General features: G+C 40.5%; 20 protein-coding genes, 2 long non-coding RNA genes and 3 other non-coding genes across 35 annotated transcripts; 17 read left to right on the plus strand and 8 right to left on the minus strand.

Annotated features, from left to right (window-relative positions):
- Positions 1-3952: 3952 nt before the first annotated feature.
- On the plus strand, positions 3953-16404 carry LOC135675656 (serrate RNA effector molecule-like). Of its 4 annotated transcripts, XR_010513953.1 has the most exons (14): positions 3953-4481; positions 4588-4676; positions 10122-10176; positions 11254-11328; positions 11498-11572; positions 11679-11726; positions 11980-12048; positions 12127-12933; positions 13019-13067; positions 13750-14006; positions 14093-14287; positions 14968-15203; positions 15521-15659; positions 16027-16404. XR_010513953.1 is itself a non-coding variant. In XM_065186024.1 (13 exons), exons 3-13 carry the CDS (start codon positions 4820-4822, stop codon positions 14598-14600), a joined length of 1713 nt encoding a protein of 570 aa, XP_065042096.1. In that variant the 5' UTR covers positions 4444-4481; positions 4588-4676; positions 4751-4819; the 3' UTR covers positions 14601-14880. The 4 variants fall into 4 exon arrangements, 3 of the variants coding, with proteins under 3 accessions (XP_065042093.1, XP_065042095.1, XP_065042096.1); XM_065186024.1 differs by lacking the exons at positions 14968-15203; positions 15521-15659; positions 16027-16404 and adding exons at positions 4751-4841; positions 14540-14880 and having other exon boundaries at positions 4444-4481; XM_065186021.1 differs by lacking the exons at positions 14968-15203; positions 15521-15659; positions 16027-16404 and adding an exon at positions 14540-14880 and having other exon boundaries at positions 3954-4481.
- A 979-nt stretch (positions 16405-17383) lies between these two features.
- On the plus strand, positions 17384-21604 carry LOC135675657 (probable protein phosphatase 2C 59). Its single transcript, XM_065186025.1, has 9 exons — positions 17384-17570; positions 17677-17798; positions 18292-18419; positions 18595-18693; positions 18787-18945; positions 20640-20726; positions 20794-20885; positions 21026-21100; positions 21187-21604. Exons 2-9 carry the CDS (start codon positions 17731-17733, stop codon positions 21340-21342), a joined length of 864 nt encoding a protein of 287 aa, XP_065042097.1. The 5' UTR covers positions 17384-17570; positions 17677-17730; the 3' UTR covers positions 21343-21604.
- Positions 21605-23888: 2284 nt separating this feature from the next.
- LOC135677625 (uncharacterized) lies at positions 23889-25945 on the plus strand. The gene is made up of 3 exons (XM_065189990.1): positions 23889-24258; positions 25114-25232; positions 25323-25945. The coding sequence occupies exons 1-3, from the start codon at positions 24198-24200 to the stop codon at positions 25692-25694; spliced, it is 552 nt and encodes a 183-aa protein (XP_065046062.1). The 5' UTR covers positions 23889-24197; the 3' UTR covers positions 25695-25945.
- Positions 25946-26042: 97 nt separating this feature from the next.
- Positions 26043-29562, plus strand: LOC135677938 (uncharacterized). Its single transcript, XM_065190342.1, has 4 exons — positions 26043-26277; positions 27693-27933; positions 28190-28633; positions 29221-29562. Exons 2-3 carry the CDS (start codon positions 27754-27756, stop codon positions 28532-28534), a joined length of 525 nt encoding a protein of 174 aa, XP_065046414.1. The 5' UTR covers positions 26043-26277; positions 27693-27753; the 3' UTR covers positions 28535-28633; positions 29221-29562.
- Positions 29563-31761: 2199 nt separating this feature from the next.
- Positions 31762-32802, minus strand: LOC135677626 (flowering-promoting factor 1-like protein 3). The gene is made up of 2 exons (XM_065189991.1): positions 32382-32802; positions 31762-32148 (listed from the first exon to the last, which is right to left on the minus strand). Exon 1 carries the CDS (start codon positions 32759-32761, stop codon positions 32441-32443), a length of 321 nt encoding a protein of 106 aa, XP_065046063.1. The 5' UTR covers positions 32762-32802; the 3' UTR covers positions 31762-32148; positions 32382-32440.
- Positions 32803-41369: 8567 nt separating this feature from the next.
- On the plus strand, positions 41370-43113 carry LOC103986690 (transcription factor MYB36). Its single transcript, XM_009404776.3, has 3 exons — positions 41370-41551; positions 42045-42174; positions 42258-43113. Exons 1-3 carry the CDS (start codon positions 41416-41418, stop codon positions 42991-42993), a joined length of 1002 nt encoding a protein of 333 aa, XP_009403051.2. The 5' UTR covers positions 41370-41415; the 3' UTR covers positions 42994-43113.
- A 3223-nt stretch (positions 43114-46336) lies between these two features.
- Positions 46337-51678, plus strand: LOC103986691 (glutamate receptor 2.8). The gene is made up of 5 exons (XM_009404777.3): positions 46337-47197; positions 47311-48659; positions 50060-50372; positions 50462-50856; positions 50930-51678. Exons 1-5 carry the CDS (start codon positions 46891-46893, stop codon positions 51479-51481), a joined length of 2916 nt encoding a protein of 971 aa, XP_009403052.2. The 5' UTR covers positions 46337-46890; the 3' UTR covers positions 51482-51678.
- A 595-nt stretch (positions 51679-52273) lies between these two features.
- Positions 52274-56232, plus strand: LOC135675658 (glutamate receptor 2.8-like). Its single transcript, XM_065186026.1, has 4 exons — positions 52274-52610; positions 52716-54025; positions 54092-54802; positions 55366-56232. The coding sequence occupies exons 1-4, from the start codon at positions 52334-52336 to the stop codon at positions 55930-55932; spliced, it is 2865 nt and encodes a 954-aa protein (XP_065042098.1). The 5' UTR covers positions 52274-52333; the 3' UTR covers positions 55933-56232.
- LOC135675659 (uncharacterized) lies at positions 54089-57025 on the minus strand. The gene is made up of 3 exons (XR_010513954.1): positions 56844-57025; positions 56632-56716; positions 54089-54826 (listed from the first exon to the last, which is right to left on the minus strand). It is a non-coding gene; the product is annotated as an uncharacterized LOC135675659 (long non-coding RNA).
- Positions 57026-59154: 2129 nt separating this feature from the next.
- Positions 59155-63643, plus strand: LOC135675660 (probable xyloglucan glycosyltransferase 5). 2 transcript variants are annotated; one of them, XM_065186028.1, is made up of 6 exons: positions 59155-60336; positions 60497-60805; positions 60903-61193; positions 61274-61387; positions 61460-62122; positions 62624-63643. In XM_065186028.1, the coding sequence occupies exons 1-5, from the start codon at positions 59617-59619 to the stop codon at positions 62102-62104; spliced, it is 2079 nt and encodes a 692-aa protein (XP_065042100.1). In that variant the 5' UTR covers positions 59155-59616; the 3' UTR covers positions 62105-62122; positions 62624-63643. The 2 variants fall into 2 exon arrangements, with proteins under 2 accessions (XP_065042100.1, XP_065042099.1); XM_065186027.1 differs by lacking the exon at positions 62624-63643 and having other exon boundaries at positions 59157-60336; positions 61460-62513.
- A 292-nt stretch (positions 63644-63935) lies between these two features.
- LOC135675661 (RING-H2 finger protein ATL13-like) lies at positions 63936-67197 on the minus strand. The gene has a single exon (XM_065186029.1). It carries the CDS (start codon positions 66205-66207, stop codon positions 64903-64905), a length of 1305 nt encoding a protein of 434 aa, XP_065042101.1. The 5' UTR covers positions 66208-67197; the 3' UTR covers positions 63936-64902.
- Positions 67198-76746: 9549 nt separating this feature from the next.
- On the minus strand, positions 76747-79698 carry LOC103986698 (protein BUNDLE SHEATH DEFECTIVE 2, chloroplastic). 4 transcript variants are annotated; one of them, XM_065186034.1, is made up of 3 exons: positions 79444-79698; positions 77134-77197; positions 76747-76967 (listed from the first exon to the last, which is right to left on the minus strand). In XM_065186034.1, the coding sequence occupies exons 1-3, from the start codon at positions 79669-79671 to the stop codon at positions 76948-76950; spliced, it is 312 nt and encodes a 103-aa protein (XP_065042106.1). In that variant the 5' UTR covers positions 79672-79698; the 3' UTR covers positions 76747-76947. The 4 variants fall into 4 exon arrangements, with proteins under 4 accessions (XP_065042106.1, XP_065042104.1, XP_065042103.1 ...); XM_065186032.1 differs by having other exon boundaries at positions 77134-77200; XM_065186031.1 differs by having other exon boundaries at positions 77051-77197; positions 79444-79697.
- A 1286-nt stretch (positions 79699-80984) lies between these two features.
- On the plus strand, positions 80985-82667 carry LOC135675662 (putrescine hydroxycinnamoyltransferase 1-like). The gene is made up of 2 exons (XM_065186035.1): positions 80985-81479; positions 81574-82667. The coding sequence occupies exons 1-2, from the start codon at positions 81066-81068 to the stop codon at positions 82462-82464; spliced, it is 1305 nt and encodes a 434-aa protein (XP_065042107.1). The 5' UTR covers positions 80985-81065; the 3' UTR covers positions 82465-82667.
- Positions 82668-83280: 613 nt separating this feature from the next.
- On the plus strand, positions 83281-91802 carry LOC135675663 (ubiquitin carboxyl-terminal hydrolase 23-like). 2 transcript variants are annotated; one of them, XM_065186036.1, is made up of 12 exons: positions 83281-83726; positions 84021-84135; positions 84408-84518; positions 84686-84858; positions 84944-85270; positions 85362-85487; positions 85994-86755; positions 86847-87002; positions 87075-87738; positions 87868-87961; positions 88635-88866; positions 91582-91802. In XM_065186036.1, the coding sequence occupies exons 1-11, from the start codon at positions 83433-83435 to the stop codon at positions 88792-88794; spliced, it is 2982 nt and encodes a 993-aa protein (XP_065042108.1). In that variant the 5' UTR covers positions 83281-83432; the 3' UTR covers positions 88795-88866; positions 91582-91802. The 2 variants fall into 2 exon arrangements, with proteins under 2 accessions (XP_065042108.1, XP_065042109.1); XM_065186037.1 differs by lacking the exon at positions 91582-91802 and adding an exon at positions 90124-90256.
- LOC103986699 (NADP-dependent glyceraldehyde-3-phosphate dehydrogenase) lies at positions 89392-94978 on the minus strand. The gene is made up of 9 exons (XM_009404785.3): positions 94705-94978; positions 93771-93964; positions 93534-93662; positions 91228-91347; positions 90975-91111; positions 90715-90870; positions 90143-90521; positions 89803-89919; positions 89392-89731 (listed from the first exon to the last, which is right to left on the minus strand). Exons 1-9 carry the CDS (start codon positions 94847-94849, stop codon positions 89618-89620), a joined length of 1491 nt encoding a protein of 496 aa, XP_009403060.2. The 5' UTR covers positions 94850-94978; the 3' UTR covers positions 89392-89617.
- A 2753-nt stretch (positions 94979-97731) lies between these two features.
- Positions 97732-100680, plus strand: LOC135675664 (uncharacterized). Its single transcript, XR_010513956.1, has 2 exons — positions 97732-98021; positions 100221-100680. It is a non-coding gene; the product is annotated as an uncharacterized LOC135675664 (long non-coding RNA).
- Positions 100681-101668: 988 nt separating this feature from the next.
- Positions 101669-103477, plus strand: LOC103986767 (zinc finger protein 7-like). The gene has a single exon (XM_009404860.3). The coding sequence runs from the start codon at positions 101973-101975 to the stop codon at positions 102702-102704; it is 732 nt and encodes a 243-aa protein (XP_009403135.2). The 5' UTR covers positions 101669-101972; the 3' UTR covers positions 102705-103477.
- Positions 103478-106885: 3408 nt separating this feature from the next.
- LOC135675665 (proteasome subunit alpha type-4-like) lies at positions 106886-109576 on the plus strand. Its single transcript, XM_065186038.1, has 2 exons — positions 106886-107032; positions 108626-109576. Exon 2 carries the CDS (start codon positions 108627-108629, stop codon positions 109377-109379), a length of 753 nt encoding a protein of 250 aa, XP_065042110.1. The 5' UTR covers positions 106886-107032; position 108626; the 3' UTR covers positions 109380-109576.
- Positions 109577-111511: 1935 nt separating this feature from the next.
- Positions 111512-111583, plus strand: TRNAW-CCA (transfer RNA tryptophan (anticodon CCA)). The gene has a single exon. It is a non-coding gene; the product is annotated as a tRNA-Trp (tRNA).
- A 210-nt stretch (positions 111584-111793) lies between these two features.
- Positions 111794-111865, plus strand: TRNAW-CCA (transfer RNA tryptophan (anticodon CCA)). Its single transcript has one exon. It is a non-coding gene; the product is annotated as a tRNA-Trp (tRNA).
- Positions 111866-111948: 83 nt separating this feature from the next.
- Positions 111949-112020, plus strand: TRNAW-CCA (transfer RNA tryptophan (anticodon CCA)). The gene has a single exon. It is a non-coding gene; the product is annotated as a tRNA-Trp (tRNA).
- A 3620-nt stretch (positions 112021-115640) lies between these two features.
- On the minus strand, positions 115641-117491 carry LOC135675666 (FCS-Like Zinc finger 5-like). Its single transcript, XM_065186040.1, has 2 exons — positions 117045-117491; positions 115641-116052 (listed from the first exon to the last, which is right to left on the minus strand). The coding sequence occupies exons 1-2, from the start codon at positions 117353-117355 to the stop codon at positions 115896-115898; spliced, it is 468 nt and encodes a 155-aa protein (XP_065042112.1). The 5' UTR covers positions 117356-117491; the 3' UTR covers positions 115641-115895.
- A 3351-nt stretch (positions 117492-120842) lies between these two features.
- LOC103986704 (elongation factor 1-alpha) lies at positions 120843-123571 on the minus strand. Its single transcript, XM_009404789.3, has 3 exons — positions 123416-123571; positions 122139-122614; positions 120843-122049 (listed from the first exon to the last, which is right to left on the minus strand). Exons 2-3 carry the CDS (start codon positions 122598-122600, stop codon positions 121168-121170), a joined length of 1344 nt encoding a protein of 447 aa, XP_009403064.2. The 5' UTR covers positions 122601-122614; positions 123416-123571; the 3' UTR covers positions 120843-121167.
- A 728-nt stretch (positions 123572-124299) lies between these two features.
- Positions 124300-130320, minus strand: LOC103986705 (protein SCO1 homolog 2, mitochondrial). 3 transcript variants are annotated; one of them, XR_010513957.1, is made up of 9 exons: positions 130016-130320; positions 127521-127653; positions 127309-127384; positions 126186-126392; positions 125499-125588; positions 125273-125405; positions 125051-125175; positions 124839-124919; positions 124300-124545 (listed from the first exon to the last, which is right to left on the minus strand). XR_010513957.1 is itself a non-coding variant. In XM_009404790.3 (8 exons), exons 1-7 carry the CDS (start codon positions 130090-130092, stop codon positions 125067-125069), a joined length of 825 nt encoding a protein of 274 aa, XP_009403065.2. In that variant the 5' UTR covers positions 130093-130320; the 3' UTR covers positions 124597-124919; positions 125051-125066. The 3 variants fall into 3 exon arrangements, 2 of the variants coding, with proteins under 2 accessions (XP_009403065.2, XP_009403066.2); XM_009404790.3 differs by lacking the exon at positions 124300-124545 and having other exon boundaries at positions 124597-124919; XM_009404791.3 differs by lacking the exons at positions 124300-124545; positions 130016-130320 and having other exon boundaries at positions 124597-124919; positions 127505-127653.
- A 2348-nt stretch (positions 130321-132668) lies between these two features.
- On the plus strand, positions 132669-133475 carry LOC135677939 (VQ motif-containing protein 22-like). The gene has a single exon (XM_065190343.1). It carries the CDS (start codon positions 132669-132671, stop codon positions 133473-133475), a length of 807 nt encoding a protein of 268 aa, XP_065046415.1.
- The last annotated feature ends 2453 nt before the right edge of the window (positions 133476-135928 follow it).

Genomic DNA, 135928 nt, shown 5'->3' on the forward strand with positions numbered 1-135928 from the left:
TGGTTTAGGAGAATCATCGGGGCTAGGAACTCGGGCCTACGCGTAGAACTTCTTTAGGTTGGATATGTGCCAAGTCCTTGGCAATCGACTTCCTTCTAATGTTGTGAGGCAACAAGTTTCGTCTCGGCCCATGTCGATCACCCGATAAGGGCCTTTTAATGTCATAAGGCAGTCAAGGCTCGAATAGGGTCACTAATCTCAGTCTTGCGTAGGATGAGACCACCGACCTTAATCTGGTGGGGGTGAACCTTTTGGTCGTGAAGTCTCGCCACAGCTTTTTAGTATACTAAGGTGTGGAGGTGCGCCTCGGCTCTTCATTCATCGACGAGGTCACAGTTAGCTCGGAGCCCTTCTTCCGATGTGCTTTCTTCGAAGTTCTCAATTTGAAGGGTCGGGAAGACTATCTCAAGCGAGAGTATTGCCTTGGTGCCGAACATTAGACTAAACGATGATTTGCTCGAGGCGATTTTGGGAGTAGTTTGAGATGCCCATAGGATACTCTAAAGTTTGTCGACTCAAGTGTCGTAAGCCCCGACAACCCTTCTCTTTAGACTTTCCAATATGGCTCAGTTAGTCACATTGGCCAAGCTATTGGTCTAATCATGTGTCACCGAGATGAACCTTAGCTGGATCACATAAAATTAGCAGAATTTCTTGAATATAGAGTTATTGAACTGGGCTTCGTTGTCGGTGATGATCACCCTCAATATGTTGAATCACATGATTATGTTCTTCTAGACGAACCCTTCCACCTATTTTTTTGAGATGGACGCTAGTGGTTTGGCTTCCACCCACTTTGTTAAGTAGTCAACCCTGACTATAAAGAACCTTCGCTATCCTGAGGCAGGGGGAAAAGGGCCGAGGAGATCCGTTCCCCATTGCGCGAAGGGCCAAGCGCTATCGATTGGGGTCGAGGAACTATGGGTTGATGTTGTACCCAAGCATGCTTTTGGCATTATTGACATCGTTGCACATAGGCTATAGTATCCCAGTGCATGGTCAACCAATAATAGCCCCGCCCGAGGATCTTGAAGGCCAAGGTTCATCCGTCGATGCACTCCTCGTAGAGGCCTTCATAGACCTCGGCCAATACCATCTCGACTTCCGGAGGCGTTAGGAATCAAAGGAGAGTTTGACTGAAGGATCTATGATACAACTGGCTGTTGATTTCATAGTACAAGGCTTGGGAGCATCTAAGTCGACAAGATGCAGCTTGGTCAACCGGTAATGTCCCATCCTTCTTGTAGCAGAGGATCTCCTCCATCCAATTCAGTGTGGTTTCTACTGCGGCGATGTATTGGGTCACAATGGTTCAGGAGGCAAGTGTATAGATCCTCAAGAGCTGTCACTTCATTCCCCGCACAAAAGCCAACTTGGCTAATGCATCGTCCTTTGTGTTCTTTGTCCGAGGGACTCTTGTCACCGAGAGACAGAGGAAGCAACTTGCGAGTTGGTGTACTTCGGCCAAGTACTTCGCCAGTCACATCTCGGATCTCGTAGCTTCCATTGATGTGGCTTACTACCAACTGTGAGTCGTTGAAGACTTCTAGCTCTTTCACATGTAACTCTAGAGTTAGAGCCCTGACAATAGTGTCTCATACTCTACTTCGTTGTTGGTGGCTTTGAATTCGTAGCGGAAGGCGTGCTCGTACAATTGGTTGTTCAGTCCCTATAGGACGAGCCCTGCTCCTTTTTCTATGATGGCTGACCCATTGACATAGAAGGTCCATCTCTCATTGGTGTGTCCTTGACCATCGGCTTCCTTTATGGGGGGCAGCTCAAAAATGAAGTCGTCCAATGCTTGGGGTTTGATGATAGTCCTCGAGAGGTATTGGATGTCGAATTCTTTGAGTTCGACCGACCACTTGAGCATCCGGTTAGAAATGTTGAACTTGGAGAAGATTTGCTGAAGTGGTTGGTCAGTGACCACCTTTATCATGTGGGCTTGGAAGTACAAGCATAGCTTCCTTACTGCTTGCATTAGGGCTAGTGCCAGTATCTCGATGGGGTGGGGGTATTACTCCTCGGGTCCGCTCAGGACGTGACTGGCATAATAGATGAGCCACTATATTCTCATGTCCTATCGTACTAGCACTGAACTAATTGTATGGTTGGAGACCGTGAGGTACAAACTGAATGATTCACCCGAGACAACAAAGGTGAGTTGAGGTAGTTGGGTGAGGTGCGCCTTCAACTTTTTGAAGGCTTCCTCACATTTGGGGGTCCACACGAAGTCCTTGGAGCACTTTAGAACTTGGAAGAAAGGGAGGCATTTGTCGCCTGATCAAGACAAAAATTAGTTGAGCGTTGTTAGTCTTCCAATGGGTTGGGCTCCTTTAAGAGCTCTTTCTCCCTGATTTGGAGAAAAATCTATATTCTAGACGTGTTTAAAGGTGGTAGAGGGGCCTTGGGAGTGACGAATCGGGTTTGTCGAGCTTCCTCCTGGGTGGTCCTGAGGATGAGCCTCGGGGCTGCTCCGTGCGAGGCCTTTTGCATGACTTCTTATACCTTCTTGCCGTTAGCGCCTCAGCAACAACGTACTGATTAGTCTGTTGGAGCATCTCGGGGATGGTCGTTGGCGACCTCTTGACCAATGACCAAAAGAATGTTGTGGACTGCAGGCCCATCATGAATACTTGTATGACTAATGAGGGGTAGCCGTTAGGAGCCCCTTGAATTTCCCTAGCGAAGTACATGATAAAGAGGGAAAGGGACTCATCCTCCTTCTGGCTTAACCCAAGGAGGATTGTCGTGGACGGCTTGGGCTACACGTTAGCTAGGAGCTTGAATTCCCTTGTAAGATGGTCAAAAGATGAGATCGAAGACGACCTCAGTCGATTGTACCACACTCGAGTCGAGCCTCGGAGGGTGGTAGGAAACACCCGACACATCAAGGCGTCGAAGGTGCCATACAGGGCCATATGGGCCCTAAAGGCGATGGCATGCTTTATTGGATCAGAGCCACTATCATAGGCCTTCAATATCGGGAGGTCGAAGTTGAGAGGGATGGGCTTGTTTTGAATTTTCTGGACGAAGGGGGGGGGGGGACCTTGCCGAGGTGCTTTCCCTAAGTTTTTTCCTTGGACTTGTGGAATTTCCTTTGGACGTCGTCTAAGTGCTGATCTACCAGCCGTAGTTAGATCTGGAACGAGGCTGCACGTCAGGTCGAGGGCCAGTGTCTCCTGGGTCGACCCAAGGTGGAGCTCGAATTGCCTCTTCGACATTACCTTTCTGCACAATATGTCGATGTAGGGAGGGGGATTCATGACTCGGACTCCTTCAAAGCTTAAGTTAGTTTTTTTAAGTATTGTTGAGTGTCTAAGGTCCGATCCCCTAGCACCGACCAGGGCGTCGACATTATACTTGTCGCAGGAGGTCGATTGTATGTAGGTCGTTAATGATCGTCGATACTTTGGGCGGCTAGTCCGTATGCTTCGGACGGTGTGTGTCGCTCCGTATTATTTCACGTGATGCCACCTTGTACGATTTTGGGCGGCATAGGCATGGCCACATGTCGTTGCCGAGCTAGTTGCATCTCTCTTGAGATCGTACCATGTGCGTGTGTGGCATCGACTCCGAGGTACCAGTCAACTATCGTTGTGTCTATATTTTTTATTTCTTGGGCCTTCCATTTTCAATAAAGGTACTCAATAACTCTAACTTGGGTAGTTGTCTTCTCGTTATATCTCCGTATACAAACATAGTAATCTATTATGATGAAATAATATGATCCTATAGGTTCTATGAGAGAGCAAATCATGTAATCTTTCAGCTGATGTGCATAAATCTTGTGTTCGACCTGAACGCTACTTAAATTTTATGAATTACTTGTTTCGGGTTCATAAATGTCTCGGGTTCGGAGCTTACATGGATCCGATTCGCGGATTGGGGGTCCGCCCGTCACCAACGAGGCTCCACGTTAGCCACTAAAGGAACCAATTTGCATTTAATTACGAATCGCCCACTTGATCCCATATCTTCCTTCGTCTCCCGCTGCGCTTCCCCTCCAATTTTTCTAGGTTTTCGGATACCAGATCGATCGGCCCCTCCCCCTTCATGGCGGAGGTCGTCGACGCGCCCGCCGAAGCGCTAGATCGAGGGCGGGATCGCCAGCCGGAGCCGCGCGAGAGCCCTGGCGACGGGTCCTCCTCCCCGCCGCCACCGCCTCCGAGGAGGAGGGACAGGGATTCGAGGGAGCGGAGGGACGATTGGCCCCCGAGCCGGCGGGATGATCCCCACGATCCGAGGAACCGCTCACCGCCGCTTCCCCCGCCTCCGCCTCTGGGGCCGCCGAGGGACGACAAGGATCGGGAGTACCGTAGGCGGAGCAGCCCGAGCCCACCGACGTACCGTGAACGCCGACATTCGCCTCCCCGCCGGTCCCCTCCGCCTGGGCCATTTAAGCGAGCTAGGAGGGATGACGGTGGATATGACCGGCGTCGAGGTAGCCCGAGAGGTGGTTATGGACCGGATGACAGAAGGTGAGCGACAGATTCTTTTTTCCTTTAGTGTCAATTCGCAAGCTCCGGTGGTCAGATTACCTGTGTGGGGCTCTATTAAGATGCTATGATTTGCTCATAATTATAGATATGGCTATGATTATGGTGGTGGATACAATCGTAGAGGTTGGTACAGAGACGAGAGGTCTCATGGTCGCTATACAAATCGCCCATCTGGTAATTGTTCATGCAGCATTTCTTGGTTTCTGGTTATGGAATTGAAGATATGCTAATAATGTACTATACTTTAGGACTCCCTTCTATATAAGGACAAGCTTTTGAGGAATTCATATTGAGAAGTTCCTTATAGGTGTTCATCCATGAAGGATTGGCATTTTACAGGTCTAAAGAAGTTATCCATACATAATGTAATTCTTACATTTTATAGGCTTATTTAACAAGGTTTTGGTGCAAACTTTATGAATTTAAGCTATTTAAGTTTGAGAAGATGTGTACTGCTGTATTAGGAGGAAAAATGGTGAAAGCTTTTAATTCTATTTCTTCTGGAAAGTTTATTATGATATTGTTACTAAGTTTCATGACTAGAACAATTCTGCTGGATTTGGGTCATTCATGGGTTGTGGATTGCTTGCTGTATAGGTATTAGGACTATGGGACATAAGGTGTAGTTGTTATTGCTGCAATTGCTTCTGCTAATGCTCCTGCAACATAGCTGTATAGAAGCAGCTGTTATCAATTTGCAATCACTGCTATCAACATTGTTATAGGCAGTGATTTAAAAAGCGCTAGGCGCCAAAAGGCGCCAAGGTCCAAAAACGCCCGAGGCGCTAGGCGCTCGCCCGAGTGAAGCGAGGCGCTAAAATATAAAAATATATAATATAATTAATAAATATAATTATTTAAAATTTTAAATAAAAATATGCTATTAAATTAAGAAAATCTAAGATACAAAATCACAATGTCACATTAACAAAAAGTTTCAAAATTCAAAACATTAACATTTTACATCAAAGTCATTCATCATAATCAATATTATCGTCATTTTCACACAAATCATCTTCATTGAATTCGTATTCTTCCTCTTGTTCTTCGATTCCTTCCTCTTCATCAAGATATGTTTCATTCTCTATGTCTTCAACAATAGCAGGAGCCGAGCTTGATGCTTTTGCACTCATTTTTCTCTTTGACATCTGTCTTGTATATGTTTGTAATTCTCCAGCACCTGAAGCTCTTGCCACATCTCCCCACGTCAATTTATCATCTTCAAATACAAGCTCGTCTTCAGCATCTTGCAAGTTAGCACCCATTTCTCCTACTAACCACTCATTTGAATCATCAATATCTTACAATGAGATTGAATCAAATCTATTTTTCAAATCATGACGAGTCTTCAAAGCTTGATTATACTTTATGTAAACAAGATCGTGCAATCGTTGATGTTCTAACCGATTTCTTCTCTTCGAGTGAATCTGTCATGTCATATAATTTAAAAATATATTAATACATATATCTAAATAAATAAATTAATTAAAATAAAAATATTTAGTAATACTTACATGCTCAAAGACACTCCAGTTTCGCTCACAACCCGAAGCACTACATGTCAAACTAAGTACTTTGACAGCAAATTTCTGTAAGTTCGGGGTGGAATTTCCAAATAGACTCCACCATTCAGCTGCAAAATTTATGTTATTATTAGCAATAACATAGTAACATAATATATATGAAATTAATTATATCAAATTATTAATACCTGGAGAGGTAGTTGTCCTGGATCGAACGGCAATTGGAATTCCAAAAAGACCTTCAGCATTTTTATATAAAGATAATTCATGAATAATCTTATCTTGAACCTCAATGCTGGGAACTAATCTTGCAACACACTGATATAACCCACTCAAAACTTCTGCATCAAATCCAACAGATTTAATCTTATAAAAGAATTTATGGTTCAAATAATATCCTACTGCATGTAAGGGACGATGAAGTTGACAATTCCATCTTTCGTCAATGATTGTAAAAATTTTCTCATATTTTTCTTCATTTTCATTAAAAGATCTTTTAATCGTCTCCTTTGCTCTATCCATAGCCTCATAAATATATCCCATTGCAGGCTTATTTTCATTATCCACCAATCGAAGGACTCGAACAAGAGGGCCCATTACCTTTAATATATAAACTACATGATTCCAAAAGGATGTCATTAAGATGATATCAGCAGCCCTCTTGCCTTTTGCTTCTTTTGCCCATTTGCTTGTCACCCATTTCTCAGAGGTAAACATATTTCTCAGAGTATGTTTTTGACGATGCACGCTCTGTAATGTCAAGAATGAAGTAGCAAATCGGGTAACACCATGTCTCACTAATTCTTTATTCCCTGTAAATTCTCTCATCATATTCAAAGCCCCAATGTGATTATAAAGAAATCCAACAACAAAAATTGCCCTTTCTAAGGTTTTCTTGATTTCTAAGATCTTTCCAATATCTTCCAACATTAAATCAATACAATGTGCTGCACATGGAGTCCAATACAAGTGTTGTCTTTTTGATTCAAGCAATTTACCTGAGACAAAGGATAACAAAAATGATAAGACTTAAGAGTTTAACACACTTAATTGAAGATAAAATAATTAACAAAATCAAAAGATGAATATTACCAGCTAAAACATAGTTGCTTCCATTGTCGGTTATGATTTGAACGATATTTTGTTCTCCAATTTCTTCCACGAAGTTGTCAAGTAAATCATATATCTTGTCTCCAGATTTTACAAAAGATGAAGCATCTATTGACTTCACAAACATAGTCCCTAAAGAACAATTAACCATAAAATTAATTATACTCCTGCGCCTCCTGTCAGTCCAAACATCTGACATAATAGAGCAACCATGTGTTGCCCATGATTCTTTATGACCCTTTAGTAAGTCATTTGTATAATTCAACTCTTTTTGCAGCAATGGAACTCGCATCTCATAATAACTTGGAGGTTTTAATCCTGCACCATATCTTCCAATAGCTTCAATCATATCCTTAAAACTGTCTAAACGAGTTGTACTAAGAGGAAGACCAGCCTGATAGAAGAAGCGAGCAATGTGCTGAATTGTTCTTCCTCTTATTTCTTTATCACAAGCATCACTTATATTTGTTTGTCTCAATTTTGAGCCTCCTGCTTGCCCTTGTTGTTTCTGGGATCCTTGAAGCATATATAGATCCATCGGTCCTTTTCTACCTTTTTTAGTACTCATAACTTCTTTTCCCTTTTTGTCGTATACTCTTTTTTCACTTGGGTTAATACTCGTAGAATAATCTTCTTCTTCATCTCTGATATGTTCAACATTGTCTTCTGGTAAATTCCCATAAGATTCATTCTTTTGTGTCTTCTTTTCATTCATATAATTCAGCAACTCTTCTTTTACCTCAGGTGGACATTTTTTGTAAGCTGCTGCATTCTTGAAATTTCCTACTAAATGTTGTTTTGCACGAAAAATACCACCTCTGGTAGTCTTATCGCAGAATATGCAAGTCACTGCATTAGGATCTTTCGGATCCTTCAAATAATTATACTTCCACGCAGGATCTTTTTTTGATACCATTGGAGACTCTATTGAGTTGCTTTCTGCACTTGCCATTTATGTTGAAACCTAATAATAATTTCAAATAAATAAAAATTAATAACATTAAAATCAAAATAATATATTATTAATCTATTAACAGAAAATTAATCATTTTAAAATTCAAATAAACTTAATATTAAGAGTATACTGAGCCTGATGAAGAAAGGAGGAAGCAGCGGCGAGCGACAGCAGCAGCGGCGGCAACAGCAGCGGCGAGCGGCGGCAGCAGCGGCGAGCGGCGGCAGCAGCAGCGGCGAGCGGTGAGCGGCGGCAGCGGGAAAGGGAAAGGGAGAGGAAGGCGCGAGCAGCGGGAGGCCTCGAGGGAGGCGCGAGCAGCGGGAAGGCTCGCGGGAGGGCTCACAGGAGGCGAGAGGGCTCGCGGGAGGCGCGAGCAGCGGAAGGGCTCGCAGGAGGCGCGAGCAGCGAGAGGGCTTGCGGGAGGCGCGAGCAGCGGGAAGGCTCGCGGGAGGCGCGAGCAACGACACCGGCGAGCAGCGGCAGCGGGAGCAGCAGCAGCGAGCGACGAGATTGCGATCGGGATCGGGATCGGGATCGAGAGCGGCAGCGGCAGCAGGTTAGTGTTGGGTTAGGGTTAGGGTTAGGGTTGGGGTTATATCGGTTTAGTTGGTTCGATTGAACCAACTAATAACCGAACCAGGACCGAACCAGACCTAAAATTCTGGTTCGGTCGCCTTGGTTTACCCAGGCGCTCGCCCGAAGCGCCCAGCGCCTGGGCTCGGGCGAGCGCCCAGGCGGCGCCTGTTTGAAGCGCGCCGCCTGGGACATTAGCGAGGCGCTCGGGCCTCGCCTCGCCTCGCCCGAGCGCCTAGGCGAGCGCCCAAGCGCCTTTTGCAATCACTGGTTATAGGCTGTGACAAAATTCTTTTCTTGTAACATGTAAATTTTAGCTTATAGTGACTTGGAACTTAAGGAGCAATGCTTATTCGAAGAGTCAAATTACAACAATTAAATGAGAGGTTAGCTGATCCGAAGCAGTGATGTAGATGGAGATGTAAGAACACTGGATCTTAGTTTTTTTGTTTTTTGGTCAACTATAGGCAATAAATATAAACCAGGTTTCATCTGTTAGAAGAAAGAGGCAATTAAATAATAATGGTATACATTAAATCCTTGTCAAATTTGTTGTTAGATAGGACTTTTAAGATCTATAATGTTATGGTGACAAGGTATCGAGGTGGCCAAAGCTTAAAATTGAAAATTAATTAGTTTGACAAGTCATTTGATCATGGAGATTTCATCATACTGTTTGACGAAAGAAAAATCAACTACCTACATTTTGTTATCACATATTATTCAAGACTCTCAACTGACTTGATTGAACTTAAACTGATTATGACTCATTTGGACTCAAATGGCAAATTTTATTCCAATTCAACCTCTGGTGAACTCAGTCTCAATTGTAAATTGCATCAAGCATTCATTACATTTTAACTGCAAGCCATGTGTAGCTTGATTTGATATTTATCAAGGAGAACTTATTTTTTAGAAGGCTAGCTCAATCCCAGAATTTAGGCGGATCAATTTAAAGACAGCTTTGTTAAATGTAAGCTTATCTTGTCTTGGTTTGTTGGTTCAAAGTTTGATCTGTAAATTCATATCTTGGATTTAGGACATGGCATTCTTACCAATTGCTATATGAATTGCTAATTTTTCCACTCTTGGATATGCTCATCATTATAGGTTAACATTGGTGTTTGGTAGATTGGATTTAGTTTTCAAATGTGAACCAAACTTGTCAAAGCTGCAAGCTTCATCAAACTCAGTGGTTTCCGCATCTGCTTTAGATTTCATGTGAAATAGTTGCCATATTGAAGGTTCTCTTGTCCTGAGTGCTCATGCATGCGCCTCTTGTTACAAGCATTTATGTAAAATAAGTTGTATTTGCTAGTTCACGGTATCTTGAAATAAATTAAATTGATTTAGTAATTATATGAAGATACCTTACAGTAGAGCTTATTCATTCTGTATGATCCTTTTTGTGCTGATTAGTTTCTGAAATTCTAGGATTCTTCTTGTGATATTTGTCAGATTGTCCTGATATAGGATATGGTGATTATGGTGATGGCCCTGAGGTTATTCAAAGGTTTGTAGTTTTCCTTCTTTTAGTGCAGTTTAATTGCTTTGTTGTGGTCCCTATTACTAATTTAACTAAGGTTTTTTTTTTATTGTCATGTTGTTCCAATAAAAGTCTCTATTTTGTTGTGTAATAGATAGATTTTTCTTGTTGATATTCTTTAGGCATAGACACATTCATTTTGACTTGCAATTATCTTAGAATACAAGTGTTTTGCAACCTAAAAAGATAGTAAACCTACATAGTGATGTTTATCTGTTGGTATCATTTAGTATTATATGCTGATATCTGTACCTATTGTTCCATTCTTCTTGGTTAGTGGTTCCTTTTTGCTGACATTGTTTTGTTATTTAAGGAGCTGACCAAGAAGCTGGGAACTTCCTGATAAGTGATGCTATAGCCACACAAATTAGTTGTTTATAATCGTGTCTTGATAAATATTTTGGTGTTGCAAGCTGCAACTTTCTTTATTTTTCCTCTAACCTAATTGTTTAGATCACGAGAAAGAATCGTTCTCTAATGGTATGCTATGATCAAAAGAAAAAAAAATCATCTATCTATTGCTACAACACTTTGACCAAGGTACTGAAATTCTTTTGTTGCCTAATTGTCATCCATCTATTGCCCCACCTCTCTCTTTCCCTTTCTATCTTTCTCCCTCTCTAATATATCTCCAACTGCCTCTGTTCCCCATGTTGATGAACTTCTGATCTTGTCAGTCAGTATTTTGTATGATATGCAAGCTATTAGATATCTGTCCAGTATCAGTGTTGACAACCTTTTGAACTGTTACTGTTCCAAAGAACCAACTGGTATACTGACCTGTACCATCCAGTGTTATGGAAAAAGATGATAAAAAATGGGTAACCAAGTGGTCTCAAGATGTATGATCCATGATTGGTGCTTGGTCAGACCAGTAAATACCAATCAGTATGAATCAGTTCGACCTGTATTTAAATTATGATCATTTGTTTCTTGCAATTTTTTTATCTCTACTGGAATTTTTGGTACCTTCCAAATCTTCATGTATAATTGGCCAATTCTAATGTTTTTATTGTTATAACCTTATTCAGTTTTTTGTTACAGGGGAGGTTTGATGTCATATAAGCAGTTCATTCAAGAACTTGAAGATGATATTTTTCCTGCTGAAGCTGAACGCAGGTACATATCAAAAGGAAAATAGTTGTCACCTTAAATTGGGAATTTCTTATAAGCATTGTTAATGATGTCACTGAGCTTTTTCTTTTGGCCAGTTCAATGAATTGATTGATTTTCTGATTTTTCTTCGTTTAGCTAGTATGAACACTCAACTGTAGTTCTGGTCATGTAGATACGAGGAGTACAGGTCAGAGTACATCTCCACGCAGAAGCGAGCTTATTTTGAAGCTCATAAAGAAGAGCAATGGTACATGATGCCTACATTTATCTAAATATTACGTTTAGACGATGCTTGTGATATATTTGAAGTCCTCATACATTATATAATGTTTTTTACCTTCTGATTGGTGTAGGCTGAAAGACAAGTATCATCCAACTAACTTGGTAGCAGTCATTGAAAGGTGAGTTTTGATATATGCAAACTACATTGACCTGTAATTAGAGATTGTTGTTACTTTATCTGGAATGCCTTTTGAGGTGTTCTACCTGAAGGATTTCTTTCTTGCAATTTTATTATGCTTCAAACAGATGACTTTTTTGTGCATGTCTCTTCATCAAGTTGTTATTGCTAGCTTGGTTTCAATGTTTCCATGCTTCTGCCTATTTATTGTTATCTTCACACTCGTTATTAATGCTTGTTGCATGCTATTACAGGAGGAAAGAACAGGCCAGATCTGTTGCAAAGGAGTTCTTGCTTGATTTGCAGAGCGGGACACTTGACCTGTAAGATTTTCTTCACTGTCCTATTTGTGCTCTCTAAAAGATAGTGCTATGATTTTTCCCCCCTGCTTATGTCATCAGTGGTCCTGGAGTAACAGTTTCATCAACAAGCAAATCTGGGAATGGTAGTGAACCAAACTCTGAAGATGAGGCAGACACTAATGGAAAACGAAGAAGGCACAATAAGGGGCCAGCAAAAGAAAATGATCTGCACTCTGCTGCCCTTAAGGCACACCCAGTCAGTTCTGAGCCTCGGAGAATTCAAGCTGACATTGAACAAGCTCAGGCCTTGGTCCGTAAACTTGACATGGAGAAGGGTATACAGGATAATGTCCTCTCTAGTAGTGGTCATGATAAGTTGGATGCAGAGAAATCTCGTGGGGGATCCATGGGGCGAATTATCATTATACGTGGCCTGACTACTGTCAAGGGCCTTGAAGGTGTCGAATTGTTAGATACTTTGATCACATATCTGTGGCGCATCCATGGATTGGATTACTATGGCATGTCTGAGACATCTGAATTAAAGGGTCTTCGACATGTTAGGGCTGACAATAAGACTCATGATGGAACTAATGCTAGTGGATCTGACTGGGAGAAGAAACTTGATTCATTTTGGCTGGCAAGATTGCAAGGTCAGGATCCCTTGGAAACATTGACAGCCAAAGATAAGATTGATGCAGCAGCTACCGAGGCCCTAGATCCTTTTGTAAGGAAAATACGAGATGAAAAATATGGCTGGAAGTATGGATGTGGAGCTAAGGGCTGCACGAAACTTTTCCATGCTCCCGAATATGTTCATAAGCATCTTAGACTGAAACACCCAGACCTTGTGATCGAGCTCACCTCGAAAGTTCGAGAGGATCTGTATTTTCAAAATTATATGAAGTAAGCAATTAGCTTATATCATACCTGAAAATTTGGGGCTATAATGGAGAGACCTTAAATCACTTTGCTTCTGTCTCCAATGCAGTGATCCCAATGCACCAGGTGGGACACCTGTCATGCAGCAGTCTGCATTGGTGGGTCTTTTTTTGTTTTTTTGGTTAAGCATACTTCTTTTGTGCATGATCATGCTAACATGTTTCATTCATGCATATGTTTTTGTTGATCTTCTAGACTTGGAACACATCTACTACTATTTTGTTTTTTTTTTGGGGTCAAAATATCAGGATTTCATTAAAAGGATTGCAAAGGGGAACAGGCTTCACTCAAAAGGATGTTTCTTTCATGCATATGTTTTCATTGATCTTCTAAACTTGGACCACATCTACTGCTATTTTGTTTTTTTTTTTAAGGTAAAAAAATCAGGATTTCATTCAAAAGATTGCAAAGGGGAACAGGCTTCATTCAAAAAGATAACTAAATCTATTGAAATGAAATATCACTAATGAAGAAAACTGGAATTTTAAAAATAAAAAAGCCAAGCTTAAGTTAATATGATAAATCTCTGTTTTCCTTTTTTTTTGGACTTTAAAATTTGAATTTTAACAGTTTAACGTATCCATTTATAATTTGTGCATTTATTCTTTTATTCATTGCTTGCCCTATGTGTTCTTGTAAAGCTATTTTGCTACTTATTTACACCAGGGGAAGGATTGCATGCCTATATGTTGAAAGTCACTTGCATGTGGATTTTTTATAATTGTGATTTTGTTTTCTTGTAATTTTGTATAAATTTAACACTGCACTTATCTGCGGAAGGTGAAAATGCAAAGACGGAGGCCACTGTTAGATAACCGCCTTAGAGATGAACGTGGCAATCGCAGAGATCTTGACAGGAATGATAGAGATGATGACAGGCATGATAGGTCTGACAACTCCCCTCGCGATGGCAATGGTAGCTTGGAGGGGGAGAATCATGAGAAACTTCTATATGATGCTTATGGTGGACAAGGCTTGCATGGGGCATTTCCTTCGGATATTCCTCCTCCATTGTTGTTGCCTGTTCCTGGTGCTGGGTGAGTCAACATTCCCTTTGGATATTCCTCCATCAAACTTTTATTTCTATTTGATCTTCTGTGAAAGCATTTTGTATCATACATAGGCCACTAGGACCTTTTATCCCTGCCCCACCGGAGATTGCCATGCACATGTTGAGGGAGACTGGTGGGCCATCATCATTCGAGTCTAATGGTGGATCTCATGGTAGGAAGGGAAGGCTTGGTCCACAAATGAGTGGTCCAGCTCCAATTCTTCCTATACCTTCAGCATTTCGGCATGATCCCCGTCGAATAAGAAGGTTGGTAGCCTCCCTTGTGTTGGTTCGTGTTATATTACTTGCATCTAGGTCCATCCCAAGAACAAAAATGCTTTTCAACAGCTGTGTTTTCTCTTGGCCTAACAGTTGATGGGAAAGGGTTCCCTTTTCTTTGCACTTTTTTTCTTCTGAATATTTGGACTTGATCTTGCTTTCAGGATCATGTCACCATTACCTCGTGCTATCTTCTTTGTGAAGATATATATTAGAGCTGATCATAACTTCTGTTTGCAGTTACCAAGATCTTGATGCTCCAGATGATGAAGTGACCGTTGTAGACTATAGGAGTTTATAGTTACCTTGTGTCCTTTTCATCTTTTGGAATGATATTTATTCCTTGATCAGAGTCACTGGAAGCCAAACCTCTGTTCACTGGCAGGTGACTTAATTTCCTCAGAGAGCATGCCACTTCTTGGCAGCGGAGTCACACGTCCTTGAATCCATTTGAAGTGTTGTTTTCCGTAGGCAGAAGCGATGTTATCAAATGATGTCTTTGTTGTGCCATATCATGTGATTGTATGAGTGTTACTTCAAGATTTTATTAGAAAGCCTTATCTCAGGCGTTATGTTTAGAAGTGAGATGTTTACACCGTAAGACAGTTGGCCGCCAAGTTATCTAACAGGTATTGAATCAATTTGCTGGCTTGTCTAAATGCTTGCAGATATCTATCTGATGGAGAAGATATTTCATTTCCGACTTGAACTCATGGCTTATCCCGAGACTTGACTCGTGATCTGGATCCTAATTGGGAGTGGGAGGTGGCATCTCTCCTGATGACAAATCCCCATTTATGAGTTAGTCACGAGCTAAGTCTTAAGTTTAAGTCGGGATGACAAGCAGCAGTGCCATCCATGGGCAAGAGTTGGGACGTTTCACGAGGGTCGGCAACTCATCCTGGTAATTTCTCAACAGTTTAACCCTTTTTGTCTTCAGTATTTGCTTGATCCAAAAATATCAAGATAAAATGTCATCTCCTTTCAAAAATTCGTGTAATATTACTGGTGTATGCTTTTGTCATAGTTGCAAGATGACAAGAAAAATTTATCATATCTAACTGTATGTTTAGCGCAACATGATTTGCTTTTACTTGTCTAGCTGGGAACCTTTTGTTATTCTTTTTTTTTTTTTTTTAATGTATGGATGGATGACACAGGTCGAGCTTCTCAAATTTCATCCGAACCATATCTAACTTGAATTAATTTGCTTGGTCGCAGGACATGACGAGCTTGTCCTCCGACACTGGTGGGCCAACGGTGGAGCTGTTCTACTTCGGCCGGCACAGGATACGTCTCGACGCGCTGGTGTGCCACCCAGTCCATGGGCCCGCTGTGCCGAAAAGATGTTTACTTTAAGGTAATAAAAAGAAGCTTTAAGCCCAGCCTGGCCTATCTGATCTTTTGATATAAGATATAGTTGGGGGGCATGCCAACAAGTGGTTTTTCTATACTAACACCTATCTGATCCATTTGAGATGGGTTAGGACATCTGCTACCTACTTTTTTTTTCCTTTATTTCCGACTATCCACGTTTATTCAACCCACTTGAAAGTTCCAAGTAGGGAAACAATAATGTGAGTTATATTTCAGGTGAGTTTGAATATTTGCATAATTAATTGGATTCGACAATCAAATACAAGTTGGACTTAGGATCATAAATAAACACAGCGACCCTCTAACATGGCTCTCAGTATCTATCATGTGCTTTTGTTGATGGGTTTCAGCTGGTTTCAAAAATTTAAGCTGGAGAACCAACTCCATGGATGCTTCTGACGGTAGATGAGCTGAAGGAGGGGCAGGATCAAGATGGGTCAGCCTGAGGTATCGTCCCAATCACACACACGGCCTTTGTTTTAGTGCAAACACATGTCAAGAGGGGTGGGGCCATGTCTGTTCCACTAAAAGTGACATGTTAGGAATCGCCACCCTCAAAGTGGGTACCAAAGGCAGGCAGCCTTACACCTGTAAAGCTTGTGGCAGACCCCCTCACTCATTGAGGTCAAATGTTCCCTGTATTGGTTCAATTGACTTGGAATGGGCTTTTCAGTGAGACGATGGTCTTGCAATTGCATTTGTAGGCCCCTCTTCTTTCTGTTGGCATATGCTGATGCTTGTTCTTCTTCACCTTTGAAATTTGAGTGTCAAGGCAACATTTTATATCGTTACACATATTGAATTAATGTTGATCATATATGCTACAAAATATTAATCAGATTAGCATATCCGATCATATATATACTCTTGCATATAGGAAACTAATATAGTAACGAGATAAAATAATCCATTATATAAATTTTTTTAAAAGGACAAAGACTAATAGTACCCAATAATAGAGGACCATTCTTGCAATCAACCCAATTTTTAGGCAATTATTCTGTATTAAAAAAAAGTGCTCCGACAAAAATTGTCCCTTTTTTGAACTTTCTAAAACATGTGTATTATCAAAGATTACATTATCGAAAATTAGAAGGAATAAATAAGGCTATTATGAGTAAGGGCTTAATTACAACGTATTCATGGTCGTCAAAATTAATATCCAAGATTTTTTTGGAGGGAAATTATAAAATCAAAATTACAACTGTGATTTAGTTGCTAAGCCAAATTAAGTACAACGTGAGTTGTACGACTACAATGTCAAGGAATAACTACGAGTACAGCTACCTCTTCTGTACACAAATACCAGCTGTACACAGGCCAAATTTGGCCAAGTCAAAGCCATTCTCTTGTGCACCACGTGATCCACTCCTGCCGTGGGTTTGTTCCGATCCTGTCCAACCGCTACATTGTATAACGTTGCTTGATAGCATCTGACGGTTTGTACCCAGCAGATGAACGTATATTATGGGAGGGTAAGATCATATTTCGAAGTATACTTGGAAAGGATCCTTCAAGATATAGGAATCATAGCTTTAAGAGTAGTGAAATTCGATCAAAACTCGGGTTTATTATCTAATTTTATTTAATTTCTCTCTCTTCGTCGTCGTCGTCATCGTCATCGTCATCGTCATCGTCATCGTCATCGTCATCGTCATCGTCATCGTCATCGTCTGCTCTGTTACTGGCAGCCACAAACCAAACCACAAAGCGTGGCATTGGCTTCTTTCTCCGCCTTCATCGCTCCCCTTCTCTCTCTCGTCTTCCTCCTTGTCCCCTCCCTCTCTCTTTCCGTCGTCGTTCTTTCCATCCCCTTCCTCCTTTTCTCTCGCTGGCGATCGATGATCGTTCCTGTTTGGGAGGGTTTGGAGACGCTTCTTGCGATCTACTGGTGGTAGGTTCTGGTTTCAGCTTGGATCATGAAGGATTTGCAGATTCTTTCTGTGCTTTGATTCCTCGACGGGCTGATTGAATTGGCTTCTGTTTGTTCCCTTCTTTAGTCGGAACCCTTCCTGCTCTTCATCTGATTTGGCTCCAAAGGGAATCGGAGAAAGATGGGTCACTTGAACTCTGTGGGTGGGATTCAGGCGGACGGCGCTCCAGTCAGCGGCGGAGGGCTCAGGTCCTCTTTCTTTCTTCCCACGCAAGAAAAGATACTTCCTTTTTGTTTTCTTGTTATGTTTACCTGAATTATCTGTTAGTTCTCTGTTCCTTTAAGCTAACCGAACCTATGCAGATGCCAGCAGTGAGTTGTTTTGCAGTATCTAATTAACTTCTCGTTGGAGAGCCTTAGGCATGGGCAGATTTTTGTGCTGAATTATTATTTTATTTATTGCAAAAAAATTAGTGAGATTATTCCTTAGCAATTTCTGGATGATTGATTCAATTGTAAATAGGATGTTTGATTAGAAATTGTTAAGAAGTTATTAGAAGATGAATCCAGTTTCATGTCTCACTTCATGCATTCAGGTATAATGAATTGAAGAAAATTGGGTAATATAAGACATATTCTTGTTTCGCTTGTGCTGTTGATTATGTATTCATGTTAGGCAGCAAGTTGAGCTGGTCATTCACTTTTCAAATGACATATCTAGTTCATTTTCTCTTCATTGCAGTCAGAATGGGAAGTTCAGCTATGGGTATGCAAGCTCTCCTGGGAAAAGGTCTTCAATGGAAGACTTTTACGAAACAAGAATTGATGGTGTTGATGGAGAAATTGTTGGCTTGTTTGGAGTTTTTGATGGTATTTAATTGTCTTTTATATAAAAAGAGCTTAGGTGTAGTATATTTTGAGTATGTACTCATAGATGATACAACTTATAGATTTTGCATTTCTATGCAAATAGCAGGCTTGGATTCTGTACTACATTTCTACCTTTTAGTGTCTTAAATTGGAAAGTCTCACAGCGTTCATTCAGGTCATGGTGGTGCTCGAGCAGCAGAGTATGTCAAAGAGCACCTCTTCAGCAATTTGATTAAACACCCCAAGTTCATTAGCGATACCAAGTCAGCTATAGGTGTTTTTTGTTTACGATTTCATCATTTGAATTTTTATTCCTGTCAATATATGTATATATCTAATCATTTCTGTCTGTACTATAACCTTGCAGCTGATGCATACAATCATACTGACTCAGAGTTTCTGAAATCTGAGATTAGTCAAAATCGAGATGCTGGCTCAACTGCTTCCACTGCCATCCTTGTTGGTGATCGTTTGTTGGTTGCAAATGTTGGAGATTCTAGGGCTGTTATATGCAGGGGAGGGAAGGGTAAGGCCCTAAAATATGTACAATTATGATGCATCTTTATGTTAATTTGTTGCTGTGGATATATGAAGCCAAATAATATAGACCTAATTGGCTTGTTCTACATATACTTTTGTGGATATATGAAGCCAAAGAATATAGACCTAATTGGCTTGTTCTACATATACTTTTTGTACATGATTTAGTACTTCCATAAGAGATGACTTGTAGTATTGCACCTAATATATCTATGTTGTGACCATCAAGGTTCGCAATTTCGTACCATATCGAAGTATCAAGATCAGCTCGATACGGTACGAGTATATCGAGCGGTACTCTCTGGCATACCGCTCGGTATATATATATATATATATATATATATATATATATATATATATATAATAATAATAATAAAGTTAAAGAAAAAAGGCGATGTTGCCTTGTTTCTTCTCGCCGCGTGGGGAGAAGAAACCTTATTTTCTTCTCCCCACAAAGCCTCGGTTGCCGAGGCTTCTTCTCCCCATGCGAATGAGGAGAAGTCACCAACAACACCGAGGCCTCATCGCCTCAGACAAGGAGGAGGCGTCATCTCATCTGCGGTGACGGATCGGGATCGTCGAGGGAGAGCGGCGTCAGATCTCTAGGTTCTCCCTCTTCTTCCTTCTCCTTTGGCTAACATCGCCCCGTAGCAGGCGGCGACGATCGAAATCAACCGTCACCGACTGATTTCGCGTGGTAATGGGATGGAAACAGCCCCAATCGATGGTACTGCCCGGTAGCGGGCGGTCCACGTACCGATCTGCTGACGGACCGGTACGTACCACCCGGTACAGTCAGTATCATTTGAAATTAAAAACCTTAGTGACCATAATAGTTTTATTATCTGCTGTTACTTGTGACAAGGAGGTTGGTCATTTGCATTCAACTATGTTTTTCAATGACACTAGATTCTTCTAGTATTATATGATGTCTTTGAATTTGTTATTGTGCTGGGTACAACTAGCTCTTCTCATTGGTCTTTATTTGTTTAGGCTAGACTGTGTCCTAGTCTGGGACATTCCTAACAACCTGCTACATGGTTGCGATCGCTTACCAAATTGCCTTTAGGGCTTTGGTGCATAATTTGTTATCACATAAGCTTACTTTCATTAAGAAATTTCCACCAAATTTTGGGGTTTGACTTAGGCTTAGAAACATGCCGATAATTTCACGAGGCATTCTTGTTTTTGGTTGTACTCTACAGTTGATGACAAGCGATTAAAAGAGGAACGGATGACAATAATATGAGTGTATTACTCCAGAAAACATGCATACAAAGCAAGATGAAACAGAATGGGAAAAAGAAAGGATCTTTCAAGTTTATTATTATGGAAACACATGCTTGACCTGAAACAAATCTGACCAGCCAGCTCTTCAAAGATTTTCTGAAACAATGCACCAACAGGTTATGTATTGCTACCTGAACCCAAGTCAACTGCCAGCCGGTCTTGTTAAATGGTTCCACTCAGTCGTGGTGATCCATCTTGGATTGAGATTCCCACCTCAATATGTAGGATCACGATTATTTGAAGGCCATGGAATATGTAGGGTGCACCATCCAATTGTGATTTTAAGCATATTATAACTAGTCAATTAGTCAGTTATCTTGCCAATTATCTTCTAAAGATTAGTCACCTAGCTTGTTTTGATTTCGTAGACTCATATATATGCTTTTGTAGCATTTGCTGTCTCGAGGGATCACAAGCCCGATCAAACAGATGAGAGACAACGGATTGAAGATGCTGGAGGCTTTGTGATGTGGGCTGGTACTAATTTTCTTCCAAAAGTTGTTCCTTCTCTATCACTTGAATCCTAACACATCTATGACTGCAGGAACATGGCGTGTCGGTGGTGTTCTTGCTGTATCACGTGCATTTGGTGACAGGCTCTTGAAGCAGTTTGTCGTTGCAGATCCAGAAATCCAGGTTTGGATGCTTATTTATATTTTATTATAAAATCATAGAATGTCGTTCTATGATCAGTGAATTGTTATTATAAGTCAAAGTAAAAAAAGCTTTTTCGTATTGTTCTCAAGCTTTCAAGTTAAATCTTAATGTGATTACAGGAGGAGGTAATTGATAATTCCCTGGAGTTTCTTATCCTTGCGAGTGATGGATTGTGGGATGTTGTTACAAATGAGGTATTTTTAGCTTTTTATGACCATGATAGCGATCCCAAACATACTAGTTACATCAACTAAATCTCTCTTTTTGGGAAACATCATAGGAGGCCGTAGCCATGATACAGCCCATAGAGGACCCAGAACAAGCGGCAAAAAGGCTTTTGCAGGAAGCGTATCAAAGAGGGAGCGCTGACAATATCACTTGTGTTGTGGTACGTTTCTTGGCTGGCCAGGAAAACACTGGAACAGTGCAACAGTGACGCTCGCTGCTTCATCTTGTTTCAGTCTTAGTTGTCAGCGACTAGTGTTTGACCGAGAAATCAATGGATTTTGCACATATGAAAAGCTGCCAGGTTTCTGAAATCTTTGTTTGTGGAAGAAGGTTGAATTGTCTCCGTAACACCCTTGTTTGTTTACTCATGGTGGCTAACCTACAAAATTGTGTTGTAGAAGAATTTTAGTCCTGAATGTATCCGATTAAGACTTAATTTGATGTAATATATCAACTAATGTTTGAATGCATTTGCGTGAGTGTGATCGTGTTTGAAACATATGGCCTCACAGTGTGTGGGCAGTATATCCGAGCTGCAGCAAGCCATATGTCAGATTGTTGTATGTAGCAAATCAGAGTCAGGCTTTTAGCTTCCTCAAGATGTTTAAAGCTACTTGTTTTTCCTTTCTTTTCCCTTCCTTTGTGTGTTTGGTATGTAATGTTGATGAATGGTTGATCCCAAACTTTATGATAATATAAAACCGCGTCAAATGAATGATCAGATCGCGGAAGTTTCATTAGCTGTGCAGAGATTTCTTCTTAGTCGAGGTCTGGTGAATATATTTTGGCCTTGTTTGGGCTAGTCATTTGATCATAAATTGCTACTACCTCACTGCAACATTGTTGAATTTTATGGCTTAATGGCTGGTGTTGTGCAGGAGTTTTAAGCAAGTGACAGTGTCATGTTCAGTTTGGTTTCGGATTACAATGACAGCATTTGAGGAGGATTTACCAGACAATGAAGCTGATAAAACATCATGATTTGGTAAAATAATATTATTCCACAAACAGATTATGGCTTAGGATGCCTCAGCAGTGGAGGAGGATTTGCCACAAGACTGTAATCTGCACTATCCATGAGTTCTCTTAATAGCAGTAACATCATTATCCAAATATCATACACACAGTAACTATGAGTTCCACTACAGCAGGCAATTAGCTTTTTTTCTTCTCCATCTCCACACCTAATTCCTAAGCAGAGAGAAGGTTTGTCTTGAAGACTATAAGTAGTGTTCAGCCAATTTGTTCTGTTAAGTACAAGAAAATTTCAGGGTAATCACTAAATTTGGTAGATGAACATCGCTGGTGGATCATGAGCATGCATGCAGTCAGTCATCCAGGGAGTGGCATTGAGTCAGTTCAGATATTGGAGAATCATTGCAAACTCTTTACATGCAGTAAGGAGAGCATGTTTTGCACGCCATGTAAGAAGCATTCCATGCTGCAATGAAGACAACCGCATGCTGCTAAATCCGCCATGGCCCATTGAGACTTAACATGCTGATTCAGATGATGCCTTCTCGTCTTCTACCTCTTGTCTCTGCATGTGTCAGGAGTGGGTCATAAGAATCTCCAACCTTGGCTTCCAAATCCTGTCTCATATCCCTCTCAACCCCTTCTGATCCTAAACATTACGTTAAGGTAAAGTTTGAATCATGTGAACAATCTCTTTCATGTCGTGAAGGTAAAATTTGAGCACCGAAGAATCTTTCCTCAGGACAGCCTCATCATTCTTGATCTTAACTTAATCATTTGAAGTTGTGTGGATATCTCGTCAAACTCTAGAGCGGTGGGATTCGTTCGTACTGGGTGGTCCTTGAGAGCCCAAGATTCCATTAGTCTCCACCAAGACAAGATAGATGGAACAAGGATTGATCCCAGCATAGGGTTCCACCAACATTATGCTTGGCAGAGCAGCAAGACCACTCACTAGACCTTCTTGCATCAGGCAGTGATAACCCCACAAAAGAAGGATATGAACATGGGAGTTCGGTAAGTTCTCTTCTTCCTCCTTTCTATTCGTCTTTCACAGGCAGACCTGAGAAGATTACTCGATGGAATAGACAGGTTTTCAAAGTGGAGCTGTTTGGTTCGACACGAGATTTGTAATCCAGACTGGCTTATGGGACATGCAATGATTGTCCTGCTATCTCATCTGATCAGATGACAGTATCTTCTACCAGCACTGGTGCATCTGAAGAACAGGGAAGGAAGAGTTGGCTTCACCTCACCGAACGGGAACCAAGAGATCTTGGCCTTGGACAACAAATGCATGCTGTCCGTTGTCGGCTTTCGAACGAAAGAGAAAGATCCTAATGATGCCTACCCATGCCGGATTAGAATTCTACAAGAAGCATCTCCCGAACCATCATATGACAAGGCGAATAAGTGGTGTCTTGTCATTAAAGCTTTCGTTGGCCTACCTCTTCTAGTGTACATTGAATGATAATTAAGATGCTTTATAACCCCGTCCTAAAACCAATCGATCTGAGGATGGAGGAGTAAGAAAAATGTAATCTTTCTAACAAGAATACAAGCTCAATGTGTGATGTTATAATATCTTGCGAATTATATGGGGGAGAAGAGAAGAGAGAGGTTGAGATTAGGAGTTGTGTCATCCGATGTTACCCACCAGAAAGATTAGGAACTTAATCCAAGTTCGAAGGAGAGAAGATCGACTTGGTTGTAAGGTAGTAAGCATCCCTTTCAAGTCCCAAAAGGACATCATAAGTAGTCAAATGGGAAAGATTAGATTTTGGCAGTATCTCCTAAATGTTGTTGTAATCTGAGTATTCTTCCGCTCTTCTCCTGTGTCGAGAAAACATTGTTATCAATCTGATTTCACCATTATCTTCTCCACACCTTCTTTGTCTCCTTGGCTTCACCTCCATCAGAGCTGCACCTTTCTTTTGTTGTCATCCTAAGCAATCTCTTTATTGTTGTGAGGGGAAGACCCTCTACACTACTTCTCTTTATTGTTCGATCGACTACTGATGGTTGCGGTTTGCGAACGACGTCATCTCTGGAAATGAAGCTTGGAGTTAGATGTGATGACAGGGAGGGATGACAGATGGAAGAAACAAGAGGAAGATGCTTGATGTGCAGTGGGGAGTTGAAGTTGCAGGTGAGCAATGTCTTCAACTGAAATCACTGCCAACTTCTGTTACTTTGTCATCAGGTTGATCAAATTCTCTTTTTCTCTTTTCTTTTGGTTTGGGTAAGTACTTTTATAGCATCATGTTGAAAGCTTTTATAGCACCAACACAAAAATGAACCAATTTAAACTCATTATAAGGCCAACAACACATTATCTGACAGAAATTATCTGAAATATGGTGTCTAATTCAACATATTGCACCTCTTTCTTATTCAGTTGTCTTCTGTATCATTCTTGTGGTGTCAAGAAATTTTAAGTATGTTTCCCAACTTCCAGTGTGTGTCTGCCATAGTTTACTTGGTATGATTCTTTCTCTGCTTCCATCAACAAAGACATTGAGCTGTGTGAAGTGTCTCATTGTTAGATCTGAGTAATACCCCTTCGAAGCACTCTTTTCCTCTCTTTGATTCTGTATGTTGATGATCTTAAGTATGACTGTTGTTGGGTTTGAAGGACTTTGTTTACCTCCTCCTTTTTCTGTGGCTTTCAATTTTTATCTCTCGAGTATTCTTTGAAGTCTAAACTTCGTTATTATTCTGCCAAAATTCTCCCAACACCATTTCTTCTTCCAATCCAATGATCCTAATATACTGGTGTTGGTGTTGGCAAAGGAAGGTGCTTGTTCTTGATGAGAAATCAGAGTGGATCCGACTTGTCGATGCATGTAATGGATTGTTACTGTGTGATGATTGAAGCATGCCTTGTTCTGATCATTGAAACATGTCTCCATGCACCAACTATTCTATCCTACTTGTATCGCATCCTTCCCTGCTACCTTTTATGAAGAGAGAATGTTCATGAGGAGTGTCTCTTGCCATGTAGAACTACTGCACGCGGGTAGCTGCAGCGAGTGTCCAACCATGGATAGCTTCCTACGACGACATGAGTTAGAATCGCTGAGGAGCACAATGCTGAAGCATGAAGAGGTCTTCAGACATCAGGTAGAACTGTGTTCGGAGACATCCAAGAACTCAAAAGTACTCCAGCTTTGATGCGTCGTCTTGATCCGATTCTGATGCAACGAATGGCAGGTGCATGAACTGCATCAACTGTACAGAGTTCAGAGGATGCTGATGGCTGAGCTGAGGAGCGAAGGGCTGAAGCTTCGGTATCTCGCCAATGCAACTCTGAGCACGACGACGGGCGCAGCCACCACCAGACTGTGGAGCAGTACATCTACCGTCACCAACGTGCATCAGAGGAAGGTGAGCTCGATGGAGCTCAACCTCTGCTTCGATCTCGAGCAGCCTGGCGAAGCAGTGGCCGCCGAGGAACGGTCGACGGCCGCCGGAAAACACCGGGAAGAAGAGAGGAGCAGCGGAGGACGTCGTAAATGGATGGATGATGAGAGTGGCCTTGAGCTTACACTCAGCATAGGACGTGGCAGTGGTAAGAATCCATGAAGGCTGCTCGCAGGTGGTGGTATGGACGAAGCTATTAGCGTTCCACATGTGTTCTACAGATTCGGACCTTCCACAGATTGAGTTAATCCAAATATACTGGATTTGTTGTTAAGGATCGAATAAATTGGACGATATATATATGTTGGATTAAATAGAGTTTGACTAAGACTCATCTAGTCAACGACGACTACAAATAAAAGCATCCTTTCTCATGTGCATAACATATAACATGTGGACATGGAAAGAGTCAACCTTGTTCGTTCCGAGTCACGCGTCACGACTTACGTTAAGAAAACGGCATGTTTCTAATCCTGTATGCGTGCCACCTCCTCATGCGGTAACGTAAGTCGTTACTGAGACGACTCGCGAAGCTTCGTATATATTTTAGGGCTTGCTTGTAGTTTTATTTCGTCGTCTCGGCTCTTGTCTCTCCCGTCCTTGGTCGCCAAAGAGAGACACCGTTCGGAGTCTTCGATTCCCCTTCCATCGAATCCCGACTACTACTGTGCGGGAAATCGGCTGCGGGGTGGTCAGTGCGTTCTCGATTTCCTCTCCTCGACGCTGCTTTCTCGGCTTTTATCAGGTTGTGTGTTTTTCTTGGTTGATTATGTTGGCTTGGTGTCGTGATTTGACGAATTTGAAACGATGAATTCGTCGAGTAGCGGCTGTCCAAATGGGCAGTGGTTCGGATCGGTTGTATGGAGGATGAACCTCTTGGATGATGAATGATTGTTTGTCTGCGAAAATTAAGGTTTAGGAAGTCGCTAGCATATAGCTTGATCTTGTTGACAGCAACTAAAGTTGCAATCCTTAAGGAGTAATTACTGTGAGAAGAAAGTGTCTAGAAGTAGCATGGACCTTGAAAGGTTGAATATTTTCCTGGTTGTTGGATACGTGTTGGTTAGATAAACCTATTAGTTCTTTAATTGCAGAGAAATGCAGTCCTATAGATACCATGTAAGTAGATAGTTTTCAGAGGAGATGGGTTTTGGTATATAAGATATCAACTCGTATTTGTTTGTTTTATCTTCCACTGTATTGTGGAATTGGATGGTGGAGGGAGGCCAGGATATCATTAGAGAATTGGGATATTTGAAATATCAATGTTGTTTAGATAATATTGAACCGAATGGTATGTCTAATTAAGCAAAGTGCAAGACTTGGGTAAAAGCTCATATTCTTCCAAATTCAGATGGGATTCATAACTTTTTCTTTTTCTTTTCTTGATTAGAGCATGAAATATAGTGAATTATTTCTAGGTTGGATGCAATTTACAATTTCCCTTCGAGCTGAGGAAAGATTCTTCGAAGCTGTGGAACTTTGATAAATTATTTTAAGATATTTTGTTTAATGAAAAGTTGGATGTATGCCCCAGCATAGCACAAAAGCAGTAATTTTCGACCTTTAAGTGGAAGCATCTTCAATTAATTAACTTTTATATTTGAAGAATAAAATCACACCCAAACATTCTTGTTTGGTGTCCAGTAGCTTGAAGATATCTGTACAGCTGCTGACTAATACACAAATTAGGATCATTTGCTTCCTTGAGGTTCACTATTGATGTAGGCCACTTTAGGTTTCTTAGATGAATCACCAGAGCTCTAGGATTTGATACTGCAAAGTTCTTGACATGGTGTAACTTTAGTATCAGTAATTGAAGAATTTTGTTTAGTTAGGTAAGGAGTACATGGATGAAAAAATTTTAGTTTACTTGGGTTTATTATTCATCAAGAAAGGAGGATTGATGAATTCATTATTCATATGGTTGAAACAAGATAATTAAATAAAGTAGGCCATGCATAATTTTGTGCAGCAATTGCATGTCTATGGCCGATGATGTTTTTGGCCACCTTACCTGGAAATCCGTTGCTGATTATTTTGTTACTTTCTGTTTCTATATTTCGGCAGAGGATTCAAAATACCTAAAATTTCTTTTTTTAAGCTTGTTTTTTGTGTAAAAGATCTCGTAATTGTCTTGCCGTTCAATGGCATGTACAGGTCCTTAAAGTAATCTTCTCCAAAACCGTTGAACATCAGTAATGTTGTAGCAAACTAATGCATGGCCTTGTGCACCTCGAACCAGAAGGATTATGCTGCCAAGCCCCATCCTTTGTACTTGCGGGACATTCAGTTTGATTGCAACTGGGAAGATGTGACACGCCCAATCTGTTTGGATTTCCCTCACAATGGGGTTCTTCTCTGGTGGTCTTCTTATGAGAAGGGGATGTCGACCTTTCATGTGTGATAAATTGTCTCGAGCAGTTCAAAAGTGCATATGGAGCTCCTGTCGTTGTAAAAATCACACCAACTATAGATGGGATAACCATGGATGGCATTCAAGATATTCTCGAAACTCCAGCTCCACCAACCTGTCCACTGTGTAGAGGGAATGTTACTCTGCTGATCGTTATTGATGAGACTTGTGTTTTATCCAAACATGAAGAAATGATGGTGTGAAGAAAAAACACTGTTCATATATCATCAATTTTTCTTAGCTGTGGAAGCATGATCAACTAAACACCCCTACTCCTACCCTTCAAAAATACAACCCTGCACGACAACTTGACCAGGAAAATTTTCAGCAGCCCTCACAGATCATAGATGTCTTGAGAACTACACATTCAGAAGTACCCCATGGAGTGGCTTTAGGTGAGTACGTCATCGAACATGGGGATGCAGATGTCAGAGATGAGCATGAAGGTTTTCCTCGGAGCAGGGGTAACTGGTGGGACTCCTGCATATTCTTTAAGGGATTGCATAGGGGTTCAAGAAACTGGCACAGATCAAGAGAAAGTGGAAGAAACAGGGTCACTGTTCAAATTCTGATGGTTCAAATCTAGGTAATGAGTCCACAAATCTGTAGATATAAGAGAATGCAGATTTGTTGAAACCGATGACGAGCTTGCGAGAATAGGTGCTGGTGCAGCAACATCGGACAGGTTAGAGTGATCTCTTATTCTTTTCTTAGAAACTCAGTGGTCTGTATTTTGCAGAGCATGATATTTCCCCTCTTAGAATCTGTTATTTGCTTCTAAGAAGCTTCTCTTTGCTGATATTATCATGACATCTCATTTCTATGATCATTGACCAACAAGAAACCACAGTAGCCGGTCTATCATCCAGGGGCATCTTTTCAGCTTCACGGCTTAGTTCTAGCACCTTCATAGAGTTCGTCAGTTGACAGTTATATCTGTGCATATTAATGGAGTATGGTATGTAGTGCATCATGCATCCCTTGCTGCAATCTAAGGATTCATCAATGTAATTCTTGTCCTTGTGCTATTCTTCTGTTATGTTAGTCTTATATCATTATGACAATTATTTATGGGAACTAAATATCCAATTAATTGAAGGGGAAATGCATCAAATAAAGAAATAAAAAATAGTGTTGTTATATATAGTTCTTTATTTTTCTCTTCTTGGATGAAATGGCTAATGATGTTGGTGCCAGCTCCTAAGTTTTGAATGATGGATTACTCGATTGACAAGTCGGAAAGACTAATATTTTGTTTGAATATATTTGCAGTGTTATGATGATTTCAGAACGGAGGGTTGCCTAGGCCAAGTGATGGTACCATGCCAAAGTCTACTCAACCACATGGTATTACGCGTGCTTTATTTTTATTTTTTATTTTTTATAATAGGTCTGGCCAAGAAGTATAATAGGTCTTGCATATATTTTTTCCATTATTACTTGTATGTTATTTTTTTAAGTTCTTATTTGAATTAGCTAGAAATAGTTCTTATTTGAATCCAGTAAATTATGATTGATCCCAACAATTAGTGTTAAATAATTTAGTCAAATGAATTTTGATGGTACGTGGGATACTAGATTGTAAGTAGAGTTAGGTTGAGAGTATGAATAGTGGTGATGGTGATAACAATAATATTATCTGATATGGTAGTGACAATTGTGGTTATGATGATGCTGTATTTGTTTGATGGTGATGAATGAGAATCATTTATTAAAATTTAATGATTAAACATCAAGAACATTAGTATCATATTTGAGTTAAGGTTTTCACAGTTGATGGTAAAGTTTTGGGATTCTAAGGATTCGGTTTGATGTCAAGAGACTAAATGCATTGAGAAATTTCAGTCTCGGAGATTGTCTCTAAGGGATTTTTTATAATGAGATATAGGATCGGTATATTTGAGCTCATGATTAAATATTTGATTATATACTCTTCAACATTTAATACGATCGTTTGTGTAGTAGTGTCAAACCTAGAAAACATGACTTAACGATTGATTAAGTCAAACCTCATGTATTAATTTTTGTCACATGTTAGTGAGGTGTCGGTGGTCTTTCACATGTTATGATATCCATGTCATATACCAATTTGTATAATAAAATAAAGTTAGAATTAAAAAACATGTCAACCATGTCAATAGATGTTTGTGGATTAATAAAAATTAATATTATAATTAAGATATTCTATTTTGTTATGATCGATTTGTACGATCAATATATTTAGTGTGAATCATCCTTTTTCGGATGGTTCAATTTTTTTTTCTTTCTTAATTATGAGTTTGATTTTTTTTTTTCTTCCGAAAGTCATGGATCGCTTCTCCGTTCTTCTCTCAATCGTTCCTCATGCTTTATGCCCACCTCACCCTCCTCCTCATCCTCATTGTTTTTTTTCTTTCAACTTCTTCTCTTCCTTCTACCCCTCTTGTCCTACTCGTTTCTCATGCTTCATGCCCACCTCCCTCTCCTCTTTCTCATATTTATTGTTTTTCTTTTCTTCTCTTCCTTTTACCCCTCCCTATCTATACTTTTTTATACTAGTATAGATCGAAACCTATAAGTTAATTCAAAAATCGACTTTGATATGATTTGATCATTCAGCCATAAAAAAAAAAAATGATTTTGTTATATTTTATTAGATCTGTGGACAACATTGATATTATTACCTTTGGATCTCAACTTCTATTTTATTTCTACCTATTTTTCATTCACTGAGGTGGATGTTTAGTTCTTCCTATCTATAAGAATAGCCTCAAAACCCAGCAAATGGAGTTGTGTTTAGTTAGAACTCTATCTATCTATCTATCTATAGGAAATTAAAGGTGCTCACAGAAGTGTCAACACTACACTGTTTGGCTTTGGAAACTACATTAATGAGAAAAGAGAATTCAAAACAGTCACTGCTAAGCTCCTTGCCTTAGCAATAATCTCAAGTATGAACCACTGGATGCTATTGAGAGGACAAGAAATAATAAGTGTGGCAATGATCTATATACTAATTGGTATATCCTGGTTGGTCAGAAGTCCTTTTGAGTGGTGATTGTGACTTGAAAGATGATGAAAAGGAAGAAGGTAATGTTCGAATGATCCAAAATTAACACCACTTTCATCATTCATAGATAAAGACCTTTTTGTTAAGATTGATTTCATCATCCAAAATTATGGCATACTTTTCTGAGCTCTCTTGATGTCAATTGTCATCAAACAGGCTTTCATCGTATCCAATATTAGGTCGACTCTAATATTAAGTTTTGATGGGATAGTTGAATTATTAACTTGATTGAGCTTAGATTATTGATAAAAACATTTAAGCTGAAGTTAACAGTAGTACATCCATCAGTTCTTTATAAGTTTATTTTAGTCTAATCCTAGACGGGATTTAACTAAGATGATTTGATTTACTATGGTGCGATCATAAGGAATGGTAACACAAATAGTAACATTGAAAAGATGGAAGGCTTCTCTCTTTTATAGATACACAATTTTTTTGATCTTAGGAGAAGAGAAATCATAAACACAAATAAAAATCACTGTGAATGAACAAAATCACAGTCTTAACGACACACATCGTGCTTCATGTATCAGGAGCTTCCTAGAAAAGATTAAAAAGACAAACAAGTTAAGAAGATCCAAATATCTTGGGGGCAAAAGTTTGACCCTGATTTCAGATCACAAACAGCGTTTCAAGTTGGGCTACAGATTTAGGCTGAGATGTTTTCACTTAGCTAGCACAACAATTATCTTGAAATCAGGATCTTCTTGCCCTCTATATGAGAAAGAATGTGATCGATCACACCAGCAATAACACAGTGGACGGCATGAAAACTTGAAGCTTATTTAAAGATTTATCTTCTCGCTCTCTTCTTTTGAAAGAAAGAAAGAAAGGGAAAGGGGAGACTCTTTCTGTATGTAGTGCAACAAGTTCTTAAGTTAGCCTCGAACCTCCGACGACGACAAGTCTTATCACATAACAGTTTGGGGTTAGCATCCACGAAGATAGATCCTTTGGCTTCGTGCAGATATCTTCTAGAACAAAAAAGACCTTGTGTCTCTTCTGGAACAAAGGGTCTTCTCGACTGAATTTTAGGTCTGCGTGTGTGGTAAAAGACAATATTGTTCACGATGAAGGCGTAGTGCCAATCTCTATCAGAATCTGCATAATTTGGTGCAGCGTTCAGCCTCTTTTTGGCTACCAATTTGGTCCTGCAAATACGAGATCTGTGTTCATACAAAAAGATGATACTATGGGATGAAGAATACATGTTTATGGAGAACCTAATGTACACATAGCACGATATTCTCATGCTTCTTGATACAAACAGCTTAAACATCAAATTCCACAGCCATAGCACAAGCCAAGCAAGCAGCTAGTACAAGCACCACCAAACCTTTTTGTCTGCTAATGAGAGAACACCAGCTGAGGCGTAGAACCACACCTGAATCCACGAGCATGACATAGGTGTCTCGTGTACCCGTGCGTGTATGTATGGACGGGTCATGCATCGCGCACCTCAAACACGTTCCGGCACTTGACGACGATGTCGTACATGTGCACGGACGTGAACCTGGAGAAGTCTCTCGGCACCGAGATGAGGTGCACCGACGAGCGCTTGTGGAACTGGACAAGATCCGGGGTGCTGGGGTACAGCTCCCACCCGAGCTCCGCGAGCTTGGTCGCCAGCATCTCATTGGATGTGATCACCTCGTTGGTGGGAAGATAGACCAGGATCTTCCGCCGCCGACTGCCGATCGAGTCGCCGCCGCCTGGGTTCTCTCGCCGCACGACGCCGTTCTTGAACACCCACACCCCTGACATGTCTTGTTGCTGTACGATCAGAATCGGAGAGGGATGAGGGGGGTGTGGGAAGCGGATGAGGGAGTCGAGAGGAGAGGGGGTACGGGTTTTATATGCACTGGACGAGGTTAGAGAGAGAGAGAGAGAGAGAGAGAGAGAGTGGCTAAGGTGGGACCCGCCAAGGGGAGATATGGAGGACCGTGTGGGACCGACGGGGCTTTGATGAACAGCTACTTCCCTGGCCACTGGGATCAGCGGTGATTAGAGTCTCTCGGTGCACAGTCCACGGGGAACTGCTACTTCCCGGTGTTGGGATTGATCTTTTCCTGTGCAAATTATTGGAGGAGGGGGGGGGGGGGGGGGGGGGGGCCAAATGGACCTGAAAACAGATATCTTTAGATCCTTAGGGTTGTGTACTACATATCCTGAGGAACAAACATGCTATGTGGTGCAGTGAGTGGGGAGACGTCGGCTTTCTCAAAAGCTGTCACTCAGCTTTTCATGAATGATGTACGTGAGCAGGATAAAATGATGGACCAGTTGCACTGACATGCAGCAGCAGCAGCTTATCACGAGCCACGCACGTGGAAGAAAGAGAGAGGTCGACCACGCTCGCATTGACCCCCCTTCTCCACTCTTGCCATGGCCGGGACTATGTTATGTGAGGCCGCATACCCCCCCACAGTTTGATCGAATGCAATTTGATCGTTCTGAATGAGATTCTACTAGGGCTTGACTTTTGAGTCACAAAGGAGCTGATCCAGTCGAGGGAGAGAAGCAACAGGTCAAGATGCAGTAGTCCAATCCTTGAAAGATAGAATCGAAGTCCAATCCTTGAGCTGACCACTGACATCACCGGCGAGCGCCTTCCCGTACGGAACCATGAGCAAAAATACATGCAGCTTTATGTTTGCCGGAAACAGAGAAAGAGGTATGTATGACGCAGAATACTCGGAGAAATCATGAGGCCTCGCACTACTCCCACCGTTGATAACCCTGTTGAATCAACATGCAGAAGCTGAGGGATGCAAAACTCATGCTGAGGACAGCAGAACTGGAGCAGCGACTGCCACTGCCACCACTTGCTTTTTCCTCAAAGGTGGACCGCCACAAATGGTGGTGGAGACGGTTCGGGCCATGTGTGCCAGTCTCCATACGAAGCAGTTCACTGATACAGAAAGCAGATATCACTTGTTCTTTCTTCTTTAAGCAGGCAGGATTATTCCAGCAACGATGGCTCCATCAGCTGTGGGGCTGCTGGAGGAGGAGCTATAGATCTATGACCATATCTATTCGTTGGACTGTCGCAAGGAAAGGCCCCATCTTGCACGTGAGCCCAAATGTCTCTTCTTGGTGTTTGGTGTTCTCCGAATCGAGGACCACAGCTTCCGTAGGTGGCGTTTGATCCAAAGTTTTCTTTCATTTGACCGTGAGAGGTTGCAAGTTGCCCTTCTTCCTGAGCTGGGATGATCAGCTCTAGAGCTAGAAAAGTTCTTTGGAAAGGAAGGAGGACAATCTACAAATTCCCTACAAAGAAGGAGGTCCCCAGAAAAGATGTCGAAAGAGGAGGAGGAAAACAAAGGATGATGTGATCATGACGTAGATCCAGTAAGGGCAACAGGGGATTCATGGAAGTTCTAAATGTAGTAAATAACTAAGAAGATGGATTACATGTCGGCATCTCCCTCAACGAGATTTATTATGTCGGCTGGCGTCTGGATAATGAGACGACATATATGCATGCGAGCTTCCTCTCTTCCTGGTTCTTCCGCTCCGAACCATGCGGTGTTGGTTCGGCTGGCTTCTCAATCGCGATAGGTAGGATCAAGTGGACCGTCTCGGAATCTGTGCCCTGGAATCTGCCTGCAGCATTTTATCTTGCAGATGAAGTGTGAGGAGACTGCGACTGTGGGCACGAGTGGTGGTTGTTCTTTAATGGCGCACCACATCCCTCTCCGATGGACCACTTCCTCTGCTTATCATCTTCCTGACACAAATGGCTCACCTCGCTCCCTCCCTCCTCCTCCTCCTCCTCCTCCTCCTCCTCATCTCTCTCTCTCTCTCTCTCTCTCTCTCTCTCTCTCTGTGCACGTGAACAATCAGGGTAGAACACTGGATTTGGTCCCACCTGGACACCGTCTTCCACAATGCTCTTCTCCGAAGTCTTCATTTCACTTGAGATTGTCATGTGATTGATTTGCTCCTGGTTTTAGGGTTCCACGACGCACCTGTGGAACCCATTGGATCGTGATATCGCGGCCACTAAGCCCCGGCATCCGATTGACTCTTCCATGAATCCATTTTTTGCGGGTCTAGCTCAGTCACCGGCTGCCGTGTCACCGTCGGATAGCCGACTGTGACAAGACCGATTTGGCAGCGTAGCCTTTGGTTCCAACCATCACTGGAATCGATGCCCTGACAACCACACCTCCATCATTTCAAGCTTGGACATTATTGTCTCATGTCACGGCGAAAGCCATTTAGGATCATATCTCAAGTTGTCATCCGAGAGTTGCTTGAATTTGATATAGCAAAAACAAGAAAGGCTTGCCGATTAAAATCTAAGAAAAAGGAAATTAAACATCTAAAAAACTCTTGCTGTTTCTCTTAAGAATTCTTCCAAGAATAAATCTCATGTATCTGATGTCATAAGCGATAAAATTAATCTAAATTATTAGAATTAGATAGATAAAATAAAAGATTTTTTTTATTTTTTTATGAAGGAAAAAACAGTTAGTTCACATCTTTGTCAGGGATATGGTCAAAGTCAAACTAGCATTTCTGAGGAGCGATGAATACGGTCCTTATTGGATGAGGATGATAAGGTTTATTAGACCATAAAATATATGTTCTTGGATAAGTCTAAAGCATTATATATTAGATTAGAAATACTATTCATTTTTTTTTACCATCTTCTTCGTTTCCTCCTTGAAATTCTATAAGAAGTCAACTAATATAAGTAAGGATTATAAAATTTGATAGAAAATAATTTTGCTGAGTATGGTATGCAAAATCCAAATATTTCTAAAGATCAATATAATTAAATAAATGAGAACATACAGAAAGATGCAAGAGTTTTCTACCTACTATAACAAGCAACAGATAAATCTTTATTTCTCTAAATCATGTGAGCATCAACATCAAAAGCGTAAAAAATATTAAAAAATGTGTTACGGACAAAATAAAAACTTTAAAGACTGAGATTCTTCGATATGAATTCAAATCTATCACTCATTGTTTCTTAAAAATCTTTTTTATTATGAACTAAATAAGGTCTTACGGTAAAAACTCAAAAGATCAAACAGTAGTAAAATAAGTTTTACAAAGTTTATCTTTAAAATATGATGTCTTTTAAAAGCTAAAGATACAAGTATGTTACTTATTAATGAATTAACATATTCATTTTTAGTTCATGAATAAAAATGAACATATCTTTAGATAAAACTTTAGAACATATTTTTCAAATAAAGATAGATCAAAGGAATGATAAAAAAAATTCAAAAAACTAAATATTAAGGGAGAGATTAGAATTATAGAGGTCGGGAACGATTTAGTACTTAGGACAAGGGATAAGTTCCATCAAATAAGAGTCAGGGGAACTTCAATGAATATAACAAAGAAACTTATTAATGCTTTTACTGCAAAAAAAATGGACATATTGAAAAAAATTACTTGTATAAAAAATAAAAATCTAAATGTTCATCTTTGCTCCCATTATAAAAAATATGACTATTTTGAAAAATTATTGGAATAAAAATAAAAAATAATAGTGAAAAAATGATGAAGAAAATATTTTTTATGACATTCGATGAAGAATATTTTAGATCTGTTTAGTTTATGGATAGTAAATACAGTAATCATATGATAATAGATAAACGTTTATTTCAAATGCTTATTAGTTCGATCATATTTATAGTATATATGAGAAATAATAGTAAGGTTCAAGTGGAAAAAAAAGGAACAATTATTGTGAACATTAAATTTGGTATAAAATTTATTGATAATATGATATGTATTATTGGTTTAAAATAAAATCTCATTATGATGAGAAACGAATATTATACTACTTTTGATGATGAAAATATTTAATTTATGAAAAAAAACTAAAAAATTGATAACAACTATGAGGATTATAAAAAATAAAATATTTTTTTTTATATTTTTCCTTAGATGCAATCACTGCTATTATTATTAACAAATCGACATTATAGGATAAAAGATATGCTCATCTGAATTATGAAGAATGATACAAATAATGAATAACAAATTATAAGCTATTGAAACAAATAAGCCTTGAATGATTAATAAATTTGCCCTCAAGAAAAAAGTAATTGGACTCAAGTGGGTGTAGAATTCAAAATTTAATACTGATGACTTGTTGCAAAAACATAAAGCACAAAGGGTATACCCAAATTCTATGCATCAATTTTTCAAAAACCTTTTTTATTTAGTTACTAGAATTGATATACTATATTAGCATTGGTAGCCCAACAAATAATGATAGGTTTATCAACTTGATGTTAAATCAATCTTCTTAAATGAAAAATTGGAGAGGAAGTTTATAAAAAGCAACATGAAGGATTTAAAATTTAAGGATAAAAAGATAAAAATATATAAATTGGATAAGGTATTATAAGATTTGAAACAAGTATCGAGGGCATAGTACAATAGAATTAACAAGTGTTTTGGTATTATAAGATTTGAAACAAGTATCGAGGGCATAGTACAATAGAATTAACAAGTGTTTTCTTCAATATAATTTTCAAAGAGGTTAAAGTGAGCCAACTTTATATATAAAATCCAAAGTATGAAATTTTTTATTATTTGTTTGTATGTTGATGATATGATTTATATTGAAAATTCATCAGATATGCTTATTAAATTTAAGAAAAAAATGATATGGGAATTTTCAATGACTAATTCAAAACTTTTATATTATTTTCTAAAATAAAAATTATTAAGGATGCAAATAAATTATTTTTTATGTAAAAAATTCTAAATATTTATTTCAAATACTTCAAATGATAGCTTGTAAGCCAATGAATACTCCAATAAATATAAATAGTAAACCTATGTTAGATTATGTAGTTGAAAACAAAATAGATGAGAAACAATATAGAAGTTTAATTAGAGAGTTAATTTATCTCGTATATTCAAGGTCAAAAATTATGTTTATAGTTAGTTTATTGTCTAGATTCATACATACCCCTAGCAAGTATCACTTTGGAGCAACTAAAAGAGTTCTTAGATGCATCAAGAAAACTCTCAATTATGGTAATCGTTATGAGCAAGTAAAAGATTTTAGTTATATTCTTGTACTTATAGTGATCAGGCTAGTTATGTATATGATAGAAAAAATACTTTATGATTTGTGCTTAGCCTTAGTTTAAGGGTGATTTCATGGATAAAAAAAAAAGAATGTGTTGCTTTCTCAAAATCTAAGGCATAGTATATTGTGGCTAGATACGTCAAATAATTTGGTTTTGAAGAATTTTAGCACGGGCGACGATCGCCTGTGAGATTACACAGCATGCCGAGCCAGTGCATATAAAAGCTCCCCCACAGGGACGCTCGAGAGCGAGCTCACTGCATTGCATCGAAGTTTCTTTATCTTCACAAGAAGTGAAATCTTGTAATTGCCGATCACATCCGCGATGGTTGGTTTGCCATGAAGGTGGCGGACCGAGTCCATCCACATGTTTCTGCATGAACAGCGACGAGCACATCCAAGTGGATAGAATGGCTGCCGAGCCAACCGGAGGGAAGAGTTGGATACGCACAGCAACGCGTGCGGACGGGGAGAGATTGCGGCACGTGAAGTGGAGCCCACCACTCCACGTGGTTGACACATCAGCAGCTCATCTAATTATTCTGTGCATCAAAAGGTGAAGGGGAAAGCCGATCACGTCCAAGAAAAAGGAGCTCCACACAAATCTTGAAGGTGGCCAACGAGACCACTAAAACAACTTCGGCCTGGGGGGAGTAATGGAGGAGTTGTTTAGGTGATTTCTGCTCCATTGAGCTATCATTGAAAGAGGCAACAACAGGTCAGCTCTGCAAGGCAAGCATCTATTTGGAGGACTACAAGACATTGTGATTGACCGTAGAACAAACAGTGCCATAACAAGTAGGTCTAGTAACCTAGATTAGTTCTTGACTCCAACACAAGATAGAACAGGTCATCACGAGTATTGTGTTATAGAAATTCTCGATCATGAGAGCATTGATCTCATGATTGAGATCGATCATGCTTGATATATCCTCGACAAAGTTTGTAATCCCAGCTAAACGGATGAATAGAGCTCATAAAAAATAATAGGTAATGAATGCTTGATGATTCTTGTGAGACTTGGAATTGACTTGTCGCTAGCAGTTTTACCTGCTCTATAAACAAATGAATAGATGGAACTCCTTTGGAGAAAGTCCACAAAGTCAAAAGGTTGACAACAAACCCCCTTCTTGGGTGTCTCCCTGCTATCTACAGGAAAAACTAAGAGAAGGAAATTGAGAGAGGTGGGACAACTGGAGATGTCACTCGATGGAAGGAGTCCTTTGATGACCTTAGTAGGTGTCTGACAAATTTACATGGTGCTTCAAGATCAAGGAATGACTGGTTTGGGTCAAAGGAGAAGTGCTTCTATCACTTCTAGCTAGTTTCATTCCTTGGCATCTTTGTTGCTTCTTCTCGAAGAGGATGGTGTAGTGATGTATTGAGATCTCATTTACTTCTTCTTTTCTGGAGGAAATATGTCCTCTACCACCTCTTTTGAACTCTTCAAATCTTTGTTCCTTCAAAGATACAAAATTTAAAATGGTCATAGGTGCCAATGTTTCATAGATCAACAAGCAAATAAGACATCAACTCAAAACCTTCTTAAGATCGCTTGAATTAGAAGATCTTAAAGAGTTAAAATATATTTAGATAATCAGATATATAGAGGTGAACAGAATTATATCATATTCATACATGCATATGGAACATCTCAAACATCACACTCTGATATGGAGAACATACATTCATGTTCAATTTCATTTGGATTCAAATGATATTGTTTGATCCACTTTCACCCCTATTCATAAAAAGAAGGGACTATATCAACACTCTTCGATTTTTGGAAATAATAAGAGCTTCTAATCAATGGCCAACATTACAATGATGTCAAGTATTTGATGAACAATGTGTATTTGAAATGTTGCTCAAAGTACCCCCTCTTTAGGAGACTTTTCCATAGACATATAGTGGTGGAAGTTTCTACTTTGTAGGGTTGTAGGAAATCAAACACCATAACATTCCGGATACTAAAATCCAATTGCATTCATCAAAGCTACAATTAAGCCCCCAATGCCTCTATTTCCCTCCCCCATTGGTATCCCTTGTGCTTATCTCTTTGAGGCTCCTTCCTTGTATCAAGAGTGGTCTCGTTGCTGATGCCAAGACATCCCCCCATGAGATTCCAAAGTTGCAGGCAAAGCCAAGGGGAAGGCTACCCACATCTCCTTCTTTCCCATTGATTGATTATTTCTTAGTCTTCATGCTTTATATAATTAATTATATCACAATGACACTGAGGGTTTGCCTTTTGGGGTCTATTCCTATCTTTTAAAAGGTGGCAGTGCCGTGTCCAGGACCCTTCCTTAACACCAAGGTCAAATGCAAGAGTTTCTTCTTTCAAGTAGAAAGTTTTCCTTTTCTCCTTAAATTAATGAGAGTTCCCCATCCACTTGTCCAACAAAGATAGGGCATGTTCTTTAAGGAGACTTTCCCTCTACCCTAAGGTATTTGTTTTCCTCTGAGGAAAAAAAGATAATATACATACATACATAGACATTTGATTGTGCAAAAGTAGCAATGATGGACTAAGTTTGGGGTTAGTTTCCTAATAGTGGTTGAGACACAAGTAGGACATTGAATGGCTGGATTATTGGCTAATCTTCTTGGTGTTTGTTTTAGGGTTGCTGGGATTCATTGTGAATTGGGACAAATCTTTGTTGACTTCAATTAGATCAAATAGTATAAAAAGGTAAAGTTGATTAGTGGATAGAACAATTAGTGATAGGTTGTCTTATGTGACACACATGTAAAAGTTTGAGCTTAGAATGAGTGGTGATGATGCAATTGTCTTGTGTGTCACTATATTTTCCACGAGGTTTTAATCCTTTGACAATTCTATGGCACCAAACTAATCAAACTAAGATTATCTCAAAGAGGTTTTCATATCACAAATCATTTGTGAATCAAATTACTCATCCCACAACCTATTAATGGCTTTGTAACCATCAGATTCAAGAGGTAAACCTAATGGGAAATACATGAGATATTGTATTCATGGCTTTTGTAGGTTGAGTTGTGATATGACATTAGGTATAATACCATATACTTGTTATAATTGTTGAAGTCCTACTGGAAAGCAAACCAACGCACGGTGGACTTCGTCGATGTCATGAGATCTGCAACTTCGAACTTATTAATTTGTGATGCTTGCAATCAACCCTAGGTGCATACCAGCAGCATTGTCCTACCCGGTAAGCATCACATCACATCACATCACATCATCCTTCTTTCTCTCTGGGTTTCTTTCTATAAAGCTTGGCCTCACCTTCTTTGGTTGTTCTTCACTCGAGGCTGAGACATCAAAATTCTCTTTGGGTTGCTAAATAGAGAGAGGGAGAGAGAGATGGGAAGAGCTCCATGCTGTGACAAGACAAACGTGAAGAAGGGACCATGGTCTCCCGAGGAGGACGCAAAGCTCAAGGATTACATTGAAGAGCATGGAACGGGTGGCAATTGGATTGCACTGCCTAATAAGATTGGTAAGTAATACCCAAAACCCTTATTATCTTGGCTTTTTCTTTCGATAAAGCTTCTTTTCTAAGGACAAAAAAGTAGTATTAGTAGATATATAGATCGATCCGTGTGGAGAGAAAATGGTTAGCCAGTCCCAACTAAAGAACTTTATTTCCTTGGAGTAGAAGATAGCAGCTCATCCTAAATTCTTAGAAAGAACAAACTGTTGAGATCAGGGATGATGAAAGAGGGTGAGAAGGGAAAGTTGCTATGGTCTTTGCTTCCTATTTAAGGTGTGTTCATCTTGATGTTGTAACTTTTCACCCAAGAAACAAATCACAGTTAAGAATACGTAGAGGAAGTCTAATCATAGCTATGTTCCAAATTCTTCTTCTTTCCTTTCTCTGCACTAGTTTTGAGGTGATGTGATAGAGAATTATGACAAGAAACAAACCCTTCTTTTTTTGTCAGTCCATCCAACTAGTGATTATATGTGTGAATTTTGATGATTGTTTGAAGGGTTGAAGAGGTGTGGCAAAAGCTGCAGGCTGAGATGGCTAAATTATCTGAGACCAAACATCAAACATGGTGGCTTTACAGAAGAGGAAGATCAAACTATCTGCAGGCTCTACATAAGTATAGGGAGCAGGTAAATCATACAACTGCAACCCCACCTTCTCTCCCCCAATCTCTCTCTTCCTTCCATGATAACCCTCCACTTTCATGCATTAGGTGGTCAATAATTGCAGCCCAGCTGCCAGGAAGAACTGATAATGATATCAAGAATTACTGGAACACAAGGCTGAAGAAGAAACTACTCGGAAAGCAAAGAGAACCGAATCGATCGCGAAGCCTCTACCTTAACCATGTTCCTGGCGACGCAGCTGATAGGTTGAAGCACGAAGCACCTTCCGAAACCCTAAGCGCATCAGCCCTCGAGAGAATGCAACTCCACATGCAGCTCCAAGGCCTCCACAATCCCTTCTCCTTCTACAACCATCCTGAACTCTGGCCCAAGTGCTATCATCCACTAGGAGATAAGATCTTCCAAAGCCAAACCACAGATGCTACTGCTACAACCCCTGTGCAACAAGCTCCTGATGTATCAAAGCTGATGAGTACAAACATACAAGAAACGGACTGCTTACCGTTAGGATTTCGCTCACCCTCGAGCGGAGGTACTCTCAGCATGGAAACTTCGAGCTCCAACTTGGATTCTGCAACTGCACGTGTTCGAGCTGACCTCCATGACCTGCTCTACTGCAAGAACTCCTCCACTGTAGGGCATGAAGAGCATCAACTTGTTGACTTAGACTGTTACAAAGAAATATATGGTGAAACGGAGAGTACAAACTGGTGGCCTACTGAAGGTTTCATGGATCAAACAGCAATGGTGTCTTGGGATTCAGCCTCAGCTCTCCATTCCGAGTTCATGTGGCAAGAGAATGGGTTACGGTTTGGTCTATAGGAAGGCAATTCAATGAAGTTGTTGAGAATTTAGACCTGAGCTTATGTGCTTCCACATGTCTAAGAACACTCAGTGTAAAGTTGTCAATAATACTGTAATGCTCTTCTTCCTAGGCTTACATTCAACTTCATCAGTTCATCAGCTTGATTCTTCTGATGTCTTTCTTCTTTTCTGCCTTTGGAGTTCATATTGCACCTAACATAGGATATACTATCTATGTACACCAGTTGAAAGCAAAACTTGGATACATACACCTCCTCCATCTTTAGATTAATGACGTGCAATAAACCCCTTCATCTCCCTATCGAAAGCACGTCTCACAGACCGAGATAAATAAATAAATATATAATATTATATGTACGGGTCAATTTGGGCCCAAAAAGAATTGGGCTAATTGAACACTGAGTTGGGCCTAAACGGCCTATATAACAATAAGAGTAGTATTGTTGCTTACATTGCTCCGCGGAGTACGTGACGCTGTATCGGTAGCCTATAAATAAGCAACTGCCTAACTTTGCCAGGGCCGACGCCTTCTTTCCACCGAGGGATGTTCAGTTAGGGTTCTTTGCCGTCGCCGACGAAAGCAACGGCCGATAATGTCCCCGGCGGCTCCAACACAACCGCCGCCACCGATGAGGTAAACCCCTCCTTTCTCTCCCCTCCTCCACGCTGTCGCAATCCATCGGGAAATCGTCGTGGATGATTGTAGGCGCCGTATTCTATTATTTCGCAGCATTCTTGAAATCTTCTTGTTGAGTCGTTGCAATCAATTTGATCTTTATCTTTTGGTTGTGAGGTAAAATCGCTCTCTCTCCCTTTAAGGAAAGTTCTTGAAGTGAAGTTTGATGATTGATAGTGTGATCAAATTAAAGTTTCTTTTAGGTTATCCTCAACGACCATTATGTTCGATTATTTGACGGGAGAAGGTGAGCAGCATTAGTGTAGCTTTTGTAGTAGATAAGGATTGTGGTTGAGCAATGCAAAGGATAAGTTTAGGGTTTGTTGCTAATGCACAATTATGCTAGTTTTCTCGTCTGTCGTCAGCAAATCTCGGCCACCGTATTAAGCCATGATATCAAATTGTTCCGAAAGATTTAATACTGGAGGTTGTCCAGCTAATGCTGGTTCATGTTGATTCTGCTGTTTGTGTCTTGCCATGAGCCTTTGCATGACATGCTCATCTAAAAATTCTCTGTTCCAGGGTATGTTGGTTGAATTGACCTGCACATAAGTGTCCTTGCATGGTTGACACAACTAATTTTCATAAGCTATATCATATGTACTTGTGTTTTTAATCTATCTTACACTAGCTTGAATGCTCTCTTAAAATGACAGCAAGTGACACATAGCTTTTGACAGGTTTTATATTACAAATTAGAATGAGAGAGGCAGAGTGTGAAGTCTGTCTACATTCCATTAGTATCAAGAATTAGTGTCTTTAGCTTATTGTTATAATAAGGTATTAAGATGTAGTTGCAGAACATCAGCCAAAACCTAACAAAAAATAAACTCATCTTTCCTTGGTGAACTCCGTTTCTCAATTCAGGGCTTTCAGTGATTGAGATCTCATCTCAACGGCTCTTTAGCTGTACCATCATCTATCATGGGCATACCAGAGGAACAAGCAGTACACTGCAGTGGATGAATCTATCCCCTAGTCACCCAACAAAGGAGAGCTATATGAGATAAGTCATTTATGTTTCAGTCTCTCCTGTTCTACTTATGTCTTCTGTCTCTTTTTTATCTGAGGTGAAGTTTCTTCTCTAGATGGATGCAAATTCATGATGAATACATGACAGATGCAAATTCATGATAGATTTTAGGTAGGTATAGATATAAATATCATACAGAATTAGGATGGTATGACACAAATGATTAAAATACTAATATGAATCTCTTATCTTATTCTTGTTAAACCAAATTATTCATGCAACTTGATCCAGCTTGACAAATATGAGGTGTTTATTATGTTATGCTGCTTTAGGATTGAGACAGATCCAATATAAGGTTGGGGTTAAATTAGTGTTGGCCTACCACCCCATCCAGCCTACTTGCAATTTAACTGCTGCCACCACCGTTGATTGATGCGATTCCTTTTGCTGCCCTTTAATGAAAGGGAGACATGGCTGGATCCTCTGATGTCAACCGACAAGTTTAACTCTTCCCCAACTTGTTCTGCAGACCCAACATAGTTGTACAAATATATCTCTGAGTGTAGATTTTGACTGTTTGATATGTTAAAAATTCAAAATCAATCTTGGTACTTTTGAGAATCCCTGACAAGCTCATATTAGAGATTTGATTGGATTCGGTGAAGGGGATCCTACAAGAATTAGGTCAGGAGCATACTTGACAAAAACCCCTCTCATGTTTAATTTAGGAACTTGGGAAAGAGTGATATAGAATATAGAGGATTCAAAAGAGAGTCCCTAGAGTTAACATATCTGAGATATTTTATAGGGACTTTCAATATTTGTCACGATTAAATGATGAGTTAAATCCATAGAAATGATTTCGTAGGATTGTTGAGCTTTACTTAGACGTGAAGAGTCACTTAAACCATCGAGTGTTATGATTAGTATCAGAGTGGGTCACTCGTCCAACATGTTGGGAATGAATGTTGGAGTAACGATGATGTGGGTGAGGATGTCTATGTATTAAATCTCTTATATCATCTATCTCATTGTCATTGTGTGAAAGGTGTCGGAACTTAATGTCATATTCGACTTACGATTTGATCACATCATACGTGGTGGGTGATTGAGAAATCAAGGTCAATTTATGGTCTCACTTGACCATCTCGATGACAAAGAATGCTGAGATTCACGGTTGAATTTTATCACATCTTAGATAAATGACACTTTGTGACTATATTCAGTCACATCGAAGGCAAAGGATGTTTCATGATTGACGTCTATCCCATGATCTAGATAAATGATGTTAATGCTTTGTGGTTAGATTTAATTGAATCGGAGATAAATGATAATTTGTAGATAAATTTGATCATATCGAAGGTTAAGGAGATAAAAGGGTAATTACCTCTATAGTTAATTATGATTAACATATCGATCCCTATAATTTTAAAAAATAGCATTAATATCTTTACATCATTAATTTAACCTCAATTCTCTTGACATCATTAATTTTGTTGACGGAAAAAATCGTATGTATTGTCATGTGCAAAAAATAAAAATATAATTTTATTATTTTTTTAAATTATTAATTTTATATAATCTTTACCTGTTTACTTTTCTCCTCTTTCGAAATTGCTCGTTCGTCACAGTTATCGCTCGTCTCACTTGCTCACTCATCATATTTGCTCGCACGTCGCACTTGCTAGCTCGTCACGTTCGCTCGTCACGCTTGCTCCGTCATTGTTACTCACTTATCGCACTTGCTTACTCTTCTTGCTCGTTGGGCGAGTAGTTTGAAAAGAGAATGTGAAGCTGAGCATGAGGGTTGAAAAATCTGCGTTCCCAAAGGTTCTTTGCTACTTTTTATTGACCGCTATTGTGACAGTAGGCTTTATTTAAAGGGTCAACCAGAAACCACCTTCCACGGTGAATGACCTGGACCACAAGTTGTCTTCTCTGTAGCTCCTGGTCTATGGTGGACTCGGGCACGAGACGACATGAATATTAAATTCGGGTCTGTGAAGGGCCACGTCGCCCGTGAAATTTCCGCTTTCAGTTGTTATGTACGAACGCGTGAGGAGTGGGTTATACCGCTGAAAATGAATAAAGAAATCCGCATCTACTGCCTCCCTTGGCACACGTAATTGTGGCTGGGCGGCCGTGGCCCCTAATACAATATGGGTGTATATATTCTTCCTCTCACTCACGTCCTCGTCGCCTGCACTTCCATCCTTTTTCCTGCCTCATCTTCTCCCGTTCCCTGATGAGGGGCCTCGCTCTCCGTAGGTTCGCTCGCTTCCTCTACTCCCTCTTCTTGTTCCCAATCCTTATCCCCTCCACCCTCTCCGCCTCTCCACCGCCTCCTCTCCATGCGTCTTCGACTCCCGCGGTGGTGGCGACCTTCAAGGTCGGCCTCATTCTCGACATGAGCTCCGCGACCGGGAAAGTCTACAGGACGATCGCCCGGATGGCCGCCGACGACTTCTACGACAAATACCCAAACTCCACCAACCGCATCGTCCTCCTTCCCCGTGACTCCTCCCGCGACGTCGTGAACGCCGCCGCCGCTGGTACATGGACCTCCCCTTCACGTCTTCCTTCCTTGGCCCCCCAAGTCTTGACTATGACTTGTGCCGGCCGAATATTGACGGTTGACTGACTCATCGCTGTTGACTGGATGCAGCGCTGGAGTTGCTGAACGATGACGAGGCGCACGCCATACTCGGCCCGCAGACCTCCGTGGAGGCACCCTTCGTCGCCGATCTCGGTGCCAAGGCCACAATCCCCGTCGTTTCTTTTTCCGCCACCAGCCCCGCGGTGTCCCCCGCGCGCAGCCCCTACTTCGTCCGCGCCGTCCCCAGTGACGCCGCCCAGGTCCGAGCCATCGCCGCCATCGTCCAGGCCTTCGACTGGCGCCGCGTCGTCGCCGTCTACGAGGATTCGGACTACGGCACCGCCCTAGTCCCCTTCCTCGTTGACGCCTTTGACGAGGTCGGCGCTTCCGTCCCCTACCGCTGCGCCCTTTCCCCCTCCGCCACCGAGGACCACATTTCCGCCGAGCTCTACCGCCTGAAGACGCTGCAGACGTGCGTCTTCGTGGTGCACGTTACCTTCCCGCTGGCCATCCGCCTCTTCCCTCTCATCAGGAGCGCCGAGATGATGAGCGACGGCTTCGTTTGGATAATCACCGAGGGACTCACCAGCCTCCTCGGCTCGATCGACCCGCCTACTCTGGTGCCCGACAGCATGCAAGGCGTACTGGGGGTGAAGCCGTATCTCCCCTTGTCCCATCGGCTCCGAGTTTTCAAGAGGAGGTGGAGGAGGGAGTTCTTGAACGAGAATGCGGATTCCGACATCACCGAGCTCAGCAACTTCGGCATATGGGCCTACGATGCGGTCTGGGCGGTGGCCGCCGCCGCCGAGCGCCTCGGCTCGGTCGTCGGCCCCGACTTCGATATGCCCGAGAGCAATGGAGCCACGGACTTCTCTAAGCTGGGTGTGTCGAGGACCGGCCCCAAGCTTCTGGACAACATCAAGCAAACAGAGTTCCAGGGGCTCGGAGGGAGATTTCGTCTCGATAACGGAGAGCTGAACGTGACGGCTTACCAGATCATGAACGTGAACGGGGAGAAGGCGCGGGCGATCGGGTTCTGGACGGCTAGGCACGGGCTGACCCGGGAGCCGAATAGTAACAGCACGAGCGCGTACTCGGCGACGAGGGAGGGGCTGCTGCCGGTAATATGGCCGGGGTACTCGACGGCAGTGCCGAAGGGGTGGGTGACGCCGACGAGCGGGAGGAAGCTGCGGATCGCAGTGCCGGGGCCGGTGGAGCCAGGGTTCCATTCCTTCCTGGACGTGGAGAGCGATCCAGCGACGAACGTGACCCTGGCCAGGGGATTCGTGATCGACGTTTTCGAGGCGGCGGTACGGCAGCTGCCGTACGCGCTGCTATTCGAGTACGAGCCCTACCGCAACGCCAACGGAACCAGCGGCGGCGACTACAACACGCTGGTGAAGCAGGTCTACGACAAGGTCAGTTCCATGATCCCTCCTGCTCTTCGTCTCCTTCTTCTTCGATTTCCGTGGAGATTCTACTCGTGTGAAAGAAAGATCCCCATGGGTCTCCTGTGACGGACGCTCTGGATCACGCAATCGCGATCCAATACGGGGGGATAGCTCCACTTTCCCCACTCCTATCGGAGGTCCATGTCGGGGCGGCATTATCGTGCATCACGACTGTGAGTTCTTTCTTGATGCTTTGGGAGCCGCACAAGGGCCTGTGATGGGTGGTGCAGATGCGCCATCGACCTCGATCGGTCGGACATCATTTGAGATGTTTGCTCCGCCTACTTACGTCAACCTTTCTTAGGTGGTCCATTCATTCTCAGTGGAGGAAGTCATTTCCACAGTATCCACAGATTAATTCGGTTGACCAATCCAACCATTTGACCATTTCACTCGTGAACAGGTGGCTTTGACCACTGACTGCTCTGGCAACAGCCAAGTAAAACCAATGAAGTCAATCATGTTTACATCTAGTTGGAAGCCCAATTCGTTTTCGTTACCCGATCATTACATTGCCTGGGTCGCGTGTATTCATTCATTTGAGTGGCATTAACATCAATGCCGCAAATTTTATTCTATTTCTTCTCAAAGTTATTTGTTCCTCGAAAGGTATGGACTCCTTTGCTTTTGTTTTCTTTTCCCAGTCCATTCGGCCAATCTTTGACCGACTTGTTCGACTGATTGATAAAATAGAGAACCAGGTCAAACACAATAATAATTTGAATGGGAGGAGAGGAGACTCAAAAGGAAAAACAAAGAATCATTCTGAACTAAACTAATTGATTGTTTTACAAGGTTCTTTAAATGATTAGGTTGTGCTATTTGTAAGATAATAGATTCTGGTCTTCAATAGAGTCTGAATTCATAGCATCAAGTTTTAGGTAGTAATTATATTAGATCCCTTGATCCAAGAGGTTGGATTGGAGTAATTGGAATTATAATTATATTAGGTAATTGGTGGGTGTTGTAAGAATAATACAGAAAGACTTTTCTTTTTTTATTCCAAAGACAGAAAAAAGACTTGTTAGGAAGACCAGTCGAAAGCTTTCTACAGTGCAAGCTGTGATCCCTGATGATAAGAACAAAACTCCCTCTCTCTGTCTCTCTCTATCTATCTGTCTTATCTCTTTCTTTATCTCTCTAAATAAATATATATAGAGAGTTCAGACAAAGTGGGGAGGTGGAACTGGTGATGAAGACGACCTTCCCATATTGTTATAAGGTCATGCAGCTCACATGGCGTGTCCTGCAGTGCATAAGTCCAAGAATTCAACGCGGATGACTTCATCCGTGACGACAGCAGCAGCTGTTGACAGCTTGTGCGTCTTTGATCCGACTGAGTCATCCTCGTCCTTTGCTGGTGTCAGAAATATGACGCAGTCGTCGGGGACGTCACCATCACCGCCAACCGGTCCATGTTCGTCGACTTCACCTTGCCGTACACCGTCTCCGGCGTCTCCATGGTCGTTCCTCTCAGAGACCAGCACAGCAAGAACGCCTGGATCTTCCTCAAGCCCCTCACAGCGGATCTCTGGCTGGTGAGCGCCGCCTTCTTCGTCTTCACCGGCGCCGTCGTGTGGGCTTTGGAGCACAGGCGGAACGCAGAGTTCCAGGGGACGCCAGGGCAACAGTTGGGCACCGTCTTCTACTTCTCCTTCTCAACCCTCGTCTTCGCTCACAGTGAGTAAAGTCCATTCTTTTGTTCCCCCTTTGAACCTTCATCTGATGTGGATCTTCTCAGACTAATAGTTTCATGGATCCTCATACAGGGGAGACCTTGATGAGCAATCTGTCGAGGGTGGTTGTGATCGTATGGGTATTTGTGGTGCTGATACTGCAATCCAGCTACATTGCGAGCTTGACCTCCATGCTCACGGTGCAACAATTTAGACCCACCGTCAGTGACTTCGAGGAGCTCAAGCACAGTGGGCAGCACGTGGGGTACCTCAAGAGCTCCTTCACCAAGGGACTGCTGCTGAAGCTGGGCTTCGAGGAGTCGAAGCTGAAACCATTTCGATCACCCCAGCAGTACCATGAAGCGTTGTCCAACGGCAGCGTGGCCGCCATCATCGACGAGATCCCTTATCTCCGGGTGTTTCTGAAGGACTACTGTGACAACTACACCATGGCAGGGCAAACCTACAAGACCGGTGGCTTTGGATATGTGAGTCGCTCTCTCTCTCTCTCTCTCTCGTGCAACTCCTCTCTTACATGTGTGTTCTGTGATGCTTCCTCAGGCCTTCCCCAAAGGGTCGCCACTAGCGTCGGACCTGTCGAGGGCGATCCTGAACATAACAGAGGGCGAGGAGATGGCCGAGATCGAGAGACGATGGTTCGGTGACCAGACGAGCTGCCCAAACCAAGGCAGCACGCTCTCCTCCGACACCGACCGGCTCGACTTCAAGAGCTTCTGGGGGCTTTTCCTCATCACCGGAGCCGTGTCCATGCTGTGTTGCATCGTCTTTTTGTCGCGCTCCGCCTACCGTAACCGGCGCACCTTCAAAGACATCGCTGCGGAGAAGTCCTTCAGCCGGAGGCTTATCTCCATCGCCCGGCTCTTCAATGCCAAGGACAGCTCCTCCCATGGAACCAGGAGGAGGACTGAGCCCAAGCAGGTCGGGCCAGCCACGAGAGACGCGAGTCCCAGTGCTTCGCCTTACTCTAACGACGCAGATGACCAAACCACCATCTCCGATCACACATTTGACGGAGGAAGCCCTTTGCCGGAGATTGGCAGCCCGATACCCGATCCAAGGCCCCATGCTGAGATTACCGAAGCAAGTCGCTGATGGCATTGCATGGTATTGGCACACACACCAGAGAGTTCACATAGGAACAAGAGAGTCCAGAATCGTACTAGTGCCTGTTCTCTCTTTGTAGTTACTGATCCTTGCTTTCACAAGTGATGGTGGAAGGATACCATCTACAGTATATTCTTGATCTTGATATCAACAAGTAACCGGTCACAATTTTTACAGCATCAGAATCATAGTGTTTTGATCCAAGGATCTTAGTCTGCACGTTTGCATGTGTGTTTGTTCTTCGCTCTTCGATTAATCACCATCGGAGACCCTTTCGCTGTTTGGCGAAGGTGCTGAAAAGGTAGGAGATGATACCTTGAGGACTCGGACAGCCACAAATCATTCATCTACATTAGATGGCTTTGTGGACGAACTCGTGATGTTTTGATCCTCTCATTAACGCGGTGGTTCGGAAGTGCGAAGAAAAGTCAGAGGATTGGTTAGTTTCATCAAATATTCCACTTAATTTGATCTTCTCATGGAAGGAATCCACTTCACAGACTTGTTTTAGCATCAAATCCGCCACCATTAATATTACATGAGCGATTGATTACGTTCAACATGAGCGTTAAATCTCAACAATATATATATATATATATATATTCTGCGTTTATTCTGCTATCCACGTGGAGAGAAGCGGAGCAGAAAACCTTACGAAGACGACGGCGTCGAGATCGGGCGGAGCGTGTAAATTTTGACTTCCAAGCCAGACGAGGACATTGACTTTGACTGACTGCATCAAGATAACAAGAACACCGCCTTGCCTGAGATCGCTTCCTTTCTCTCCACGCGTGCGAAGTTATCATTAGGGAGGGAGACAGAGAGAGAGAGAGAGAGAAGATGAGGAGTGCATTCCATCTCCGTCTCCCTTCTCTTCTTCCCGTTCTTCTCCTCCTGCTGCTGTCTTCATCTTTAAGCTATAGGCCTCGAGGAGCTCTTGCGGCTCAGTTCGACGTGGGTGTGATCTTAGATCGAAAGACATGGATTGGGAAGATAAGCAGGACCTGCATGATCATGGCAGTCGAGGATTTCTACAAAGCAAATCCAGATTACACCACCAGGTTGTCTCTCCACTGGAGAGACACAGACAACTCCTCCATCAGTGCAGCATCAGCAGGTAGTGTATCTCAATATGAGCCCTGCAAATTCTTCCCCGCCACCCCTAATTGCCCTATTTCATTAGAATCCCACATATTAACTTCAAGAAAGCGTTAAATTGCAGCTCTTGACCTGCTGAAAAATGTCCGAGTGCAAGCTCTCATCGGGCCACAGACATCAACACAAGCCAAGTTTGTAGCAAAACTTGGAGATAAAGCTCAGGTGCCCATCATCTCCTTCTCTGCAACGAGTCCAACCACGTCTTCCTCTCAGAACCCATACTTCATCCGCACTGCGTGGAATGATTCCTCTCAAGCCCAAGCCATTGCGTCCCTCGTCGAAGCCTTCGGCTGGAGGGAAGTCGTTCCCGTGTACGAAGACTCCGAATACGGCGCCTCAATTGTGCCTCATCTCATCGACGCCCTGCAAGAAGTCGGCGCTAATGTCCCCAACAGGAGCATGGTCCCTCTGTCGGCCACCACGGATCGACGGCTTGTGCTTGCGGAGCTCCAGAAGCTGAACCAGAGCAGGACGAGGGTCTTCGTGGTCCACATGTCGTACTCTCTGGCCTTCCGGCTCTTCTCCACCGCACAGGAAGCAGGAATGATGGGAGAGGGGTACGTGTGGATCACCACCTACGGCCTAACCGACCTCGTCGATCTCCAGGGTCCGGCCGCCGCCCGCATCATGCGCGGTGCGCTTGGCATCAGGCCTTACGTTCGCAATACCACGAAACTCCAGGGCTTCAAGGCGCGGTGGCGGCGGCGGTATCACCAGGAGAGCGTGAACGATAACGTGACGGAGCCCACCGTCTACGGGCTGTGGGCGTACGACACGGTGTGGTCGCTGGCCATGGCCGCGGAAGCTGTTCGAGCTTCGTCGAGTTCTCCGTTTACCTGGTCCAACGTCACCAACAGCTCCACCGACCTGGGACGGCTCGGGTCATCCCCCACCGGACCGACGCTGCGGGAGCTGATACTGAACACGACGCTCGTCGACGGCATGAGCGGCAGGTTCGAGATGGTGGAGGACGGGCAGGTGCTGCAGTCGAGAACGTTCGAGATACTGAACGTGGCGGATGACGGCTGGAGGAGGGTCGGCTTCTGGACTCCGACGCACGGAGCGTCCCGGCACATGAACAAGGCGACCGCTCTTAGAGTCGTCGAATGGCCCGGTGGCGGCACGAAACCGCCCAAGGGATGGGAGTGGCCGACGGCCGGTAACAAGCTTATCGTCGGCGTTCCAGTGAAGCCCGGTTTCCCGCAGTTTGTGACGGCGAACAACTCGATCCCCGACGGATACTGCATCAAAGTATTCGAAGCCGTCCTGAGTCAACTACCTTACCATGTTCCCATCCAGTACGAAATATATAAAGACAACCATGGAGAGAGCAATGGAACATACGATGATCTCGTCTACCAAGTCTTTCTTCAGGTCAGTGGCATTCATCTTGTGAGATCGTAAACCAACACAGGATATCTAATCGACGGCTGAATGCAGAAATATGATGCTGTGGTGGGTGATGTGACGATACGGGCGAACCGATCGCTATACGTGGATTTCACTCTGCCCTTCACCGTGTCCGGCGTGTCCATGGTCGTCCCCATCAGGGATGAGCGCCGGAAGGACGCGTGGACCTTCATGAATCCGTTGACGCCGAACCTCTGGTTCGCGAGCGGCGCCGCCTTCGTCTTCACCGGGCTGGTGGTCTGGTTTCTGGAGCACCGGATCAACGTCAACTTCAACCCCGGGCGGGCGTCGAACCAGATTGGCACCGTCTTCTACTTCTCCTTCTCCACGCTCGTCTTCGCCCACCAGGAGAAGGTGCTGAGCAACCTGGCCCGGGTGGTGGTGGTCATATGGTTGTTCGTGGTGCTCATACTGCAGTCGAGCTACACCGCCAGCTTGACCTCCATGCTCACCGTGCAACAGCTTCAGCCCACCGTGAGCGACGTGGATCAGCTCGTCAGGGACGGCAGCAAGGTCGGGTACTTGAAGGATTCCTTCATGCCGGGGCTTCTGAAGCGGCTCAAGTTTAATGAGTCGCAGCTGATCGCCTACGAGTCGCCGCAGGAGTACCATGATGCCTTGCTCAATGGAAGTGTTGCAGCCATTGTGGATGAGATACCCTACCTCAAGGTCTTCCTCTCAAAGTACTGTGACAAGTTCACCATGGTTGGAACCATCGACAAGACCAGTGGACTTGGATTTGTGAGTAACCCTCCGCATACTTTACTGCAGATCAAGTAATAAGGATTAGCACACTTGCACACATAGTTCTACACGAACTACTACTTATCTAAGGTTAGATTTTGCCATAACTCTGCAGCAAAAGAAACTACTACATATTCACACAAAAATGTAAACAAGATTTGAAGAGACATAAGTTTTGCTTTCTTATCTTAACACTTTTGAGCTAGTTTTGGTTACTATATAAATCTCAAATTCTACAGCAGAGACGTAAGTTTTGCTTTCTTATCTAACTGATAAAGTATGTCACAAGATGTTCCTGGAGAGGTAAGGTCTGATCATCCATCATAAATCAAAGGTGTTTCACTCATCTTCTATTTTCATACATGTTTACCGGTATCATCTGCAATATCTGTGAACACTGTGTTTAGGATCACCTTGTCCTGGAAGGCCACACTATTATCTTACAAAAGATGTTCTTCTACAAACTCCATCAACATTCAGTTTCTGAAATATTGATTGCATATATTTGAATCACCTTTCTGAAATCTCATTATTCATTGTTGTTTCCGTTCTTTCTACAGGCCTTCCCAAAAGGTTCACCACTAGTTCCTGATGTTTCCAGGGCTATTCTGAATGTAACAGAGACCAACAAAACGAAGGATCTTGAGAACATGTTGTATGGGAACACAAGTTGTCCCGACAAAGATCCTGACATGACTTCAAGCAGACTTACATTTAACAGCTTCTGGGGCTTGTTTCTCATAAGCGGAGCAACTTCTTTCTCTGCCTTGATTCTACATCTAGTTTTCTTCCTCTACGAGCATAGGCATGGTTTACAAGATGGTCGATGGCGCTCTATACTTGGATGGCTCGCGACGTTGGCCAAGCTCTATAGTCAGACAGACTCTTGTGCTGATGCACCGGAGAAGGCCAAACCTCAAGATGGAACAGCAACTGGTGACATTCCGAGTTCACCCTACCTTGACAGTGGGTGGCAAACCCCATCAAGCATTTCCAACCACGCAAATGGATATCTCGGATCTGAAGATGACACAGGAACTCCACCCGAGGAGGAAGAGACCCCAGGGAGAGAGATCTCTGAACAAACTCAAGGTTCTCCATCATTTGCTGAGATGCTGAGGAGGTGAGACTCGTTGTCCTCTAAGGTGGCTGAGTGATCTATTGGCTGAAATCAATACTGCAAGTAATCTACTTGTCAAAAGTGCTAACATTCATCAACTACAATCCTATAGGCAAAGGAAAACAAAGAACAAACCAATACGATTCTTGTTCCTTTCAGTAATTGTGTATAATCGAAGTGGCAACCTTCCAAATTGTTTTAGTTGTTTCCATAATTCGTAGCATATAATGGCCATTAGTTCCATCAAGTTTTTCGAGTTCTCCAAGCAATAAAATGCATTAACAGACTCTGTTGAGCTATTGTTCTATGGACAAGGAGATGTAAATGAGATGTGTGACACTGTGTGTGTGTGTGTGTGCCAGTCTCTACCGTCATATGGTTCCAGAAGGACTTAATGCAACCATTACAACTTCCTTCTTTTCTTGTGTATTCAGCTACTGTTCTTGATGGTTGTCGGTCGTCATCCTACCATGATCATACTAACCTTTTTCCTTCACTTTCTCTTCCTTCTTCCATACACTTCACACAACTTTTGAAATGGCACGAGTCCATTTCATTGGGCCAAAAAAACTCGTAGAAGAAAAAGAACATGAATCAAACGAGTTGACACTCAGTGGATGATTCGTATCAACAGTGAGTGAAAACATGACCATGACAACCTGTTCTATGCCCACTTCTCCACAGGAAAAGACACTAAAAAAGGTACCTTTTTCACGGTCTGGCCCAGGGGATGTCTAATTCTCACTTGTCAGCAATTTCGGAGGAATCAGAAACCATCGCATCTAGCCTCGCTGCAAAAAGTTAGAGAAAAGAAAGAAGAATCGAATCCATTAAACACCGCATGATCATCTGAACCTATATAACGAAGGGAAAGAAAGGAACCAAAAATCCAATCCTAACAACAACTATCGCAATAACCTCCAAGAACGACGGTTCGTAGTGATCGGAGACAATTCGCCAGGGAGCGCCTCCGTCATTGGCTCAGATTCCACGCCGTTGGCCGTCGTCGCCATGGTCGAGCGCCGTCAAGGGCATGCGCGGCCTTTGGCCGGGAAGATTAGGGCCCCGTCGGCTAAAGTCGCGGGTTTCGCATCGACCGACCCGTTTAGAATCAAATCGATAAGAATGCGGGACGAATTGGACCCGAAAACTATTGGAATCCGATTTCGTTCGCTCTTACACTCGGCTTCGGAGTTTGGGCACATCGTTGGGCCCGTGTTAGCGTATGGGCCCCATATCACGTGCTCAAATCAATTCAATCACGTGTGTTGTCGGTGGGAATAAAAAATACACATTTTGTTGTCTCCAAAAAATCATTTTACAACAAAATGTTTAAATTTGATACTAATATTCTAATAAGATTTATTGTTTGCAAATTAGTAGATAATATTAGATGTATAATTAAATCATCATTTTTTTAGGCCTAAATTGGAATGTTAGAATTAAAATCATAAGAAAAAAATATTTTTTTATCGTTTCAGTGGGACAAATAATTTACTCTTCTAAAGTCTACTTTTTGGAACCATATAGTCTACCATAATTTAAGCAGTTATTTGTCGACAATGAATGACATAACATATTCCTCATTACCTTATGCTGGTTTCAGTTGGAAATCGACATATAAAATTAGATTTGTGAGTGTAATTTTTTATTAGTATATCAACTAGAGCTAATTATAGATTATTTTTTATAATTAGTTATCTTTAGAATTTTAATCATTATATTTTCAAAAGTTAAATTTGGATCTCTATTAAAGTGAAACATCGAACCTCATTTCTCCTCATATCATCGATTTTAATAACAAAAATACTATATATACTCAATAGTAGATCGAAGTAAGATAGGATTAACATATACTTTTAGTGGTCAACTTTACGATATTTTCGTCAACAGAATTGATGATGTGAGGGAAAACGAGATTAAATGTTTCACTTTTATAAGCATAGAGATCGCAATGTTAAAGATAACTAATTTGTAATTATATGCTTGTGCTGACAAATGCTTCTCCTTAAAAAAATATTAGAAATAGATAAGGTGGTACAACATTTCTACTTTAAACCTGCTGAAGAAAGGTCTTTAGGATAACCTTGGAAGCATAAATCTTGCATCTTGTTGGTGTATGACTCCACCAATCCTATTCAAATCATTTGTAAGGTACAACCAGATCCAACGGGGCACGAGAGACACAGTTAGCAGTTGTCTTTTAATTATCATGGTGCTCTAAAAAGGTTAATCCTGTGGTAGATTGATTACTTAGTATTATCATTTTAGATTAACTCATTTTCTTTATAGCTTCTACTATTGTGTTTCTATTTTTTTCTTGCACAGACTGCAATCTGTTGTTGTTTTCTATTGCATTGATCATAAGAACTTAGCTATTTAAACTTGAGGAACAGAGGAGATGCTATAGAAATCCACAAGTCTTCAAGATCCAAGACAAGGAATTATTCCTTCAGTTAGCATGTAGTTGAGGTGTCTTTTCATGGGTCCTATGAGAAATCTAGGCACTGAAGTGAGCAAAAGAAAAGTTGCTAGTCTTTTTAGATTTGAGTTTGGTGGTGGTTTTGGAAGAACCACATTCTTCTCATGCACATGAGGAGTAGCTTGAGGTTGCTGTCACCCTGTCACTGTCTGAGGTTAACTTTGCTGCTCATGCCACTGACAAACAAAGCAATTTGATTATGCAGGATAGATCTATTCAAATCACTTTATCTTGATTTGTTTTTTCTTTTGATTACTTGTATATGGATTCAGTTTCCATTTTGCTGTGCGTTCTATTCCCCTGTGGTGCTTTTGTTGTTGAGAGTATGTTATGAAATGTGAGTACCTTTCTTTACCTATTGTTGTTGTCATTCCTAATAGGATTGCAAAATGAAGCTGTGTTCTTCCTGTATCAGGTGACACAAAATGTTGTTCACCTCGCAGAAAATTACACAAAATATTGAGAAATCCCACAAGTCATCTGGAAATGTCCAAGTATTCAATTTGGGAAGAAAGGAATAGAAGCTAAAACTTCAAATAGAATGCTTGAATGATCTCTCCATTTGCCAAATCATAAAGGATACAGCTGCTGCCTGATTCATTCAGTACCTTTTTTGGCCTGTACAGTTCTTGTTCAGAGACCCTCTGAGGTGTTCTTGAGGTAATCTTATTGCAGTAAACCTCCTTTCACCACACACTGAGGCCTTCTAAGAAATTGCTTGTGGCCCGCAGTTATTGAAGTGCGCACTGTGAGTTGTCTTCCCTGTTGAAAGAAATGTGCAGGTTGCATGGGCTACAGGGAAATGAAGGAAGTAAAGACAATCACATTCTACCCATGGTTGCATCTGGGAAAGTTGAAAGCAGTGGAGCATTTGCTTGTTTGAGGCATTGGGAAACACCCACATGCTCTCAGGCTTTACGACTGCAGATACCTTTCTCCAATATGCTGCCTTGTGGAAGATTGGAGCTCAGGGGCAGAAGACAACCTTAACCCCAGCCCCTCCTGCTACCTTCTCTCCTCTCTCCTCGCTTGCATTAGTAGTCGAAGAGTGCTTCTTGCTTCAAAACCGGATTTTGATGTTGGAGCTTGTGGGAGGCGTTCTTCGTTTCGAGATTTCGGTTGTTAGGCTGTCTTGACCATCGAGGAGAGCGGAGCTCTTTTGCCATCTCTTTCTTGAGTTGGTTTGGTTTGCAGTTCGGGAAGAAAGCAATGGCTCCGAGGTTGGATTTTTCCGACTGGTGGACGAGGAATTCACGAAAAGGCACGCCGGTGATAGTGACCATGGAGAATCCTAACTATTCCGTGCTCGAGATCGATGGCCCCGACGAGGAAGCGTTCGGCTCCATGGAGAAGGACCGGGGGAAGAATGCGAAGCAGTTCTCCTGGAATTTGCTCCTCAAGGCCCACCGCGCCGTGGGTTGCGTCGCTTGGTCGGCGACGGTGCTGTGGGCTCTGCTTGGAGTCATCAAGAAAAGGTTGATCTCCCGGCAAGGAGTGGAAACGCAGGGCGAGAAGCCCGGCAGAGGCCGGCTGCTGCTGAGAGTTCTAAGGATGTTCTTGGTGTTGTCTGTGGTAGCTCTCGCTTTCGAGTTTGTTGCTTACTGGAACGGATGGCACTTCCAGAAGCCAAACTTGCAGCTGCCCGAAAACCTGCACATCCCGGAGACCACCGAGATCCGAGGGTGGCTGCACTCGGCCTACCTCTCATGGCTTCTCTTCCGAGCTGACTACATTGCCCACCCAATTCAGATGCTGACCAACGTATGCATAGTTCTCTTCATCATTCAGTCAGCAGATAGGATGATCCTTTGCCTTGGTTGCTTCTGGATCAAATTCAAGAAGATCAAACCGAGAATCGACGGGGATTCATTCAAGGAGTATGAGCATCCCATGGTCCTAATTCAGATACCCATGTGCAACGAGAGGGAGGTAATGAACTCAATTCTAGCTTCCAACCTTCTCATCTTTTTCTGCTACTTCTTTTTCTGATTTAATTGATAGATATTTCAAGTCTGATGTTGTTAGAACTCGATTCTACCTCAAAAGCAATCTGTGTTGGGTGGATTCTCCTAAATTTTGAATTGATCAGGTGTATGAACAATCGATCTCTGCTGTCTGCCAAATCGACTGGCCTAAAGATCGGATGCTAATCCAAGTGCTCGATGATTCTGACGACGAGGCCATCCAGATCTTAATCAGAGCAGAGGTTTCTAAGTGGAGTCAGCGAGGTACAAACATCGTCTACCGACACCGGTTGGTTAGGACTGGTTATAAAGCTGGAAATCTGAAATCAGCAATGGGCTGTGATTATGTTCAGAATTACGAGTTTGTGGCGATATTTGATGCTGACTTCCAACCAAATCCTGATTTCCTTAAGCTAACTATTCCACATTTTAAGGTAAAGATGCCGTATAGATCAGTCGGTAATCATCAGTTCAATTGATACTAGATGTGACTTGAGGCATGAGACATCATATGTACTACCTCTGATTCAGGGAAATCCTGAGCTTGGATTAGTTCAGGCACGGTGGAGTTTCGTAAACAAGGATGAGAACCTGTTGACTCGCCTCCAATATATCAATCTTTGCTTTCATTTCGAAGTTGAGCAGCAGGTAAATGGAGTTCTTTTGAATTTCTTTGGTTTTAATGGAACTGCGGGCGTGTGGAGAATCAAAGCATTGGAGGATTCAGGAGGTTGGCTGGAGAGAACCACCGTAGAGGATATGGACATTGCCGTTCGTGCACACCTCAAAGGTTGGAAGTTCATCTTCCTAAATGATGTCAAGGTAGTACCAAATCCATCTGAAACTCTCATGCTCCTTTAATCCTTCCTTCCTTCTCCAGCTAACTCCATCTGCCAAGGCAGGTCCTCTGTGAAGTCCCAGAATCTTACGAGGCTTACCGAAAACAGCAGCACCGATGGCACTCTGGACCGATGCACCTATTTCGCTTATGTCTTCCAGATATTATTAGATCAAAGGTTTGTTATCTCCTAGAACATCAGCCGGTTCAGTGAATCTGAAAATTCATATTCTAACTTGATCTTTTACAGATATCGATATGGAAGAAGGCTAACTTGATCCTGCTGTTCTTTCTTTTAAGGAAGTTAATCCTTCCATTCTATTCTTTCACATTGTTTTGTGTAATTCTTCCCGTCACGATGTTCGTCCCTGAGGCTGAGCTGCCTGTTTGGGTAATTTGTTATGTGCCGGTCCTCATGTCCTTCCTCAACATTCTCCCAGCACCAAGATCTTTTCCGTTCATCGTGCCGCATCTTCTCTTTGAGAACACCATGTCGGTCACCAAATTCAATGCCATGGTCTCAGGATTGTTCCAACTTGGGAGTTCATATGAATGGATTGTTACCAAGAAAACAGGCAGGTCATCAGAGTCAGACCTATTAGCAGCAGCAGAGAGGGAATCAAAGAGCATGAGTCTTTCAAAAATCCATAAAGGTGTATCGGAAAGTGAACTCAGTGAGCTGAGCAAATTGCAGGAGGAACAGGGAAAAGCTCTACCTCCTGTTAGGAAGGAAAACAAGATTTACAAAAAGGAGTTAGCTCTTGCTTTTCTCCTCCTCGTCGCTGCAGCTCGAAGCCTGCTGTCTGCCCAGGGAATTCACTTCTACTTTCTTCTCTTCCAAGGAGTATCATTCCTTTTAGTCGGTCTTGATCTCGTCGGAGAGCAGATGAGCTGAAACAAAGAAGAAGGAAAGGTACTCAACTGCTTAATTATCCAGCTGCACTTTAATGGAGAATAACATTTATTTACACATTGATACTATATCAAATGTGAGTATGCTTGTTCAGTTCAACAAATTATAATCCGAATTCTGGTTCTTCATCTTTGACACATTATACTGGAGGTTGCTATCTCATCTTGAACAATAAGATTATGGATAGGATTCTGGTCAACATTCTTCTTTCTCAATCGATATTCTTGTAAAGCCAAGAACTCAGGGTTGGCTTCTCTTCCAGCATAAGACCATCTGTAATTTTAATTGTTAATAGAGTTTGATTTCTTTTTAGGTATATATGATTGAGCAACACTTTATGTTTGAGCCGATTCAGTCTGTTTCTGAAATTAAGGATATACTCATTTCTGAATTGCCTTCATGAATCTGCTGAACTGCTGCTTTCCTACGCTTACCACTGATCTGTGTCCTTTTTGTTCCTTGTTGATGATGACGATGACTGTCAAATGGATTTGGCCTTAGGAACTGTCGGCAGGGGCATCGTCGGGTGTGAGGGAGTGTGTGGAAAACCAAGGCATTGGTTAGCACCTACCACCCCTCAATTATGTACTGAATGATTGAGGAGGGAGAAGGGTCCCAAAGCTGAAGCATATGGGCACATTCACTGGATCTCTTGGTCATGCTCCATGACAGAATGCTGACATCCCCTTGTTGTAATGTTGTCAACTGGTTTAGATGGCCAACAACCATTCTTTAGCTGTGGATTCTGGTCACTTGCCTGCTAGAAAAGAAATCACCTCATCTCTGTTCAGCTTCCTTGTGTTCTCTGGCCATCGCTCGTCCTCGTTGCCACTGCTGTTGGACATGGATCTGTGTGGATCCAGCAGGAAGTTGGAGACACTTCCATTGTTAATTTTTACAAGCTTGTAGCAAACTCAACTGATGTTAACAGCACTAATCCACTATTTCAGTCTGCCAGCTTGAGGAGATCAAGTTGAGCTGCATTCTGATTCTGTAGCCAGTGAAGCCAATGATGAAATGAACTTACAGAATCTAGTCATCTACTGCATGCTAATATACAATTTCATCTTGGAATTCCTGTTGGAATGAGCAAGGCGCCCTTTTAGAGTTCTTCTGGTCTGCAGAGTAGTTGAACCCTGGATTTATGGGAAGATGAGCCTTCCTGGATTCTGATGAGGTGAAGGAGATGCAACCTTTGTGCTGTGGGTTCCTTTCCAAGCAATTGCATGGTCCTACTCCCATGTGCAACCTTCTGGGCTTGTTGTTCATACCTTCTGCAAACAGAGATCATTTCCACCTATCTAGAAAATGTCAGACACCAAATGCCAGTCTCACCTCATGAGGGAAAAAAGATGTATTGATTTGTCTTCATCAATACCTCCATGGCATTGTCTTTTCCTCTTCTGAATGGTTGTTCATCACCTTCCTCATCTTGGTACTCTCATCTTAACCCCAACAAAAATATTTGTACTCATTGTGTGGGGGCATATGTTTCATTATCTGGCCTTGCTATAGCATCATGTCCATCAGTTTTATCAATGCAAGGACAACATTTTAGATCTCAAGTTACTTTCTAAAACAACAACAACAACAACAACAACAATAAGAATAATAATAATAAACAGACATCTAAACTGGACAAGCCTCATAAAGATTGCCTAACAAAAGTTGGGGAAAAAATTAAGCAGTACTAATTTTTTGGGATTAAAGCAGGAAGATGCACTCTTAAGTTACAGTTCCCCCTTCTTGAATCTTTTGTGGGAGTGTCAATTAATCAATATTAATGATTGGTTAAAGGAATAATTAATATACATGAAAAAAGATGAGTTTATTACTGCAGATTATGATTACAGTTCTCAATGGAAATTTTGAAGAAGTCAATGAATAGACCAAACTGCAATTATGACATTCTGATATCCACCAAATTGTAATTAGTCCTCTGATTGATTCCTCTACCTTCCATATTTCTTCTTACATTCAGTGCAATTAGTTCTGTTTCCAGCCATGGGCTTCCAGTTAGAACACCATCAAGAACAATCACAGAGCTTTGTACCCAACCCATGTTAAAGACTCCTGCCCATAATACCCAGCTTCCAGCATTAAGATCACTAGCCCATTATGACATTCTGATTCACCCCACATTAGATTTGCGATGGTATGCAGGGATGAAATAGATTTATAATTTGAGCAGAAACTTGCAGTGAAGATCATGTCGACATGCAGAAAAACCTCCTCTACCTTCATTCCAACTGTCGAAGGATAGAAGATAGTTGCCCAACAAGAAAGAGAGCATGGCAAGGGATCATGAGCTGCTTGTTCTTGCGAGTGATGCACAAGTGAATCCATGGCAGCAGATGGATTCTCAGAACAGCTCCTGCTAGAAGAACCAGATGCATTTTGTCATGCAGTAACTGATATCAGGGAAAGTTGCATCGAGAAATACAACCTACCAACACAGCATTGTCTATAATTTCTCTTTTCGGAGAAGATGGTGTTCTTATCTATCTAAGCATCAGAGTTAATCGAATGGTGTGCAGATTTCTGTGTTCATGAAATCTTAGACATACTAGTAGAAATTGTCCAAGCTTATGAAGCAAGCATGAACATGCACCATACTATGCCTGGATGTCTCGACATCATTACTGATGCAAAGATTTGAATTGATCAAATGATCACAGATGCAATCTTGTTTTACTGCTAAGGAAAAAAACTTTTTTGAGTGTCAAAGATGATTTACTCGTGCCAATTCAAAGTCCAGAACTGATATCAGAGATGGATTCCTATCTTGTTCTGTTCCCTACAATCCACAGCAGAGTTCTTCTTGCAAATGAAGGGGTTTCATCCAGCCTTGACACCACATGGCTGTTGCAGTTCCCAGCCTCCACATCCGAATATGATTCATTGCTCTTCTTCAGCTTGATCTCATCTCTTTCCAAGTGCAGTGGCAATCGGAAAGACGAAGCCCGCCTTGAAGCATCCTCGGCAATCGGTTCATCTTTCCCTGAGCGCAGCCATATCTTTGATACAGAAAAGCTCTCTTTCCTGTGTAGATTAGCATTACCATCACCGGTTCCAAACTCGGCATTTCTTAATGCATCAAACACTTGGAATCCCTCTCTTGCCGAGTGGCAATCACATTCGGACATGGCAACCCGGTGGCCTGGATTCTTGAGAGATGGCTTCTTCTTGGTTGGTTTGATGGTGACTCGTAGCGAAGAGCTCTCATCCATCATATACTCATAGGAACCCATGGAGAAGCATCTCCTTTGATCCAGATTGCTATTGACGCTAGTAGTTGCTTGACCTTCTCCTTCACCGACATCCACACTCCTCAACTTTCCAAGCTTAACAGGCACTACTTTGGCCTCTGCAAACTCTGAAACTGAGACTGCTGCAACTTCGACTGGCTTTTGTGATGTCTCATCGATCGAAGTCTCAAAGTCAGTCTCTCCGGGGACACCAAGATTTGCAGTTGACACGGACTCCCTTGAGCTCTCACTACCAGTCTCGAGAACGAGAAATGTAGGACTACAGCTAATGGTAGGAGAGAAGTCAGAAAGAAGGCTTTTCCTACAGAGAGGACAAGTGGAGTGGGACAGGAGCCAAGTATCTATGCACTGTACGTGGAAGGCATGGCTGCACTTGGGAAGCAGCCTGAGCTTGTCATCAGCTTCGAACTCGCAGAGGCACACAGCACAATCGAATGGGTCTTTCAGGCCTACAATGGACGTGTATTGGAAGACAGGAAGGGTGTCTATGAAGGACTGATCCACTCCTGCATCATGGAGGTGAAACAGCTGCTGCAGCTCACCTTGGAGAGCTGTGGCATTGCTCATGGCATCTGGCTCCCTGTTGTTGGGTCTCAGGAGGTATCTCACAAGGAGGTGGAGGAGACCAGAGATGAAGAAGATGACTGCTAGAATGACAATTATGAGGAGGATGCTGGGAGAAATTCTGTTCTCAAAATTAACAATGGTAGGAGGAGGAGGAGGTGGTGGTGGTGTTGGTGTGAAAGATGGCAATGGGAGTGAAACTGGAGAGAGAAGGCTCCCCTGTTTCATGCTTGCATGCAAGGCCAAGTTCATGTTCTGATCAAAGGAAAAGCTCGAAGAGAGAAGAGACAAGAGAGAGAGATAAAGCTGATACTAACCAGATCTTGTTGTCTTGTTGGAGAGCACCCTCACTTCCAGAACCACATCATCGATCTCAGGAAACATATCTGGTGCCTGTGTCTGATGCAATGGGCACTACCGGAGGAGGGGTCGTAGCTATTTGTTCTCTTCGCTGCAAGAAGAGAACAAGGAGAACACAAATTTTGCAGGTCAGTTTGAGGAAGCTGGACAGATGAGGATCCTTGATGGGTGGAGAGATTAATGGTGTGTCAGCTGATGGGGTCAGACATAAATGAGCTCATTACAATTGGATGGTGGGAGCAACACAATAAAGAAACAAGCTCAGTGAGTTGGGTGTTGCTTGTATCTGCCAGGACTTGTATTCAATGGCAATGAACATGGCAAGGTACTTCTGCCATTTTTTTTTTTTGGGAGGAGATGAATCTTTTAGGAACTCCCACTCTCGCCAAATCCAAAGCTGCTGCTGCTGCTGCTTCTTCTTCTTCTTCTTCTTCTTCCCTTCCATTTGACTTTCCACATCAACTTTTCTGCCGCAAGCTCAATACCCCCATTAATTCCTCTCCCATGAAACCAAGACAGAGTGGAGTTGCAGATCTCCCAACCACCATCTTTTGCTAGTTGCTTGATCTTTTCGACACACTTGCCGGTTGCACTGCTGGGAGTTTCATGTTCCTGTGCTGCTTTCTTCTGTATAGGGATTGCTGTCTGTGTCCTTTTCCTGTGGCCTTTCTCTTTCCACTGCATATAAAATGTTGTCGGCAGCATGGAGTTGGACTATGTTCATGAAATCGAACGGAGGATTTCAGGGTGAGATGCATGGTCGCAGTGGGTTGACATTGCAAATGCTCAGGTTTCATGGGAAAGAGGAAGTCATGGACCAAATCAAGCGCTACACTTTTCCAGGTCTTGTGTCTCATGGGGCTCTGGGGACTTGGTAGACGTGGAGACATGGAAAGATGGAGCCATCCATGGGAGTTGGCGTTGGACTTAATTGCCATGATCATGGAGAGACAGCTTTGGAGTTGGAAGTCAATGTCTCAGCTCTGCGACTTACATTTAATTGACCTCTTCTTAAATTATTTTGGATGGTCAAAGTGGACAGAGACACCAAAGTGATATGAAATTTGAATTACGTGAAAGTCATCACTCATCTAAAGATAAAGATTTAGGTTTGAAATATATTAAAATAGGTTTGGATCATGCAAACTTTAACATATTTTAATAAATACCATATGAGAGAAAATTAGACCATGTCATATAGTACTAGTCAAAATTGAATCGATCCACCGGAGCCTTGGATGAGTCATATGTGTTATACTTATCCGTCCCAAATAGTAGATTGGGCTAACGTACAATGAGTTTGATAAAGGACCGACGATATGTCTAGTGTCAATTGTATAACTAGGCAGGCCTAATTTTATGGACTAGGTTGAGCTGAGGAGTTTGAATGAATCTTATCACTGAATTGGGTCATGCCTAGCTCATTGGTTGGATTGTGTCTAACCACATGTATTAGGTCATGCTTATCCACATGGGTTGAGTTGTACTTAGTCACATGGACTATACCGTAGTTGGCTACATGAGCTAAATCATCCATAACCATATGGGTTGGGTTGTAAATGGTCACATGCGTTAAGGCATGTCCAACTATATAGACTAGACCATACATAACCACATGGGCTGTATCATATCTAACAACATGAATTAAATCATATCTGATCACATGGGCTAGGTTATGTGTAACCTAGATCATACTTAACCATATGGGTTAGATCATGCTTGACCATATAGACTAAATTATACCTGATCACATAGGTTGATCTGGTTAATAAACTTAACTCATACAAGACCCCAATTTGAACCCTTTTATTAAATTAAATTTCAATAATTTCATAATTTCTTAAAAATAAAAATCAACCTCAAATCCATTTTTCTTCATAAAATAACTATTTTAAATTCATGATTTCAAATATAAAACTAATTAAATCATAAAAATTCATAAATAAATTCTTGAAATGTAAACATATCTAATTAAATAAATTAAATATATTATTAATATTAAATTAATTAATCATTTTAATAATAATTATTTATTAATTATAAAAAATACTATTATGCGTTATACAAATTCTAATAATTCTAATATCAAATATTTCAAAATATGAATAAAAACCTGTAAAAAACCGTACCTCTACTCTTTATATAGGAAATAAGAAATGACGGAGGGAGAGACCTCTTTATGTTGGAGAAAATAAGCTCTCATCAAAAAGTAAGTAATAATTTAATATTTATGTTTAATTTATTTTTTACTTTACTTATGCACACAAAGATAGAATTATAATATTTATTTCTTATGGTTCACAAAAAAAAAATTTAACTATTTATTTTCTAAAATCCACACAAAAATAAAATTTAACCTATTTGATTTTTTTTTAAAATCACATCACTCATTAGGAAATAAATTAATTATTTGATAAAATTTTAACTTGTCTACATAATTAAGGAAATCAGTTTTAATCATTTCCTTAATCATATTATATAAATAAGGAAATTAATAATTTAAATAAAATATTGTATTATTTATGGTAATTTAACTTATATTAAGAGAAAAAAATAATCGATGATTACACAAAAGTATATCAAAACCATCCAAAAATGCATATAAAGTCAAATGACGGTCAATAAAAACTCTAAAACATAACCCACTGCACACGATTAATGTAATAACCAGGATTATATCCACTCTTTTATAATTTAAAATTACCTTAATATAATATTACCTTGTTTGGATTGATCTGTTTCCTTATTTGTGTAATATGATTAATAAAATAATTAAAATATATATGATTAAGAAAATAACTAAAATATATTTCATTAAAGACGTGGGAAATAAGAATTTAATTAATTAATTAATATAAATGTAATTTTTTATATTGATGATGATTCATGCACTATTAAAAATAAAAAATATGTTTTGATTATAGTAAATATTTGCATGACTCAATATTTTTACTTGATGTTTCAAATATTGAAAAGCATATTATTAGTGTAACCGAAAAGAATAAATTTAATTTATGATATTTAAAATATAAACATCTTAACATTAAGAGTTTAAGATTATTAAGTAAAAAATAATAATTTTTAAATTGCTTAAAATTAAAACACTTTATATATGTGAAGGAAGTATTTATAGCAAATAAAGTAAGAAACTATTTTTTATTGAAAAAACATGAAGAGCATTTAATTATCTTAAATTAATTCATGCTATTTAGATATTTAAATATAAAATCATTTAATAAAAATTGATATTTTATATTATTTATTGATATTATAATTACATGAGTTTGATATATTTTCTAGAACCGAAATATGAAATATTTAATAATTTTAAAATTTTAATACACTTTTGAAAAAGCAAAATGATAGATGTATAAAGATACTTCGAATAAGCAAAATTAGTGAATTTTTATTAAATGAACTTATTTTTTATAAAAAAATATATTCGTAGGGAATTGATAACACTACGTACACCGGAGCAAAATTGTGTAACTACACATAAGAATCATACTATCATTGAAATGACAAAAAGTTTGATTAAGGAAAGCATCTTCCAAATCAGTTTTGAGTATAAGTCGTTGCAATAGTAGTTTATTTATTAAATATTTCATCAATAAAAATTATTATAGATTGAACTCCCTATGAAGCTTGGTATTATATAAAGTCAAGTGCAAGTCATTTAAGAATTTTTTATTATATTACTTATGCTTTGATAAATTCACAAAACCATCATAAACTTAATGACAATTTTGAAAAATATATCTTTACTTGTTATTCCTTATAATCTTAAGCAATTGTATAATCCTATTAATGACAAAGTTATAATTAACAAAAATATTATGTTTAATGAAAAAGCAAGTTAGAATTAGAAAAATAATGAAGATAAAAAATAAATTCATATTTCAACAAAACTAAACACTCCACAAAATTAAATGACATTTTGTTATAATAAGTTTATCATCAGCCTCACATACTAGTAGTTCAAATTCATCATATGATTTCCATCATATGATTTCTTAGATGAAACCTCTCTAAGAAAATTCATATCATTAACAAATTATGATTCAACATTTACCTTATTTATTTTAGATCCTATAAGTTTTGAAAAAATAGTTCACTGAAACCACTTAATTCAAATATTTATGGGCTGTAAAATTCACAGCCTACTCTGCCACTGTTCTTTTCCCCAATGAGATACAAGAATTCCCTTCTTCCTGCAGATCCAAAAAATTGCCCAAGAGAACAAGTAATCAATCATATTTCTGTAGCAAAAACCCTAATGAATTCCAAAGACTTAATTCTATACATACTTTCAAAGCTTAAACACTACAAAAGTACAACATGGTTTGTAGTCTTTAAGATTGAGAGCAAAACAGGAACAAATGTTAGATCTGATTTTGAGCACTCTCACACTTGGATGATAAAGAGACAAGTCATATATTTTATATAATTTGGCAGATAAAATTCTGAATGGCGCCTCCAGCCGCTGCCATCACTATTTCGGACAATCAGATAAAACTCTGCTTCTAATCACCATTATTTGTAGTATGTCATACAGAATTCAGCTCTTTCATATATTCAAGATGTGAAGAACTAGCATTGATATCTTGGCATTCTTATGTGTTTTTAGCATAAATTAGTCTAAAATCTAAAAGATTGTTGTTTCATGAGTTCATAGCCGTATACTGTGTTACACATGTAGTCTGCTGAAGAAGCTCAAAAAAATCAACAAACTACACATGATATAAGCTATTCCTTTTAGATGATAGCACTGTCAAGTATACAGTTAAGAACAACAGTTACATGCTTAACATGATCTTAGAATACAACTGTAATGGTACAATTCAGCTATTACGGAACGGCATCACTAGCATTTGTTTTAGAATAATGTCAAGCCTAATGATGCTTCAACCTTCAGCCCATAAAAAGGACTGTTTAACTTAACACTATCAGTCTTTGATGTTGTCCTGATCACATTTTTCATAAACATAGGCAAAGTGTGCAGATCACAGTTTCCTGACACTCTTTTTCGTTTTTTGTTCTTTTCAAGGTAAGTATAAACTAAGGTCCAGAAATCAGAATTTTCCAACAAGCTGATTGACTAAACCATACTGCCTCTACAACTTGAATGGCTCAAGATATCAATTCCTTAAATCCATACATAAAGATCAACAGGCAATTGAATCATTCAATCGATCATATTAACATTGTGCAATTTGCCAATGACAAGGATCAGATCATATAAGATCAGGATATGTTTGCCATGAATGAGGCTCACAAGGTAAAGATCTCCAGCTAGCTAGATTATAGATATCTCTATTTGCAAGCTCTTTAGTGGTACTTACTAATTCTGTACATCAAGATAGTTCAACAACTCCTTCCTCTAATTTACGCAGCATGCTAAATATCTCCTAAAACTCAAAACAGATAAACAATTTTCTAGTCATCAGCCATGAAAACAGGAGCTAATTTTCTGTAATTGCAACTTTATGACTATTTAAATTCAACTTCCAACCCCTCTAGATCTAATTACTATCTCTTGTGAGGTTAGGTCTTTAGCCATGAAAACAAGATCCTTAACTTCTGTGAGAACAAAAGGGATGGCACTCTTCAGGAAGAAGAAATCCCCTGAACTTTCGGTGCCAAAGAAACCTAGGAATGTTGGAGTAGAGGTACAGCCAAGTATTTTTCCTTTCAAACCTTTGATGTCGACAACGACTGTAAATTCTCAAGGCTGGTCTCCTATTCAAAATCTACTATGGCAGAAGAAAGAAAGGGTTGAGTTTTGTGTCTCATGTAGCCTTAAGAGTATTATAGAATCAATGCCTTGTATCATGAAGAAACCTACTAACCTCTCTTCCATATCTTTGATAATAGCAGTTTCTTTCTTGGACCACTTAGAATCAATTTCTTTAATTTCTCAATTTGTTTCATACACCAAAGAAAAAAATTAGCTCCCTGGTCAGTACAGAAAAAAGAACTCTTTGCTGAAAACAGAAACTGAGTGAGTTCTCAGCATACTCTCACCAAGATCGAATCTTTATAGCAACCGCAGCAAGAAATCTAGATCAAGACTCAACCTGCCGGAGAAAGGGAGCGGATGGCAGCCGAACCGTGAGAAACCGAGTGCAGCAGAAAACAGCAAGAGACCTCGGCGAGACCCTTGTTCCTCTGCTGCTGCTTCTTCTTCTTCCGATCCCCATATCTGAAACCCTAAATCACGGAGCTTTTTGGAGCAGGAGTCAGGGCGGCAAGCCGGGATGGAACGATCTATGTGTGATTAGAGTGTTGGAGGTGGGCGTTGTCGTCAATTGGTAAGTACAACATTTGGGCCGCATGTGGGACAGACGTAATTAGGCCTTTGATGAATAAAGGTTACGTGAGAAAATTAGTAGGTTATGATATTATTATTATGCATTGTGAGACTGGAGAACCTCTGTTCCATTAATCGTTACCTGCTTCTGTAGATTATGGTCATATCACCAAACAAAGCTTCTCATCAATGAGGACCAAAACAAAAACATGAGACAAAAGGGGAAACAAAGCAACATAACACAAATGGGGGAGCTGCAGAAGTGGTAGGAGACAAGCATGTCAACTCAACCATAATCGCTTCGACATGGTTGGGACAATGGAGAGGAGAAGACGGAGACAAAGCACCAGATGTGCACAGGAACAACAGCAATAGCCAAAAATGTCTACAATGTGAGACAGAGAGGTAAAGATGGAAGAGAATGATTGAGCCTACTACGCCAATATCGCAGACTGCACACGCAAAACCCTCGAGGTTAATTAGGAAGCATTCATCAGCTTCCTTCTATCGTCTTCATCATCTACAACTGCAATGTGTTGAAGCCTTCCGCCATTGGGTGCTGCAGCTTCCATCTTCTGTTTCTGCTAGTGGTTGGAGAGGTCCTCCGAGTCTGCTCCTAGGGGCAGCAGAAGAGAGCACCTTCTCTTCCTTCTCCATCACTCTTCTGCTGCTCTACTGATCCGAAAGAGAGATACAAAGACTGTACAGTGCATGTATTTATTTATTTATTTCTGTTCTTTTACTCAGCCACACCAACTATTGACACACACGCACTCTCTCTCTCTCTCTCTCTCTCTCTCTCTTGATGTCTTCTCCGTCGCCCCCCCCTGCTTGGTGAAATGACCTTCACGTCCTTCTCCGCTTCACAGGGGAGAGAGAGGAGGGAGGAGGAGGGAAGAGCCAAACTGTGGACCAATGACAGTAGGGCGGACGGGGAACGCGGAAATAAAGCAACGTACTCCCCCGTGTTTTACGTATCCAACACACACCACCGTAAGAGGCTTCAGCCACCGAAACCCAACGAGGAAGGAAGAAGATAAACCCTCGTCTTCTTCTTTGAGCATCATTTCACACCATGAACAAGATAGGATTTCATGGAGGCCAACCTTGCGATCCGAGGAACTCCAAATGTACTAGTCTGTTCACCTGATGTATGAACTATATTTGTGTTCTCTGTTCTTCGTCGTATGAATTGGAAAACGACTCGGGCTGCAGTAGCAGCAGCAGTCTGCTGGCTCTCCCATGTGCCGGAAACCAACAAGAAGAGGACTGCATCTCATGGACCACCGAAATGTCTTCCTTATGATGATCATTAAGCTGGAACTATCAGAACACCTCCTCCTCCTCCTCCTCCTCCTGTCTCTAATCAGCTGCTTGCGTTAAGGTGTAGTCTCTCATCATTCGGATCTTAGGTGCTAATGTATAAAATATGGCGATGCTAAATCCGAATCCTTCCAAAGACAGACAGATTGTGTTATCCTTCCTCTATTAGCAACCCAATGTATTGCTCTATTACATTCCTTAAAACAGTGAAAGCAATCAAAGGTTTGGAATTTTAAGATAAAAGCAGGAATGGTTGACAAGATGTTCCAAATCTTCAAAGGGGGGGTTTTATCATCGTCGATGCATTTCTTGGACAATAAAGAATCCATTTCAAGGATAATTGCATGTCAATCCTCTTGCCCAGCAAAAATACAACCTCCATTAACATCTCTAGCAATGAAATCTAGGCCTCCCATCTGTAAGATAAAGGATTATTGCTAGACCATCCATGCAAAGGAATGATGGGCATAATGTGCAGCTAATTTTCCAGGAAAGAAAACCTAGAGCAAGAGAGAGGGGGGAGCAGAGAGAGACGAGATTAGAGGCCATGACAACCCACACCATGAGGACCAGAGCAGGACCAGCTGCGGAATGCCTGAAGCGTCAAAGAAAGATAAGCTAAGCTTATCATGACTCCAACGTACAGGTAATCCATTCCTGTGACAAGGAAAAGCAGGAACAATGAGATTAAGAGAGAGAGAGAGAGAGAGAGAGAGAGAGGGCATGACAACCCAAACCAACGAGGACCAGAGCAGGACCAGCTGAGGAACGTCTGAAGCGTAAAAGAAAGAAAAGCGAAGCTTATCATCACTCCAATGTGTGCAGGTAATCCATTTCTGGGACAAGGAAAAAGGAGGAACGATGATATCAAAGAAAATAATAGATAGATCAGGAATTTAACGCCACTAGGGGTCCTGCTTAATCTCCTGGCAGTCTCTGTTCTTTCTTTCACAAGGAACAAAGGAACCGGTCATGATGTTGATATGAGGAGATGATCTGCCGCGGTGTTGCTGGGAATTCGTGCAGTAGTACAGAGACAGATCCTAACGCCAATGCTTGTTCTTGTCGTTTCGGTAGAGCGGGAGAGAGAGAGAGTGCGTGTGTGTGTGTGTTTTTGTCTGTCTCAGGAGATTGGTCCGTCGAGGAACGAGGGTTGTCCTGTGCATGGCTGAGCAGCCTAACACGGAAACGAGGATTGTTATTGGTTGGAAGATATGGGTCCCGCACCTATTTGAATGAGAGTCCTTCTTTTGGTGTCTGGTTGCTCATTAAAAACATAAGATCCGGAAGCAGGACGCTGCAAAGGACGAACTAAATCTTGTTTTTTTTCCTACTTTACTATTTTCCAATATATGTGATTGAAAATGAGACCAAAATGTATATATTATCAAATTATAATAAAAAACTTAAAAGTTGTTTCTCAAAATAGTGCATGCTGATTCTGAAATAAATCTTAAAACCTGTGACAAAAATTAATTAGAGATTTCTATGATAATTTAGAGGATATTATTACTATGATTCTCAACAGTTGTGAGGCATAAATCTAAAATATAAATATAGTGCATATTTATATATTTTGATCCACAGTTGGGTTCTTCTTTGCTTCTTGGATGTGCATCCTAGCAAGACAAGGATGAGACTCCTTTACGTTTGGAAACAAGGTAAACAAAAGATGAACTATTCCCAAGGAAAATGGAGAATTAATAGAATTACCCTGTAAAATTATGATGTGCCTAGCTGTTAAAGCAGGAACCATACTAGAAGACATTAGTGGATGCATCTTTACTCTGCACCCTCTTTTATAGTGCTAACAGCACTTTATGCATTACATTTTATTTTGCCTTTTACCAAATCACTTTTTAATGTACTGCTCAATGTAAGGATGGAATGGAGAGATAAATTAATGACCAAAGTGAAACCATTGGTGACTGGGATTTGGAAGATGGATTGGTACTGTGGTTCCCTTTCCAGGATTCCTCCTCATTGTTTCTGCATTTGATGAGGAATTGATTGTTAAGAGTTCATATGCCTCCTGGTTGGGTGCACATGGGTGAGTCAAAAGATGGGAAAGCTTATCCACAGACTGATACAGACCAAGGTTATCCAGAGACTGATTTGGTGATGAAACAGAGACATACAAAGATTCAGTAAAACAAGTGCAAAATCAAAACAAGAATGTCATGATTGAACAGAAGAAGGTAAAGACTGACCTTAGTGAGCATTGAAAGCCATGCCATCGCATGTGTGTACCAGATATCAAATGCTTCAGAGGCTAATATCACACATACATCCACAATACTGGCTTGGATCTGGAGAAATGTTAGTCCAAGTAATGTTGGCTGATCATATATATTGGTTTACCTGCAGAGCATATAATTCTTTGAAATTTACATAAATGCTAAATGAAATTTCTTATCTGATTTGTACTTGGAACCATTATATTAGATGTACCGGACAGAGATTTTAGATCATGCCTGGTCCCTGCACCAAATGCAGCCTTCAGATACTTGTGTTGAGTTCCATCTTGCATGTTCTATAAGATTTAAGCCAGCATTTCCCCCATTCCTTGAGATCAGGCTATGGCATAAACAGTCAAAGTGCATAGTCAAGAACTTTAACCTTTTCAAACATGCAAGTAACCTCGAGCATCAAGTTCTTTTATAAAAGATCCAAATGGGGTGAGTTCATGTTGTCTCAGAAAAATCAACAAGTGCACAGGAATCTACTAACATATATCTGCTAGCACAAAGGTGTGATCTTAACCAGAGAACTTGAAATGATTAGATGAATATTTGATGTGCCATAAAAAAAAAGAATTTCTCATTAGTTAACAATTTGAAGCAGCCAGTCTTGCAGCAAACGCTTTATAGTTGGATTCTGTAACAGTCATCAAAATTACATTATCTACAAATCATCATAGAACATAGATGGGAGCGGTCTATTCAGAGGGGGGCCGAGGTTCCTCCAACCATTTTGCACGGAAGCCTGTGCCTTTGCAATCAGGGCAAGAAGCAGAACCCTGGACGAAAACCACAAGAAGTTTGTCACTAAATTAGTCTGCCAGAAAATGTGAGGCTTATCATGTTTACCATATTAGATTACCTTTCCCATGCATATAACACAGGTGGTATTTCTAGAAGGCACTTCACATAGCATTTTATTGCCAAGGATAAAGAAGCCAGTACCAGCACACCACTTGCATTCAACAGAGCCATTTGATCCACAAGAAGAACAAGCGATTGGAGTTGGCTGCTGCTCCATGTGCACATGCAAATAAGATAATTAGGTCATTCCAAAAATCTTATACTTCCAAATGAACAAAAGGCAAAAAATTGAAGTCTATTTAGACAAGATCAGGAACACTAGCAAACAGTAAGAAAGATTGTTTAAGCATTCTTGCTAACAATGTTCTTGTTCCAGAGGGTGTGAAGAACACTTGACAAACAAGAGCAACTACTAATACATTTTTTTAAAAAAGTTCTAATCAGAACTAAAGAAGCATGATCAAGAGGCTAAAAAGATAGCAATTTGTACATGGCATTCCTAGACTTGTAAGCCTATCACCAGAACCAATTAAGGAAACAGCAAGTTCCCATATGACAAGATAAAAACACAGACACTGATCTTGCATATAATTGCAATGAACATACGACCACAGCTCCAACACTGACTTGTCCACTCTTTAAGGACTCAAACATAAAACCCAATAGAAATTATTTAAATGATCCATCTGAAGGAGCTCCAATCATCCTCCTAGCAACTCTTTGCCTACATTTCTTGCTGAGCCATGTCAGCAAAATGACCATATTGTGACTGGTACACATGTTTACCAAGGTGTCTTAACATCAGAGGTAAATTCTACATCAAGACGATATGATACACAATTGCTTGTAGTCTCACCTAGCAGTTATGAAAAACATAAACTGAACAAACAAGTAAAACTAGACAACAGGCTATTTGTTTTCATGAGAAAATATTTTAATCCTTTTCTCACATCCTCAAGGGTGGACTTCTACAACAAGTTGCTCCTTTGACATGGGAGATCAAACTCTCAATCTAGACCAGGGCCTCGTCTCTTCCCAAATCCTCAGAAGAATATATTATTTTCTTCATGAGTATAAAACAAGCTGAAATTTTGCATTTCAATTGTTAAGAGAAACCGTAAAGTTCCCAATCCTTTTGTTTTCCCAAGTACAAAATTCAGGTTCCACTTAATGAAACCCATCAAATAGGTTGCTACAGTGGTTCATTAGGGTTAACCACAAACAGTATGAAGGTTGCACCAGTCCTTTTTACGTGATGGACTTTTAAATTTTCATTGATGAAGACATGCTTTCACAGTACCTGACCAAATTCCTAGTCAGCGCTACTGTATTAGACTTAAAAATTTTGGCATGACAGTGTTCAGCAGTCATGAGGAGGCTATAACCAACTATCAATAAGTGAAACAAAGAAATCATTTTAGTTACCTGACACTGCCATGTTAGTATGTTACTAGTGATGATGGTTACAAACTTCAATGGCATCCTAGAACCCTCATATACGTAGAAGAGACAACTGCTCGTAAACATTAACTTACTGGATAACTGGGTTAATAGAGTGGTTGACATGAATAACTTGAATGCACAACAGTGAGGTTACTTCTCTCGTGCTAGGACAAGTCTGAGAGGTAAATACCTAATTATTAATACTGAACATCACAGAATCCACAACTAACAACGACTTAAAGTAATTTGCAAAACATTTCGGTTGAGCAGCATTATAGATGGATTCATAGTTCTATAAATCCTAAGGAATCTGATAACTGATTTCTTTGTTATATTAGGACTGAACTGAATGAAGCTAAAAAACATTGATCTGCTCGATTCTTCTACAATGAAGCACAACGAGAGTTATTCACAGAATTTAGAAGCCCAACTAACGAATAGCATTCCTCAGATTTACAAGAGAGACATGAAGAAAAATTAAGATCATTCAACATTTCAATTGCATACCGACTATCAAGAAAAATAAATCCACATAAGCACTTCATTGTCATAGTCCTCTATCTTAGTGGCGATTACATACCTTAAATAAGATTGTAACCATATCATGGCCCACAAGCCTCTTACTATTCACAACGTACAATGATGCTGGTTTTGAAGCAAGCATTCCAGCATATACGTCCTAATTCTTGTGTGGTGTCAGAAACTTCGTCTCCACTTAGTAATGTTTCAACAATTGAGATATATAGATCGGGAAGTTTTGATCTTGACAACGTATATTGCCACAAATGAGGATACTCTACGTCTATCAACGAACCTCAAAGGAATAAGCTAAAATTCAAACACCAACCCAACAAAATCTCGATTTCATCAGTCAAGCATCAAAAGGAGGGAAAAATCTCACCTTTGTCCAATAAAGAGGGCCTAAACAATAGCCCTAGCATCGCAAAGGATAACAAAATTGAGCAGCGAAGGAGAGACAGATGGGGAGAAGAAGCAATCAAAGCGTACCTGAGAGATGAGCCAGGCGCGCTCCATGCGCTTGGCGAACCTGGAAGAGCTCTCGGATGAATCGACCACCGAGGCTCTGACAAGGAGCGCCGGAACCTTCCGGAGGCGTCCAGAAGGGGCAGCCGCAACGGAGGAGCCGCTCCACCCGCCAAGGCTCTGGGGAGGAAGAAGGGGGTTCGTCACCACGGAAGGGAGGGGCCCGCAGAGGGAGCAACAGGTGATCGCCATTGGTGACCTTCCTCCCCCATTCGACGTCTTCTTCCTCTTTTATAACCCTTTTTGTCGTCGATAGACTCGAGTTCCACTCACCCGCGGATGTACGTACGATAGCTATATTAATCACCGTGTAAGGCTAACGTACAATGGGGAATTGATCGAAGTTATGAATCACGATAGTATAAGTATACCTAGAGGACAGCATATCCAATACAATTAGAATTGGATGACAACATAGAACAATTTAAAGGTCAAAAAAGAATAATATTTGTTGACTAAATTTAGAGAGATGAAGAATTCTAATTGTTCTTCTTCTGTCTTTTGTTCTATCAAATAAATATATATATATACTTATAATTATAAGTGAACAAAGTTAAATAATATATTTTTTTTTATTTTTATAGAGAAATATGTGAACAAAATGAAATCTGATATTGATAGAGGAGTGTAGACGTAATCAATTTTTCAACGATGATCGATATCTTAACATCGTATGACTCCTTTGTATTAAGTGTGACGAAATCTCACATTGTAACCAACATATCAATGTCACTAGGCAACACCCAACCTCGTCAAGTGGACACTTTTATGACCAACACTTAATTGGTATAAGGGTAATATTAAACTATAATGATAAGGTTAAGCGAATCAACTAAACATTATAAAATCTCAAATTGGATGTAACATAAATTTGATTGGGTTTGGGATAAACGTATAATTCCCCCATAATATTATACCCCACAATTGATATTGATGTAGATTCAACATTCTAAAAATCAAACAAATAAGTCCTTAATCGAAATTAAACTAAGACAAATATAAAAAAAGAAAACCTAATTGACTTCGAATCAGCGTGTAGTTCGATCAATCAATTCTTGACTTAAGTGATGGATACCAATGTATTATATATATATATATAGATGGTTGAAAATTTGAATATAATATCTATCAATGCCGTCTGAACTCAACCCAATTTTGAATATTATATTGATTTCATCGTTTTCTTAGTCAAAATTGATGAAATCTTATATGATCAGATTTGTCGCTGACACAGATGGCTGCTACCAGTCACGGATTTGGATCCTCTGCGAGCATCTCAGTGGCGCCATGGCGGTGCCACGAAACACGAGAGGAGCTCCTCCCATTCTTACGTGGGAGACGAAGCAGCAGGAAACGCCATGTCCGGAATCATTGGGCAGGAAGATGCTGTCCTTGTTACTCATCGACACCCTGTTTGCATCTCTGCTACGAAATCGCCATGAAATTTACTGCACTGCATTACGATCACCTAAAAAGAAACGGTATCCAAAGCAGTCATTTATTTCTACTGCTGCTGCTTCTGTGAACGTCTGCAATTGTGCCTGTGCCTGAGAGTGAGAGAGAGAGAGAGAGAGACGGAGACAGTGATGGAGACCATTGAATCAGGTATGGTGGTTCCGGCCGAGGAGACCCCAACACACAGCATCTGGCTCTCCAACCTGGACCTACTGGTGTCTCGATCCCACACCCCCACCGTCTACTTCTACCCCCCCAGCGCCGCCCGACCGATCGGAGGCTTCTCCTTCGCCGTAGAGGCGCTGAAGGCGGCGCTGGCCAAGGTTCTGGTGCCGTTCTACCCCCTGGCCGGCCGGCTCGGGCTGGACTCATCCGGCAGGGTCGAGATCCAGTGCACCGGGGAGGGCGCCCTCTTCATGGTCGCCCGGTCCGCCTCCGCCATGGACGACGTCCTTGACGACTTCGGTCCTTCGGATACGATAAGGCAGATGCTGGTGCCATCCGTGGAGTCCGGCAACGCTCCTTGCCCCCTTGTCATGGTTCAGGTGATCTTCCCCCCTTTAATTTTTTGTCATTTTTCTTGTCGATTGTTCGCCATGTCCACGGGATCGGCTAAAACCTCAAGCAAATCTACTGCAGGTGATCCTCTTCAAGTGCGGTGGCGTGTGCTTGGGCGTAGCAGTGCATCACACTGCCGCCGACGGGCTCGGCGCGCTTCACTTCGTCAATTCATGGTCCGACATCGCCCGAGGCAGCAACGTCTCTGCCCCTCCTTCCCTCGACCGAACCCTCCTCCGTGCCCGGTCACCGCCGACCGTCCTCTTCGACTACGTCGAGTACATTCAAAAGCCAGCAGCCAAGCCGTCCACCGGCAAGGCCCCTTTCGATACCGCCATTCTTAAGCTATCGAAAGAACAGCTACATCTCCTCAAGGGCAGCGGAGGCGGAAAGAAAGGTCTCTCCACCTTCAAAGCAGTGACGGCTCACGTATGGCGTTCAGCATGCAAAGCGCGCAAGCTGGGGGGCGACCAAGAGACGAGGCTCTACATGACGGCTGACGCACGTACCCGCGTCAAGCCGCCGCTTCCCGCAGGCTTTGTGGGCAATGGCATCTTTAGAACATCGGCGGTTGCGAAAGCCGGGGAGATCCTGTCCAATTCGCTGGAGTTCGGGGCCGACAAGATCAACGACGCAACTGTTCGACTAAATGACGACTACATAAGGTCGCTGATAGACTACTTGGAGCTGCAACGAGACGTGAGAGGCCTGCAGAAGGGCTTATGGGTGATTCCCGGCACCGATCTCTGGGTGATCAGCTGGCTGGGGCTGCCTATTTATGAGGCTGACTTCGGGTGGGGGAAGCCGGCGATCATGGTGCGCGCGACGCTGCAGTTCAGTGGATTGGTGTACATCATGCACGACTCCGGCGTGGAGGGGGGGCTGTCGCTGGCGGTGGCCATGGAGCCGGAGAACATGCCGCTGTTCAAGCAAGTATTCTACGAGGAACTCGAGGCTCTGAAGCAATCTTAGGCATGATTCTTTTCATCAGCTTTGATTTCTTGGTGTTCTGTTTGAATTTAGAGTGTCAGAGTCCGATTAAGTAGAGCTTCCAGTCAAATAAGGCCATCTGCAACTCGAGCATTTCTTCTGTGTTGTCGCTTGAAAGCTTGAGTGAATCAATGTCTGTAGTAGTGTCCTTAACTCCTTTCATCGCTACTGTGTGTTTGTGTCAACTGCATTCAGCATTGGACTTCTTGGAGCTGATCTACAGGTGGGCGAAGCCGGCGTTCATGGTGTCGGCGACAGTGTTCTCCGTGCCGCGCTGGACATAGAGTTGCGAGACAAAAGTCCAACAGACGGTGACTCTCTTGTCGCCCTGTCGAACGCTGCTGGTGTACGCTTCGGACGTAGGCTGCAGGGAGAGGACTGGGAGGATCAGGATGACGAGGGAGCGGAGCAGAGCCGCGCCGTCGGTCATGGAAGGGATCAAGCACCTAACGAGATTTGGAAATAAACATTCTTCAGCAACAGCAGAATCGGCCGTGAAATGATTCAGGGGTGATGTGGTGTCCAACACAGATGCGCGCAATGTCGACGTCATCTCTCGCTCGCCATATGCGGAATTAAACACGTGGGCACAACAGGCCGATAGTTCCAATTCTCCCCACCCGCCTCAATCGCCAACCGCTTCCTCCTTTCGGTGGGTCCCACCCGAGAGGAGTCGCTACCATCCAACCCACCAACCAAGGGCCTCGATCTCTCCTTAGTAGTGATATCGCAAGCTGCCACCGTTGGATTTGCGCCCAAAACCGCACGCCGGGGTTTTATATTGACACCCAACCCCATAACTCCGCGTCCGCTTTCCCGGCCAATCTTTGGGAGAGATAGAGCGCGAGAGAGAGGGGCGCACCGCCGAAACCCTCGTCTCGATCTCGCGTCCCCGATCGCCAATACCGGAGGGTGGAAACCCCGATCGCCTCGATCTCGTCTCGTCCCCAATGGCAGACGATCTGGTGGAGGCGAAAACGCCGGATGGCTGCGACGCCGACGCGACGGTGATCCAGAGGAGGATCGAGTTCCACCCTGCCCGTAAATTCTTCTCACCATCGTCCAACGGGGCTTTCTATCTTGAAACCCTGAACCCCGATTCGGAAACTCCCAGGCCCTCGGCGTGCAATCGGGATCCTCCCGCGGTTTCGGCGCCGTCACTGGGGAGGAGATCGGATGGTGTGGAGGCCTATGAGCATGAAATGGACCCCGAGCTCAGCTCTAGGATCAGGTTTCGTAATATTGTAAGTGCAGTTTTTGGTATACTGCCGATTCGGGATTCAGAAGTTGTTGATCTTGTAATTTTGGGGAGCGTCATTCTTGATTGTATGGTACCTACCGCTTGATTGGGCGGTCTATTCGTTTATCTGATGGGAAACAGTTGTAGTCTAATAGTTTCCTTCTTTACATTATCTCTTACTTTTATGTAAACCTCCCAGATTGGCTGTTAGTCTGTTTCCTTTGCTTTTACAATCACATACTATGGTTTTGAGATTGTAACATCCCGAGTAAAAGCGTGAAAATCTTATAATTTACAGGGTGCTGGATTGGCCAATCTTGGCAACACTTGTTTTCTTAATTCAGTCCTTCAATGCCTGACATACACTGAGCCTTTTGCTGCATATCTACAGAGTGGGAAACATCAAATTTCTTGTGAGTTTTTTTCTCTATCCTCTTTCCTTTTTTCGTTCATTTTTTAGCACCAGCATTAATGTTTGCATGTATATCATTAACTTGTATTTTTGTGGAAAATTTCTTGTTTGTCTAATCAGTTCAGGGAAAAGAATATCAGTTTGTAGAAAATAGCCTGATTAATATTTTCATCTGCACTATATATATGTTTACACAGACCAGATTTAGTATACATTCGAATTCCTATTTTTGTTTATTTTTTATTGATTTCAGCTCTGAATTTACCTTTGTAGGTCAGATAGCTGGATTTTGTGCAATGTGTGCCATTCAGAACCACGTCATGATTGCCCTACAGTCAACTGGGAAGATATTGTCACCTTCTACTCTTGTCAAGAACTTACGTTGTATCCTTATTTGTACACAAAATAATTTTACCTTTTCTTGCAGCCCTTTAACAAATATTTTTTTGCTGCCACTGAAAATGATGAATTTAAATTTAGAAAGGGTATGTAGTGAGTTAACAAGTAGTGCTACTGTAACTTAAAGTTGCAAACCTTAACCAGCTGATCAGGCATATCTCGCAATTTTCGTAATTCTAGACAAGAAGATGCACATGAGTACATGGTTAGCTTGCTTGAGTCCATGCACAAATGCTGTTTACCATCTGGAGTCCCTAGTGAGTCCCCTACTGCTTATGAAAAAAGTTTGGTACACAAGATATTTGGTGGCCGACTGAGAAGTCAGGTTGCTCATATAAACCTTCTGTCTATGTACCTGCAATTTTTACAGAATATAGACCTGTCAGTGAATCTTGAATGCTCTATTGCAGGTTAAGTGCATGCAATGTTCCTATTCTTCCAATAAATTTGATCCGTTCCTGGATTTGAGTCTCGAAATAGCAAAGGTTGATTCTTTATGGAAAGCACTAAAACATTTTACTGCTGTGGAACAATTAGATGGAGGGGAAAGACAGTACCAGTGTCAAAACTGCAAAGAGAAAGTTAGGGCTCTCAAACAGCTCACCATTCACAAGGCCCCTTATGTTCTCACTATTCATCTTAAACGTTTTGATTCTTTGTTTCCTGGACAGAAGATTGACACAAAAGTGGATTTTGATCTCACTCTTGATTTAAAACCTTTCATCAGTGATCCACATGTGTGTAAATTCATTAAAATTAGTCAGCCTTTCATCTTGAACATTCTGATGTATGTAAACATCTGATTCTTTGCCTCATCAATCTTTTCAGGAAGATGATTTGAAATACACCCTTTATGGAGTTTTGGTGCATGCTGGCTGGAGTACCGAATCTGGTCATTATTATTGTTATGTTTGTACCTCTAGTGGCATGTGGCATTCTCTTGATGATAACCAGGTTTAGTGTATGTTTTGCTTTGTTTGTTATCATGTTATGTTTATGTTATTATATTTTATCAGTAAATCGTTGAATCTTGACTTCTTAATAAAATCATCAATAATAATATATACAAGCTGAAAATTTAGATTTTAGGGTTGCATGAATAATGTGTAATGGATTTATTATGATCACAGGTCCTGGTAGGAATTCACTTGGATATCTATTACACCATGCTCTGCTCATGTGCCAATGCACCTCACAATACAATATGATCAAAGACACCAATAGAAGGGGGCAAGGGGAAAGATACCCTTCCTTCAAAATGGAACTTGGAAGATATTATGATAAAACCAAATCATATCCTTAGGTTATATGTGTTAAGCAGAAAAGAGAAAATACTTAATTATGAGTCATCTGAATTGCTTTTACTGTGACTTTGTCTGAGCAACTGAAAGTTTGGCTTGTTCATGCTTGTATTATTTTAGTTGGTTCTCATGTTGATTCTTTCAAAAATACGATTGCAGGTTTACCAGGTTAGTGAGAAGACTGTCCTAGAGCAGAAGGCCTACATGCTATTTTATGTCCGTGATAGGAGTTCTATAGTGAAGAAATCATCAGAGATGATTAAAAAAGATTGTGTTTCTACTAATCCTCCTGGGAAGAAATTAATTCCTCACTCAGCCTTAGTTATAAAGGGAGCAGTTCTAAATTGTTTGGTGGATGGGAAACTAAGCACCTTGGAATCTAGTTCTGCCATACTTAAAAGTTATCCTATTACTGATTGTCATCCTGATTCTGGAATAGGTACTTCATCAGATTCCCAGTTACCTGGAGTAGCATTTTTGCGAGAAAATGACAACAACATACAAAATGAAAATGTAGCTCCCCAGAGTGACAGCCAGTTGCTAGGGAGAGAAGCTGCATTATTGCGAGCAAATAGTGATATTATGTCAAATGCATTGCAGCAAGGGAAAAAATCAGCAGATGCAGCATCTTCAAAAGAGTTCATGATGCCTGTTTCCCAGATTATTCAACAGAGGTTGATTGAAGATTCAATCGAACCTGCACGGGACAAGGATTTTGTTGTTATGGTTACCCATGTAAATGATGCCACTGTCACCTCTGAAAGTGATCAAACTAACAGTGGAAAATGTCTTCTTTCTAATGATTGGAACGAAGAGGTGAAGTCAGATGTGCTCCTCTCTGTGCCAAATAATGCTTCCTGCTCAGACTCTTCTCCTCAGCAACATCATGAGAAGATTCTCAAGCAAATCAATATGCACGAGGTAATTTCAGCATTATCTATCAGATCTGATGCAAGTGCTTTTCCAGGGAACATATTACTCTTTGTTGACCTTGGTTTGTTTTGGCATGTAGAATGATGATGTTGCAATTGCAATTTATCAGAATAATGATGCACTTAGCAAAAAAGGAACAAGTAACGTACCTGCAGATAAAAATCCTCTCAAACTTTTAAACCAGTTGGGATTCATGCAGATGGCATCACATGATAAAACTTCCGTGGAACATCAGGTGGGTTTCCCTTTCTTCATTCCTGATTCTTGTGTGTACAATCTAAACTTTTCCTCTTGTTTGCATATCCAGATTGGTAATGAGAGCAAGAGGTGCTCAACTAACACACAGTGCAATGGGGGAGACCTTAAACTGGAGGAATCTGGAATGACTAATGTATTAAAGGGATGTTCAAGTGGTTTTGTTGAGAAGGAAGTTCTTGACATAATGAAATCCCAAACAGGACTAAAGCCAAAAAAACATGTAAAACATTCACTAAATGGAATGTATTTTGGCCGCAAGCAACTGTTTCTTTCTTTGTTGAGTGCAGATAAAATCAGGAAAAGAAACAGAAGAAAAAAGCGGCTTTCAATTATGACAAGCTTGCAAAAAAAAGCTGTACCTGATGATGTTAGCATGAATGATCAGGGCACATCAACCTCTGAGATTGTTAAAAATGTTGTACCTTCTGAGTGTTCTGGTCGAAAGCATTCTCGTGCTACTTTCAAGAAAAACAGAAGTACCTGCAGTATGAGGAATGATAGTTACTGTAACAGTGAATCTTTGAATATATCAACTGGAGGAATTGACGGGGACAATGGTAAAGATCGAACACATGATCATCCTGAGCAATCAAGATGGTGTTCCAGCTCCACAGATTATCACTACAACTCAAGAGACACAATTTTAGATGACAATGGGCTCCTTCAGCATAATATTATGAAACTACTCATGAGGGGCTTGAACAAAAAAACTGGTACCATCTACATTTCAAATATTTGTTGAATTGCCTCCCTTTTTTCTTGTATTTTTTGTTTGGATTCATGATCTTTGTTACTTCACCTTAAATTTTACACACTGATTAATGCTTTCTTTTATTATGCAGTTGCCAGATGGTATCACCTGGAATCACCAGAGTTCGAAGTACACGGACTTAAAAGTTCAAGAAGTAGCAGGATTGATTATGTGGTGGATGAATGGTAAGTTACTTGTACTGTGTCATGGCTATGGAGATAAATGGTACTAGTACTGCTTTCAAAGCCCATAGTTGATAAAATTAAAGCTACTACTGCAGCTGGACGGCCAACTCTTATGCTTGTTTGCCAGCATGTCAAGCCATTTATATTCTATGATTTGGTTGATGTTTCATTAAGGCTTTGTTTTTTTATTTGGCATGCGTTGGTATAACATGAAGCTCACTAGGGAAAAAGCCCCACAGTTTGACTGGCATTGGTGCATCCTCATTTGGTTCATATCTATGCTGTAAGAAATGGCTTACCAGTTAGGACAATTTTCTTACACAAAGCTTAATGCGACAAGGATTGCATGGCTTACCATGAGATTCTGCCCATCCGTGACCAAGCACCAGCCTTGAGATGGCAATCTTCTGCTATAGTTATTATGCCAATTATCTGTTGCCAAATTCATCTTGAAAAATACTTCTCTCTATATTGTAGTGTTTATAGTACCTATGTGTACATAGATTATCTGAACTGGAAATCTTTGGCTTGCACAAGAGGTTAGATTCTCCTTCTTACTACTGCCAATGACAAATTATTGTTTATAACACCAACATTACCAATTGCTCTAAGTGCCATTATTTATTTTTCTTCCCATGGATTTTGGTGTCATTTAATCCATAAACTATCTCAGGAATGAGGAGTACTGTCAAGGCAGGAGGAAGAAGGCAAAGAAGTCTAAAGAATCAAACGGTGGCCAAAACGAGTTCCAGGAGATGACCAATGTAAAACAACAAGAAAGATCCAAAGTGAAGAAACAGAGGTTGCTGAATATTATTCCGTTCAGGATATGACGGCAAAAATGAAATTGCTGTCTCTTAGTTTTTGGTATTCTTTTTTGCCAAACGAGAACCGAGGAGATTATGGTCAGCAGCTCTCTTCTCTTCTTTTCCCTTCTCCTTACAGCTTTGGCTTGTAAAAGAAGTAATTTATCTGAGTAGAAAGCTATGACAAATTAATACTCGTCTGATTACTTTTCTGCAGTGTTTGTTTTATTCTAAAACAAAGCATGCACATATGTAAGTCGAGCTCAGTAACAGACTTTTCATCAATCATTGTTCTAATTTTTTAGATTGGGTTTTCATTTATATTACATGTCGGATTTTTGTTATCCAGTGTTTTTGGAGACATCAATCTTTCTTTTGCCGATATATTTTTGTTTTCGAAGAAAGAGCTTAGGTTGTAAGATTAAGTGTTTTTTTTTTTTGAAGGATAGATGATGAAAATCTTAGTTATCTTATGATCATCTATCAAAATCTTAGTTAAACTAACTAATATGTTAATTAAAATTTTGAACCGACCCCTCTCGACATTTTGAAAAATGAATGGATTGTCAAAATATGACCAAATAGGTTCATAATAGAAGACTAGAGTAGAGTAGAAATAGGAAATGCAAGAATAAAAACCGAATCTGATATTGATGCTGTCCTACAATCTTTTTTCATTTCAGATTAAAACTAAGAATCGAGCATAATCGAGCTTTCACAGCACACACAACAACTTTCTCAAGCTTATTTAACATGTGGACTACTCCACAAGATCTTTCAACCCAAACCGATTTATTAAGTCTTTCTCACTCACTGCTTATCGAACATCTAAACTAGTCTATGAGATCTTTCAACCGATGGTGTAAGATGGAGATGGCAAGTTAATAACCGTGCTCTTTATCTTTGTCATCATATTGATGCTGTTAGTTATGCCTTGCGATCCAATGCCGCTTTCTTTCAAACCCTGCAGAAATCAAAGATACCACAATCAGACTACTTCATGTTAACTCCAACATCAAAAGAGTTGCTTATTACCTGGAAAGGGAAATGGTCAGGTCCTCGAGCCGGTGCCGAATTTATCTGAACTGTTCCTGTCTCCATAGCATCACTGATCATTATCGCTTTGTTGATGTCCCTTGTGAACACACATCCCTACGACAAATACATGGACTACAATTTAGCTAAACTAAAATCTAGGAATGCACTAAAGTAAGTATATGATATCTAATTAATTTGATATAGCAATCTACTAGACTATGGCCACTGTTTTTGGAATGCACTAAAAGAAATCTATGATTCTTGTACATTTCACTCTGAATGAAGTAGGCTTAGAACTAACTAATTTGGTGTCAATAGGATCTCGAAACAGCATTACCTGGAGGCCAAAGTTGCTGGCATTACAATGATGAATACCTTCCTCGACAGAACTGATTCTAATCACAGGCAGCACAGGTCCAAACGGTTCCTCCCAAGCAATCCTCATATCAGGTCTGACATGATCGAGTAGCAATGGCCAAATGAGATTTCCTTCCCTCCGGTACTCCTGGCAAAATGTGGCTCCTTTCTGCTTGGCATCCATAACCAAACCTTGTATAAAATTTGCAGAAGATTCTGACACAACTGGAGTGATGTCACAGTTCTCCTCTGGTGGACCAATAGTTAGATTTGCCATTTTAGCTTTCACCTTCTCTACAACAGCATCAGCTACTGATTCCATGATTAGAACTACTTTGACTGCTGTACATCTTTGACCACTGTGATGGACAAAAGTAAAAACAATTCACATTCGGCTGAAATAAATTCCACATCAAACTAAAACCGCAATGTGAAAGTGTACTCATCTCTTCTAGATCTCTATCTAAATCCCCCGCAGATAATAGAGATGAGAAGTTAAAGAAATCATATAAAAGTCGATCTCAGTGAATATATGGGACTCTGTTACAAGACCTGTAAGAGTAACCTCCTTTCACTATATTTGCGGTAACCAAGTCAAGATCAGCATCTTCAAGCACCATGCACGCGTCTTTGCCACCAAGTTCCATCTGCAAAGGGATCATTCCAGCTTTCTTTGAAATGGCAATCCCAGTATCACCTCCAGTAAAGCTGTGATAAGAAGCAAATAATTTTTATAATCATGGCCTTTAGGAGACGAACAAGGCATAAAAAGATACAACCTTGTAAGATAGTACCTCCAGGTATGCTATTACCTTATACAATTTACTCCAGGGTGCATCGTTAGAAAATCGCCTATTTCAGATCCTTTGCCAGTGACACAGCTGATCAGGCCTTTCGGAAAACCAGCAAGGTGAAAACAGTGTATCATGTGAAGAGCAGCCACTGCACCCTGGCCACGAAAGGATGGATAAAAGTTGTTTCATACAATTTCCAAGATCAAAGACATGAATTTTGAGAATATCTTGCTGATTGTATAAGTGGAGCATTTAGATTTAATTTACATACCTGAGTAGGAGGCTTGAGCACGAGGGCATTGCCGGCAATTAATGCAGGGGCAATTTTGGAGACTGCTAAGTTTACAGGATAGTTGAAAGGAGGGATAGCTAACACAACACCAAGAGGGATCTAGAACAAAACAAACTCAAAATCAGATTGCAGTATATTTCCTAATGTAGATTATATGAAATCGCAGTTGTAGCTCAGTTCAGAGAGCTTCGGGTTGAAGATCTCCATATCATCTTTTATCCATATTTACTGCAATTGTCCTGTTGTAGTAGATATTTTTTTGTGTTTTTCCCGTTGATTTTGAAATTTTGTTCCTTATATGAAATGTGTTTACTAGCGTTTGATCCATTGCAGGTGCAGAACTTCGGAAAATGGCTGTTCATTGCAACTCACCTTAAGGTGAAGACAGCACTTCTGTGATTTTGCAATAAATGATAGCTTTCTATGAGGGGGGTGTGCCTTGGTACGCCGGTAAGATTGCTCTTTGGTACTTGGGAAAACATGATTTGAGTCATAAAAATAGTCTCGCTATATTTAAGTGTAAAGGTGCATATATTGATCCTTCCCAAACCTCACATCAGCGGGAGTCTCATGCATCGGATACGTCCTTTTTATGACAACTTTCTATTGCATCACATCTTCAAGTTATATGCAAGATTAAATATATATAATCAAGGATGCTATAATTGCACATCCATGTATCAAAGGTTGCATAGGGTAAGGTGACCCCTATAGTTTCTTGCCCATTCAACTAATGAAAATGCTCTTTCTAGTATTTCTCAAAAAAACTTTTTTATATGTTATATGTACAAAGTGAAATATCTCTCTAGTAAAATAGTAAGTCAACTTAGATTGAAGAAACAATTGGCGATCTAGAGTAACGAAGCAACTATAGAGTTTTCAGGGCTAATTATACATTACCCCCTGTAGTTAGACCTCTTTAGCATCTTAGTCTCTAGACTTAAAAAATTTACATTGGAATCCCTATAGTTATAAAAGTGAAACCATCTAACTCCATTTATCGTAACGTCGTCGGTTTTACCGATAGAAACACAAAATCAATGGACAAAAGAATAATTTCTAACGTCTCAATTATGTTTTTGGTGGTGGTAGACGATGGCGCCGTTGGAGGCCGTAGGTGGCTGTTGTGGATGAGGAGGAAGAGTGACGACGAGAGGTGAGACAAAGAGAGGAGGAAGAGGATGATACAAATGTCGACGCTCTACAACTGTGTAGGCCTAACGTAGATGTAAAGTGATGAAAGGACTGCTCAACATCTACATCGGCGCCAATGCAAATGAAATACAGACGTCGTCGCTCTGTATATGTGTCGGCATCGTTGCATTTGCCGAGCAACATCGATAGATGCAGAGCGTCGACATCTGCATCGTCCTCTTCCTCCTCTCCCTTCGCCTCACCTCACACTATCGCTCTACCTCATCCATAACAGCCACCCGTGTCCCACAGCGATGCCATTGTCTGCTACCACCAAAAACGTATCTGGAATGTTGAAATTATTATTTTGCCCGTCGTTTTCTTGCTTTCGTCGATAACACCGACGACGTTAGGGTAAATGGAGCTAGATGTTTCACTTTCATAGTTATAGAAATTTCAATATAATTTTTTTAAGTATAAGGACCGGAATGCTAAAGAGATCTAACTACAAAAGATAATCTATAATTAGCCCGAGTTTTCAAGTTACCATGACCAAAGTAGGAAGAAGAATATCCTGATTTATTCAAGGAAGTACAAGAGTTTGTAGATAAGGTATTTAACAAACTGAATAGAAAGATCGATACAGCCAATAATTAACCACATACAAAAACAACAAAAAGCTTTCCTAAGTATTTCCTATTAGCCTTATAATTCTTCCAATTTTTACACCCACCGTGATTCCCTTTTCAAATGTAATCATCCTAAACAAAGAAAATCATAACAATGATATTTGATCAATACACATGCAAAATTCTGTTCTCCTCATCTACATTTATTTTTGAAGTCCAACGAACTTTTTTATTTTCCTAGCAACTTTTACTGCATTTCTTTATGGATGATACACTAATGATTAGGAGATTGATTTAAATCATCAACTGTTGTATAGCCAACTTTGGTTACTAAAATCGTTTCAAACATATTCAACTTCATGAAGGTGAAAAACTCAAATTGGTCAACCTGTTCCCTTCTGCTTACAATCTATATCAGGACAAGTTTTGTTAAAGATGTCCTTTGCATTATGTCTTATTCCTTCTCATTGCTGAATAGTTATGAACACCAACAAGAACAAGAAAGAAAATAAAGACGATCACCTTGGAACTGAGGCAGTACTTGCTGCGCTCATTACCAGGAAAACTGTCCGAGACCAGGAGCTTGCCCTCTCCGAGAATCCTAACTCCATCCTCTGCGGTGTATGATATCAGATCCCCCGACCTTACCACCTTCATATTAGCCACTCAACAAAAATTAAACCAAGATCGATAGATACACGGCAATAAATAAAAAAGGGTGGTTAAGTAGCCATGAGAAGCATCAAGTTAGTCTACTACCTCAGTGACAGCATCCTTTGCAGGCTTGGCGATCTCTTTGACAAGGCACTCGGCTATGGGGTTCTTGTGCTCTTTGAGGATCGCAGCCGCCTTGTGGAGAAACTCCGCCCGTTTCCACAGCGGCGTCCGCGCCCACAACTTTTGTGCTGCCTTTGCAGCATCCATCACTTTGTTCACCTCCTCTTGCGTACATGCTGGTTCAAGCACCCGGCAAATCAACAGTAAAAGAAAAAGAACAAGAACACACGTTAAAAACCTCATCATCAAAGCTTGAATTAAAGCACAATTAGATGGGCCAATTATCTCTATATTTCATCAAGAGGGAAAAAGAGTTCAACTAAAGCTTGAAACAACAGCTCTTTGTTTCGAAGGTCATAGAAGAAAGATTCGAGTGGCGGCGGTAGTGAGGGTAGCAACGAAGGGCTGGCAGGGCTGATGAGGAACTGAGAGCATGAGTAGCTGAAACAAACTCGGAAAATGAAGCTGTGAGCAGTCATGGTCTTCAATATCCCCTTGATCTCGAGGATGCCCTCGATGACTGAGATCACTCCGCGTTCATTGCAGGTGATGTTCTCGCCGCCGCCTTGACAGCATGCATCCTAAAGCGTATGAATCTGTACTGACAAATTACAGCCCTGATCCCCCAAAAAAGATCAAATTTTTAGGGGAAAACTCCAGTAAAGATTCCATTTCTTGGTGAATTTCCAGTCTCCGAATACCAAAAGGCTGAAATTACATCAGAAAATTGGAAGAGTTTCCAGGGATTCCGAAGGTTGTTGGTTGCTATAACACATAAAGATCACTTCCCCCCCCCCCCCCCCCTCTAATCGAACACAACCAGATCACCCACCGAAGAAGAAGAAAAAGCTAAAAGAACTAAAATTTCTGCTCCAAACAAGCAGCTTCGAGAACTAGGGACAAAGAATTCCATCACCTTGGACCTTGTACTGAGGCGTCCTGGTGGTGGGATTGATGATGGAAACAGACTTCCCGGAGGCGGACTTCTTCCACTCCCCGTCGGCATAGTACTTGTAGACCTCCCCGTCGATGATCTCCGCGAACACACCCGTTCCCGCCATGACCGTCGAATTCTGTCCCCTTCCCTTCTTCCACCACCACCGTTGTCAGCGCCGCGCGAAAGCAGACAGGAGGCGAGCAAGAGGCCGACAAACGGGTGCTGGAGCAGCAGCAGCAGCAGCGGGGGAGGCGACCGACGGGCGAGGAGGCTTATTATAAAGCAGCGAGGGGCTAATTATTAATTTTTTTATTTTTATTAAAAGATTGAACTTTTTCACTTGCTGATTAAAAAAATGACTAGATTTAATATAATATAACTAAATCTACCATATACAATTATTATTGGTATTTATTATTTATTTCACATTAATTAGATGGTGAAGGTGCAAACTTCAAGGGAGTCCAAATTCTTTATTATTCTTACAGTTAATAATATTTAGTATTTAGATTCTTTATATTTTAAAAATTATATTAAAAAATATTTTAGTTTATTTATTCTAATATAATCGATTATATTAAGAAAAATACGAAAAACAAAAGATGAAAAGATAATTTTAATGTTTTAGTTGATGATGATAGACAACGTCGATGGTGATGGACGACAATACCGTTAGAGCTATTCTGCATCTACGTTGATGTTTGTGCAATTACTACTATGGATGAGGAGAGCGATAGTAAAAGGTGAGGGCTACTCTGTATCTACGTTGATGTTTGCCTAAATGACCATTTCGTCACTTTGCATCTACGTGACGTTGATGTAGTTGTCAAACAGCTCTCACATCTCATTGTCGCTCTCATCATATATAATAGTTATTCGTAGCTCTCAACAACGATTTTGTCTGTCATCGTTAACGTCATATGTTACCATTAATTAGAACATTAAAATTATTATTTTATATTTTATTTTTATATTTTCGTTAGTAAAACCGATGATATTAGGGTAAATGGATCTAGATGTTTCACTTTCGTAATTATAGGAATGTCAATATAATCTTTTAAAATGTTAGATTAGAATACGAAAGATAAGTAATTAGTCGATACATTTTATTCCATTCACAAACTGTCCGTCCTTAAGAATTTTGGACCTCTCACGAGTCTCAATATATCAATTTATGGAAAACGCTATAAGCTTGTTTGTGGGTAGGCTTTTAGAGAGTTTCTTTCTTCATCGGAGACTGCTGCTGACGGAGATGCCTTTGGTTTCTTTGCTGGCCATGAAGAGGAGTACCGCGAGGTAATGATCAAGCAATGGCTCAACAGAGTGTATTATTAGTTCAGCTACTAGTGTTATGAATCCAGTGGGGGTTATGAATGCATCAGTAGTTTTGCAGATCAGATCAATGCTACAATTCACATGGGTTTTAAAGAAGATTCTCTTGGAAAAGTATGCAAGAATATCCTAAGAATTATACTGCTTTTGAAGGACAGTCAATGTTGGATTTGTACTTTTCTGATTCTTCTTACATCATAAAGCTTAGCATATTCCAGATTGGCTTTGTTCTACCTTCTCTGATTACCAAGTAAATTACCAAACTAATTCACAGCAATGCTTTCAAGTCTCTTGCCACATTGATATCTACGAACAAAAGAGACTTGACAATGTCATCTGTTGCTAATGGTGGTTCACTGCAAGCTATATATGCCATGCCCAACCACAGAGAAAACAGAGAAAGAGATGCACTTGTGGTAGGAGATGAAGAACATGTGGATGGTGGGCTCTCTTGTCATCCCAATCAAAAGTGGATGGCATATCTTTTGAAAGATGGGTGACTCCACATTTTGCATCCACCACTAGATTGCAAGGACCAGGAATTGGTGGTGTTTATATGGTCATATCAGAAGCTAATACTTTCTGAAAGAACAATCTTTCATGTTCTTAAGCTCCCACAGTAATCATATATTTTCCCTGTGCTACACATTAAAGGGAGAAAAAAGAGGTTTGATATGAGCATTCTGTATGCTGGTAGAGTCATTCTCTAACATAATCTCTGCACACAAAACTGTTAAATGTAATTAGGAAATCGAAATGAATCTTGACATCGAAATACCTGTATCTGTAGATAGATGTTGTGTGCTGATGATGACAAGAAGGAGGTGAAAGGCAAACAAGGGAGATGGCTGCTGGAAAGAAGATGAAGTAAGCTTATCTTCGAGTCTGAAATATGACAGAGAAAAGTGCTGATGCCATGGAAAATGAGAAGCCCATGCTTGCAAACCTTGGAATTAATGCAGCTGAGGTGATATCTGCAGCAAAAGGATGAAAACTGTGTCTTCGAGGAAGAAGAATCAAACTTCACCCCCCTAAAATAAGCAGATATGGTTGATTGAGTAAGCATTTGTGCCATGCCATCGATTGAACCCTCGTAGATTGTGTACAATCCATTGTTACATCTCCAACCTTGAATTCCTTACATGTGTGTGTTGATTGTATCAATTGCATTGATTCCTTGTTGAAGTGATCGAATCAATCGATAGCTCTCGATCGATCCAACTGTGTGTACAGGTCAGATGTTTGGCATCACAGATCGTCCACGTGTTGTTGTCAATCAGATGCCACTTCGAGACATACGTGACCGTCGCACGATTCTTAAAGCGTCCGTACATATCTCGACAAATCATAGGTCGTCCACGTGTTGTAAATGAGATGCCACTTCACTATGTAGTTCTGGGTACCCCGGGCACGAATCTTGAAGTATCGACGAATCATAGAACGTCCGTGTTTTGTTAATCAGATGCCACTTCGGTATATGGTTAGGGTACGTGGGCACGAATCTTGAAGCGCGTTTATTACGTCGACAAATCATAGATCGTCCACGCTATGTTGATCAGATGCCACTCCGATATATATTAGGGCAACTGGGCACGAATCTTGAAGCGCGTTTATTACATCGACAAATCAAAGATCGTCCACGCTTTGTTGATCAGATGCCACTCCAATATGTATTAGGGCAACTGGGCACGAATCTTGAAGCGCGCAGCAGAGGCACCGTGCCTCCTTTTTATTCTCCGTGAGCTGCGCAACAGAGAGGGAGAGGGGAGAGGGAGAGGGAGGAGAAGGTGAGTAGTGCGCCGTTACCGAGGGCGGGCATGCTTCCTCCCCTTCTTCTCTACCACCTCCTACGCCGACGAGTTCTGCCGTCGGAAGTGAGCGCTCCTCTCGGGACTTGACCGCCCACGCGCCTCTTCCTCCTTTTGCAGGAGATCTAGGGCGCATCCACGTTATACCAATTAGTGGTGTCCCCTCTCTCTCTCTTTCTGTGTGTGTGTGTGTGTGTAATATATATATGTTCAAGAGGCGATGACGATGAAACCTTCCTTGGGGGAGGCGGTAGCGGGGCAGCTCGGATGGCTTTGCCGCTGCTCCGCAGGGCAAGCAACCGCTGCAGCCACTCCTCCAACAGATAATGGATGGTTTGTTCTCCAACCTGTCGGTGATGGATCAAAGGCGAATCCGAGCCTCCCTTTCTTCCTCCTGTTTCCGTCCTTCAAGATCATTCCAATATATTCTTTTTCTCTACAATCTTTCTTCCATTTTCTTTCTTTTGGATCACATTCAGTCTGAAGCTTGATTCTTTCTACGGGTAATCGATTCAGCATTCCTGCTTCGATTTTAGGTTGTTGATCTATATTTAGGGTTCTTCTTTTTTCAAGATTTCCTTTTTGTTTATGGTGCGGTGTGTGTCTCATGCTCTGTCATCCAGAGTCCCAAAGTTCCCTCCTAAATAACTCTCTCATCCAGTGTCAGATTTTATGGATATGATCCCTATTCTGCTAAATTCAGTGATTTGTTTTATATTCATATCTACTAGATCATATTCTGCTAAATAATTTGGAAGTATATTATTCTCATTATTTATGATTATTCTGGAACCTTTTGTGCATATATTCTGAAACGCATGATATCAAATGTTGTGTGTAGATGAAAACACTTGTATATGGGTAATATCACCTATAAATGGCTGCATGTTATGTTCCATGCTCAAAATTTTGCCAACAAACGATTATGTGGAGGCTCTAATTTACTTGTTATTGCCAGTTTTCCTAGTACATGTTTTTAGCCCTTTTTCAAATAACAAGTTTTTTCTCCTGCCTTCTGTTTTTTTAAATATTTTATAACGTTTGAGCAATTGTTCCATCAGCCAACTGACTGAATTCCAGCCTTGGCCAGGCTGATGGCCAGTTGGGTTTGATATATATTGTTTGAAAGGCAGCTCATTGGATCTTGGTTAACCCATGGTTATCCTCCTGTCTTTGGATTCCTCTCTCTCTCTATCTCTCTCTCTCTCTCTCTCTCTCTCCCTCCCCTCCCCCACCTCCCTAGGAGTTGGCTGTGGTGGTGGAATTTTTCATGTTTTCTATCTTTTTTTATACAAGGAGGTGATGATGATTTACTTGGAAAGGGCAAAACTTTGTTATTATGTCTTTGCTGCTGTTGTTGTTGTTGCTGCTGCTGTTTGTTTTACCCTATTGTGGTAACTATGGTGGTCCAACAAGTGGGTGCTGTAATAAGACTGGCGAGGCAAGACTTGGATGGGCTCTTACTCTGTGAGCAACCAGTTGCAGCCATGTCTTATTTCAGTTAGAAGGAAAAGTCCTGCTTGCTCTAATTGACCCTGACAAACTGTGGTATGGGAGCATGCAAAGAACTGGACATATATATATATACATATATACATACATATATATATTCGCCCTTCCTTGTCATACTCAATGTTTGAAAAGATGAGCAAATCTGAGCCTCCTCTGGTCAACATATTTGATGAACTTTTTGAAGTGGTAAAATAGTTTCAAGATGGGCAAATCTAAGATTATGTACTCCATTGTCATGTTAAGACAGATTTTTCAATTCTTAATTACAAATGATGATGGGTAGGGTACACGAATGAATTTCGTTGTATCCGTTTCCAAACTTAGCTATCTTTTATTATCTATTTTCTGAGATATACCCATGACTAACTACTGAGATACCCAAATCCTCCTTAGCTATCTATTTTCTGTCTTGTACTCATTCCAAACTCAATTTACAGGTATCTTGATGTAGCTTAAGGGGCTTAGCCCTTGTGTATGCACAGAGTACATGAAAAACTCTGACCTGCTGCCATCTAGAAATGGAAATGGGAATATGACAAATTTTCACTTTTTTTGTTAGCAAAGCCTTCTTGAAACTTAACATCTTCCTATAGGCATCATACACGCCATTAAGGAGAAACTGATTCTGCTTTCTTTTTTGTTAATATTTTTTTGTTTTTTCTTTATAACTGAGCTCATTTTCCATTGTGGTAGATGTCTTTGGTACTAGAGTTGCTCTTTGTGTGAATCTATTCAACTTTAGCACCCAGAAAGTTGTCTTCTTTACCACATTGTGCTCAGTGTTTGACAGGATCTGCATATCAGAGTGTCTGAATTCTCAAACTTTCAAACTATTGTGTGCAGAAGAGATGCCAGGAACAAAAGTTCTTTGATGTGTAGTCAGTCATCTTTTATATCTTTTCAGAAGCTACAGATTGGATATGGCCTGAACCAGCGGACGTCACATTCTTTGCCAAGGCAGCTGCTTGGCCACCATACTACTTCCGAGGGGAGTTGGCCGGTATCTAGTTGCAATAAGACTGAGTCAGGGCAATCCAAAGCCTAAGGCCACCTGCATGCTTGAAATGAAATATGCACTGCTGTTTTATCAACTTGAAAGCAGAAATCTCTTTGAATCTGATACATAGTCTCCTGCTTTAGACTACTCGGTTCTTGTTGCTACTGGTGATTGGTTTTGCAATCTTCAACTACGTGTATGGAAGATGCTTCATTACATCCATTTCTATGTAGAATGCTATATGACTTCATGTATTATACTTGAAAATCTCAATAAACTGAACGAGCTGCCCCTGGAATTGTGCTAGCTAGAGATTATCATACATCAACATAAACATGATGTTTATCATACATCAACATGTTAAGTGGTCATCAACATGTTCCAAATTATCCCATTCTTTCCGCTGATAAACAGTTCGTTTGTCTTCTTGTCAAATACAAGCTTAATCAGGGAAGGATTGTTTTCTAGTTCAGAATCAAGAAGAAGAAACGATTTCATGAAGAAATAACAAAGAAGAGGTACATAATTTTACGGGTATTTTCTATTTTGATATGGTAGACATGGTGTATAATAATATTTTAAATTTTGGTGATGATTGAAAGATTAAATATTAATAACTCTAGTGTCAAAAATCAAAATCATCTATTCTGAAACCGAAGCATGTCACAAAATGTTACATACTCGATTCTTATTCATGAACATCATCACATAAATAAAAATCGTAGACAACATCATCTATCTATCTTCCTCAAAGAAATAGACTTTCTAGAGCATTTGCCGGATTGCTGTAATCTCCGAAAGCAGAAACAATCACAATTATGCATCATCTTGTAAGGAAAAAGTATGGGTAAGACCCACCCCATATATTGACCTTGACATGAGAGTTGCCTGTAGTCATTACCTGGTTTGACCATGAAACTGCCAATTCACAGAGATACGGTATTCTATCTTTCCATTAAACTCACTTGCGACGTACAACTCTCCATTCGGCATTCCCATTCCACGGAAAAAACGTGCACGAAAACAATCCCAACCAGAAACGGAAAGACGGTCATGCCCGCTAAACATCACCCAGCACGCGGCATAATCGCTGGCCGGCCAAAGACCCAAATAGAAGTCGTCGTAACATAAAATCAAGACGATGTCAGTCTCCATCAGCACAAAAGAAACAGATTCATGTCAATCTTTTATGATTGACCAGAAAAAGATTCAGTATCAATCTCGCATGATATGATTTGTATCAGAGAAGCCATCTCTACTCATCTGAGATCGGTTTTTGATGTTTCCTTGGAATTAATGGGACAAAAAAGCATGCACATAAGGTGAGTGTTAAGGAAGAGAGAGAGAGAGAGAAGGCATGAATGGGGAACTTAAATACTATTTTCCTTGTTGGCTCCTCTTTCTCTGTGCAGTCTTCAAATTTATCTACAGGTAACTGTAGACCTGTGCTTGTTTCCTTGGATATGAGATGTGAGATGGCGCAGAATCTTCATCATTCACTACTCTTTCTTTCTTTCTTTCCATGTTGACTTCCAAAGAGAAGCCCTCCTTTTAAGTCACCGCCAACGAGCCATCCATCGAACCTAGACTAGACTTCCATGGAAGCACTTGGGTTCGCCGTTGATGCCACTCTCTCTCGGACTTCTTCCGCCCACTCTGATACCCGTGTCGCCAAGGACGAACCTGTCATGGCGCTGGAGGAAGAGGAGCAGCGGCAGGAAGGGATCGGAGAGCAACCCGAGTTCAATGGGAAGCTGTTGGACCTTAGCCTGTCCAACTCGGACACACTGAAGACCACGTCGCCGGGGACGCCAGTGCTTGTGCTCAATCTCATCGAGTCCTTGGGTTCCGTGGAGTCGCCGGAGTCGGAGCCCCGCGTGTTCTCGTGCAACTACTGCCGTCGGAAGTTCTACAGTTCGCAGGCGTTGGGCGGACATCAGAACGCGCACAAGCGCGAGCGGTCCCTGGCGAAGAACGGCGGCCGCGGGGGTGCCCGGCTCGGCGACCAATTCAGCCACAGGCTTCCGCCGAGCATGGCGGCGCTGCCACTGCACGCGTTGTACGGCGGGCGGCCTCTGGGCGTTCAGGTGCACTCGATGATACACAAGCCTTACTACGGCACTTCCTCTGGCATCGTGTTACACGAACAGCACCGGCCGACGATGATCTTCGACCATCAACACGGCGTCGGCACAAGGACGTCGGTTCTCGTGGAGCGGTTCGACGAGCCTGGGGTAATGACCGGGGACATCCGATGGGTTGATGCCGGAGACAGTGGTGTAGGGAGCAGGAAGGAGGTGCAGATGCTTGACTTGACCTTAAGGCTGTAGAGAGGTGGTGTTAAGAGCTCAGCGGTTGCTTCTTCTTCCTTTCACTTCATCCCCCTGTTCTGGTTCTCTCTCTTGTTGAAAGCAATGGTTAATATAGATTGCTTGTTCAGAATGAGGAGCTTCACCGATTTGCCGAATCGTAAACTCCTTTCTGTTTAGGCCATGGAAGAAGAGAGAAGGAAACACAGTATACATCCGATAACAAAGTGGCAAAAATGTATGGTCTTTGATCATCCTTGCTGATTAAGATGACACATAATTATCTTGGATAATGCATGCATGTGGTATTATCCAATGAAAGAAATCTCAAATATCACAATTTTCAGTTTAAATAAACACTTTCTAACATATAATCAATTTTTTGATATATATATATATATATATATATATATATATATATATATATATATATATATGCACCACTAAAGCCTTGTAGTGAACTTTATTCTGCAGTGATAATTACAAAGGTATTTTTGCTGTCAACTCTATATAAAAAGTCACCATTATCTCAAAAACAGTGCTTTAGACAGCACAAAAATGTGGCAATAACCATGGACATGGACGTAAAAAAAAAAAACTTAATTTAATTTCAATCTTCCATGCATTAAGGTAAGTTGAATTTACAGGCCACAAGAAATAAAGAGAGAGAGAGAGAGAGAGAGAGAGAGAGGTGTACAGCATAGTTTTGTTTAACTTCATCCAGAAGCAGTTATTTAAGATTATAGGAATATTTTGCATTGATTTCAAAGACATAAAGAGCCATTACAACTAGATTAAACTCCTCTGCAGGAAGTAAGCTGGCATCATGGCAAGAGAGTAGGCTCAAATGCAGGAAATGCTTAAGTTTCTGAGGGCCAGTTAGGAATAAGAAGGGACCTGCAGGTTGTAGTAGTAACAGCAATTACTAACCACAAATTAGTGCAATAAAACTTGCTTTTCCACAATATCTTACTGCATTTAGGTACTTGAAAGGTTCAGGTGAACTATAGGGAATTTTCTTCATCCTTGCATCATTTGATTTGATGCTCCTATTCAATGAGAATCTACTGTTGGTCTTTATCCTGCTACATCAATAAGCTTTGTTTAGAATCAATCCCCTTTACAACTTACTAATAAAAGAAAAAGAGGAAAAAAAATTGTCTTTTCAAAAGGTCTTTGCAAGTGAGTGGAATCATCAACATTTAATTCTCAGAGAATCTAGAAAGAACAGCTTATGGCTTATAACATGTACAAATTATTTTTTTTATTCTAATAACTAACAAATTTCTTATGGAGAAATATTCTTATGACATGTTGGCTAGCAAAGAAAAGATATTTGAGCCGTTATGAATAAGAACTTGTAACAATGTGTACAATGAAATGAAGAGAGATGAGTTATTGTAAGGTAATAGACTATGTTTTCGGCTTTTAGGCCACTAGTGATTGGGCTAACCTAACTCGATTACTGGGCTGCAGTACCACATTGGGTTGGACCTGTTGAGAGTCTATGGAATAACCCAACCGATAGAGACATTTCCACAAACACTTGATGTGCACTATATAAAAAAATGTGTACCTTGCTTTGGTTGCGATTCGCACCGATGTCGGTAGCAAAGCGTATCCGACGGTGCTGGGCACCGTGTTTACAGCGCGTCCGTCATGGCCCACGCCGCCTCGTTCGCTCAGCGGCACAGCCGTCGCCCTCTGACTCATTCCCAGCCTGTCTCTCAATACAAAAATGCGTACAGCGTGGGGGATCGAGGAGAGATCCAGTGGCTCGAGAGCGGAAAGGTTTCATCTGGTGCAGGCGCAACGATGGCCACTGTAGCAGGGCTACAGTGCGTCTTCGACCGATGCATCGCCGCCTTCGACACGGGGGTGCGACGGCGGCCATACCACCGCAACTGCGGCTGCGCCTTGCACCGAGCCGGGCAATCCCCGGAGGGCCTCCCCTGCAACGGCCGCGTCTCGTTCCGGATCCATCCATCTGGGGGAGATCTTGCCGCTTCCATGTCGGTCTCCGGCGGGCCGAAGACACAGAGCTGGAAGACGAAGCCCCCACCTTATGCAGCAAAGTGATGTGTCTGAGCCCTTCTATCTATCTATATATCAATCAATCAAAACCAAACCTTTGCTTTCATCGTTCTTTCTTCCTTTCTTCTTCTCATTCCAAAATCTAAAATGAAGCCGACCAAAAATTTCAGCAACTTTGGTATGAACTTTTTTTGATCCCTTGAAGTGATTTCTGTGGATTGAATCTGTAGCAGGCAGCATTAAACGCCATGTAAATTATTTCTCAAGGAATCAACGATGAATGCTTGATCAAATTCTTTCATCTCAGCACAATTTAGTACCTATAGATCAACACGGGATGTTGAACAATGTAAGATGTTTCTATCATGCAGATGGCTTCGTATGGTCATACGATTCGTACCCGCTAAGTGAAAACCACACAAAAATATATTTTTGTTATAGTGTTTTAATATGATTTTTTTATACAAATAATAAAAAAAGATATGATAAGATCCCTAAGATTTTATCGTAAAAAAAAGAAAAAAAATATCATTTCGAGGGAATCGATCTCCTTGATAAATAAAAAAATAAATATATTTTTATTTATAGAGTTTTACCCATAATTTATCGGGACTCTTAATAAATAAATAAATATCAAATAAATTTTTATCTGACTTACACTAAACTAAATAAACTCAATAAAATATTATTTAAATTTTAAAAAATAAAAATATCATAAAAGATAAATGATATAATATTATCCTAAAAATAAAAACTAACCAAAAAAGAAAAGAAAATCTTAAACATTACATTGGAGCTTCTACAACTTGCATTCTCTGCCTAAGATGATTCATGCTTCTTATGATATGTTAGTAGATCATGACTTTAGTCATTAATACATGTGAGCACACCTAAGAACATGTTTCTATTTGGTGTATCTAACAAATGATTATGGAGATCCACTCCAAAACAAAAATAGGAAAATTGTGTAGTTGTCAACACCCTTTTTGTGTTCCTCAACAGTTCAAAGACAGCCGTCATTTCACTTTGTGGTAGTCCTCGAGAAATCCAGCCGGCAAACCTTACACCTAGTCTCATTGATCTCCTCCCACCATCTTCTCTCCTCCTCGTTTTCTTCCACCACCTCTCTCCGCGAACACCTTTCTTAAGTCTGATGGCCAAGCTTCATGGAGATAGAGTAGCAAAAGTGGGTTTCGAAGGCCATGAAGAGGAGGAGTTCGGAACAGGAGGTCATTGCCTTAGCTGCTTCTGCCTTCTGTGCCCGCTCGGAAAGCCGGAGAGGGTCGGTTATCGATCGCTGCCGCATGGAGATTGCACCAAAGTCAAGTGCTGGGAGGGCGGAGGTCAGCGAGCAAAAGACCTCCTCCTCTTGGAGTCCATGGCGAGGATGAGGTGGAGGTCTTTGGCGAACAAGGTGATGAGGAGCCGCAACGACATCAAGAGAAGAAAACCTGGTCTCTCTTATGACTCGAGGAGCTACAAGTTGAACTTTGATGATGGTCCTGATGGTTGAATCTACGATCGATACTCATTGCATAGTGTTGATTGATTCTTACAGCCACTGGATCTTCTTCTTGTTATTTCACTTGTGTTTCTTTCCTTGGCTATCAGTCATGCGTTCACCATAAAGATATCTTGAGATGTCTTCTTGTTAGCAGAAGAACTAGCCTTGTAATACATAGAAAGGATATCTTTCAGTGGTCTTCTGATGATTTCTGCAATCTGATTGCAGGTGTATTTCTTTCTTCATGCATTGTCTCCATGCTCGATTCCCCCCCACTCCTTTCTTCACAAGATCTCATTGCTTTCTGCTGTGATGGAAGCTGAAGCAAGAAGCTGCCTTAGAGCAAGCCAGTTCACTTGTGGGTTCCTGATACCATCACCATTCATCTGTCCTCCATTAGTCTGTCTTGCCTGTGCAAGAAAACATGTGTTTTCTTCAACTGATATGTGATTCATAGGTTCATCAACGATCAAAATATATAACACAGCTTTAAGATTAGGCATTCATTCCATGGTGCGAGACAGCGGTGATGGGCTCGTGACCGCTAGCACAGCTTTAAGATTAGAGATCAATTTGATGGGGAGAGAGTGAGCTGATGGGCTGTTTTGGGCGGCCCAAACGAAATCCATCTACGAAAACGAGGGTGCAGAGTATTTTATCCACCGTTAAATGTGATTTCAACGGTAGATCTAAAGCCTTAAGTCCCCATCATCTCTGTTCCCGATCCCCGATCGCAGTTTCGCGCCTCCCGCGCTCCTTTCAGCCTTCGTCCGACCTCCATCAGCTACTACCAGACCAGATCACAGCACAGGTAGAGCCTCTCTCCCTCCCTCCCTCGCCCCCCGGTAGCTGTAATCTTATTGTTGGGACCTTGTCAACATTTTTGTCATGGAACTTGAGTATGATGTTTGGTTAGGGTTACAATGTTGCATTATAAGCATAGTTAAGTGAGAGATCTGGATGCAAGTTGGATGAAATATGATTATATTAGAACTGATAGATTTCAGTGTCTGATCTCTCGATTTTGTACTCAAACGACAGAAATTTTCTTCGTCGTTCGTTTCAGTGCAAGACGAAATATTTATTTTATGTTATTGATATGATATACGTTGTAATTTCTCTAAATCTTGATCAGGTTGGTGATAGTTGTTGCAAGTTTAAGACTTCGAACGTGTGTTTGGACTTATCGTCCATTTTAGTCATATAATATAGACATTTTGTGGTGTTGATTGGTTCGAGATGGTAGTCGCTTGTTCTAAGCTTTCGATTATAAATTCTCCATCATGATTGAAATTCTTTTTTATTGTTTAACACTTTATGATGGACCAATGTTCTTGTTAATCATAATCGTGTAGCATTTTGAGAAGGATTGTGTACTCTCTCTTGCTTAAAAATGTTTCTTTCCGTTGTTTATGATTCGATGGAATATAAAACTGGCGATACAGTTTGCAAAAATATAGAACTGGTAAGCTTGAATCGACCTGGGATCTAATTCCTGCTTGTTCATATACATAGTTTCTTTAATTTATAGTTATCCTATAAATTATTGTCTAATTTGTAAGCTTTTATTCTTGCGTGGAGCTTCTTTTATTTTTTTACAGCATTTGGTTAAGTAAGCATTACCAGTTTCTGGCTCTATGATGAAGATCTTATTCTCAATTTTATAGTTCACTCTATAGCATAACACAGTCAGCCTTTACAAGACATGCTTATTTATACATGTCTAAATGCTTCTTAGTCTTATCCTGTGAAGGATTTCTGATTTATATGATAGTATCCATGACTTTCAACAATGTACTCAGTAATTTGGTACTTCTATTAGTTTTTGCCATTGCAATTGATCTCAGAGCAAATAGTCTTGGTTAGTATCAGAAGTTGGTGAAATAAATACAGTGAACATCGTACAATTCAAAATAAAGAATCAACATGGGATCCTGTGGATGAAGTTATTGGATTGTGACACCAAACAATTTAGTTGTATGACCCTTATTTTTCTTTTATTTGTAATTATGGCAAACTTGTGACTGGTTTTGGATTTCTGTACACCAAACCTTCCGATATAACTTAAGAGGGTGCTAACTATGCATATGACGTAGAAAATAGATCGATTTGATATCATCCTTCAATTCGAATTAGGAAAAGCTACGTCTCCTTGCATAATATAGATTCCAAACATTCGTGATCTGTATGTGAATGAGTCGAATTACTTATCCATCGGTGTATTAGAGAACTATCTCTCCAGAGATTGTTACCGATGTTACCTTCAAGAGTTCAAGTCCAGGGCACAAAATAGGAGTGCTCCAACCAATATTACCTTCTCATGCGGCAAACCTGTGGAATTATATGCTAAACTTTGTTTCCAAAAAATTGAAGTGATTGCTCTATTTTTTTCTGCATTTTGAAGAATGTCTCGCCGCTACGATAGCCGGACAACAATTTTCTCCCCTGAAGGACGCCTCTACCAAGTGGAGTATGCTATGGAGGCCATTGGCAATGCCGGGGCAGCTATTGGCATCCTAGCACGTGATGGTGTTGTCCTGGTTGGCGAGAAGAAGGTTACCTCAAAACTTCTCCAGACATCCCGGTCAACTGAGAAGATGTACAAGATTGATGACCACCTTGCCTGTGCTGTTGCTGGCATCATGTCTGATGCCAACATCCTTATCAACACTGCCCGTGTGCAGGCCCAGCGTTACACCTTTGCCTATCAGGAGCCCATGCCTGTTGAGCAGCTGGTTCAATCACTTTGTGATACCAAGCAGGGCTATACCCAGTTTGGTGGCCTCCGGCCTTTTGGTGTCTCCTTTCTTTTTGCAGGATGGGACAAAAATTTTGGATTCCAGCTGTACATGAGTGACCCTAGCGGCAATTACAGCGGATGGAAGGCAGCAGCAATTGGTGCCAACAACCAGGCAGCACAGTCAATGCTGAAGCAAGACTATAAGGATGAAATTACAAGGGAGGAGGGGGTTCAGCTCGCTTTGAAGGTTCTGAGAAAGACCATGGACAGCACGAGCCTGACATCAGAAAAACTTGAACTGGCAGAGATTTTTCTAGAGCCCACTGGAGAGGTGAAATATCAGGTGTGCAAGCCGGAGCTGCTAGAGAGGTTGCTGGTGAAGTGTGGGGTGACCCAAGCTGCTGCTGAATCCACATAAATTTGTTCCTGGTGCATGCTTTTAGGACCATTGGAAAATGTGTAACTTAGCATTTGGAGCATTACTATATACCTGTTTAGAACTGATTGTCATATTTATGTTTTGATGTATAAACTCTCCAAATTAGACATACTTCTCCTTTCCATGTTGTTGGAACTGTCAATTCAGATAATTGGGGTATGACATTCGTCTTTCAAGGGCTTCTGTGATGCAACTGCTATGGATAGGATGAGCTTCAAAACATGTGGTAACAGTTTATAAGTCACATTCTACTCTGCTTATGTTCTTGTTTATTTAAGGATCGGTGTCATTATCATACTTTCTGATCTTGTGTCTTAGAGTAGGAAAAACTGGTATGGTTTCTTTCATGACATTTTACTTCATGCCTATTGAGTTTCTGGTACAACAGGTGCTCTTTTATTAGCTTTACATGATCAAGGCAAGTTGTAGATATGTGAAAAGAATGCAATCTGTCTTGGTTATCATTACCTTCACAATAAATCATCAAATCTTCTTATTGTACTTCATACTTCATATGTATTGAGAAAGTATATAGCACTGCCGGCTGCAAATGTCTACTCTGCTGGTGGTGCTCCAGACCTTTCTTTGGAGCATTTAATTGGACGGAGCATAACGAGATGACTAAGTCAGCTACATCTAGAAAACAATGACAGTACAAGAAGAGATGGGCACAAACCAATTTGAGAGTGACTGTGGGAGCCATGGCCACAGCAAATGGGTGCTAGAGATCATTTTAAGATGGTGGTATTAATGCTTTCTGGGATTTGTATTGCCTTGGCATGTGCGGTGGATGGAGAAAGAAGGATAACTGATGAAGACAGGCCTGGTCATAAGCATTTTACAAAGGTCAATAAGGTAAGATATATTTGCTGATCAAATGTTGTATGTTTCTAAACTGGTGAAACTAATGTTGTAATTTTGTTTCAGGATGATTTTGGAGATGTTTTTGACGGCTGGATCTTTACAAGCAATCTGCTTTTGACCATCCATTGCTCTTAAGATTCATACCATACAGGTTAACATTTTTAATGTTTTTTTGGATAAATGCAATTTTACTGACAAGCATACACATTATGGTGATTCCCAACAATTAAGACAAATATGAGGTACATCCATGTTGTTACAGTTTCTATTTGGTATACCTCAACATATTAAAGGGTAATCAGAAATTTAAATTAAATTAGTAAGTTCTTTGATAAACACCAAATAATTAAAGCACACCATTTTCTTAAGCACTATATGCATGGCATTTTAACATTCTTAATTTTTAATTATGAGGTTCATAGTGTCTTTAGTGTACAATCAATCTTGTTAATTTATGTATAATAAAAATGTGGGAATGAGACAGAGATTTGCCAAATCATGCTTGTTTCAAGGCTGATTGATCCCATTACCAGCCAGAGTCTATTTGTTTGTTTTGGTATTGATGGTTCAGGCTTGTACTAGGAAGAAAAATAATAACTTCTGATGGAGCAAGCAAGAGGTATATCAGTTCAGTCATCATCAATTTTAACTTTGTTGGAAATATCTTACATGTTAAAATTGGATGTCCATAATGCTTCTTAAGTAGTTTATTAAAGTGCACAAATAATGGCAAAGGATACAAGCTATTATTGCATTATATTTCACTAATCCATATTTAATTTACTTCTTTGAAAGTTGAGCAGAGTCTTTGGGAATTAATGACCTCGTTGTACAGATGAGATCAACTTCACTTGCAAGATATCATCAGCAGTAATGATGACTGAAGAGCTGTACAGAGGGTATTATTTCAATCATGAGGACTCCAGGAAAACTTTGGAGATGTGCCCATGCCAAATTCCACAGATGGTGCTGAATATGTTAGTAACTTAGAGGACCTTATACCATTGATATAAATTGTCTCATGCAGTAAGCAATGAACTTTGTTTGTCAGTATCTTTTAGCAATCTAGGCAACAAACTTACTCCACAAGTGAATTCAGGTATCCAAAGTAAGTAGGACTTTCTAGCTTCTTATTCCTGAGAATGTTTGACATGTAAATGAGGCAGAAAATTGGTAGCTGAAGTGATGCTTCGAATAAACATCGTATTAGTCTTTTTATATATTGATGTGGATAGAAACACCAACTTGGATCCGTGGCGCAATGGTAGCGCGTCTGACTCCAGATCAGAAGGTTGCGTGTTCGATTCACGTCGGGTTCAAATCCCAGTCAATGTTTTTCTTTACGCTTACTTTTTTTTTTTGACACGCTCCCTAGCCGTCCGATGCCAATCAAACGATCGCAGCATCCCCTGTTGTGGGGCCCACAATGGTGGCCCATCTCCCCCTCCAATAGCAAAGACAGGTGGTTGACGGCCTCTTTAGGATAAGTTCACCATCTTATAAATTCATGTGGACAACTATACCAACTCGGATCCGTGGCGCAATGGTAGCGCGTCTGACTCCAGATCAGAAGGTTGCGTGTTCGATTCACGTTGGGTTCAAATCCCGGGCAATGTTTTCTTGACGCTCCGCATTCGGCTGAACTCACCATCTTATATATTCATGTGGACAACTATACCAACTCGGATCCGTGGCGCAATGGTAGCGCGTCTGACTCCAGATCAGAAGGTTGCGTGTTCGATTCACGTCGGGTTCAAATCCCTGATAATGTTTTCTTGACCCTTACTTTTTTGTTTGACACGCTCCCTAGCCGTCCGATGCCAATCAAAATATCCCAGCATCGAGACGAATCAACAGAAGACTCAACTTACTTTTCTTGGCCCACGTGTCGTTTGCCTGGAGTTCCTACGTGACCACAAGCATCGAGACGAATCAACAGAAGGCTCAACTTAGGTAATGTCATTCCTCCTAATGGTTCAGAGGTCAACACATCATCATCATATTCCAGCCATATAAGCTTTGTCACACTGAATAGGACAGCAAGCTGAAACCATGTCATGTTCGCAGTCTATCACCTATCAATCACCCACCACAGGTGCATTGCCTTTTTCATGATGGTGGTGGAGAAATAATCGCAGAGATCACATATGGTGGTGGTGTTCTCTTTTCTCAAGTCAGCCTATTCCATGGAGGAATCAGCCTATTCCCTGATTATTACAGGTTCCCACTCTAAACTCTAACTCTGGTGTTACTACTTCTGTTGATGCTTTTGCCCTGCAACATGGGCCAACCAGTAGAGTATGACTGTGAACACAGCATATCTCTCTCTCTCTCTCTCACACACACACACAGGAACCCTAACTGATGGCATGTTGTCTAGCTGATGGACCACATCACACTTCATTGTGCTATAAATGAGAGTTACTCAAACATTCTTAGAGTAGAAGATTTGAATAGCAAGTACTTTTGAAGTAAACAGGAAGGAGTCTACCAACCTACTTACCGATGAAAATAATAAAAAATAAGAATAATTATCGAAGAAGTTTTAGTTTAAATACATTAATATATCTCGAAAGATTTTTATCGAAAGAATGGAAGATTTTACTAACAAATAAAGAGATTTTCTCACTTGCTACCAACAGTAGAAACTAATTCAAACCAAACTAAAATCGAATCAAATCAGAATATGATTTGAATTGGAGTCGAACTAAAATCATATTGATCAAGAATTGAAATCCAATCAAATCAGAATATCATTACTGGAATCTTAAACCATAACTCAAATGCCCCTCTAAAGAATGGATCTGACTCTTTCAACAGCTTAACAAGTGACTAATTGGAGAGATATTTAAAAAAATAAATTATTTTAGTTCGAATTCGAAGCAATTCAACTCTTGATCTTGTTGTACAAAACAGGGGATCAGACTTATCATGATTCAGGCTTAATGGGTTAACTGACTTATCAATTTCGTTGGACTTAAACTATCGATCAAAATACTTAAGTTGAAGTTGATAATAATACACACTCATTGTACCCTTATAAGTCAATCTTAATCTTGCTCACTTTCGATTTGAGATTAATCGGGAGTGTTAAAGGCCTTGTTGTATAAAATATCACGAAGAAAAGAAACTCCTATCGTGCATAGATGTGAAATGAAATCGGAAGAAACAGACTCATCCCCCTTGCCAATGTTAGGTCAAACATCCCTGCGTTAGTTTCCATACTGATGCAGTCGTGTAAAGGTAGCAAAGCTTTTGTTTTGGCTTAAACCATGCTGAATTCAGCTCCATCTGAATGGAAACTTTGGTCTCCAAAAATCTCATTTACTACAGTACTTTATACGGCTATCGACACTTCATCAAACTCTTAACATGCAGCTTAATACCACATTTTTTTCCTCATCATTGTGAGAGAGATCACACCAAACAAAAAAAGAAGAAAAAATTTGAGTTAGTGAAAGTAAATTTCTCGATGAAACAAAAGCATAGAGAAAAAGAAAAATTGATCACCTAAACCACCAACATAAGCATGGTTGTTGGTACAATTAAGAAGCCTACCTACAGTAGTATTGTTTAATGAGCCAACAATGGCATGGCCTCCTCAGCTAAGACAAGGCTATGATGCACAAGAGGAGACAGCTTTCCCTGTGGCAGGCCATTGGATTCCAAACCCTGCAACCTTTTCTAGCTTAAAGCCTTAAACTATTCAACTCGGATGCACATCACAGATTCCTGCAGCGTGTCCAGCAACATGATACAAACACACACACACACACAATAAATGCATAGCATATATTTTGCAGGTCTACTGCCACCTCTATATATGTTCTTTGGAAGAAGCACCCTATCATAAATCTTATAGTATGCTTATCTGAAATCTGCATCATTTGCATAGCTAAGAAAGCTCTCATGAAATATGAGTCAATTCAGATGCAATGCTATTATTAACTAAAAGAATGGCATACTTACCCTTTACAATGAAAAATATGATTCTCCATGTTTAGACCTCTGCAGAGATTGTTGAGCAGATTTAGATCGGAAGGCATCTGCAATGGAAACTCAAAGATATTATTAGATCGCATTGCATCAGTATGTATCAAACTCCATACACCTAGAAAAAGTGGTGAGGAAAAAAGAAATATTTGGTGTAGTGAAAGCTTTTGGAGGCTTGTCATGCTATCCAATAAAATGGGAACTAAGCAAAAGCGTTTACAGTGATAGGCATGCCAAAACAATATGCATTTCTGCAAGAAAACAGTGAGTTCTCTGTTGAGGTAGCACAGCAGCTTTTCAGCACCATTCCATTCAATGAATGAATGGAAGGGTAGTGTGTGATCAAAGTCACACAGCAAAATGTGAGACTGAGAGTGGAGGACATGTGAAGGATGCTCAACTGGTGGTGATAAAGTTGTGTTGTGTGGGTGGCTCCAATTGCATGTTCTCAAACAACTAAAACCTCCATAGGAGTCTCTATTATTTCCCCCTCCCTCTTCTTTAAGACTTGAAGAGGACCCCACACCATGCAAGCTGACACCAACCTAACCCTCAGATTCCTACTGTCCACCATTCAACTGAGGGTTCTGTGGAGGTGACAAGTGCTTTGATTTGTCTCCACTGATGCGAGGAGCTAAGCATCATTAGGTGAAGGGCTGGAGGAGCTCCAAATCTGTGCTGCAACACCAACCACAGACTTCCTTCCTTCTCTAGCTTTTCTCTACCTGCAGAAAGGAAAATTGTGTAAGTTTATGCAACTCATCTTCAACTTTCTTTTCCTATTTCTCAAGCAAAAAACTTGTTTTTATCTCATTTTTGTCCTCCTGAAAATGAATACAAGTCTGATCTGAAAGAGGGAGGTGTTTGGTTCTTCCCAGGGTGGACTCATTCTTTCATTCTGAAATATTTTGGAACAAGTACCTCAAAATACATTTTTCTACATCATACAACAAACAAAAACCTTGCTTTCAAATCTTCTTTTCTCATAAACAATATCCAACAAAAGGGGAAAGTCATTGAACATCAGTATGATAGCATCAAGCAAGAATCACAAGTGTAATTTTGATTCAAATTCTAGTAGTTTCTTGAACTACAAACTGTATTATCAACTGTCATGTTGTCAGACAAAATCCAACCTTTATAAAAGGATTGGAATTGAGATGAAATCTCAAACAAAGCTTGTGGCAGTCCCAGTTTTCTGGGTCCAAAGTGCTTGCAAGAATCACAAGAAAAGGATGGGAATCACCTGATACACATGATTCCCATTTTACACCACCACCATCCATTTTGATTCAGAAGTTGTAGGCAATCAGAACCACCTAAAGAAAGAGCATACAGTTCCAGTAGAAGATGAGCCAGCAAGATGGTATAGAGACTTCTTCATCCAAAGATCACAAAAAGATAAAGTTTGGCATTGCTTTAGCATCATGTTTGCAGAACATGTTCTTCCAATATCTCAAAACGATGCTACAGTCCCTTTTCACTCTCCCACAACAACAAAAGAAAAAGGTTGCCAAGCACATCAGCACCTGAAATGATGCTCGAAAACCATGGAAACACTCAGCTATATCTATTTACTTTTGTCTTATGGCATTCACAATATGCAACTACGATAGGATACGATACGCCGGTCGAAAACTAAGCGGCAGCAACAGTTTCACCACCGTCGGAACTCTCAGAGCCATTGGTCGCCGGGGGAGTATCCTTCAAGGAAGTTAGGGAGCACTTCTCCTTCGGCTCGTCCTGGTTCATGTGCTGCTGCCGGCACTCGAGGCTACAGAATGCGATGTCACCCCTGTGGAAGAAAGATGCAATAGATATACAGCAAAACAGCAATGGTGTAATTAGGATTCTTCGAAACATGATGCCAAAACAAGTACTAAAAAGAATTATGGAAGTACAACTCATGCAAAGTAACAATAATAGCAGCAAAGATCATTGATCTTTGTTATCCAGCCATTAAGAATTTATCATTGGCATGAAACAAAGTCCCATAGGAGGATCCAAGAGAATTTTAGTCAAGGCTTCCTGTGTACTGTGACCAGAAACTATGAAGATATACAGCGTTTTATCCTCTAAAGCAACAGTTTGATGAATGAACGCTGAATAGAAGATGTGGATCAGCCTGAAGTTTAAGCATGGAATGACATCAGAAAGAGATCACACAAATCCTAAATCCTACAAAGACATTGGTAATGATTAATAAGGCAAATGGAAAGAACTGCAATCATCCCCTTGCCAAAATCTGCATAAGTAGCAGTTGATCGGCCGGTGTTTGCAAGAGGTGGAAGAGCAAAAGACATTGATGAGTGAGGAGCTACTGTTTGAGACAACCTCAAAAGGCAGTAGTACAAGCGAAACATTCCTGAGCTGACCGCAGCAGATCCATCATCTTCGAGCAGGAAGAATCAAGATTAAAGCATCAAAAGAAGAATCTGTCAAGCCTGCACTTCATCGTCTCCATAAACTTCGCCTCAGAATCACCAACAGAACAGGAAAAAAAATTGAACCTTTAAGGAGACAAGCAAGATAAAGAGCACTAAAATGGACAGATGCACATGCACTCGAGCATCTCCATGATTTCACAGCAAAATCTCATCGAGATAAGAAGACAAAAACTAAAAAGTTGGAATTTTTACAAAGATTCGGGGCGAAAACTCACGAATCGAAGCAATAAATGAACATGCATGAAGAGATCTCAATGTTTCCTCGTCGAGACAGCGAGAAAACCCCCCAAAAAGATAGATCTTTTGAGGCAGAGAGCCACGGATGGAGCGGAGGAAATACCTATACATGAACGTGTCGCGGCCGGGGCCCAGGCGGCGCTTGCAGAGGCCGCAGGCCATCAAAAAGGAAGCGGTCTCCACCACCGCGAAGTTCCCGGAGTTCCTCCTCCGACCCCCGGCCCCGCCGCTCCTCCACAGCGCGGCCTCCGCCGCCCGCCGCTGGTTCCGCTGCTTCTGGAGGAGGTGGTGGTGGCGGCTCTGGTTCTCGGCCCCTACCTGATCGGCGGACACCGGGCCCTCCACCTCGGCCGCGAACTCCGTCATGCTCGTCGTCCGCCGCATGGGCGGCCGCTGCCGCTTCCTCAGCAGCATCTCTATCCGTCTCCTCGCTGAGAAAGCGCGTAGCGGTACGTCCAGAGAGGTGAACGGGCGGTGAGCGGAAGCGAGAAGAGGAGGCAGTGAGAAGACCGCAGAGAGCGAAAGGGAAGGGAGGGGTTTGGTGAAGGCAGAAGTGGACGATTAAAAGAGGCGAACTACGAATCTGGACCGTCCGTTGAGATCTGATCATCATTGTTATTGCGTTTGAGAAGCGATCACTCAGTGAGATTATATTAGCGAGTGAGCCCATGAAAAGGGAATTTAATTGGTAAGATGGGATTAAGATTGGGGGGATGACAACGAGACATGCAATGATGGCATGTACAACTTTGATTAGCTCAAAATTATGCTATTATTTTGCCTATCTACCTTAGTGGTAATTATTCCACCCAAAAATTAAGGACACAAAGCCATAATTAGACATTAATAGTGAGATTAATTTCTTGGGATAAGGAGCCGTGTACTATCGTGGATGGTGACATGCTATCCATCCATGTGTCGTGTTCGTAAAGGAGCACATCATGGTACGGGTCCCACGTGGATTGAAGTCACATGAGCCTCATGTACCAATTATTAGTCAAAATTTAAGATTGGACATATTATTTTATTTTACAATGAAATCCAAAATGTTGATATGCTTGGAGTGAAGATTAGTCATTTTTTTATTATTTTGATTTTTTGATATGATGGTCCTTCGAATTTTATAATTTCAGATATACCAAGGAAACCCAATAATAAATTTATTGATGTTGGTGAATTCTAAGAGGTGATGTTTTAAATTATTTTTGAGTAACTTAAACATCAGATTTTTTTTTTTTTAGATATATTTTGTATGAATCTCTTATGATTCTAAGACCTCTAACATAAGTTTAATACGAGACTAGTGCATAAAAATTTACTGTTCCAATATTAGGTGTTCAAAATCTCTTGTTTTCTGAGAAGGGGTTCTATTAAAACTAAATTAACCCATTTTAAAATATAATAAACTCTATCCTTTTAATATATTTTAAAAAATTTCTTAAAGTTCTATAAGATCTGAAATTGAATGAATATCACGTATGTGCACCAACATATGATATTTATAAATTTAAATAGACACAACTCAATTTCAACATAATAGAATCGACGTTGATAATTGAATTATAAGGATAGTTTAGCTTCAAAATGATTCGGTTTGAAATTAAAATATGGCATGTATTTAGTTTATATGTCTCCTAGTTTATTATAAAATTTTATAATAATTTAATATCCTTTGGTCAACTAGAATAGTGAAATAAATTTTTTTTCATCGAATTATATGATGATTTAAATGATGCTAACTACTTCATTTGATTATAGAGTGAATTATTGACAAATTAATAGTGGAATCAAGATAGATTTTTAGATTAAGTATAGTTTATTTTATGAGAGATTTTATCAAATATTTTCTATGAATTATTATAATAAATTATTATAAATCAATAATTCAAGATGTAGGGTTCTTAATTAAGATATCTTATGATGCTATATCTTATGATGCTATGCTTCCAATTTGATAGGTGTATCATTAAGAAGCATGGTCTTTTGTTGACATCTTTATTTTTTTATTTCAATCAAGTAAGTATATATTTAATTCACTATAAAATAGTGATAATATAAATTATCATATTTAAAATGTATTTTAGAAAATATATTTTAAATAATATGAATGTCATTAGTTAAATATGAATGTATATTTTGTAAGCATAAAAATATATGAATTATTTTTATGATATGAAATATGAAAGTGCATAGATATATTATGTAGGAGTGTACATGTTTTTTATGATATGAAATATGAAAGTGCATAGATATATTATGGCATGCAATGCACATATATGCTATGATGTATGGTATGAAAGTGCAACGTATATATTATAATATATGATGCAGAAGTATACGTATATATTATGATGATGTGCAGTGTATAAGCACATATATTTGTTTGTTATGATGAGAGAAGTAAAATATCATGAATATATTAAGTTTCCTACACGTGCATATAAGTATTTTGAATTATTTTGACATAAAATTTTACTTCTTTATTTTACGTATGCTATGTTGTAGGGTTATACTTGATAAAAAAATCATAAGATGAGAAGTCAATCATTAAATATCTTATGCTAATGATTTTTAAATATTATATACATGACATAATGTATGTTGGCATAAATAAAACTATAAAGAACTTATAGATAAGAATATAAATCATATTTTATAGATAATCATGTTAGTACCTTATCTAAGTGATTGGGTAAAAAAATGAGCATGAGTACATATATATATGCATGATGACCTATGGGTATATGTATGTGTATTACTTTTAGACATGTTATATTTATATTTTTCTTTGATTAGATATTATAATTATATACAGATGTTAAAAATACTATGTACATGGAAACCCTATAATTTTATTTAATAACTTAGCATGTGTTAATTTTAATATTATTTATTTTCTACTGAACTCTTATGGATAGGAGTGGATGTAGAGTGTGGATGAAACTAGGTGTAGGGTGTTACATAATTATTATTAGTTTATAGAATTATATTTTTAATAAAAAAAATATAATTATATATCACTATTGGTGAATTTTATTTTATTTTTTTCATATAACACATATAGCTTGTACATAGGGATACTAACTCAACATGACATGATGCTTGCTCGATGATACCGACCATAAATCTGACGACTCAAGTGGCTGACGAAACGTGAGGGAACTGAGCGTACGACACGTCTTCCAATCGCGACTTAAGTTTTAGCTTGATTCGGAAACGTGCGCACTCGCGGTTTCCGCGTCAACGAATCGTCTGCATCTTTGTCTCGACCAAATGCATCCATGTTTCGACCTAATCAAAGTCTCAATCCGAGTCATGTCGACTTCGTGTCTTTGCGACACGTCCCGTCGTCCGTAATAGTAATAACAAAAAACCACACCCTTCCGCCCTAAGCAAACTCACCACCCCACCCACACTTTTTCTTGGTCGCGTTGCAACAATGATGGGATGGGAGGCAAAACGATCGTTTGCTCTCACCGAGAGGTGATGGTAGCACGACTGCACCACTCGGTTGATTCCATGCTACGAGGGAAGAGAGACTTCGACTTTGCGAAATGTGTCGATGACGATTGTGCACTTTTGGCGCTCAATTATTGGTGTTTATTTATTTATTTAAATAAAAAAACACTTAATTTATTTGCTATTTATTTATATATTAATCGGAGTAGGGTTACTTTGGACCCTCTTTACAAAAATTATAGGCAACATCCCACTATCATTGATATAACGCATACATACGTCAAATAATATGTATATATAGGCATTTATTTGGATCTGTGATCATCCTGCAGCATGAACATCAACAATCATTTAGTCATACCGGTCCAAACACAGACTCATATATAGCACAACCTCAACATGATTTAAAGGTCCTTTGTCATCCCATACCAACAACAGCACAGCACAGAAGACTTCACCCGACAGATTTATTTAGTAAAATATCATATCATACATACTACGAAATGGATTCGTGCAAATACGTGATGGGACACGTCGCAACTCGCTGCAGATCACAGTTCAAAACAGACATTCTCAAACTATCACGAGAAATGCAAACAGCAACACACCAGTACAACAGGGAGACCTTATGTCTGCCACCGCCTGTCGAGCACCCAGTTCTGCACCCAGACACCAGATACAGTGCCAATGGACTGACAAAGACGACCAGGACGCATACTAAGACAGCAAATCACTCCAAATAATATTAACGCAGAATTCTCCTCACTTCATTTTTTCTTTTGGGCTGCTTTGGTAACCTTGGCTCCGGTGGGATCCTTCTTCTCCACGCTTTTGATAACTCCAACGGCAACCGTCTGTCTCATGTCTCTAACAGCAAACCTACCCAGCGGTGAGTACTCGGAGAAAGTCTCGACCACCATGGGCTTTGTCGGAATCATCTTCACCAAACCTGCATCTCCATTCTTGAGGAACTTGGGTTCCTTCTCCAGCTCCTTGCCGGATCGCCTGTCAATCTTGGTCAGAAGCTCCGCAAACTTGACAGCTATGTGAGAAGTGTGACAATCAAGAACAGGAGCATAGCCATTCCCAATTTGACCGGGATGATTCATAATGATGACTTGCGAGGTGAAGTTGGCAGCCTCCTTTGCTGGGTCATCCTTGGAATTCGAGGCAACGAAACCACGCTTCAGGTCCTTTACAGCAACATTCTTGACATTGAAACCAACATTGTCACCGGGCAAGGCCTCCTGAAGGGCCTCATGGTGCATCTCCACAGACTTAACTTCAGTTGTGAGACCTGTAGGACCAAAGGTAACAACCATACCAGGCTTCAGGATTCCAGTCTCAACACGGCCTACAGGCACAGTTCCAATTCCTCCAATCTTGTACACGTCCTGCAGGGGGAGACGAAGGGGCTTGTCCAAGGGTCGCTTGGGCTCTTGGATCAAGTCAAGGGCCTCCAGTAGAGTTGGCCCTTTGTACCAGTCAAGGTTGGTGGATCTCTCAATCATGTTATCGCCTTCAAAACCAGAGATTGGCACGAAAGGAATCTTCTCCGGATTGTAACCAACCTTCTTAAGATAGGACGAAACCTCCTTGATGATTTCATCATACCTGGCCTTGGAATATTTGGGGGTTGTGGCATCCATCTGTCATGAATAGAACAAATGTTAAATAAGCTACCCGGTAAAAGAGATCATCAGTCATCCAAAGATGCAATCAAACACTAAATTCCTACCTTGTTACAGCAGCAAATCATTTGTCTGACACCAAGAGTGAAAGCGAGAAGTGCATGCTCTCGAGTCTGCCCATCCTTAGAAATTCCAGCTTCAAAACCACCAGTTGTCGAATCAATAATGAGGACAGCACAATCGGCCTGAGAGGTTCCAGTAATCATGTTCTTGATGAAATCACGATGTCCAGGAGCATCAATGACAGTGCAATAGTACTTTGTGGTCTCAAACTTCCACAGAGCGATATCGATAGTGATACCACGTTCACGCTCAGCCTTCAGCTTGTCAAGCACCCACGCATACTTGAATGACCTCTTGTTCATCTCAGCAGCTTCCTTCTCAAACCTCTCGATAACACGCTTGTCAATCCCCCCAAGTTTGTAAATCAGATGTCCAGTTGTTGTCGATTTACCAGAATCGACATGGCCAATAACCACAATGTTGATGTGAACCTTCTCCTTTCCCATTGCAAGTTTCTTAACTGCAAATAGCATGCACATATATCAGTCACGTTTGTGTCGTTAACAAATCCAAAAATATCCTACATATTTTTTATAGCATTATAGATTAAGCAAATCACTGAAAAAGAATAATTAGATAGCAAAAATGGCTCCATTGCTGGCAGAAGAGGAATAAAAAATAATATTAAAACTATAGAGGTTAAAATAGAAAACTCAAATGTCTGATGCTACAATTCATGTCACAATCTTGACTTAAACTAATCAACGGCCCCCAGATATTGTCACAATGAACCTAATTTTTCCAGTAAAATAAGTAATTCCACAACATAGATCATCATCACCAAGTTCAGAATTGTTAATCCAATACCTCCTTTAGTTTACTAGGAATAAAAAATATAGAAAAAAAAACTTGCCTTTAATCTACGAAGTCCAATGACATCAACAAAATAGTAAAAATTCAAGCACAAACCCTTCTAAAAAGAGCCTCTAAAATGATCTGTAAACGAAAACTGCAACCCGTGAGCATCGTTCTCCCATTATAGATATTATATTCATATGTTCACACTAAGCAATTAAATCATGGATCGCTAAAGTGAATCACTAAGATCAGTCAAAACCAACAGCGTTTATCATCCAAAAGAAAGCGTTTCAAATCCCTCCTTTAACATGAGGTTCCCCCGGAACGTCTCGGATCTAGGACAGAAACAGGATCACAAATCACTAAAGAAGAGAGAATTACCACAGGGTCAATCAGAAAATTCGAGGCGTCCAAATCGACCAAAGAAAACTCTTAATAATAATAATACAAAAAAACGCCTCACCACAAAGACCCCGAGAGAGTAGGAGGAGAAGAGGAGAGATCGGCGGCGGCTTCCTCGACCACGGATGTCGCGATGAGAGTGGTGTCCGAACCCTAGCGGCTGGATACTTATAGGCTGCTCGATTACCAAAACGCCCTTATGCTTCAAGCGAAACATATGAGCAGAAACGTCATTCCACTGACACAATGGGATACTTGATCCGGATCCGGGTTGCTTTGGCTCCGAATGATGTAGATATCGGTACGATCTGCGCCGTTGGATCATAATCGGAAGGTTATCGATGGCTTTGGTGAATGTTATGGATATTGGACCAGCACGAAATTATCGGATCACTGTTAACACCATGTGAGAATATTATCATCGCATGTCGAAGTCAATCTTTCTTAATTGCAGTCAAACATCATGAATTCCATCAAAACGAAAAATACACAAAATCTAGCAAACATGATGTCCAATGCTGGCCACCACCACCTAACCGCGACATAAAGATCACATGGAGGCACCATTGTTTGCATGCCAAAGATTTCAAGTTGTAGTCATCATGATGACATCTTTTGACTCGTGCATACATAAGATGCCTTCTTTACGGCCATATCTACACTTGGGTTTTCGTTTTAGTAAACATACCGCAACATGAAATTTCTGGCACATTATTAGAGCCTAACTTGAGCTACACATTGCATCCAACTCACCTATTCCTACTGTTTGCGTCTTCTATCTATCACCATTTTTTGTATCTTCTCCATTCTCCACAAACTCTTTTGATGAAAAGCCAATTTTGGCTAGCTACTCGTATTCAAGATCTCACCTTTGGCTGCTGCCCTTGTCAAGATCCCACCTTGGATGCCTGCTCCAAGTTGAGTTGACCTCTGGTGTTATGTATATGATAGAATCAAATCAAGGACCATAAGTTCAATTTGTGATGTGCACCAGTGGCATTTTCCAATGAATACTTGTGTAGTATATGGACATCAGAAGAACAGAAGCACAAAGCTGCTCATATTAAAGGCAGATTACTAATATCAAAGAACAAAGTGAGAATATTCTCAGCAAAAGATAAGAGGGGATATAAGTTGTCACTCTTCTATCACCCTTTGTATTTGGAATTGCTGCCTCCAATATTTCCATCTCTGCATCAAGCAATGAGATTGCTAGATTAAATATCACCATACTAGTATACATCCGCAAAATAACTGCATATGAAGCATGAAATCCATTATGTGAAGAATCAGCTTCAGCACATTTAGTCCCTAATTATATTGAACTCAAGCTGGGAACCACGAATTCAGGAATTGTTCACTCCTAATGTTGCAATGTGAAGAACAATCAATGTTTGCTAGAGCATGGAGAAAAAGAAAGCATGTAAGCCATCAGCATGGATGTAACTTGAGAAAGGCAGTTGCTTCTGCCAACTATGTAATACCACAACCACACAAGGTCAGAAGCTGCTTCAACTCGGTTTCAATGCATAACTTGGAATCTTGGATCATCCTTTCCGAAACAACTGAAACAATGCACCAAGTGATCCACATTAATGAGATAAAGGGAAAAAAAACTAAAACTACCAAGAAAGCATTGCATACTTGCAACAAGTTCAGTGTTGCCGACAAAGAAATGGCACTTAAGAACACTTACAATAGTAGCTATTTGGTCATCTTGATGCCTTGTTCACCTCCATCATTATGGCATCAGCCAATTGTCGTGCATCATACTCCACCCCGAAAAACCTGACAACCTCCGTGTTGGGATCTAACAGGTACCTGTCATTACAAGATGTTGTATCATCATGTCCATGTTTAGCAGTCAATGATACTCAGCATGACTCCTACCTAAAACTATCAGATTTAGGAGCATTACATGTTGTTTGAAGATTCAACAAGATAATCTTGGCCTTCTTCATCAACTTTCCTAAAGAATACACGATATTCCTGTGCCGCCTGTCTTACAGAGGATACAGGACCTGTTAGTCCTATAATTCTTGGATCAAATTCTGAAATCACACAGAAAAAGAAGTGAGAACTTGAGTACAGCAAAATCACAGAACCATCTGAGGAGAAAAGGTAAGAGGGATCAAACAATTAACCTTTTAGGTAAGCCTTGACTTGAGCACAGGTGTCACGTTGAGGATCAATGGAGATAAAAACAGGTTTAATCTTGAAATTGTATTCAGACTCTGCTTACAGGTAAATTTCTATCAACAATGATCATCAGCTATGCTATATCATATAACAAGGAAAAAGAGGAAATAAAGTCACATGACAAGCTGGTTAGAATACCCGCACACTTAACCCTTTATTAGAGAGAGGAATTAACATCTTTCAGTACACATATGGATCACTTGTAGATAATGATAATTACAAACCACTAGGCTAAAGCTCAGCTGCAGCATTATTATTTATTCAGGACATTCAAATAGAAGAAATGTTAAATGTCTGCCCTTTTTTCCTTATCAAATCAAGACGATCAGGCTGAAAATTTTCTTGTTTTATGGTTGTACACATGGAAAAAATTAACAAAAGATCATACATTCTGACAAATCATCCAAGTTGACTGATGATTTTACAGAAATGTGTGAAGGGGTTTATTTTCACCATAATGACACTTAACACATAACACATAGACATTCTACATGGGCCTTATCAGCGACGTCCTACCTCCGGCAAAATTAGACATATTTATCATAAAAAAGACAACTAATAAAAAAGTCTGACTCAAGTTGTTTCAAAAAATGTTTTAAAGCTACCAAAAGATATGCAAGAAAAAATTTCACCTAATACTTTAATAACATCAGCCATCTTTTTAACTTCTTCTGGTCCAACATCAGGTGACGAAGTGTACCCAAAATACATGAGTACCCAATTTCCCTGGAAGGTTGATTCAGTTACAGAATTATTTTCAGTATCGAACAGTTTGAAGGGCCCTCCAATTGCTGGTCTGTTGACATTATTCCTCTCGTAAACAATACTTTGTTCTGAACCTGTCAATAATATGTAGATGAGACAGTTACTGGTAAAATATCTCACTGGTATATCTGAAAAGAAAAAAATAGGGATATAATAAAGACAAGATCCCAACTTTTTCCTAAAGCCCTTGCTTTAAATTTATCATTGTCTTACTATATCTATCAACAAGATGCAAGGTCCCAATTATCTGTGGATGACTGCATAAATCATGTGTTAACTTGTAATAAAGAAGAGTATGCACAATGAATACATAGTTATAGTAACTTAAGCATACATATTGCTCATTTTATAATGAGTTAAATGTTATGCCAATGATACTTTATTATGTGTTGCATTAACTTTTGGTATTGGTCCTTGTCTAGTTATTTGGGAGTACTAATCGCTTAAAATCATTCTGATATAACAATAATGGAAATGTGATGATTGATGCAGTAGAATTCATTAGGTTACTTGTCTGGAGCCAATATAGTTCTTGCCCATATTCAAGCAGTATATTGTGTTTGATAAGAAGTTATGGCCATGGCTCATTTAATCATTCATTCTCATTAAATATGATGATATCTTTAATAACCTAACAATGTGCCTGCTTTTCTTTTTTCTTTTTTTGTTGTTGTTGCAAATGTTGCAATGGAATTTGACTGTAAATCTAAAGCTATCAGATGCATAACTGCACAATCTAAACCAAATAATTTTGCTTCATAAAACCCATTGGATGTCTCAGAAATAATATACATATTGCTCAAGAAGGAAGATAAGTAGAAGATAAGGTCATTATATTTGCATCTAGATTTGTTTCAGCTCTTAAACTGATCAATTATAATGGATGTTCAGATAGCAAAACTTAAATATTGTCATCAGAAAAGCAGTCAAGCAATTTTTTTTGGCAGAAAACAACATATCAAAGATTCCTAATAACAAAAAGATTTTTACCTTTTAAGATTGCTCGCTTTTCATCATTATAATGAACATACAGGCCAGTTCCAGCGATCAATAGTACCGCGGTGGGCTGTGAGAAATCCAATACATCAATTCAATCATGATACATCCAACACAAAATAACTATTAAATATACAAAAAGAGACAAAAAAATGACTTCAGTATCTATCATCATAAACCAAATTGGTACTTTTCCATCGGCGTACAATAACATAAGCTATCCATGACCGAGAAGCCAATGGCTCATCATCTTCTAAAACTTGTTTTGGTAGCTTATGATTCCCGAAGTTTGATCCATTTGTATAGCACCGAGGTTCGAATTTTTGAGAAGGATAAAACCTACAGCAACATGAGCACAATTAGAAATTTCAAATATGTAATTAATATATGGATGTTCTTGGGCAAAGAAAGCATAGTCACTAGCAAACTCCCAAACAAATCATTAACAATATCAATTTATACAAGAATCTGTCACCAGAAGTAAATCTTGCATCTTAGAACCAACAAAACCAGTCATGTTTCATGCAATTATACCCACATCTTAATAAGATGCATCTTCAACACCATTTTCTCATTCGTGGTTCACCTTGTTCAAAATTCACCTCATTTGACTTGGAACCTCTGATAGGAGGTACCTGTCTCTTCATTCCAAAAACTTTAGTTGGACATGCCACCATGGTTGACTGCCTCCACCAGACATTCATAGAAGGCAATGTCATCAACCGTGGTAGCATGTGCCACCATGGTACAAATGCCTTCTTTAGATATTCAAATGTTAATCAAGTTCCATTTATGTTAATTAAGAAAAGCTGTGATTCCAAATTGAATAACCACAAGAATAGTAAACGAGGTCACAAGTGATTATCTCTCCAACGATTGTTTCTGTCATCCTTACATAGCTTCAAGGTGCACATATCCATGACAAACCTTTTAGCAATATCAAGGAAAAAAATGGGGTACAAAAGTACGATAGACCTAGAAAAAAATATGGCATGAAGTGCCAGATGTTTTGTTCTTTGTTCTGCCAAAGTAGATCATCATGAATCAAGGCGGAGTAGAATAGATCATATATGAAGACCTTGCAGAATGTGAAGAACCTTCAAAGCTGTCTCACTTCTCTCTTGGAGGCCACTAGTTTGACATCACATGATCACAAGAGCACCTCCTCCAGTTTTGACCTAAATAATGTTACAATCAATGTGATACCATGATTAGTTCCACTTCGGATACATATAATTCTAGCTCATGTGGTTTTTTGGGCTTGGATCAAGAAGAATATAATGTCATAATAACAATCTCTCAAGGTGTACATGACGCATTAAGACATAATGTAACAGCCCAATTCGGTATGTCCCTCGTCAAAGCCCACCCACGATTTAATTATTCCCTTATCAGGCCAACCTGATAGATTTGACTAGTATACGAATTTCTACTCACCCCAAAAGTAGGAAATTATAACTACTTGTTCCAAACTCTCATGATTAAGATGAGTTATATTTATGTTAATTAAGCAAAGCTGTGATTCCCAATTGGATGACCCCAACAATTGTAAAGCAAATTGCAAGTGTATATCTTCCTCCAATAGTTTGCTATATCATCCTTGCATAGTTTGGAACTTAGTGCACACATATCCATGACAAACCTTTTAGATTTATAGAGGAAAATGATGGGTTACATATGCACGATAAACCTACCTTTTAGTTTTCTAGTAAATATAATAAACCTTGATAAAAATATGGCATGAAGTGTCAGACAAAAAATACCTATAATATAATGCTTTGATTAAATATAATAAACCTTGATAAAGATATGGCATGAAGTGTCAGACAAAAAATACCACTTGTCTTTATATGAAAGTAGATGGTCATGAATCGATGTGGAGTAGAATAAATAAAAAAAGATCCATAGAACTTGATGAATCTCAAACACTGTCTCGTGTTGTCTGAAGGCCTCTAGTTTCACATTAAAAGAGTAACTCCCCCGATTTGGACCTAAATAATCTTGCAATCAATGTGATACCCTAATTAGTGCCACATCGGATATAGTATGGCTTAGATAGTATACGAGTCACTACTGACCTTCAAGCACTTTTTGATTTTTGTGTACACCTTTTTTTCTTTTTTTTTGGCTTAGCCCATGTAGTTCTTTGGCCTAGACAGAACAGAAATGATACAAAGCAATGACTTTTTGAGGTGTATGGACCATATTGGGACTTATCATATGTATTGCTACCCATGCCAAGAGAAAAACTTGGTGTATTTCTATCCACCCCAAGAGAGGAACTTCTAATTACTCCTTTATGCAGGCTTGGCCCACGTGGTTTTCACATCTAGGTCATGATACATAGTGCATCCCCATGAATTTCCGCACTGGCAGGGACAAATAGCGTGGTAAATATAAGCAGCGTGATAGGCAACAACACCTGTGAAAACTCGTATCACCCATATAGACTCTTGACCCGTGCGTGACTTTGAATGGACTCGACAATGAAATTAGGTAATAACATGTTATTAGTCTCGAATCAGGGGCGGCTTATGACTCTAGCTTACAATGACTCACGACCCATCTCCAAGAAGCACCTTTTGAGTGCTCTTTCTGGACCAAATCGAAGGAATTAACGCAAACACATGTCGGGCATTGCAAGCACAACCAATCAAACAAAGTTAGATAGACAAAAAGAAAAGATAAACAGACTAATCACCGAGGTCGCCAGGGAGAAGGACTGGAGACGTTGAGCGCCGAACGAAGCGACAGGCTGCAGAGCGCGGAACGGATCATGTCGCCGGAGAGAAGCCAAAACTGAAAAGAGAAGCTACCGGCGGAAACACGGGAAGGCAAATCAGTAGAAGAGCTCCTCCATCTAGGGAACAGGACAATGACTCAAAGAAGAAGAAGAAGACGACGCGAAGATATGAGCTTCTCGGCAAGAGCTCGAGCTCTCTCTCTCTCTCTCTCTCGCTCGCTCGCTCGCTCCGCCTCTCCGGGGTCTTAAGGCGTCGCATGGGTCGGCACTCCCACCAGAAACCCAATGGTGGAGGCCCAAGATCCACTTTGTCAACGGATCATTTTGTTACGGGACCCGTTAAGGATCCGCATCCGACCCGATCTAAGAAGAGTAAACGGTAAACTATTCGTTTCTCGATCATTCAGAATCAGCATCGAATGAAAGATAAACAACATATTGGGAAGATCCAAAACCGACCCGAAAAGCTTAGTGGATGGATCCCGTATCGTTAGACCCGTACCCGAAAAATCACGTTGCTTCGGACCAGGTTGGCATGCCATATGATTTCATTGACTCTTCCCTCTCGGGGGCCAAATACATGACTTGGTGCTCAAGACATGCCTCACTGTTTATATAAGCTATATCATCATATACAATGTGAATACTTTTATTCTTCCCCCAAACACTTTCTAAGGAAAGAAATAAAAGAGATTTACATTGAAGATTATGACTCTAATTTGAATTGATTTCTTTAAGGGAAATCAAAACCTCATGATCTATATGTTTTGAGCTAATTAGATATTAGCTTATAATTAATTATTCTTAATCTTTCTATTCTTATATTTTTTAAAATTATATTACGATTCTTATACTCATCAAAGTGAAATATTTAATCTCGTTTCTCCTCGTACCGTTAAAACTATGCTATAGAAATATCGCAGAATTTTTTATTGAATACATATTAATTTTGTTTCATTTTGATTTATCATTAAGCATATGTAGAATTTTCATCAGTAAAATCGATATTATGAAGAAAAAAAATATTTTACTTTGTTAAGTATAAAATTTATATTATAATTTTTAAAATATAAAAATCAAGATATCAAAATAACTAATTACAGATAATAATATATAATTAACCTTATTTATTTTCTACGTCGACCAACGGTGGTCAACTGAACTGCGTTAAACTGCAACTGCTGAGTTCTCCAAATTGCCACAAGTTTTCTGCAGTTCATGTTGAACTCAGTTTAATATAATATTTTAGGATTCTGAAATGTTGTATTATAATGTAATGAACAGCAGCCTTCTAATTCAATTTTTCCTAATTTAATTGATTTGCTAACTATTGATTTGAAATTTAGAAAATAAATATTTTAGCTTCAATTTACTATGAATCATTTAGGTAAAGATATTTTTAAAAATAATCATAATTAAATACTAAAAATTATTATTATTTTATTTTAATATCTTTACTTAAATGGCTCGTACTAAATAAAAGAAAATGGGGCCTCTCCATAAGGCAAAAAATAATTTAATTGATTATTATTTTATTTTTAATATCTTTATTTAAATGGCTCATACTAAGATATTTATTTTCTGAATTTCAAATCACACATTAGGAAATAAATTAAAATAATTTAATTTGGAAAATTCAAATTTAGAAAGGGATGGATAAAAAAAAATCCCTTTGATTACATTTTGTAAAGACCAAAAACATTAGAGGAAAAAAGATGGAATTTTAAATAATTATATATCATACTATGCAAGAAATAACTCCAATATGGAAAAGCTAATTCACTAGCATTTTTCATGCTAAATCTCCCCATACGGAACAGATTAGAAATCCCCATCTGCTTTGGTATTTGGTGAGGATTGTGAGGAACAGTATTTATTTTCAACATCAGCTTAAGAACATACATCATCTGTGAGGCAAGCAGCTCGTAAGCATATGGATATAAGTCCATCCGTGTGACAAGTCAATGCGACTTATCAACCGGTGTGTGTCTCTCACCACCGTACGTTTGTGGTGCATTATCCTCATCATACGATCCATGCCATGACATGGTGTTCGAGCGGGCGCCATTCCATGAATGGTCAATGTGATATGCCAATCAAGGGATTTCGACATGGACCTAACTTGACATGGAGAGAGGGAGTGCGTTAGGCTCCATTGATGGCTACGTATATATGGTATGTCCGAAGACGTTGCATGCTCCAAAAGATAAGGTTCCACTGGACTACAATTGAATTATGCTCAGGTCAGAGTTGGTCATCCCATATCCAAACTGTATCTGATCCAACAATTTGATGAATCAAGTAAACGATGCACGTATTTGGAGATAAGTACATACTTCCACTGTCGAGAAAAATATTTGTATTCTTTTAGGAGATACTTGTCGTGGAAGGAAGCCTAAGTCTGACACTTTCTTCTCTCTCTCTCTCTCTCTCGTTTCCAAACCCCATGAAAGATCCATGGTTGTTCTCAAACACTTGCCGGCTTTCAACCAAAAGCTCATCCAATAAGGCAACGAAGCTGAGAACTCTTCTCGCTCATCTCTGCTGCTGTCTTCTAAGGATCCACTGATATCCCTTTCACTCTCTATCGCTTCCATTTCTTGTTTGTTTAATGGACTCAGCTAAGAGTAGCAGTCTTCAACCGTCCGGGGGTGGCGACGATGAGTTTGGTTCTCCCGCCGCTCCTCTGTCCGCCTTCTTCCGCTCCAGAACTGCCACCTCGGACGCCGCCACCTTGCAACCATCACCCTACTACTACGGTGACTACCACTTCGACTCGCTCTCCACCCGTCCTTTCACCAGTTTCCCCTCCACTGTAACGTTTTCCTCCTCACCGCCATCTGCCGCCGTCTCCCATGGCGCTGGCGTCGGTGCATCACCGGCGCAACAACTACCTGACCAGTCTAACGTCGCTGCTGCGACACCTGCGCCGGAACGGAGCTCCAAGAAGCGGTGCAGGGCGTCACGGCGTGCCCCGACGACGGTGCTCACCACCGACGCCTCCAACTTCCGCGCCATGGTGCAAGAACTCACCGGCATCCAGTCCTTCGCGGCCTCCCCCTCCCCTTGCGCCGGCGCTCGCCTTGGCATCTTCCACTCTGCCGCTGCCTCCCGTTCCTACTCTGACCCTCCGTTGCCGGCGTCATCTTTCTTGCTCCCTAGCCCCTTCATGCAGAAGGTCCAGTCTCCTTCCTTCCTTCCCATCTCTTCTACTTCCCCTGCTCATTCTAGCTCCGCTATTACTGCCATTAATAGCATCTCCAATGCCACCACTAGTAGCGATGGACATCGTTCATCCAGTAGCAAAAGCTACCAACTACGTTCGTCATCACATATTCTTCTGCAGCGAGAAGTATATATGAAGGAGCAACTGCAAGGCGAAGACATGATGGAGGAGATAAAGAAGAGGTGTAGATAGCCAAAGAGGAGGAAGATTGAGTTATTGCTTCTTTCTTTTAGCCAGTACTAGAGCTTTGAACACATCCATTTTTCTCCTATTCTCTGCATGCATGTAAATAGTGCTTTACAATTTCGAAGACATCCAACCTAATTGGATTTGGTGTTGACACAATGATTAATGTGCTTACCTTAGTTCTTGCCGTAGATCTCCAGTGAGATAGATATCACATGAAGATCGTAAGAGATGTGGTGGTGCAAGGCAGTAATGAGATATGTATCTCATGTGTACCATGTTCTGATGGAGTGGGAATGATTGGTGAAGATTGTTGAGGCCTCATCACAAACTAAATTGCCTGCTTGCTTCACCCCTGTTTGTGAAGAGCATCAAATGCCTATTTATGCTGTTGTTTTGTGGTCCTAAAATACTTTGGGTTGAACTGTGATGTGATGTGTGTGTGAAACGATGTCGGGTTGCTTGCCGCTCGCAATGTCTCGATCAGAATTAAAATATAAGTTTCTTCCTTTAAGTCTGAATTAACAGATATTATAACAGATATTAAAGTCTAAAATAAATTAGTAATATATTAAATTTTATAATAAAATATTAATATAATAATATATATAATTTAAGTTAATAATAATAATAATATTTCTTGTTCCCTTCGGTGACCTCGCAGCGCAAGTCGTCAGTGCAGGAGCAGCACCAACAAGTGCTGCAAGCGAGGACGCCTCCACTGCCGGCGGTCACGCCGGAGCAGAGGCACGCTTTTGCTCTAGCCGTGGCCTCGATGGCAATGGCGAAGGCGACGACTGCGATAGCGCAAGTGGTTGCGAAGGTGGTTTGTCTCATCAGGCCTTCTGCTAGCTTCGTCAAGGAGCATTACGTCGCCATCGTCATCCAAACTGCCTTCGAGGTTATTTGGAATATGACTCTTCGCACTCTCTCCCTCTCCTTTTCTTCTGGAATCCAGAGATAGCTCTAAGGGAGGCTTGGGTTCGGGTGTGCAGTGGAAGGCGAGGAGGGTGCTGCAGGCTTTGAAGGGGCTCGTGACGCTGCAGGCATTGGTGAGGGGGCACAACGTCCGGAAGCAAGCCAACATGACGTTGCGATGCATGCAAGCGCTAGTGAGAGTGCAGGCGAGCGTGAGAGACCACCGCATGCGGCTGGCGCAGGAGTTGTCGGCAGCGGTTTCTCGCGGTAGCAACAAGTCCTCCTTCAACTGCTACACCTCCTTCTGGGAGTCCAAGTACCTCCAGGAGCTCGCAGAGAGGAGATCCATGGTAGCTAACATGTCCCTGAGAAAACCCAAGCTTTCTTTTCTCGTTATGTGTCTTCCTTATTTGGTGGAATGAGCAGTCGAGGGACGGGAGTCACTTTTAACATTTAAGCTTACTAAAATATGATGTGTTTATAGAATAGTTTTTAACATTTAAGCATCTAAAAATCAGAGTATGAACCTAAAAAAATGATCCAAATGCTTTAGAACAACTTTCATTACATCCAGATGGATCATTATAATGACTTTTCTAATTTAGAGAATTATTTCAATATTTTCTGATTTATTTAGAATTTTGTATAATTTGTGACTTTTAGAATTTCTTTATATTTTTCCTATTTTTACCAAAATATTATGTATTTAAGTAATTTTTTTTAAATATTTGAGCTTCTAAATATGTCCTAAAGCTATCATAAAAAAATAATTCAAGAAGTCAACTTTTAGTATTTGATATTCTGATTTTAATTTGACCTCAAAATCAAGATATCCACATCAAAAATGATTCAAATACTTCAAAATTTATGGGATAGCTTTTAATTGCAAATAGATGGACTTTTAAAATAATTTATCTAATTTTGATAATTATTTTAATACTTTTAAATTTATTCAAAATTTATGCATTTATTGTTTTTGAATTTTCTTCACATTTTTCTTATTTTCACCCAAATATGATGCATTTGTGTAATTTTTTAACATTTGAGTTTTTAAATATATTCTAAAGCTATGGTAAAAAATTGGTCAAAAAAAAAAAAATCAACTATTAGCATTCAATATACTGGTTTTGGTATGACTCCAAAATCAAAGCATCAACATCAAAGAATGGCTTAAATGCTTTAAAATTTGAAGGACAACTTTTAATTGAAATTAGATGGACCTCTATAGACTGTTAAACCAATAATTGAAGAAAAAAAAATTTATTTATATATAAACCCATTTTATTATATATAAATAACTATTAAACCCCTTTTTTGAAAAACTATTCTGAGCGATAAACCATTTTATTATATATAATTATTATTATTATATATAATAATTATAATGTAATTAAAAGACAAAGAAAGATAAGGGGTACGAAAGAGCAACTCTTAACCTCGTGGTCATGAGTTCGATCCTGTGGGTGAGTGTCTTTTTTATTCATGGTCAAATAGTAACCTTAAAACAACCAAGAAAACTTAAATTTATAATGAGAATTTGA

The sequence above is a fragment of the Musa acuminata genome, chromosome BXJ1-6 (assembly GCF_036884655.1).
Source record: "Musa acuminata AAA Group cultivar baxijiao chromosome BXJ1-6, Cavendish_Baxijiao_AAA, whole genome shotgun sequence".
NCBI classification, from domain to species: Eukaryota; Viridiplantae; Streptophyta; class Magnoliopsida; order Zingiberales; family Musaceae; genus Musa; species Musa acuminata.

What these genes read in the sequence shown, in the direction of transcription:
- LOC135677938 (XM_065190342.1), top strand. Translation starts at nt 27,754, where the DNA reads ATGGCCTTGTGCACCTCGAACCAGAAGGATTATGCTGCCAAGCCCCAT. An exon ending in AGGGGATGTCGACCTTTCAT is followed by an intron (nt 27,934 to 28,189) that starts GTGTGATAAATT and finishes AATTTTTCTTAG; the next exon opens with CTGTGGAAGCATGATCAACT.
- LOC135677625 (XM_065189990.1), top strand. Translation starts at nt 24,198, where the DNA reads ATGACAGATGGAAGAAACAAGAGGAAGATGCTTGATGTGCAGTGGGGA. An exon ending in GTGGGGAGTTGAAGTTGCAG is followed by an intron (nt 24,259 to 25,113) that starts GTGAGCAATGTC and finishes CTTGCCATGTAG; the next exon opens with AACTACTGCACGCGGGTAGC. An exon ending in AAGAGGTCTTCAGACATCAG is followed by an intron (nt 25,233 to 25,322) that starts GTAGAACTGTGT and finishes AACGAATGGCAG; the next exon opens with GTGCATGAACTGCATCAACT.
- LOC135675658 (XM_065186026.1), top strand. Translation starts at nt 52,334, where the DNA reads ATGAGGAGTGCATTCCATCTCCGTCTCCCTTCTCTTCTTCCCGTTCTT. An exon ending in CATCAGTGCAGCATCAGCAG is followed by an intron (nt 52,611 to 52,715) that starts GTAGTGTATCTC and finishes GTTAAATTGCAG; the next exon opens with CTCTTGACCTGCTGAAAAAT. An exon ending in AGACCAGTGGACTTGGATTT is followed by an intron (nt 54,803 to 55,365) that starts GTGAGTAACCCT and finishes TTCTTTCTACAG; the next exon opens with GCCTTCCCAAAAGGTTCACC.
- LOC103986705 (XM_009404790.3), bottom strand. Translation starts at nt 130,092, where the DNA reads ATGATCCGTTCCGCGCTCTGCAGCCTGTCGCTTCGTTCGGCGCTCAAC. An exon ending in TGATGTTATTAAAGTATTAG is followed by an intron (nt 125,589 to 126,185) that starts GTGAAATTTTTT and finishes ACCTGTAAGCAG; the next exon opens with AGTCTGAATACAATTTCAAG. An exon ending in AGTCAAGGCTTACCTAAAAG is followed by an intron (nt 125,406 to 125,498) that starts GTTAATTGTTTG and finishes GTGTGATTTCAG; the next exon opens with AATTTGATCCAAGAATTATA.
- LOC103986704 (XM_009404789.3), bottom strand. Translation starts at nt 122,600, where the DNA reads ATGGGAAAGGAGAAGGTTCACATCAACATTGTGGTTATTGGCCATGTC. An exon ending in TGATTTGCTGCTGTAACAAG is followed by an intron (nt 122,050 to 122,138) that starts GTAGGAATTTAG and finishes TATTCATGACAG; the next exon opens with ATGGATGCCACAACCCCCAA.
- LOC135675662 (XM_065186035.1), top strand. Translation starts at nt 81,066, where the DNA reads ATGGAGACCATTGAATCAGGTATGGTGGTTCCGGCCGAGGAGACCCCA. An exon ending in GCCCCCTTGTCATGGTTCAG is followed by an intron (nt 81,480 to 81,573) that starts GTGATCTTCCCC and finishes AATCTACTGCAG; the next exon opens with GTGATCCTCTTCAAGTGCGG.
- LOC103986699 (XM_009404785.3), bottom strand. Translation starts at nt 94,849, where the DNA reads ATGGCGGGAACGGGTGTGTTCGCGGAGATCATCGACGGGGAGGTCTAC. An exon ending in CAAAGGATGCTGTCACTGAG is followed by an intron (nt 93,663 to 93,770) that starts GTAGTAGACTAA and finishes GCTAATATGAAG; the next exon opens with GTGGTAAGGTCGGGGGATCT. An exon ending in TGCTCAAGCCTCCTACTCAG is followed by an intron (nt 91,112 to 91,227) that starts GTATGTAAATTA and finishes TTTCGTGGCCAG; the next exon opens with GGTGCAGTGGCTGCTCTTCA.
- LOC135675666 (XM_065186040.1), bottom strand. Translation starts at nt 117,355, where the DNA reads ATGCTGCTGAGGAAGCGGCAGCGGCCGCCCATGCGGCGGACGACGAGC. An exon ending in CGCGACACGTTCATGTATAG is followed by an intron (nt 116,053 to 117,044) that starts GTATTTCCTCCG and finishes TTTCTTCCACAG; the next exon opens with GGGTGACATCGCATTCTGTA.
- LOC103986691 (XM_009404777.3), top strand. Translation starts at nt 46,891, where the DNA reads ATGAGGGGCCTCGCTCTCCGTAGGTTCGCTCGCTTCCTCTACTCCCTC. An exon ending in CGTGAACGCCGCCGCCGCTG is followed by an intron (nt 47,198 to 47,310) that starts GTACATGGACCT and finishes GACTGGATGCAG; the next exon opens with CGCTGGAGTTGCTGAACGAT. An exon ending in AGACCGGTGGCTTTGGATAT is followed by an intron (nt 50,857 to 50,929) that starts GTGAGTCGCTCT and finishes ATGCTTCCTCAG; the next exon opens with GCCTTCCCCAAAGGGTCGCC.
- LOC135675665 (XM_065186038.1), top strand. Translation starts at nt 108,627, where the DNA reads ATGTCTCGCCGCTACGATAGCCGGACAACAATTTTCTCCCCTGAAGGA.
- LOC135677939 (XM_065190343.1), top strand. Translation starts at nt 132,669, where the DNA reads ATGGACTCAGCTAAGAGTAGCAGTCTTCAACCGTCCGGGGGTGGCGAC.
- LOC135675661 (XM_065186029.1), bottom strand. Translation starts at nt 66,207, where the DNA reads ATGAACTTGGCCTTGCATGCAAGCATGAAACAGGGGAGCCTTCTCTCT.
- LOC103986767 (XM_009404860.3), top strand. Translation starts at nt 101,973, where the DNA reads ATGGAAGCACTTGGGTTCGCCGTTGATGCCACTCTCTCTCGGACTTCT.
- LOC135675656 (XM_065186021.1), top strand. Translation starts at nt 4,057, where the DNA reads ATGGCGGAGGTCGTCGACGCGCCCGCCGAAGCGCTAGATCGAGGGCGG. An exon ending in TATGGACCGGATGACAGAAG is followed by an intron (nt 4,482 to 4,587) that starts GTGAGCGACAGA and finishes TCATAATTATAG; the next exon opens with ATATGGCTATGATTATGGTG. An exon ending in CCTGCTGAAGCTGAACGCAG is followed by an intron (nt 11,329 to 11,497) that starts GTACATATCAAA and finishes CTGGTCATGTAG; the next exon opens with ATACGAGGAGTACAGGTCAG.
- LOC135675660 (XM_065186028.1), top strand. Translation starts at nt 59,617, where the DNA reads ATGGCTCCGAGGTTGGATTTTTCCGACTGGTGGACGAGGAATTCACGA. An exon ending in CCATGTGCAACGAGAGGGAG is followed by an intron (nt 60,337 to 60,496) that starts GTAATGAACTCA and finishes TGAATTGATCAG; the next exon opens with GTGTATGAACAATCGATCTC. An exon ending in TCTTCCTAAATGATGTCAAG is followed by an intron (nt 61,194 to 61,273) that starts GTAGTACCAAAT and finishes CTGCCAAGGCAG; the next exon opens with GTCCTCTGTGAAGTCCCAGA.
- LOC135675657 (XM_065186025.1), top strand. Translation starts at nt 17,731, where the DNA reads ATGGGTCACTTGAACTCTGTGGGTGGGATTCAGGCGGACGGCGCTCCA. An exon ending in CGATACCAAGTCAGCTATAG is followed by an intron (nt 18,694 to 18,786) that starts GTGTTTTTTGTT and finishes ATAACCTTGCAG; the next exon opens with CTGATGCATACAATCATACT. An exon ending in AGGCTTTGTGATGTGGGCTG is followed by an intron (nt 20,727 to 20,793) that starts GTACTAATTTTC and finishes CTATGACTGCAG; the next exon opens with GAACATGGCGTGTCGGTGGT.
- LOC103986690 (XM_009404776.3), top strand. Translation starts at nt 41,416, where the DNA reads ATGGGAAGAGCTCCATGCTGTGACAAGACAAACGTGAAGAAGGGACCA. An exon ending in TGCACTGCCTAATAAGATTG is followed by an intron (nt 41,552 to 42,044) that starts GTAAGTAATACC and finishes GATTGTTTGAAG; the next exon opens with GGTTGAAGAGGTGTGGCAAA. An exon ending in TACATAAGTATAGGGAGCAG is followed by an intron (nt 42,175 to 42,257) that starts GTAAATCATACA and finishes TTCATGCATTAG; the next exon opens with GTGGTCAATAATTGCAGCCC.
- LOC103986698 (XM_065186030.1), bottom strand. Translation starts at nt 79,671, where the DNA reads ATGGCGATCACCTGTTGCTCCCTCTGCGGGCCCCTCCCTTCCGTGGTG. An exon ending in GCGCCTGGCTCATCTCTCAG is followed by an intron (nt 77,201 to 79,443) that starts GTACGCTTTGAT and finishes CACATGGAGCAG; the next exon opens with CAGCCAACTCCAATCGCTTG. An exon ending in GTGTTATATGCATGGGAAAG is followed by an intron (nt 76,968 to 77,050) that starts GTAATCTAATAT and finishes GTTTTCGTCCAG; the next exon opens with GGTTCTGCTTCTTGCCCTGA.
- LOC135677626 (XM_065189991.1), bottom strand. Translation starts at nt 32,761, where the DNA reads ATGTCAGGGGTGTGGGTGTTCAAGAACGGCGTCGTGCGGCGAGAGAAC.
- LOC135675663 (XM_065186036.1), top strand. Translation starts at nt 83,433, where the DNA reads ATGGCAGACGATCTGGTGGAGGCGAAAACGCCGGATGGCTGCGACGCC. An exon ending in TGGGAAACATCAAATTTCTT is followed by an intron (nt 84,136 to 84,407) that starts GTGAGTTTTTTT and finishes TTACCTTTGTAG; the next exon opens with GTCAGATAGCTGGATTTTGT. An exon ending in GTGGCCGACTGAGAAGTCAG is followed by an intron (nt 84,859 to 84,943) that starts GTTGCTCATATA and finishes GCTCTATTGCAG; the next exon opens with GTTAAGTGCATGCAATGTTC.